The 144,179-nt window shown below is 37.0% G+C and overlaps 3 protein-coding genes and 1 long non-coding RNA gene across 6 annotated transcripts in view; 3 read left to right on the top strand and 1 right to left on the bottom strand.

Annotated features, from left to right (window-relative positions):
* Positions 1–24,126, top strand: part of LOC149770125 (E3 ubiquitin-protein ligase KCMF1-like) — a 32,072-nt gene extending 7,946 nt beyond the window's left edge. The window contains exons 5-6 of the mRNA XM_089949362.1: positions 6,341–6,514; positions 13,697–24,126. Coding sequence (XP_089805488.1) covers positions 6,341–6,514; positions 13,697–14,390 — 868 coding nt within the window. The 3' untranslated portion in view covers positions 14,391–24,126. The remainder of the gene's footprint in view (positions 1–6,340; positions 6,515–13,696) is intronic.
* An 18,400-nt stretch (positions 24,127–42,526) lies between these two features.
* On the top strand, positions 42,527–45,272 carry LOC149770124 (uncharacterized). Its single transcript, XM_089949357.1, has one exon. The coding sequence runs from the start codon at positions 42,766–42,768 to the stop codon at positions 44,908–44,910; it is 2,145 nt and encodes a 714-aa protein (XP_089805483.1). The 5' UTR covers positions 42,527–42,765; the 3' UTR covers positions 44,911–45,272.
* A 3,880-nt stretch (positions 45,273–49,152) lies between these two features.
* Positions 49,153–115,293, bottom strand: LOC149770123 (uncharacterized). The gene is made up of 21 exons (XM_089949356.1): positions 115,032–115,293; positions 95,434–95,544; positions 93,757–93,891; positions 90,625–90,663; positions 89,682–89,789; positions 87,655–87,783; positions 86,209–86,268; positions 79,887–80,024; positions 79,474–79,491; positions 78,482–78,511; positions 77,852–77,923; positions 67,602–67,694; positions 63,631–64,059; positions 61,309–61,431; positions 58,893–59,030; positions 58,329–58,400; positions 56,352–56,462; positions 55,591–55,707; positions 50,991–51,026; positions 49,679–49,747; positions 49,153–49,270 (listed from the first exon to the last, which is right to left on the bottom strand). Exons 1-21 carry the CDS (start codon positions 115,144–115,146, stop codon positions 49,257–49,259), a joined length of 2,157 nt encoding a protein of 718 aa, XP_089805482.1. The 5' UTR covers positions 115,147–115,293; the 3' UTR covers positions 49,153–49,256.
* Positions 115,294–117,398: 2,105 nt separating this feature from the next.
* LOC149770122 (uncharacterized) lies at positions 117,399–126,937 on the top strand. 3 transcript variants are annotated; one of them, XR_016418944.1, is made up of 5 exons: positions 117,399–117,839; positions 120,291–120,508; positions 124,445–124,540; positions 125,306–125,350; positions 126,747–126,937. It is a non-coding gene; the product is annotated as an uncharacterized LOC149770122 (long non-coding RNA). The 3 variants fall into 3 exon arrangements; XR_016418942.1 differs by lacking the exon at positions 126,747–126,937 and adding an exon at positions 125,690–125,838; XR_016418943.1 differs by lacking the exons at positions 124,445–124,540; positions 126,747–126,937 and adding an exon at positions 125,690–125,838.
* Positions 126,938–144,179: the final 17,242 nt, after the last annotated feature.

Raw genomic sequence — 144,179 nt, 5'->3', positions numbered from 1 at the left:
ATAACATGATTTACTGAAGTTTTGGTCTGTGCCATTTAACTAATCTCTTGCTGCAGCAACGATCAACTTTCACTCTTATCAGTAGATTATTTTTTGGACAGTTCCAGAATGATTGTTATAAACCGACAAATGTCTTTAGTCCCTGGAAGCAGCTCCATACCTTTCAAAACAGGCCATGAAAAATGCCCAGTTGATTGCCCTATGAAACCTTCCAAGTTCTCAGACAGCAGGTTCAGCTTCAGCAGTCCCACCTTGCTCTGATGTACAGTACTCCACGTACTCGTCAAAAGGGGTATGGTTTTCCATGATTCCTGTGACTAAGGAGTTAAACTAGGATTATGTTCTTTTGAATTCTTGCCTTTCATTATTATTGGAGGAGGGAATAATTAGTCTGGACTGGGGAAAAGAATTCCCCAAAAATGATTACACTGTAATAATAGCAGGTAAGTGTTGCATAATCATAATTAGTTTTATCTCCTAATTAATCTTCAAACTCTTTAGGACCAAATGTTTTTCTTTAGTACTGAAGATGGACTGCAGGTGAAGAATCACTGTAATGCTCAACTACTTGTTAAGCTCAATGCAGAGACTATTGCATATTCTCTAAGAAGTAATTTTGTTCCCAAAGAAAATCACATGACCATGGTCAGTTGAATGAAATTTGGAAATGGTGTTTGGTACATAAATGCCATGACTTTGAGATGTCATTGTTCCATACCATGCTCATTGCCAGTCTGAAGGGCAGTTTTTGAATGGCAGCTGAATAACATTGAATAGAAATGGCAATATTGTTTTAATTCATATAGCAAGTTGTAATATTGTAGACTAATTAATCTTTGCATAGTTCATATTTGCTTGCTTGTTTTTTCAATTAAAAAAAAAGATGTTGCCAAAGTTGATAGGTGAACAAACAATAATTTTTCTTTTTGGTTATTCATTTCAGCTGTAGTAGCCAAAGGTTCAGTATGAAGATCTTGCATGTTTCTTTATGTTCAGATATTTGTCTCAGCACAGTGGGTATTGGCCAGAACACAAGGGGTATTGACCTAAACACAAATGCTGTTGGAGGGAACACAAAGGTTATTGGGGGCCCCGAGTGGCCGAGTGGTCTAAAGCGCTCACCGTTACAGATCACTGCCATCTCACCTCTGTCTACCTGGGTTCGAGTCTCAGGTTCGGTCAATGTGGGTATGTGAGAAAGCTTGCCAGTAGCTTCTCGTGGGTCGGTGGTTCTTTCTGGGGTTTTCCCCGCGTTCTTCCTCCACCATTAATACTGGCTGCAATGTATAGCCCATCTGGTACTGAAAAATGGCGTTAAACCTTACAACAACAAAGGTTATTGTCCAAAACACAGGTGTTGTCCTAAACTCAAGGGGTATTGACTAAACACAGTAGAATTCGGTTTGAACTTGAGTATTGGCCTGAACAAAATGGGTGTGTGCCCCAACAAAAGTGGACTGCTCTCCAGAGTTCTTTTGAGAATGTCTCTGTTGGTTGAGGGATTATGGGTGTCTTCTTTCTTGGCATCCGTCCGTCAACGGGAGACAATGGCGTAGCTCCAAAGTAAGCTTTTGTCTATCCTTCTTTCTAGCTCTCTTTTCAGCTTCTTTTATTCTTCTCTCTTCCTCTACGTTTTGAACTCCCTGCCTGACAACTAGGCGCCAGCTGGAACTGTTGTTTGCACAGCTCTCCCAGTCATTGACATTGATGTTTGCCGTCTTCATATCCTTCTTGCAAACATCTTTGTAGCGCAGATGTGGTTGTCCAGTTGGTCGTGCACCTTCTGCTAACCCCCCCATATAACAGATCCTTGGGAATGCAACCTGGGTCCATTCTTTTGACATGGCCAAGACAGCGAAGGCGCCTCTCGCTGAGAATGGAGAACAATTCTGTTCATGTTGGCGCGTTTCTGTGTTGGGTACTTTGTCCTGCCACTGGATGTGCAGAATGCGCCGCAGACATCTAAGGTGGAAGCTGTTGAGTTTCCTCTCATGTCTTGCATGGGTGGTCCATGTTTCACTGCTGTAGAGAAGTGAGCTGAGTACGCAGGCTTGGTAGACACGCAGTTTGGTCTTCTCTGTGAGGTTGGGGTTGTTCCAGACTCTCTGGTTAAGTCTGGCCATCACTGCTGCTGCCTTGGCAATCCTACCGTTCACCTCAGAAACAATGGAGAGTGAGCTGGAGATGTTAGACCCGAGGTATGTGAATTTCTCGACAACTTCCAAGTTGTACCCATCGATGGTGACAGAGGGAGGGGAGTCTGCGTCCTGCGCCATGACATTCGTTTTCTTCAAACTGATGGTCAGTCCAAATTCCTTACAAGCATGGGTGAGGCGGCATACCAGCTGCTGCAGTCCATCTTTCGTGTGTGATGTCAAGGCTGCATCATCGGCAAAGAGCAATTCACAGATGAGTACCTCTGTGACTTTAGTCTTAGCATGGAGACGGGCGATGTTGAACAGCTTGCCGTCAGCCCTGGTATGGATGTACACTCCCTCGCTGCAGTCCTTGAATGCGTACTGGAGAAGCATGGAGAAGAAGATGGCAAAGAACGTCGGCACAAGAACACAGCCTTGTTTGACTCCGCTGATGACTGGGAATGCTTCAGATGTTGCGCCATTGAAGCACACTGTGCTATGCATGTTCTCGTGGAACGACATGATGACAGCAAGCAGATGTGGGGGACAGCCAATCTACTGCAGGAGTCTGAAGAGTCCACTCCGACTAACCAGGTCAAACGCCTTCGTCAGGTCTATGAAGGCAATGTAGAGGGGCATCTGCTGCTCGCGACACTTCTCCTGCAGCTGATGTAGTGAGAAGATCATGTCTACAGTTGACCTGCCAGCTCGAAATCCACACTGGGACTTTGGTAGACGCGGAAGGCTAGGATCTGCAAGCATGCCAAGGCAACACGGGCGAAAGCCTTTCCAACGATGCTGAGGAGGGAGATGCCCTGATAGTTGTTGCAGTCGCTATGGTCTCCTTTGTTTTTGTACAAAGTGACGATGTTGGCATCATGTCCTGTGGGATGTATCCCTGTTCCCAGCAAAGGCAGAGGAGTGTGTGTAGGGGCTGGAGCAGTGCTGGTTTTCCGCTCTTGAGGACTTAAGGCGGAATGCCGTCGCTTCCAGGAGCCTTCCTACAGGCAAGGCAATCGATGGCTATTCCGAGCTCTTCCAGGGTGGGCTCTGTGTCTAGCTCCTCCATGACAGGCATGTCTGAAATGGCGTCCAGGGCAGTTCCAGTGACATTGTTTTGGGTTGCATATAGCTCGAGATAGTGCTCAACCCATCGCTGCAGTTGTTTCCCCTGGTCTGTGTTGACTTCGCCCGTCTTGGACTTGAGGGGGGCAGTCTTGTAGCTGGGGGGGGGGGCCTGTCGCCTTTTTGATACCCTCATACATTCTTCTTGTATCCCCGGTGTCAGCAGCTGTCTGTATACTGTTGCAAAGGTTCAGCCAGTAGGTGTTGGCACAACGGCGGGCAGTCTTCTGGGCATTGTTCCTTGCAATCCTGAGGGCTTGTAGTGTTCTGGGGCTAGGTGCAGCCTTGTATGCCAGGAGGGCTTTCCTCTTTGCCTCAGTCACGGGCTCCATCTCCTCCCAGTTTGCCTCATACCAGTCGACATTCTTTCGCTCCCTCTTCCCGTAAGCTGTGATGGCTGAATTGTACACAGAGTCACAGATATGGGACCACTTGGAGTCAATCACATGTCACTTCGGTGAGGGCTTCCTTCAGTTTGCTGATGAACTGCTGTGTTTTCTCAGGGTTGCTTGCACAGCAGGTGTTGATGCGTGGGTGACCCTTCTTCTTGGCGTGGTGCAGCTTCTTGGGTAATATTCGCACCTTGCTGGCCACGAGGGAATGGTCCGTGTCACAATCGGCACTGTGGTAGCTGCAGGTGAGGAGGACACTGGCCAGTTCTGCACGCCTGGTGATGACGAGGTCTAGCTGGTGCCAGTGGCGTGAACATGGGTGTCTCCACGACACCTGGTGGATCTCTCTGCATTTGAAGAAAGTGTTGGTCACACATAGGCTGTGGGAGCAGCACATCTCCAGCAGTCGCTGACCATTCTCGTTGATCTTGCCCCTTCCGTAAAAACCGAGACAGGTGGACCAGGCCTCATGGTCAGCTCCCACTCTAGCATTGAAGTCTCCTAGTAAGTAAAGCTTTCATTGCTGGGGATACTGGATATTACCTGATCCAGAGCCTCATAAAACTTGTCCTGCTCCTCGTAGGTGGAGCAGAGGGTTGGGGCGTACACGCTGAAGATGTTGACCGGGCCTAAGGATGTTGACAGCCGGAGGGCAAGGATTCTCTCAGTACCTGATGATGGAGGTTCAATGAAGGCGATTAGCGTGTTCTTTACGGCAAAGCCTACACCATGCTGCCTAGGTTCATTCAAGGGCTTCCCCTGTCAAAAGAACATGTAATTGGCTTCCCTGATCGTGCCGCTGTCAACCAGTCGGGTCTCCTGGAGGCAGGCAGTGTCAGTGTTCAGTCGGGAGAGTTCTCTGTCAATGATGGCAGTCTTCCGTGCATCATTGATCTGCTGTAGGTCAGCGGTCAATCCAGGACACCTGGTCCTGACGTTCCAGGTTGCAAAACGAAGAGTTGGAGTCTTCTTATTTCTTCTTTTAGTCTTTCCTGGTGCGGAGTTTTGTGGCCCACTTGTCAAGATGGTTCTCTAAGGTCCACGCACCCAGTGAAGCAGGCAGGCCATGGTGGGCAGCACCTTACTGACTGGGGGCTGCCCAGCTTGAGGCAGGCAGTAGCTGTCCAGTGAGACCTGATGATCTCTCCCACCGTCAGAAGTAAGCCCTGGCGCCAAGATCTACGCCAATCGAGCTTTGACTTAGAACCAGTAAACTGCTACTTCTCGTGTTGTGCCGACGCCATACGACAACGCTGGAGTGTCCTCTCCAGTGGAGCTATGAAGCCTGGGCAGGGTGGTATGGAAAATCAGCTGTTGTCCATGCAGCAGATCCCCCCTCTCCATGCAGCTGGTGTGCCCAAGGGAACGACGAATGCCGATACAGCTTGGTACCAATGGCGTTGCAGGAGTTGCCGGAATGACATTGAAGTCAATGTCAGACCGCCTTAGGTACTTCATCTCCCGATTTTCTTTTGGGGTATACTCCCTTAGCCTTTCCCATGAGTGTGTATAGCCACAAGGCAGCATAGGTTTGGAATCGGAGTTTTCCTTCTAGATGAACTACCATCCAAGGTTTACGAGTCCCATCTACCCGAAGCAACTGGTTTTAAGGCGCCAGTGGGCCACCTTCACCCCTTCTCCTGTTAGTAGAAAACATGGTCTGCCGGGCTTCATATCTAAGCCACTCGCGAAGGCCAGGAGCTGGATTTTAGTTGACAGAGGCAGTCAGAGACGCAAGCCGTATGGGGCATTTTTTGGAGGATTGGGGCGCTTGTCTCCCACTCCCACCCCAGGCAATGTCAACCTTAGACCACTATGGGTGTCAGAGTGGTCTAAAGCACTAACCTTTACAGATCACTCACACTTTTCTTACCTCTGTCATCTCAATTAACAGGAGTATGTGAGTAAGCCTGCGAACAGATTTTCATGGATCAGTGGTTCTTTCAAGTGGTCTTCCTCCACCAAATATATTGACTGCCATGTGTAGCCTATCATGCTGGAAAATGGCATTAAATCCCACAAAACCCCCAATCCTAATTTTTATAAAAGCCTTCGGTGGTCAAAGAGAAGACAAGATCCTTTGACAAGGCTATCAATGAAGTCTCCTGCCTTCTTCCGCTTGATATGTCCTCTAATTCAGGCCCTGGGAACAGAAACAGTCTTTGTAACTTAGAAAAGACCTTTGGAGACATTGCTCTTACAAAGCCTGTTCCCGCATCCTCATTGATCAATTGTCAGAGAACTTGCAAAGAGGCTGGGCAAAGGACAAAACTAGGCAAGTCAAATTAAGGGGTGATCAGTCCCCATTTCTATTCTGAGACATTTAGTCTAGCTGTAGGGTTTGTTTCATTATTTTATTCTCCCACTTGGCGGGTTAACTACACCACACACCTCCAAATAAAACAACATTGCAAGTGAGGATTTCTTTGGGGACTTTTGCTTGCCTCTCCATTCAATCATTAGAGGTGTTTTAAGTCAGAGGCCTGGTCTGTAGTAATGATAGCATCACACGATGATCTGTTCTCAGCAGCTTCTGTAAGTGTTTGCTATCAGTAACTTCCTGCAAACAAAGTGTTTGTATTCAATAACTTGTATTATGATGGAACAGTAACTTGCACAAAATGTGTGTCAGTAAGATGCTTTGTGAATAAATATATCATGAGCTTTCTTTTTATTCTTTCACAGGCAACAGTTGGAGAGGATCCCCAGACGACCAGAGACAGCCAAGGCCCCATCAGGTGCCCCTGCCTCATCTAGCAATCAGGCCGAGTCATCAACCACAGGGGCCTCATCTGGTGCTGCTGTCGGCAGTAGTTCAAGTAGCAGTAATACTTCAAACTCGCAGTTTCTCTTGTCTAGGTAAGGCTCACTTTAAAAAGAAAAAGAAACATTGGCATCTAATGTTCAGACTGTCATGAAGGAAACAGTAGCCTTTACAATGCTTCCTGGACAAAGTTGGTGATCCTTTATCTCAGTAGTAGCTGCATATAATTTGTTTTCATAATTCTTTAGTGTTATCAATCAGCTGCCCGCGTTTTTCCTATATTTTTTAAGACTCCCAATTTTTTCCCAATTTTTCAAAATAGCCCTACTGTCCCTCCATTTGTTAAAATTTTATGATGACATTTAAAAACTATTGTTTTGCAAGCCACATAATAACAGGATTCTGGTTTGCCTCTGTATGTTTCACCTCGGTAGTTTTAGCAAAGAAAAGGTTTGCTTTCCACCTTAAAATCTTACTAAATGTTGCATGTGATTTTTTTTTATGCGAACAGTTTATTAAAATGAGCTGAAGTGAGAAGGAATCTGAAGGAGTATCAAATGTATTTTACTTGCTGGAAGGGGAAGAATGGCATTAAAATTGTACCTTTGAATAATTTTACCCATTTATAAGCCCACCAACCTGACATTGAAAAAGGCCACAATAGCAGCTATCTTAAAATCTTGCTATCGATATTTACTTGAATTGATGGCAATGTTGAAATGGGGTTTTCTTATGATGTCTGGTTGGTCTTAATGATGTCTAGTTTGTTTTATAGTGCTGATGTGGCATCCATTATGGCCAATTTTCAGCATCTTGAAAACAGTTATAATTATTCCTCCTGAATGCATGGTCATAATGACGATCACTTTTTATTAAAAGACTTTTTTTGATGTCTAGTTAGTCCTAGATAAAAATGGTGAAAATTTGACATGCCCTTGGACATTTGATATGGCCATAACGAAAACTTTTTCTCAAGTTATTCCTGAATGGATGGTTGCATCTACATGACATTTTCATTAAAAATTCATATGGTACCCCTTGGATAACCGTTATGGCCATCAATGATCATTTTGACTTTTAATTAAAATATTGCCAAACTAAGTTTCATTCAACATGGCTCATGTATCTTGATACCCTTACTTGCCCGAAATGGATTTTAATAGCTGCACAAAGTTTTCAACAAAAGATTTCTTATCTTATATGAGTGGTGCCAATTGAAAGTGATATCATCTATGAATGGTATGGTGGCCTCCTCAGAAATCTTGTTTTGATTTTACTTTTCCCCTACTGATGTCTATAGGGTCATGGATTTTAAACTGAAAGAATTCTTATGATGTCTTGTAGGTCCTAATCAAACAGGTGTCTTGTGAACATACTAAGTCAGACAGTTGACAATTTGTTTGTTACTAAATTTGGTAAGTAGGTGTTTCTCAAGAATATTAGTTGATTTCAGTTCTCAGCAGTTAAAAGGAAGAAACAGGCTTATCTGGGATTCCTGGAAATTCTGTTTGGCTAGAAGAGTATCTGTCCCTTCCTGGGTCTCTTCTTCTTACCTAACTTTGAGCCCTGGCTCATTTAATCAGTTTAGTGTATGTTCACATTCTTACTACAGTAGTTCATATTTTCAGATATGTTTGGAATTCAAAAATGTATTCTTATCAAAACATTAAGCCAAACCAATGAAATTGACAGTTAAACTTGATTTAGCCTTTGAGTAAATATAATTTGTCAACCGCACTGCCACATAAACATAAAATAATAACATGATGGTTCGAGTGTTGGTTTAAAAATAAAAATGTGACATTGCACGCAGTACACATCACACCTGCAGAATATGGAAAAAATACATATATTTTTTGCTGGATGAAGTATTTTGTGTTATTGTTTTTAAAGTCAGGTGCAGGGAAGGTACAACATTAAATATTGTTTGCAGGGCCATGGAACCCTTCATGGTACATGCTGAACAATAATATTTTGGGTAAAATTCTTTTACTCTCTTTCCATAAAAGGGTAAAGTTGGTGAAAATAGGGAGCACTAAGTGTAAAAGGTTTCAAATTTGTAATGTTCAAATTAATCGCTTTAAACTTCTTATTTTGCATATTTTAATGTCAGAGGATTCAAGTATTGATGAAACTTTATTAAAATTGCAAATATTAAAACTTTGTTAATTTGCTAAACAAGCCATGTTTGTATAACACAGTTATTACGTAAAGTACTAACCTTTAAAAATAATTTATTTAGAAATCAGTAACTGTTTCCATTATAGCAGTCTTGAATTACTTCTCATTGGGCTGTACTAATACAATTTTTCACTCAGCTTTTTCTTTCTTCATATGCTAATTTTAATCTGGAATTATATTAATAGCAATGTAATTTATTATTTTTATGATCACCAAATTTGCAGTACAATTGACTAGAGAAAATAAAACTGCCTTTTCTTACTTTCCACTATCCTCTTGGCATGGAAAATTTACACAAAAGATGTTTTGCTTTCATTTTTGATGCATTGTGTTGAAATGGAGTATGGTGACCTAAAATAAAAATAAGGCAAAATGAGCATCATTTTTTGGGCGGCTTTAGGTGAAATGACTAGGCCTAAGGTGATTATTTTGCCAGAATTACCATTATGGACATAGCGCTTCTTTTGAAATTGTCTTTTGTCTAACTTGAACTGGTAGAATATTGCCATAATGATGAGATTTACCGGATTCTGATCATTTTTTTTTTGCTGAAAAAAAATGTGCTAACCTTCTCCTGAATGGCAGTCTGGTAAACTGGATGCAAACAGCATCTAGTAGCTACATATGGTTGAATACTTCCTATCTCATTTATGTAACCAAAATGTTTGTTAGGTTCATGATTGTCTCTGAAAAATGGACACAGGTACAGCACTGTACTAAAAATAAATAATACTGGATTTTGCAGACTTCTGAATATTTAATGAAGAAAATTACAGATCTAAAATTATATTCTGTGGTTCCATTAATTTTACTATTGAAAGTCATAGACTTAAAATATTTGGAAATTGGGAAATCTATATCTCAAAGCTGACGTCCCATCATGGTGCTTACAGTAGAAGAAAAGAAATGGAGAGATCCTAAAATGGCAGTATCTGCTACACAAGACCAAACAATTGTGCTCATGTAACTGTTTGCTAACTTTTCGTGTTTGATAATGGACAAGGCATCCATGAAAGAAATGTGGAAAATTGGTCTGTAAATGGCCGGACAGGATATTTATCTCAAAGAACACATTTAAGCCATTCCAATTAGAATTAGAAAAAATTATGCTGTAGTAAAAAAAAAAAACATTTAAATGCATCAGCATTATAGATAATCAGAAAGTGTATGGTAAAAAAGTATATAGGTTGAAGCATTCTCTTTCCAACAAGACTCAGTGGAAGTTGTATTGACATAGCATACGTTCATGTTGTGATGTTAGATTATATACATGATGTCATAATCCTGCTGTTTAAATTCATAATCCACTGATACAGGCAAATGAGCTCAAAAGTTTGGAAACTTGGAAAGATTTTGCTCTATTAAGGTACATGTAAATACACTTAGCTTCCTGTTGAAACGTGTATTAGTTAGACTAATGGTACCAGTGGTATACCAGAGATATTTTACAGTGGAGTGATGAGAAGAGTATTGATAAAGAAACTGGGAGTGCCCAAGTTTTCCCTGTTAATATATGTTACCCCACAATACAGTGTCACTGGTATCACATGAGAGGATACTATCTGATTGTATGGCAGCAGCTTTAATTACAATTTTTTAATTAGCTTCCATTTCTTGCACTATATCTCCCTATTAAACCAGGGCCCTCGGATGGCAAAGTGGTCTGAGGAACTTGCCTTCACAGATCACTGCCATCTCACCTCTGTCCGCGTGGGTTCATGTATCAGGCTTGGCCACCATGGGTATGTGAGAAAGCTTGCAAATAGCTTTCATTGGGTTGGTGCTTCTTTCCTGTGTTTTCAGGGGTTCTTTCTCCACCAAATGCACTGGTAGTACGTGTATCATGTGTTGAAAAACAGTGTTAAACCCTATTGTACATATTGCACCTTTCTTTTTCCTTTTGGTGTGGAAATTGATGCATCCAAATGATCACCTGAAAGCATCCAGTCAGTTAATATTATATGATTATAATTGTTGGCAACAGAATTCAACATCTTTTTGTACATGTAAAATGGCCAGTGCAGACATTTTCTGAGAAGACGAGGACCTTGTTTTGTATTGTTTTTGAACCTTTGTGAAGGAAATCTGAGATGGATGACATGTCACAATTGAAGGATTTTGCTGAAGGAACTGATTTATGAAATACCTCTAATGGATATACTTTGAAATGTACCAAGTTTCCAAGGGTGATTTTGGAGGGAGGAAATTTGTGTTACACTTCTCAGTTGGTCATTATTCACAAATTATATTCATTCATGTGGCTATATGCTCCAAAGCAGGGATATGACATCATAGATAAAACTGGCCATAAATTTCCTTACTTTTGTTCATAAATAGACAATGTCAGATAAAATACTACTGGATATATTTAGCATTCTCAGACCTCTCTGGATTGTAGAAAATCTCAAGGCTGAAGAGAAACCCAACCAGCTGAATAAACCTTTGCTACTAAAGAAAACCTGCCTTGACAGTGGGAAATTTTAACAATCCATTACAAATTTACTAGACAAATGGACAAATTGTGTGTGTAATATTAAGATAGGTTATTATTGTAGAATGTCAAAGAGTAATTTCATGATTTTTGTTCTTTCAAGTCGTACTTAACATGGTTGTTTGTCTCTTACTCAGTCTGATTTGTTTTCTCCAGCGTGAATGATCTTGTTACTCTCAGACATACACACATAATCTTCTGGGGGAGGGGCTTGGCGTTGATTTATTTTTATGGGTCATTTTGACATCTTTGAAGTGCAAACTTAGGATCGTAGAGAAAATTAGTATTTAAAATATTATTAACTAATGACCCTTGCAAAATTTGATAATGAAATTGATATACATAATAAAGATCTACACAACATTACCTTCACCACTCTGTGGATAACTTGTAATTGGGGTAAGTAAGGCACTTTTTGATTTCATGAATCAGAAGTCATTGTCGCTGACTGAAAGAAGAAAAATTGTTTCTGTACTATGACATTAGTTCTGTATCACATACCTGGAACAAACTTTGTGGATAGCTTGTACTTCATATATGAAAGATGCCTACTGAGTTTGTGTCAAAAGCTTGAAGATCAAGACTGAAGAAGGAAAAATAGTTTCCACAGAATGATGTTAGGACTACATCATAGCACTGGACCAAATTTTAGGCCGCAGCTGGCCAAGTGGTCAAAGGTGTTGGTCTTTGTGGACCACTCACACGTCTCACCTATGTCTATGTGGGTTCCAGACTCACCCGACCAACTGTGGGTATGTGAGAAAGCATGCCAGTAGCTTCTTGTGGTTGGTGTTTTTTTCCAGGTCTTTCCCAGGTTCTTCCCCCACCAAAAATAAACAGAGCACCGTGTATCATGTATCATTTGTTGAAAAATTGCACTAAGTCCTACAAAACCAAACTGGACCAACTTAATTGATAGCATGAGAATGGGGTAAGCTCAAAGTCTGTCAGGTTCAGTGTCAACAGTTTAAAGATCAAGGTTACTGTGACCTAAGAAGTAAATGGCCTCTGCAGAGTAGCATTAATTTTACGTCACATAGTTTGACTTTGTGAATCAGTTGCTCACTGGATAAGGAATAATCTTACTGATGTTGGGGTCAAAGTTTGTCACTACAGATGAGAGACCGCTTACCATGACTAAAGTTAGTGGAGGGCTTGCATTTAAGGCATGGAAGAGGCTTATTGATTTTGGAGCCAGAAAGTTAAATGCCTTCATTCTGGAGCAAGTTTTTCGACTGAACTGTGTGATGGTTGTACATATTGTAATAAAGAAACCAACAGATTCTGAAGTCATGAGGTCATGGTAAATCTAATAATGGTTTAGTTCAAGACAACATATCTTCACCAGAGGTCCAGGTCATGAAGTCCCACTGGTCATTAGTCTCCAAAGCCACAATTTCCCTACTGGTTGCTACATAGACTTTTATACCATGGGATAGGTGTATATATGCCATTCACAGTACTTTGGTCATCTTTTATGTTCGTGTATTCTTTTTATTTTTACAATATCTAAACATACTTAGTACTATATAGTCAGGCTTGTGCTGATGCGACTTCAAACCACACATGCACACATTTTTCAAAACCAGCTCAGCAGTATATTTTGGTTTGGTGTTTTACATTAGGTTGTTTAGTGTTGATAACATTGCAATAACTAGTTAAAACTGAAAACCATTTGCAGACTCTTCAAAGACCGCTCCTATTTCTGAGTTTGATCTGACCTGAATTAACCTATGAACTAACTTTATTTCTGTGGGACTAAATTGCTTTATTTTTGTGATTTTCAATTTTTTTATAATGTTGCAAGAAATTACATTTTTTTAAGGTAATTTGTGAATTGCTGAAGGGGTCTTATTGTATCACAGAAGCATAATTATTAATTGGGCCTTTTAATTTATGGATTGAGGAAGGGTCCTATTGTTTCCACAGAAGCATAGTTGTTTTTTGGGTCTTCATATTTATGGATTGGGGAAAGGTCCTATTGTTGCCACAGAATCGTAGTTGTGCTTTGGGGCCTTTAAATTTAGGGATTGGGGAAGGGTTCTGTTGTTTGTAAGGAAGCATAGTTCTTTGGGTCTTCATATTTATGGATTGGGGGAAGGGGTCCTATCATTTTCAAAGAAGCATAGTTCTTTGGGTCTTCAAATTTATGGATTGGGGAAGTTTTCCTTTTGTTTCCATGGAAGTATTGTTGTCCTTTGGGTCTTTAAATCCCTGCATTAGAAAAGGAGTCCTATTGTTTCCACAGATGCATATTTGTTCTTAGGGTCTTTAAATTTACAGTTTTTAGTGACCATGAAATCCTTGAAAATTGGTACCCTACGAAAAATGGTATGTTCACAGTATCATTTTTGTGGATTATGAGAAGAAGACACTTTTTAATTAAAAAGAAGCAAACAAAATATTATATGCAAAGAAAAACAGCTTCTCCCTACCCACTAAAAAAATGGTGCTTAAATTTAACAACCAACAATAATGTCATTTTCTTGCACAATAATCTCAACCTCAGAATATTAATAAAACTACAGTATTATAATAATAAATGTCCAACCACAGCTTACCTTTGTTGCATTACACTCTTGCCAATTTTTTCTTTCTTTTTCAGGTGCATGGATTCTGTGATATCCGGGATGGATTCAGAAGCTCAACAAGAGCGGGCCAGTCGAAGCATGTTTGTTCAAGAGGTTTTGCTATCTACATTGACTGAACAATTAAACTTACTGGATGGGGGCGAGCAGGTAGAAGACTTTGACAAGTTGTTAGATAAAACACCATCAGCTGCACCTTCTTCTGTCAAGGAGACTGTGCATGAGGATGTAGTGGCTTTAGAAAACACAAACTGTTCTGGGTTACACCCAATAAGTGAGAGAAATGCTGCATCAGCAGAGCCTCTTATGAGCAAAAATTTAGCTCCAAAACCTGCAGAAAAAGTGTCAGGCACAAAGCAGAAATCTACAAGCACAGCTCTCCAGGGAGGGAGTGTGTCTGGAGGTGGTGCCTCCAGACAGAATATGATTCAGTTTCAGCTACAAAGCCAAGGTCATGGTCAGGGATTGCACACGAGGTCAGGTCAGGGCTCATTAGCAATACCTAACAACCATCCCTCAATGCCTGTTGCCATTGGAGGGGGAGGAGCTGCATATGAAAATGATAACCCACAGCCCTTGCCAGGCCGACCCGGCTCAGCAGGGAGGGAGCGAGAAAGAGATGGAAGAATGAGTCATGGTAGTGCAAAACGTACGATGGTCAAACATTTACCAGCCACCAAAGCTACAGATCGTGAACCTCCACCGCACTAACATGGTGTCATTGGACAACACTGGTGTAGTGGTTGGATTTGTTGTCTAGTTCGCCTTCATTATTCAACTTCCAGATTGAATACTAACATTAATATTATGTAATGCTTAAAGTGTTGGCATTTTTATTGCTTCACAGACATCTATAAACAAGTTATATGTAATTTTACATGCAAAGATACTGTAGAGCTTGATGATGGATATTCTGATTACATCTTACAAGAAAATGCGTACTGTGTCAACAGTCAAAAGGATGTACCTAAAGAGAGCTCATTTCTGGTTGGAAGTATATACACTTTGTATACAGTTATTAGTCTATATTGGAATCCAAAAACCTTTTGTACGTGTCCTTTGCAATGAGTGGTGGGACAGATGGATTGTGCTAGAACATTTATTTCCTTTATGTGGGTCTGTCAGTTAGATTGCAGTAACATAATAAATTCACTTCTAATAGTAATTTACTTAAGTTCTGTAAGTGCAAAAGAAATGGGCAAAGATCAAGACAACATATGACTTATACTTACGGTTTAGTTGTGAAAGTGTTGGTGCAGCAATTTTATATTTCGTTAAACAACTACTAAAATAAATTTAAAAAACAGTAGAAAGATACAAACAAAAAATTTAAGAAATGTCATGGGTTTCCTCGTGGTTTCACACAGTCTACATGATCAAGTGGGCTTAATATGGATAATGCATGCAGGCATAGTAACATATCAGGTTAATGATTCAAGTAAATTGTTAGATAATACTATTAACAATAGATTAATATAGGGGTAGTGTAATCTGTGATACCTCCAGTATAACATTTTATGATGCAGTGCATCTCATTTGCTGTGGGCCATAACAAAAGAATAAGGAAACATTATTTCTTTAAAAGGCGGAACCTGAATGAATGAACGTATTAATTGTGCTTTCGGTTTGGTTTTTTTTACTGTCTTCAATCTTAAATGTTAATTTTAATATGATCTGGCTCTTGATCATTTAGGTAGCAGTTTGATAAGGAGGCCCATATTATTCTGCTGTATTGTTTATTTCATTTATCCAGCAAATAGGAGGTGATTATTATTGCATGATAAAATTGTAAAGTTTCAGACACAGTACTAACCCACAATTCTTGAGGCTTGAGTGGTCATCTTTCACTCTTTTTCTGTTCACAGAATATCATGAGTATATCACTAGTTGAGATAGGGCCCCAGTCATGGATTGTCATATCTTTTTGTTGGTGTTTCTGATGGCATGAGTTTCTAAAACGTGTTCATAGAAAAATTATAGAAAATTGATTTTAGCTTGGAGGGGGGGAATATTGGCACTCATTTAAACCGATTCTTTGTTGATACCTCATATAATGTTGCCCATGTCCATTGTTTGGCACATCCCTCCATCATACCATGATGAAGTTTTACATTTTAGATAAGCATTCAGGCAGAGTAGTGGGGCATTCATGTTCCATGAATATATTTTTAGTAACTAATTTGTTTAAAAAATTGGGATATGTGGTTTATTGATGTAGTTGTGGAAGTACTGTTTAAAAAAAAATGTTAACAGTGCTTTTTCAGAATTTACTTATTGCCAATTCTACCCACGAACCAAGTTGACCAGTGAAGTCTTTTTCGAGCACATGCACTTTCACCACTAACAGCCAGCTGACCCAGACAAGCTAGATGAGGCTACACATAGTAATTTTGCTAAATAAGGAAGAGTGTCATAGTTTCATTCGTGGAATTATGATGAATTATCGGCAGAATTTTGTTTCACTTAAGTTAAAAAAATGAAGTAAATTTTAAGAACATGCGCTAAGCAAATTCTTTTTTATTTTTGCCACTAATGCTGATTAAAAAAGTTTTCTAAATAACATATAGTAAGAGAAAATGTAAAAAGATTGTCCTCCTCCTAAAAATTTGATTTTTTTTTTCAGCTGTAAGAAACATTTCATATAGAAATGGAACAATTTCCTTTGTTAAATTGCATAAATCTATGTGGCTTTTAAGACAAATTAAGTTGTGTATTCAGAGTTGCCCCCATGCAACATGTTTATAATTTCAAATTCTTGTCTCCTTGCAGAAGTAATTTCCTGGAAATTCTTTTAAGGCAGTAGAGATTCAGTCCCTTCCAGGAATACTTGTCATTCGAGTTTCTGCTGTTTGTGAGACATAGCACATTACAACTTGCAATTTCATTAGCTCAACTAGTCCTGCGGTTTCCGATAGATTTCTGGGAAACTTGAAAATATTCTGGTCATCTCCTGATGATGTGCATTCACACTTGTTTTTAAAGTTATTGCCCTTTTTGTCTTGTAGCAGCCTTTGACACACTCCTATGAACACAGGTCCTTTACTATTTTAAAGATTGCCTTGAATCCAGGTAAGTATTTTGGACATCACATTAACAAGCCAATTTGATCCAGCAATTTTTATTTCACATTTTGACTTGTAACAGTGTATGACACAGTTTCAGTGTTATAGCCAGTCTTGCAGTTTTTGATCAGTTGCCATGAACCTAGGTAAATATGTCATCACCAAATGATGTGCCTAAGATTGAGTCACTTTATTGCTGCAGTTTTGGTGCAGTTTCATTGCTCTTTTAGTCTCATTGCTTAATGCAGTATATAATACGATCTCATTAGTGCAACTAATCCTGCAGCTTTTGATGGATTGGCATGAATTCTGGCACGATGCTCACATTAACAGATTACTTTGCTCAGAGAATGTTTGAGTTGCAGCCTTTATTGTTGTGCAGCAGTGTATGTATGACATTCTCTTGAAGTAACAAGTCAGGCTGTTTCTCATGGATTGCCATGAAGCTTGGTAAATAATGCTGCTCCCATGATTTTTGTTAGAATTATTGCCCCTTTTGTAGCATAATGCAGTGTATGACACAATTTTGTTAGCGCATTGAGTCTCACTTTTGCTGAATTCCCACAAAGCTGGATAAATATTACAGTCAACACATGAAGATGTGTATATTAATAGATCACTTTGCTAGAGTTACTGTCCTTTTTGTCTTGTAGCAGTGTATCACACATTCTTGTGAAGGCAACAAGTCATATGGATTTTGATGGCTTGCCCATAAAATTTGATAAATATTATTGTAATGTTATGGTCATCACATTGTAGATATGAATAATGAAAAATTTCTTTGACCCTGCAATCTTCGTAAGAGTTGTTGCCATCTGTCTTTTGTAGAGTATAATGCAATCTTGTGCTGCTAATCCTGCAGTTATAGATGGATTGCTGTTAAACTTGGTAATATTATGGTCATCACTTGGAGATGTACATTTCAACAAATCACTTTTCTCTTGCAATTTATATCCGAATTATGGCCCTTGTTTTTCTTATTGCCTAAAAATAAGTGTACAGCACGATCTTACAAGAGCAACTAGTCACCCAGTTTGTCGGACAGTATTTTCTGGATTATTCATAAACCTGGTAATATTATGGTCATTGTCTAAAGTTAAACAAATTGACAAATCTCAGTGTTTCCTTGATTTATATAAGAATTATTGCCTGTCTTGACTTTAGCTGGATGTAGTGTATGACAGAATTTAGTGAATGCAACTAGTATTGCAGTGTCTAGTGGATTGCTGTGAAAATTTCATATTGTGTTCATCTTCAGAATACATGCATGTTGACTAATCGTTGTGCTTGGACTATTTCCAGAAGAGTGGTGTTTGTGGCCGTAACAATAGATTCATCTCATCATTGGGGAGAGGGAGGGGGGTGCATCAGATGTGTAGGTATATATTTGTGAACCACTCTGCTTAGATCTAGTTTCAATCAGGGATTGTTTTGAAGACCTTTAGTGAAGATGTATTTAAAAAAAATATTTACATTGTATTATGGATATTTTCTTACTGAGTTTTTTTTTTGTGAAGCCCACATTAGTGGGAAGTGAACGACAATCACTTTCACTAGTAGTGATGTCAGTAGCTTAAAATTTTGGCTAAAGTTTTTCATTTGTATTTATTTTTTCAGTCCCTTGATAGAGTCTCATCATATTTGGTACAAGTCATTATGAAGCTAAGATAATTCATTCTCTTTAATGCTGTCTTTCTCTTATCGTGGGCTGCAAGATCACGTAGAAATTCTGCTTCAAGGTGCTATAGTGTTTTTCATTTGATTACATTTCCTAAACCTCTTGGAATGAATTACTATGATCCTAAAACAATTTATTCTGTGATATTGTTATTTATTCCTATGACTTAGATGTCAAGGTGATTATCATAGAAAATTCACATAAGGTTTGGCTGAAATATTTTTCTTTTGGTTGTATTTCCTACACCCTTTGATAGGTTTTTAAAAAATCATATTTGCAGCAAGTCTTTAAGAAGCTAAGACATTTCATTTGGTGACATGCACACTTACCACTTTGTTCTTAGGGTCAAGGTCAGAACCATAGAAAAATTAGTTACAGGATAATAATTTCTCAAAATTGCTTGCATTGTCAAGACCCCTTGATGGATTTCCTTAATACTTGGGGTGTATCATTATGATGATAGGATAGTTCATTTAGAGACTGTCAAGGTCAGAAAAAGAGAAAATCTCTTTTACAGTGTAACAGTTTTCTGCTGAGGGATCATTTTATACTTGCAATGAAGCCTTATGAATCCAAGACCATTCATTAAGTGGCACACATTCTCACTACTTTTATCTTCAGGTGAAGGTAATAATCATAAAACAATTGTTTCCAGGTTTCGATTGAATTTTTAGTTCTACTGGCCACAGATGGTCACATCAACATGAGGTTTTACTAAAGACTTGTTATGAAAATGGTGCCAATCTGATATCCAGTAAGTCGATCATTTTGAAAATCTTGTTATTGCTGCTCCTTCTGAATGTAAAGTCATATTGACATAAAGGGGTTTTCACCATAAAAGTCTTGTGTTCCCTACTGGTCCTAAACAAAAAAGGCTCAAATCTGATGTTTAATATAACTGCCTTAGTATTCATCTTTAAAATCTTGATATTGCTACTACTCAGTGATATAAGCATGGGGGTTTTTTCTCACAAAAAGACTTCTTATGCTGTCTGCTTGATTCTAAATGAAAATAGTGCAGATCAAAGGTCCAGTATGGCCACCACAGCAGCCATCTTGAAAATCTTTGTTATGTCTACTCTATAAGAATAAAACGTCACAATAACATGGGTTTTTCACCAGAAGTCTACTGGTGATTTCTTCTTGGTCCAAAATGAAAATGGTGCCACTAGTAATTTTTAGAATCTTGTTACAGCCACTTCATATAGGATGCTTATGTCAACAAGGGAACTTTACTGAAAACTTTTTATGATGTTGGTCCTAAATGAAAATGGTGCAACTCAGATGTTCAGTATAGACAGTGGCCATCTTGAAAGTCTTCGCATTTGTTGGGGTCACCACAACACTTCAAACAAAGTCACCTTTGTCATAAATGAAATATAACCAATCTGACATCCACTGTGTCCACAACCACAGTTAATTTTAAAATCTTGACACAAAGAATATCATGGATAACTTTTGGCAGCTAACAGGAAGAAATGGCCTTACCATGAATTAACATGAAACTATTTTGGTCGATTCCTGTTTCACTTTGCTTACATTTCCTAAACCCCTTGATGGATTTTGCTCATACATTGGATGAATAAATAAGAAGTTAAGACAACTCTTGTGCATATGCTTCCTTAACCTTCTGACATTGCAGCCATAAATTTAACAGCAATGTTTTGATCATGGTCTTGACATGCAGGCACTGTCCATGGTTTTACCTACTCATCGATAGAGAGATAAATGAATTTGCTTGAAGAAGCAACACCGGTATAAATGAGATAATTCAGCCTCACACCTGTTACACATATAGCAGGTGTCTTGTTAGAGATACAGAAATTGACATTTTTGACCACTCCGGTGGTATAGTGGTTAGAGCGTCCGCCTCGGAAGCGGAAGGTCGTTGGTTCGACCCCCGGCCGAGTCATACCAAAGACTTACAAAAATGGTACTAACAGCTGCCTCGCTTGGCATTCAGCATTAAGAGGTTAGTTTTTTTAAATTCCAATCGAATATATACCAGTTCCATATTTTCACATCGATTTTTTTTTAGTGTAAGTTTAATTATTTAATGGAAGGGAAGAGGGACAAAAAAAGGCAAGGCAGTATTTTTATACTGTTAAGTGACCACTAAATTTTTTTTTTTCCACAGACTACTTTCCACATTTTTTTAATGGCCCCACTTTGAATATTAGCAACACTGTCATATGCTGTTGAAAATTGCATGTATTTAATAATAAAGTACTAACCCTACTACACCACCCCCACCTGTAAAGTGGCAGTCATGCCTAGATCCCATCTTTTTTGTAAACTACTTTTTCTTTTTGTAATGTCCCCACTTTAAATTTGAATTTAGATATTCTTTGTCATATGTTGTTTTAATTGCAACCTACTGATAAAGCAAATTATTAAAATGCCTACTAAACAACCCCCACCCACCACCACCACCCATTCCATATGTTAAGCAGCATGTACTGAGATCAAATCTTTGTTGTAAACTACATTCTAGTTGTTTTTATGTTTTGTTGTTGATATTTTAAATGGCCCCACTTTGAATTTTAGAGATTCTCTGTCATATACTGTTTGCAACTGAACCTACTGATAAAGTACTTAAATGACCCCACCCCTCCAGTCCCCAGTGTTAAGCAGCAGTCATGCCTAGAGACCATCTAGCTTGTCCAGACCAGCCACAGTTGTTACGAACCCTTAGGAGTGGGTGGAGCATAGTTGTTGATAGGTCATTTTAAGTACGTGCAAGGTACACATTGAAACGCTATTAAGAAGCAGTCGAGGAGGTTTGTCCCATTATAGACCTTTCCATTATGATTATTTTTGGAGAAATGCAGCCATATTTGCATCACCTAACATTCTGCCATTACAGTACTGACATTGCCCAGTTTTTTGTACACAGCTATTGTACTTGTTGCTTATTTATAGTACATTGCTTTGCAACGATATTTGGTGTATAGTTTATGCTGAAGTTTCATTTTTATTATAATGTTGACTTTTTCCCACATAATTTTATCTAATCAGTTTATTTTTCATCCGGGGGCCCCGAGTGGCCGAGTAGTCTAAAGCGGTCTCAGTTACGGATCACTGCCATCACACTTCTGTCTGCGTAGGTTCGAGTCTCGGATTCGGACAATGTGGGTATGTGAGAAAGCTTACCAGTAGCTTCTCGAGGGTCGGTGGTTCTTTCCGGGGATTTCCCGGGTTCTTCCTCCACCATTAATACTGGCCGCCATGTATAGCATATCATGTGCTGAAAAATGGTGTTAAACCCTACAACAACAACAACATTTTTCATCCTGAGACAGTATATCATGGGATGATTGTCCTTTCTTTCATCAGGGGATGCTGGGTCTGATCCTAGAACACTTGTCAGAGTATCAAACTGTTGACATACCAAGCATGTAAACAATATATTATTTTTTACAATGCTAAATGCATTTTCATGGTATATCTCGCTATTCCATTGCTCATCTCTCTCTCTCTCTCTCTATCTCTCTCTACACATCAGCATTTACATGGTTAATCATAGCTATTGCACTGTGATCGAGACTGGATATTTCAGTTGGAATAACAGCTGGGTCCCAAGGTAAAAGTTTCCAGTCATGGACCACAAACTTTGGGAATTCTTGGCCCCTACTCATTTACTATATCATAGTTCTAAATAAAACTACACTCATTACATGATGAATGTCCCATTTATAAACATACTGAAGGCCATTTAAGGGGAGAAAAAAAATCATAAAAATGTTGATTTTTGCATTCTTTTGTTGAACGTGGGTGTAGAGTAAAATTCAGTAAATGCTTTGAAATTAACTCTAACCATATTCATAAAATGTATTGCTAAAATTGAGAATTAGCGTGCCCCAAATTGCCATCTACATTACCTCTCTTGGCTAAAGCTTGGTTTGCTGTTATGTATGATTTTATGCTCAAATAAGCTAGTCAGCCAGTAGTGAAAAAGTGTAGTGATTGCATTTCATTTAAAAAATGATCAAATTGTAATTAAGAGGCAAAAAAATAGGATACTACTTGAGATGTATTAAGAAGAATTTTAGAATAACTTCTGCTGTTCATTATAGTTTATCCAGGTATTTTAAATGTGATTAAATCATCACAGATCTCAATATTGAAAAAGGATTTGGATATCATTTTTGAAACCATCGAGACAACACAAAAGTAGATAGTGAAAAAAGTCAGTCCCGTTCATACAGTATAGATCTTTACAAAATAATATACTTTCTTGCCCATCAGAACTTTTTGTGATATTGCAGATTATTTTTTTGCTGCAAGGAAATAGTCACTTTAATCAGGACTGAATTTCATTATATTTTGACCGTTTTAATTATAATTAATGCCATTTACTAGAGAAGTGTTTTTTTTACAACAGGATGAAAACAAAGTTCTTTCTTTTAAAAAAAATAACTTTTATAACAAATTGCAAAAATTAAACTATTTTAAAGAATTATTTCGAAAATAAGATGTTCTAATAAAAAAAGTTCTACTTTGTAATTGTACATCAGCAGACCAGCATGAAACCACCAAGTGTTGGAAATGGGTGAATTTTTCAATGACTTGGTATTTTAGTCACGTGTTTTGGTGGTCAATTTGTCAGATATAACACTTCTTCTGTAGTAAAAATTTGAAAGCTTTTTTAAAAAAAAATATTTCCAATCTAAATTCTGGAAATGGTGACTTTTTGAAAATACCATGACATTTTTCAAAACTTGGGTCATTAAAATGCCTTGTGGGGCCCCGAGTGGCCAAGTGGTCTATAGCGCTCTCCATTACGGATCACTGCCATCTCACATCTATCTGCGTGGGTTCGAGTCTAGGATTCGGCTAATGTGGGTATGTGAGAAAGCTTGCCAGTAGCTTCTTGTGGGTCAATGGTTCTTCCCAGGGTTTTCCTGGGTTCTTCCTCCACCAGTAATACTGGCCGCCATACATAGCCTATCGTGTGCTGAAAAATGGTGTTAAACCCCACAACAACAACAACAAAATGCCTTGCTCTAAACTTATTTTGATGTAACTGTTGACTTGAGTTCAAGAGTACAGATGTAGAGGTTTGAGCAGAAACAGTTTATTCATGGTAGTAAACAAATATGTAGTGTTAATGGTGTTTATATTTAGTCAGTCAGTCTTGGTTGAAACGTATATGATAGCACCCTTGATCAGTATATTAATGGCAGACATGTGCAATGGTGAGAGGGAGGTAAACATGGAAGAATTCATCCTGGAAAGGTCTATTAGGTCTCATGGCCAGCCTCTGCATACACAACATTTAAATTGAGGTAGATATAATACCCCCATAATCAGGGTAATGAACTTGTATTGCTACAATGAAATACTTGATAGAGAAGAGAACTGATACTGACCATTCTTGCATATGTATGTATTGTGCATTTCTAGGTTTGCATCCATTTCTCCTTGACCAAGTTACTGTGGGCCTTTTGATTTATGTAGATCAATCTTAATTATTTTTCATTTGGGATATAAATTTGTAAATGTACCAATGTTTGAATGCCTATTTTTTTCTGTGATAATGGCTTATTCACTTTCCACGTACAGGATTTTTCATTGTAGAGTATCAATTGAAATAAAAATTGAGCAGTGACGCTGCAGAAAAGATGAATTTTTACGTTATAGATCCAAATGATGAATTATTTATGTTAATACTGCTTATGATGAATAAAATTCTGTTAGATTGTCACAGATTGTTTCTCGACCAATACTGTCATATAAACAAATCAGAACAATAGATCTTTTTAATCCCTTAGCCAAAACTTGTATAAGCAGATCAGAACGAAAGATCTGTTAAATGATTGCACCATTGATTGTCTGTTTGCATTTCTGTACTTTCTGAGAGTTATACATTTTCATTAAACAGGTTACAAAGGAAGCAGATAATGAAGTGATGTAAACAACATGGCAAATGGACCATTTATAGGGTGCTCATATATGCCTTATGTGTTCCAGGCTTTTTATCAGAATAAATATCTCTGTTGAGTTACTCAACTCACGGTGAAGCCCCTTCTGTACAGCATCATTGCTTCAAGCACATACGTCACTGTTTTCCAGAAGTTTTAAATTTTACACAGATGGATTCAGCTTAGGGTGTAAAGAAATTCAGAGTGTAATGACAAGAGGTTTTAAGCCTGTGCTCAGACAGCAAGCAAAGTATTCCCAACAACAGGTAGATAATAGTGATTCCTGTATCTGTTACACGTCATCATCAGATACCAATAACATAATGGTTCCATTGCTTTCTATCAACAACAAACCTGACCTGAAATCCAAGCTGGTTAATTTACAGCAAGCTCATTTCACTTGATCCACCATCACAGACTTTCAGTAATTGATAAGATAGTGATTCTTTCAGAATTGTAGATGTACCAGTAACATTTTATATGCCTTGCCACAAAGTTTGAAGGGGCTGTGTTGCCCTCGGCTGAAGACTGGTTAAGTTTTGCATTGAGGTCAGTTTCTTGGACATTGTTGCTCCACAGATATGCAGTTAAGTCAGAAGCTAAGGAGGTGAAAAAAATCTACATCTTTTAACAAAATACAATTTCAGATCATCACTGCATCCAAAAGAATTGTTCTGTTAGCACAAAGCTGATCTATATGCACAAATTAACATATCAACTGTAGTCTGAAATTTTTTTTTTTTTTTTTTTGTAGCAATTACAATTTTCTGACCTCTTGATAAGGAAGTTAGCCAAGAGGTCTTAGAGGCAGAAAAAGTAGCTGAAATCACCAGAATACCACAGTCTACCAATAAGAAATATGTGGCATGTTATTGCAGCCTATTTACCAGAGAGAGAATTATCCTTCCAGGAGAATAATTGCCCATCCCATGTTGCTAGGAGCATAAAGCAGTTAAAACTGATAAGACATCCTCAATCTGGCCAGCACAGACATCAAACCTGTGTCTTTTTGAAAAGATATTGCAGACAATCAGCTTCTGGCCAAATAGCTTGAAAAAAAGGCTACAATAAATTTAATCTAGGACTAATCTCGTCTGTATTCTTGATAAATGGGTATCTGATTGTGTCTTACACCAAGAGGATCTTACGATTCCATACCAGGAGAATTGCAAGCTGTGTTAAGAGCCAGTGGACACTTTATGACATATTAGATATGCAAGTACCCATTTCTTTTATATTTTTGTTAGGAAATTGTTTAGAAATAGCATTACTGTTAGCTTACTTTTGTGACGTCAGTGTAAGGGGCTCCTCACTTTCGAAATGGTACTGTAGCATGTAGATACATCATGGTGAGTAAGTAGTACAAAAATGCCACCATACCAAAATTAGGAAAATTGGACCATCAGTGACTTCATTTGTTCTTGATTTTGTTCATTTTTATGCATTATTAGTCAGTTATACAATTTTTTAGGTGTGTCTTGAGGAGTATCGCTTCATTCACCAAAATTTTAGGTCAGCATGACCTATAATTTATACTTGGACTACATTTTCATCATAAATAATGCAAAATTTACAGAACTATTTGAAGGTTGCATACATTTGAATATAGAATTTATGGAAACTAAAGTTCTAATTAAAAGCATATGGAGACTTGGTATTTAAAGTAGCATCTTCAAATCAACAGTAGAATTGGATTTTTTTTACATCAGTCTGAAATAATTAACATGTTTGATAGGATTAAAGAATTGTTGTAAATTGCAGAAATAAAAAGGTCCTATTGTAGATGGTTCTCCAGCTGGCTTGTAATAATGCCTGAAGATAATTTGTCGAGCATAAAGTATTCCAAGGATGTTTTTATACAATTTTAAAAAAACAAAAGGAACCCTATTTAAGACATTACTATGAATCTGAAAGTACATTTCCTTTTACAAGTATCAGTCAACTGTGGAGATACATTAAAAGGGACAAGTATAAAATAAAATCTGCAGAATTGAAAGAATAATTTACACAAGCAAACCAAACCAAAAAATCGATTTCCATACAGGTGTTTTAAATCCTGTCGATGACCAGTAACAGAATCACGAATACACAAACAATTATGCAAAGACATTTTGACAGTGATTGATGCTTTCATAACTAAGAAAGAGTGATGCTTTCAAATAAATTTTCAAAGAGAAAGTTCCTGAAAGATGTAGTTTGATATGAGATAAGACATTTACAACAAAACATTTAAGGATATGTTGAAGATGGAAAAGATTTTAGTACTTTTTAACTTATTCAGTCCCCAAAAACAAGTAATGTATTGGAAAGAGTGAATAGAACCAAAAAGACTAGAATGTGGAAGTATTTAATTCTAAATTAAACCAGAAAATGGGTCAACGTGTTAAGCTGATCGATGTAATCACAAGTCAGTAGATGACTCCAATTAAAGTGAGCATGGTAGAAATGATCAAAGAGAATGGATTAATGTATTCATTTACCTGAGGGAATGTTTTATGAACAAGAGTTGACTCGATTCAACATGAACAATAGCATATATATCGTTTAAGAAATAGAAGAATGAAGAGCAAAATGTACTTAACAAACAAAACAGATTTTGCAAGATCTTCCAACTGAGATAGCTGCCTCACAGCCTCCCCCTGTAGATGAATAAATTCTTGAAAGTATTGGCAAAGTTTGTACTGAAATAGCCGATGTGAAAAAAGTATTGGCAAAGTTCGTACTGCAATAGCCGATGTGAAAAAAGTATTGGCAAAGTTCATACTGAAATAGCCGATGTGAAAAAAGAACTTGCACCTAAACCTCAAGTAAGAAAAGAAAATGTTGAATTGATTAGTAAATTTAGAGAAGGTGTTATTGAAGAACTTAAAGAAAAACTTGAAGGATTTTTCTCATTTTGCATATAAGTTTTTCGCAAAAGTCTGAAATTTTAAAACCCGAGTATGTTAACATAAATACTGCTAGTTATTTTAAATGGTTATATCGTGTGTATTATAACAAACCCCAGGCTAGAAATGATGATGAAGTATACAAGGAATATATTGACGACATGGATTTTTATTCAGAACAACTTCAGCAACAAAGACTACAACCTCCCCAGCAAGAGCCTTCATATCAACTTCCTCCACCACAGCAACAAATAGAATGACAACAATCTTCACAGCAGCAAGAGATGATGTTGGAGCTTGAAAAGTCTAGAGAAGAAAGGAAACAGCAAAAGAAACGAAACAGCAATCTAATAAAGCAAAAGTAGAAAAATCACCCTTAAGACTATGGAAGAAAAAAGCGGATCAAACAACAAGTGAGGATGAAGGAGCAACCAGAAATGGTTTTTCTACTCAAGGAATTGGTCTTTTTACTCGTCATGACAGTATTATTGCTGATGTTGACCGGACTGGAAATTCTGATCGGAATAAAACGTGCAGGAAATAATTCTCCAGAAATAATTAATGATATAGCTGATATTTGTCGAAGATTATGTACAGATGGCATTATGGAACACAACATATATCATTCTTTTATTTATGAAATTTAAAAATAATTATACACGCTGCTCAACATGGACCTGTAATAGTTAGGGTAGTAAACTCATGGTTGCCAACTTACAAAGCGGTTTATGGAGATGGACTCAGTGATGTCGTTATGGGTTTATTTAAGAGAATAGCTCCAAAAGCAATACCAATTGTAAAACAATTAGGGATGAAGGCTATTGAGGCTGTTTGTGATAAAGGTATTAGTGTTATTGGTAATGTTGATGGTGAAGCATTTTCATCGATCAAAGAAAGATTAGCTTGATTAGTACAAAGAAAACCACAACCACTAAAATTACCCAATACTGAAGTTATGCCCGCAAAAAATAAATTAGTAAAATAATAAATCAAGCTGCAAATGAAAAAGTAGCACAATTGGCTGTTAATGAAGTTGTTTTATACAAACTTAACTAATGAAATTATGCAGATAAATAAAAGTTGAGAGTGTGTTGATGCGTAAAATATTCCCACATGCCTTCTTTCAAGGTGCGTTGAAGACTTTCCACGAGACTGGCTTTGGTTTCTGGATTCTCGATGGTGAAAGATGAATGCTAAGATTCTTTAATTCTGTTTTAGAAAGCTTGGTTCAGAAATTCGGTACCTTTGTCAGTTTGCCATCGAAGAGGGTGACAACCACGTTGTTTCAACATCAGTTTTAGGGTCGCATTGACTCATTTGCTCAATTTGAAAGTCAATGGCACGACCCAGGCAAACTTGGAAAGGACGTTGATGACATAAAACAAATATTTGTAGGTGGCCAAATGAGGGCTATGAGATAAATCGGCTTGCCATTGATGATCGATGCCCTCCACTTGGATGTGATTTCTTAGCTCCTCCGTATTCCACAGAATAGGATGGATCGTAGTAAATGCTGGCTAACAAATTCTCCATTAGGACTTTTTTTAATAGGTCACACACTCTTCATGGATGCTACTGTTTGTCTTGTGTATTATTTTCTTGGATTGTAATGCTTTGTGTGTCCGACGAGCAAAAGGTGTCGAGGAGGAGATCTGAACAGGGGTAATCAGTTCTTGTTTAACTTCCGTCTTCACCTTCCTTTTCTCTTCTGAGGAAGAAGGGGTCACCATCATCTTTTTAATCCAAACAATTCTGGATGTTGGTGGTGTTAACATGAGTAATTTTTCTGGTGGAGTTTGAAACTCTTCTTCTCCTTTGATTGTCTTAGTCACTGGGGGGATGGTGGTGGTGGTGATGGACTTTTCATCAGGGTCATAAAATCTTTCAGAGTCGTTTCAGCTGTTTCATCCAAAGCTTTCTGGTGAAAGTATTGAAGTCGCTGAAACACTTGACCGTACCATTGAGATTTTTCCATTTCTGATAAATCGCTGAGATCCATCAGCAATTGTAATTCATGTTGTGCCTGGGGTATCTTGGTCAAATGAGGATTGTGAGGTAAATGCGGGATACGTCGTTCTTGCCAACGATGAAATTTCATTCATCGTTTGTAAGGGACTAAAGTCCGTTTTCATCCATCCATCATATTCCAAAGGTCACGTCTGAGATCTTTTCACCCTAGATGTCCCTTTTATCTTCTTGGTCTTTTTATCATTGGCCCATGGGTAATCCACTCCCAGGAGTCCTCCCAGTATGGATCCCGCTATTCCTCTGACAAAGGGGTCCAATCAGGGTTACAATTACTCCGCCTTGCACCAAGATCATTTTCTTTTGATGCATAAGTATTTTCTTTTGAACCATTTGGCAAAGAACGTGTCGATGATTGGCGAGGCGTTCTTTCTGGTGTTTAGACAAAGTTATCGAAACTTTCAAGACATTCAGACAACATTCATTCACGGTATCGATGACCTCTTTGGAGGCCGTTTGAATGAGTCTTTTCTCCGGGGGGGGGGGGGGGGGCTTTGGACATGATGGGCATTACGTACCAATGTTTGGCTAAACAAGGAGACAGCCCTTTCCTTTTCTTTCCATTTATGGCAAGAGAGTGGTGGTGTGTACTTCTCTTCTGGGACATCTTTTGGATCAGGAGCAAATAATACACCGAAGTCCATTGCTTGACATGTTTCCCTTGATCTTATTTTTGGGGGATGGATTTTTGGATAAAGTTTGATAGACCAGACTGTTTGAGCATATGTTCTACCATACCAGACCCAAAAGTCCTCCCCTTTAGTTGCTCCTGTTTTTCATTGGACGATGGGGTCTTTACTGGGGTAGACGACGGTGCTTTGGTAATCATTTTGTCGGATACGAGGGTCAAACGAAAAGGCTGTCCTTTTCTTTTTCCTTTTCCTTTTTGGACAGGGGAATGATGATGGTGGTGGTGTGCACTTGTTTTATGTGACATCTTCTGATGTTTCGGACCGTAAAAACACTGATACCTATCGTTTACACCAGCTCTTTTTTATAGTGGAAATGCGTCGCCACTGATTGTCGGTCCATCGTATCAACTTGATGACAGGTATCACATGTCGTAGATGGGTTTGCAATGAACTAGATTGGGACAGCTCGTGCTTGAATAAATCAAGTAAACTGTATAACATGCCCGATCTCTCTTGGACTTCAATTTTGGGGGTGGGTACTTTGTTAGCAGCCTCCGCAGCAGAGAAAGATATGGAGGGTACGTTCCTGGAGACACGGGTTTCCATTTTTTCATCAAATGGGGAAGAACGGGTGTCAAATTGGGTTTGGCTGGCATTACCGGCAACGGAGAAGTGGAAGAACCTAAGACTACTGGAAACTCGTTCGCCACCGCTGCAGGTCGTGGTTTTGGAGATATAGGGTTGCGTCCTGGCCGAAGTGCCTCTCTTGCGAATACAAGCTGCTTTCTGGGGACCTTTCTTAATCTGGGGCTGTGATTTGGTCTTGACACCACTGTTTTTTTTTCTGCTTACGTTTGGGTCGGGGCGTGGATTTTTTCTTGGGGATGACTTTGGGGGCACTGGGATCCCATTTCAAGAGGGAGCGAATGATGACACCTAGAGAATTAATACCTCCAGGTTTCAAATTGATTTGCTTTTTGGTTCAAGTGTCGATGCGGAGATATGCCAGTTGCGTCAAGGCTATTTTATTTCTCTCAAAAAAGCGTTTAGTTTGATGTGGAATGTCAATGATGCCTTGCAGTAATTGACGTACTGTCACCGTAAACCATCGTAAGACCGCTGTCACACTGGCTTCTAAGACAAGAGCAGGTATTTGCGGATTTTTCCCCCCGCGACTAATGCCTTAAAAGGTACAAATCAATTTGACGGGTAGATGAGACTGAAGGGACGTCATGTTGACGATGTGTGAAACAAACCAAACGTGTCCTAGGTTTTGATACATTTTTTTAAGTTGACGAGGACGTGTACACGACAGGCCCACCGTCTTGGCATCAGTGGTGAAACAGATGGGTACAGTGGGTTTTAAATCCACGAGCAAACAGGTGTGAGGAGTTTGATTGGCATCACCGTAAGCATGAGTCGGCCAAGGAGTTCATATCTCTCTGGCTAACACTTACACTTGCGATTTATCTCTAGGGCTTTTAAACAAGACAACGTAATGAGCATATAGACTAATGGTTTGATGGGCTTTACTTTGTTGAAACAAATTTTGGGTGATGTAAATGCCACTGGCATTAATATGATTTCCTTAGCGCGTAAACCACAGTTTAATTTTTTCTTCGTCTTCTCCTAACATGTCATCGAAGATGACCAGATGGGTTTGATTGGGGTCAGACACGATCTCGTCGTCTTCGCTAGGAATGCCTTCCAGAAACACGATGGAATCGACTTGAATTCTCGCAGGAGGCTATACGCTGATTGCCACAATTTGTAACAGCACACGATTCGTTGAGGTGGATGATCGATCAAATGATTTTTATGTTCGATCAAAAGTTTGACAAATTCACTTTTGCCTGAAACGCTAGGTCCAGCAATTAACATGTTAAAGGGATGACGAAGATTCAAGGCCTCCCAAGTGGCACAATCTAAGTTTTTGTCGATGTCTTTGAAAGTGGTTGAAGAGGTAGAACAGACAACAGAGGTAGCCATAATGAAGGGAATGTTACTTTTGAAACGAGGATAGTTAAGACAAAGTTTTTTTAAACTTTTTTCAGGACACGTTTATTTCTAAAATTGAACACGAAAGACAAAAATGCATAAAGTCCAAAGTACGTCGATAAAATAAACATCAAAACGATCAAAGTGAAATATAAACAAATCACTGTACAACATTTGTGATCACGAAGGTACGGTGTCCTAGGGACACTGGGTAATGTTCTTAGAGGCTCTAAATTTTGCACAGTACCACAAGGGTCCTCCCGGATTGGCCTTTCGGGAATAATCATGTCTATGAAGGTAATGTCCTGAATGAAGTGGTTTTCCTCAGTGTCAGGTTCTTCTTCTGACAATGAGGCTAACACAGGTTTAAAAGTTACTTTCTTTCCACTGAACGTTCAAATTTATGATCACAAATCTTGGGCATAGTGTGCCACTTCTTTTGTCCAAGCCTCGAAACCCAGACGTTTCGAGTCACGTATATCTTGCCAGTGACGGTGTAATTCACAAGATACACGCACATCTTTGTAAACATTTTTCAGTAACTAAAAGTTGACGAATCATTTTTCCCGTAGAGATCGAGAAGTATTGAGCAGAAAGTGCAATTCCCTTAAAAGAATGAGTCACTCGTGTACATTTAAAGGCACCACCCTCATGATTTTGGTGGTATTGTGATGTAGAGATCGTAAAGAGCCCACAAAGAATCGGCTAGTGAACGAAATCCCAGAAAGGAAGTCATTAAGACACACCACACGTCGACCCAAATTCATTGGATACAGTTCTCGTAAAATGTGTTGGTAATCCGCCACATTCTGAATACTGTCATTGATTTCCTTCCAAGTCATTTGTTGTGTCACTAATGATAAAGGTCGTGGCATGGTAGCAAGTTTTTATACCTCTTTTTGTCGGAGGTAATATGTATACTTTCTGCATTGAACTGATCGTATTCTGTCGACGTATCCAAATAGTTTAGTCATTAGTTCACACACCACACACCACACATAATTTTTCTACACAGACAAAATTTGATTGCGTACAAGATTTTAGTAATCCACTAAGGCTTCCTCTGGAATTCTTTGTAGTATGGACAATATGTAAGTAGAATCAGTAGCAACCAAAGTCTTCTTATACTTGGGTAGTTGATCAATGTGTAACTATTGTATCGCTTCTAAATGAATCAGTCCTCTGATAGCATTCAGGTACCAGTGGTTCCAACATTGGTGACATAAATGATGCAATTGTTCTCTGCGTTTGACTTGTATTTTGACAAACTCTCAGTAGATGCGTTCTCTCAACTCCACAGGCAAACCACAAATGTTTTCTTGTAAAGTATCCATCAAGAGATTAGTGAGATTGCCCCACTAAAGGTAGGTAGTGACAGTGCGGAGACCATCGAGCATGTTCTAGGCAAGTGGAATCTTTGTTTCCACTCGTGAAGTGACACACCTCAACTGAAACACTTGACTTTATCACTTTGTCCCAAGTAGATAAATCCAGCTCTGGCTAAGTCTTCGGGGGTAGGTCCTCCCAAATATTTAGGCTATTTTCCGTGGAAGGTTTAGAAACAACTTTCAAAGTCGCAATATTCAGACAAACGCACAGGGAACGAATATTCTTCTTTAACAGTCTCATTTCGATGAGGGCACGGTGAAATCCGCAGTAGTTTGCTCAGGCATGGATGACATCTGTAGGGTGGTAGCCGCATGGTTTCACGTGGAGGATGAGATTGACCATAAAAACCAGTAAAGAGTCCACAATGACGAGTGGCATCGCTCTCGCATCTGTCAGGTTTGACAGGCACAGCATCACTTTCCATGGTAGGTATTGTAAAAGTAGTAGTAATCATAGCAAAGTTCCCACGATATGGTCAAAGCGTACGGAATCCCTACAATCGCAAGGCACAGCATCGCACTCCACTTGAGAACCACCGAAATCGAATGGTGTGTGTCTGTTAGGATTCATCTTTTTCGCTTGACAATGGTAGTCACAATAAACTACCGGTCTTGGAAGTTTTCCCTTTTTATATGCTTACTAATATAGACGTGTGTGTAAGGTAAAGGGAAGTGGTTGGGAAGCAGCACTCGCTTCTGGTACACAATTTGATACAGTTTTTCCAAAGGCCGACCGACGATTTTGTTGTGTGGCTAAACGTACAATCTTGTGAGGATCGTAGGTGGTCACTTTAAAATGTTGATCCTCTCCAGACTGCAAGGCTTCTTTCCATACCCGAAAGTTCACCACTTGACTCGTTCGATGACTTAGAGTCAATCCTTTGACTTTACACTTGATGTGCACTTCTCCCTGTGGGTTATGGTAACCGTAGCCGTAATGTTTGGGACCGCCACTAGCAAAACTTAGAATCTTGTCGGTGGGGTCCATGCTCCTAAACGGTCTCCTTCGATGTCAAGGTGCCGTTGCCCCAGGCAATCGATGTAGAGGAAACTGTTAGTATCAAAATACAGCATGCTCTCTCCTAATTGGTGTGCGGCTTCGTACAATTTTAAGCGAACATGGGCTGTCACGTAGGCCTCAATCATGTCATTTCCAAATTCGTCGGCTTGTGCAAAGTATAGTTCTTCTTTGTAATTGACCTGGATCGAGTCTTCACGAAGGACGTCCACGTGTTTCATGTATTTGATTTTTGTTGTGAATTATCTGGAAGTAGCGGGAATGTTGTCAAATACTCTGTCTTGGGTCAACAAGGTCGTTGTGCCATTTTTGCCCACAAGAAATTTAACATCACTTTGGCAAACGATCTCCATCCTTTGTTTTTCTCGATGTGGTCTAAAGTAATGCCTTCCTGCTCCAAGTATTTCTTTTTGAATTTCTCTTGGTTATCATGAGTGTGGCACCAGAAATGATAGCCACTGGCATTTTGCTTCAGTTTCAAAAGGACATTCACGTAGTCCGCATCAACGTCTTTCTGAGTCTCGTCACCCATATTTTACAGTTCTGTCTTGGGAAAGTGGTAAATTTCGTACACTTCTAACAATTGGTATCCAAGGTCTAGAGCGTTAAACAGTTCCACGCTGACCCACGTTCCCGTCAAGACGCGTTCTTCCTAGCTTTGCTGACAAGGTTGGTCTGGAGCCACCTTTTGGCACAAGTGCGGCACAAGGGAAACAACTGTTTTCCTTGACAATGGTGAGGTAAAACGTGATGGTACAAGTCAGTGGGAGTAAAGACTTTGCACTTAATTAATCGTATTATCGAATGTTGTCCAGGTCGATGTGTTCCGTCAGCAGTTGTGGGTGTCCTGCGTGAAAGTGACAATTTTGCACACGTAAGGATACACGGAACACATACGTACGAGTATTTGATTTCTTCTCCTGTCTCCTCGTTGGCGTGATACAGCAAACAGGTGGCATTCTTCCGTCCTACGAACAAACTGTGCCGCAGGTTCAAAGAGTCCATCAACTTGTAACTTTCCACCATGCGTTTAAACTCGGGATCGGTTTTCAAACGGTGATCGTAGTCGTGTTCACACATTTCCCCCACTTGGTATCCTTGCTGTTCTAAGCGCCGCTGACAAGTGGTATCGTACAAGTCTTCCATGGTACGTTGTAAAAACTGATTTGTGGTTACCGTTGAGGGTAGCAGATCGGATATCCTGAAATAAGAACCCGTTAAACTTGAACACGATCTTAGGGTTTTCTAAATCCTAGCTATCCACTGAATACGTTCCGATGGTTTTTTCACCTTCTACGTCTCAAGAGTGTTGGATCTATTTGTCTTCCTTCTCAAAAAAGTAATGCAGCCAGCGTAGAGCTTTGACCGAGTACTGACGTTTGACAAAGTTCGTCGTCTGAGGGCGTATGACAGCCAGTGTCTTCTCAGGCATAAATCGTTTGCGGTGCACTAAGGAACACGCTTTGGCAATCTCTCGTTTCGTCGATAGGGTCTAAGATCCATTGGGCAAAATTGGCCAACGTGTTCGGTCTCCGAAAGATTTTTTCACGTCCTCCAGGAATCTTGCTACAACAAGGGTTGTTGGATACACTTCTCGCATGCTCGATGAGCCTCGCAGAAATTAGGAATGTGAATGTCAGTCTCTTACATGCATTCTAAATTGAAAAAGATGAAATTGCATTTCTTGCTCTGGTCATCTTCTTCATCCTCCTGTTGGGGTTGGTATTTTCGAATGTGGCATTCGTGTTCCAAGTCCACGATTTGGTTATAAATGTGACATCGTTTTTTTCCTGGACATGGGTATGAATTGGCATTATTTCTACGTATAACTTGTCCACAAGTAGGACACAATCTCAGGAGTTGACAAGTACTTTCCTTGGTGCTACGACGGTCGTTGATCAATAACACTTCTGCGTTGTCCGGTCCCTTTGAGACGAGAAACGTGGGTCATGTACAGTGTCGCTTTTTAATTGGTGATGTGAAACTTGTCGTTGGATTGCTGCACGTGTTGAATCTTGTCGATGACTTTGGAAGGTGTCAATTCTGCTGGACTACTAAACTTAATCTAAACAGGTGACTTCAAACTGTCGTGATAATGGAGAGTCTCAAGCGATCGTTTTCTTTGGCTACACATTGTCGTTTCAGTGTGGTTAACAAAGAATCCCACAAATTGGTGATGAACTCTTCTGCTTTCTTCAACGGTACGTCGGACTTATAATCTTTAAACTTCACCGTGTACGTGTAGCTTGTGGTTCTAAGTTTTCTACAGGAGCGTTTATCCGTCTCTCAAATGTGTTTTCAGGGTTTACTGGTGATTTGACGTAGACTATGTCTGGATTGATTCTGGTTCGCTCATAGGGGCCCCGAGTGGCCGAGTGGTCTAAAGCGCTCTCCGTTACGGATCACTGCCATCTCACCTCTGTCTGCGTAGGTTCGAGTCTCGGATTCAGCCAGTGTGGGTATGTGAGAAAGCTTGCCAGTAGCTTCTCGTGGGTCAGTGGTTCTTTCCGGGGTTTTCCCGGGTTCTTCCTCCACCATTCATACTGGCCGCCATGTATAGCCTATCGTGTGCTGAAAAATGGCGTTAAACCCTACTACAACAACAACATGGTTCGCTCATCTTTGAAATCGGTGACATGAATTGGAGTAAAGACTTAAGCTCTGTGCGAGGCGATAGGTCACGTTCCTGCCTCTTTCTTTCTTCTCCTTTCTTCACGAAATGATGCGATCGTTTCATCTTCATTGCAAAAGGTCAAATTACTACATATTAAACGCCATGGTCCCCCTATATATTAATATAAAGTCAGTGTATTCCCTATATAAAGGGTCAGTGCCTTCCCTCAAAGTGTTCATTTCACTCTCAATCCTACCAGAAAGATGGAAGAGCCCACACAGATCGAATTTCTGATCAGAGCTTTGCGAGGTGTCATACGAAAGTTTTCTTCAGAGAAGCCGACGGACTACTCCCCCTCCTTTCGAGATAAAAGTCAAGATACTTGCTACATATGTCAGAAGAAAGGTCTTCTGAATGTCGACAACGTAAAAATAAGACAGGCATTAAAACAGACAAAGGAAAAGATACCTGTTATCATGGCCAAGAGAAAGGACACAGGTCTTCAGACTTCCCTACGATGCAACAGGAGCAGAAGGGATAGAGGGATTCCGAGCAGGAAGCAGAGGTATTCTCCGAAAAGTAAGAGCCCAGACACGTCCAGAAAGAGAAGAAAAGAAAACGAGAAGAAAGTGAGGAAGAAGATGAAAAACCTGACACTAAAGAAATGCTATAAAGGGAGATAGTGACAAGAAAAAGAAAAAGAAACTTTTTAAAGTGATGTGTTGTGAAATCGGATTGTAAATTTGAACCATATTAAATATCAGAAGAAAAAAAGTTAGTGTATCTTGGTTTTGATTTTTATAATAAGGACCTACACTCACTCACTCATACACGTAAATCATGGGCAAAAAGGGATTTGAGTTTTATTTGACTTTGGAAAACTTCGAATAGTCTCTTTTCGAGAGTGGTGGGTGACCCTGAAAAGGTCTGTTCGGTGTTTTTTTTTGTGTGTGTTTTTGTTGTTGTATTTTTTAAACAAACTCAGGAACAAGAAGTAATAAACTTTAACTGCCTTATCCCTTTGCCACGGCCAAGGCCTACTTCTGGACCTGCTACTGTCGATGATTTAGCAAAAACCACTAGTGTTGGTATCTCAGACGTAATAGGTGTGTTGACGGGGTTGGATTGTTAGGCTCTGGAAGGTCTTTTTCTCTTGGGTCGTATTAAAGAAGTCTGATACATATGTTTCAGACTCCTTCACTCTGCCAAAATTTCTAAGAGTACGGTCACCGTTTGACTTTCACTGTCTTCCTTCTCTTCTATAACTTGTTTCTTCTCTGCTTCTTCTTCTTCTTCTTCCTGTCGTTTTCTTATTGCCTCTTCTTCTTCTCGCTCTTGCTGTTGAATGAGAAAGGCTTGTTCTGTTTCTTTTTGCTGTTGAAAAAATTTCTCCAATTTTTCTTTTTGTCTCTGTTTAAAATCATCGACATACGGTAAGGAAGGACAAGGTGGTAAAGATGCTTGTACCGGAACAAATTCTTGTGAAGAAGAGAGAAAATACACTAAATTCCAATGAAATCATTCTCTTCTGAAAGTAGGACTGTGTTTGCTTCGATAGCCGCTGCTATGCCATAACTTCTCGTCTCCACGGCCGGTACACCCTAATTCATTGTCTTCTTAGTTTCCGTCATGTTCTAACTCTATCACATTGATTCACTACGCACATACGTCAGCGCACGTATGTAGAGAATGTGACGTCACAGGCAGCTCTCTTCAGATTGGAAGACTTCGCACTATGACTGAATTTAATTTTGTAACGAGTGTTAGGATTGGTGAAAGAACTCGATCCGTTTCGTTCCGCTCTTCCACTATAAATAACCACGGTTCACTTCATTTCATTCACCTGTTCTCGTCACAAGATATGGACTAACGTAGGGTCGTCAACCCTCCTATCGCTGATGCTGTTCCACCCAGACTATTCCATGTATGTCAAATCATCATGGGAAATTACCCAGATCACAGAGACAACCGTTTGGAAACGAAGGATCTATGTGAAGAGACAATGCTGTCTGAAGCTAGTTTTAATCTACGGTCCAGAGGTCAGACAAAGTTTGAGGAAGAGAAGAAGATGCGTGCGATGCTCTCTATATTAACTGAATGGTGTTAGCAAAAAACAACAAAGGTCCTTTTTAAGGCCAATCCATTGTTTAGAAATGATGCCTATTCTCTCTTGCCTAATTTTTTTTATTTGTCTCTAGCGTAACGCATATTCAGGTCAGCCCCTTGCCACACTGTTCCGCCCGATTGAGGTCAGCCACTTGCAACATTGTTGCCAGTGTCCAATACGGTGACGTCACCACTGTTCAATTCCTATTGTCCCAAGACAATCCCAATCCCTTGTCGCTATACATTCACTATGTTAAATTCCCTTTGTCCCTAGACAGTCCCACCCATGTTAAAGTTCCGTTGTCCCCAGAGTGCAAACGACCAATAATACACTAAAGTCCCATTGTCCCTATTTCGTCCCCCTTCGCTACTGTCCAGGTCAGTTCATTTCGTTTTGTTACAATTGCTGTTTATTTTACACGGACTGAATATTTCACACAGAAACTTTTAAATTTAGTACAATGTCAAACTTAATGCAAACTCTGGTCTGCTGAAAGTTAACTATTTTTCTTGAACGATTGCAATATTTTTATGTTCAAGTTTTGTACCCTGCATGTCAAATTTGAGTTTATTTTTCGTGACATCCTTAATATAATTTTGTTTCTTCCAAACCACATACGAAGAGAGAGAGAGAGAGAGAGAGAGAGAGAGAGAGAGAGAGAGAGAGAGAGAGGTGGGGGTGGAATTGCAAATCAAAACTTGGCAACACCATACTAATACAATTTTTTTTATTAAAAAATAGATCCCGCTAACTCAAACATGAACAAATGAAGAGATAGGTTAGCCTCTTCCTCTTCGTGTACAAATATCAAATAAACATTAACCAAGTTGACACCGTTGTGGAATAAGACTAGACTTCCAAGTTCACTCATCGTATGAGTCCGTATGAGGCGCCGTAGTGGACAATAGCTGGAACTCTGCAGTTGAAATTTAAAGTCATGTGTCGAGAATTCCAATTGCACGTGTTGAATGACACTGCGTATCATTAAAGTTCCATCGTCTATATCGCGATTTTAGATTTTATATGTTGAAATTTCATTGTCATATGTCTAGAATCCAAGTTCAAATGTCGAATCTAACTGCTTGTGTTGAAAGTTCCATTTGATACGTCGAGTATTTAGATTTCAACTGTTGAATTACACAGCGTTGGTTGAAACTTGGATATCAAATGATGATTAATTACGATTTTATCCATGCTAGTCCGATGAGAACGTTGCAGTTGAAAGTTCAATGTCGTATGCCGAGAAATCAAAACTCACACGTTGAATCGAACTGTTTTTCCTTAAAATTCCGTTGTCTAGGTCAAGATTTTAGATTTTATCTGTTGAATTATACAGCGGTGGTTGGAAGTTTTATTTCATATGTCAAGCATGTAGCTTTCATCTGATGAATTACACAGCGTAATTTAAATTTCGGTCTCCAATGTCAAGTTTTTTTTTTATAGATTTTAGCTGGTGAAGTGTACAGCGGTGATTGAAACTGTAATGTTGCACATTTTGAATCACATTCATTGTGATGAAAATTCCATTTAGTATGTCTAGTTGTTAGATTGAATCTGCCGAATTACACAGCGGTAATTGGACGTTTTAGTTTGCTTTGTCCGATTTTCTATTTTTATACAGTGAAATACTTGTTGATCTTAATAGTTACATTACACCATGAGAATATTTACTTTAACAATTCAAAATAATATCGAGTCTTAAGATGTATCATTTGTGTATTCAATTATGAGGCCACAATACATTTTATGCATTTACAGTTTGAAACTTATGGTTCGAGAATTACTAGGAACCTCTTCGCTAGAGGTCGCTCTCACTAAAAGAGCAGTGTTATTTTTAGATATGGAAGATTCCCGTTGACCGAATTTTATGAGCGACAATACAATGAAATATCTGCTTATATTTGTGCATAAAAATGTCCCTTGCACTCAAAGATAGTTCCTGAATGACGTCATCAGCAGCCATATTTGTGGTATGCTGGCAGATTTACCGTTGAGTTTATATGGTGATTTTGCTTCAGTTTCGGCTTGTTCAAAATAGTCAGTTTTGGTTTTGCATTTAGGAGAAACTGCCATGTTGTCCGTCGTCCAAGCAAAATAGGCAGAATATCGTCTGTTAGTGACCTTATCGGGAAGCATCTGTAGGAACGGTTTGGGGCTCTACTGGGTTATAAACAAGTAAAATATCCTGCATACATTTTTTTAAATCTAATTACATTTAGATGAATGAGTGTATGCCAATATGTCTTGGCAGGGAGAAATATGGAAGGGGAATGACTTTCAAAACTACAAAACAAGCTTTTCAAAAAATATTTTATAGCTTTGTTAACATAGACAAATATCTGAATTCTATCCGAATACTAATCTTCAAACAAAAACTGTGTACGCTTCAGAAGTTCAGTTGTAACACATGCATGTATCCGTTACCTAAAGAGACTCCTCACTTAGTCCTCAATCGTGGTCGGTCCTGCGGCCCGAGATCTTGCAGACGACCGATCTAATTTGTTGAAGCCTGACTCTACTGCCCTTCTGTCCTCATCTAACAAGCTAGCAGCTGAATCCAAGCCATTCGTGTCGGCTGCTAGATTAGTTAGAATGCCACCGACGTTACGGTTCAAGCTTACCCGCTTTGTTCATCAGCATAATTGCAAGAATTTTAATGTCATTAAAAATAGACAGAATTAAGTCATTCGGCATATTACTACTGTTTGTCGAAATAAGAGTAAGATCAATACTTTCAGCAGAGACGTACTCGCTCTTACGCGAATCATGATAAGAGAAATGAGCGATAATGACAAGTATCATCCTTGTTTAAAAATCATACGCGCCGTTTTACAAGAGCGACCTCTAGCGAGAAAATTCATAGTAATTCTCGACCTTTGAATGGTAACTTTCAAACTGTAAATGCATAGAAGGTAATTGCGCCTCACAACTAAATACACGAATGATACATCTTACTACTCGATATTATTTGGAATTGTTAAAGGGGAAATTCTCATCGTGTAATGTAAGTTTTAACACAAACCTAACATTTCACTAGAACTGACCGTAGAAACAGCCATGTAAAGTTTCGCAAACATAACCTTTTTTCTGTTTTATTTGTTTCTCTTGTCTATGTTTTGTATTTGCCTTTGAAAAAGATTGATTAAAGAGTCGAAAGCGCTCAACTAGCTAGATACTAGTTTCGCACTGTTCGTTGTCAGTGTATTGCAACTATCTTAATCAATTCCTGACACACATGATCCCTTGCTGGATCCAGTGCACTTGAAAGGATTGTTATTCGCCATATGATTTGTATTCTTAATATATATATATATATATATATATATATATATATATATATATATATATATATATATATATATATATATATACTGACTACCTTTCCCATTCAAATATCTATCTCATTTTGTTCTGTATAGTCTGCTACAAAGGTGTTCTAGTAATGGACACCGCGTAACAATTCAAATGCTTCAGTGTTTTCTTTTATGAGAAGCATGCTGAACTTTTACAACAATGAAACCTGTTGCGCTTCAAGACGCCTGAAAAAGCCTTTTCGTTGCAATACACTTGTAGCTATAGATAATTGTAATAACAGTCTAATATTTGTGTTTGACATATATTCTCGTGTATATCATTGATACGAGTTCAATGTTGTCTATTCGTAAAACCAGATTTACAACAGTTGACCATGAAAGTGTATGGAGATGTTTAATTTTCTCGTGATGGACACACTTTTAGAGTAAAAAGCTAATATGGGATCAACCGGATCAACCCCGATTTCCATTATTGTACCCAGCATGGAAATTCTTCAACCAGCAGAGGAAGAGGTTATAAATGAGCTTAAGTGTCCTCTGTGTTTAAAGGCTTTCAACGCACCAAGAATTATATCATGCTACCACACATTCTGCCAGGGATGTCTGGCGTCTCATATCAACAATACCGGTGTCCAGGGAAAGGATAGTCAGTTCAAGTGTCCAACATGCCAAGCAGTTATCCGACCGCCTGTCCCGAGTAAACCAAAAGATACATGGCCAACACTTTTCCCATTAAACACTGCAGTGATCCCTAATGCACATAGTGTGACAGGAGGACAGCAATGCCATCCCTGTCAGTCCAAAGCAAGGTCAGGAGAGGCAGTAGAATTTTGTGCAGAATGTAAAGAATATTTATGTATCAAGTGCGCCAGAAACCATCAAAGTTTTCAGGCTTTGAAAAACCACAAGACTGTCGTCATAGACAACATACCCACTCATCCAGAAATTCAAGTTAGTTTTATGGATGGACTCACATGTTCGGAACATTCAGGAGAAAGTTTTACATCGTTCTGCATCGATCATGACGTAATTTGCTGCGCGAGCTGTCGTCTGCAGCACAAACACTGTGCTAATATTGTGGAAATCAGAAAGTATGCACAAAGAAAGCTGACAGAAAACGGGCAGGACGAAAGTATGGTACTTCTACATGAAACAATCAAACATATGCGCAAAGTCATTTCGTCAAATGATAAAAATATGAATAAATTACAGCAGAAAATTGCCCAATATCCAAATGAAATAAAATCTTTAAGGGAAAAGATGAACCAGTTGTTAGATCGGTTAGAGGAACGAGTCAAGTCAGATGGAGAAAAAATTTTGAACGACGCGCGAAAGCTGACGACCGAAGTGAACAAACAATGCCAATCCATCATAGCTGCAACGGAAGGTTCGTGCAAGCTTTTAGATGTAACTAGATCGCATGGTGATGAGGTGCAGAAATTGTTTACACTCTATAATGTCAAAAAGCATGTTGTAAACTGTAAAGAACAACTTTCAACGAAATTCAAGTTTACAACTGTTCTGGATGTTAACTTAAAATGGCACAAGTTATTCAAGGATATTGACTCATTACCCAATGAACTAGCGGAATTAGATAGGCGTGAAGTACAACAGGAGGTCCCTATGTCGAAATGCTTAAAGCCAACCCCAGGTCAGGCGAAAAAGTTCAAACAATTGGTACAGAAAACGATTACAAAAGAAGTCTTCGTCTCACCGAGATTAAAACAGCCAGCTCCAAAGATTGTCAATATTGAAACCCCATCGTCGAGTCGGACGATGGAACTTTTGGTCGAGTTTGAAGCGGCAGGACCTGAATATGGCGAAACACCGTCATATACTGGAGCAACTTATCTGCCAGACGGTAGAATATTCCTAGTGGATTTCAACAACAAACGATGCTCACTCTTTGACTCTTTCTATCATTTCGAGGCAGATTACGTTTTGCCAGGTTCACCGTGGGATGCATGTTATGTCAATGACAACGTAGTGGCGGTGTCAGTTCCCGATTGGTTGGAATCACAGATCGTGTTTCTTTCGGCTTCCAATTCTATTGAGCACATCCAGACAATCAATACGCTTTCAGGATGCAGGGGAATAGAAGCTCTGAAGGGTGAGCGTCTAGTTATTTCCGGGTACAACATGAACAGCTACAAATATTATTGGGCAATATTAAACAAGGACGGGAGAGAGACTTATTATCAGGAATTAGAAGTGGAAGGCTTTAGCTATACCAACTATCTCGCAGTGAACAACGCAAAAACACGCGCTTACATAGCATTCGCTGGAAACAGCGCTGTTTACTGTTTTGGTTTTATCGGAAAGCTTCTATTTAAGTACAAAAGTAAGGAACTTAAGAATCCCGAAGGTGTTGGAGTGGACAGCGATGACAATGTTTACGTGCTCGACGGAGATTCTGGTCATTTGCACATTCTATCTCCTGCAGGACAAGCCCTGAAGATCATCACTTCTGGTATTCCCAGAAGGCAACGGAAGCTGTGTTTTACTCATTCTAAAGATTTCTTCTTTGTTTCAAATAATTCTGAAACAAAACGTGAAAGATGTTCAGTATATAGTTTAAAATAAGTTTTCAATGTGTTGAATTGAAAAGTAGTTCATGATGTCACCAATATGGTATTGTAAGTCTCTGACAAGTCACGTCTTCAGTGTAATATAAGAGGGTTAACTAAAGATTGACTGCTGTAAACCACTACCACCACAGGGAAAAAAAAGTTATTATACCAAATATACGACAAGTTGGTTGACGACAATATAAAAATGAAACCGACTTGCATCAATATTTTATGATGAAAATGCATACAAAGAAGATCAAATAAATGACCATATTCTATTTAGTTCAATTTTTAGGTTTCTTTTTTATGTTATTCTCTTTGAGTTCATACTTTGTTGTTGATCTTATTTCTTCAATAAATGTTTATTGTATTTAATTTTCTCTTGTGTCCGTTTTACTCCAGTATAGCAAATTTTACATAAATAATATATCAGAGAAATTATATAAAGTGAAATTATATAAATTATCTGTCAGAGCAAACACCATTTACTTTTGCGATAAGAATATATATATATATATATATATATATATATATATATATATATATATATATATATATATATATATATATATATATATATATATATATATATATATATATATGTATGTATGTATGTATGTATGTATGTATGTATGTATGTATGTATGTATGTATACCTTATTTAATGTCCCCATTCTAACGTAATGAACTTGGGCATTGTCCCAATTTGATGAAACCGTGGTATTGTTCCAATCCCAATTTAATGAAAACAAGGCATTCTCCCCATCTTAATTTATTGAAACCAGGGCATTGATTTTGCCTTCGTCTCAATGTAATGAAACCGGGACGTTATCCCCATCCTAAATTAATAAACTTGAGCATTGTCCCTATCATACTTAAATGAAATTGGGGCATTGTCGCCATCGTCATTAAATCAATTTGGGTATTGTACCCATCCTAATTTAATTTCCCCTTTCTAATGTAATGAACTTGGGCATTGTCCCAAACCTAATTTAATACACTTGGGCATTGTCCCCTCCCTAATTTAATGAAACCAGGGTATTGTCCCCTTCCTCATTTAATGAAACCGGGGCATTATCCCCATCCTATTTTAATGAACTTTGGCATTGGAGCAATCATAATTTAATGAAACAGGGGCATTGTCCCCTTCTTAATTTAATGAAACAGGGGCATTGTCCCCATCCTACTTTAATGAAATTGGGCATTGGAGCAATCATAATTTAATGAAACCAGGGTATTGTCCCTTTCCTCATTTAATGAAACCGGGGCATTATCCCCATCCTATTTTAATGAACTTTGGCATTGGAGCAATCATAATTTAATGAAACAGGGGCATTGTCCCCTTCCTAATTTAATGAAACAGGGGTATTGTCCCCATCCTACTTTAATGAAATTGGGCATTGGAACAATCATAATTTAATGAAACAGGGGCATTGTCCCCTTCCTAATTTAATGAAACAGGGGCATTGTCCCCTTCCTAATTTAATGAAACAAGGGCATTGTCCCTTCCTAATTTAATAAAACAGGGGCATTGTCCCCTTCCTAATTTAATGAAACAGGGGCATTGTCCCCATCCTACTTTAATGAACTTGGGCATTGGAGCAATCATAATTTAATGAAATATTGGCATTGTCCCCATCCTAATATTTGTAGGATATCTAGAGGTTTAAAGTTTAAATGAGGATGAATTTCGAGGTAAGTCCACAGCTTCTACTTAATATTTGTAGGATATCTACAGGTTTAAATTTACCACTTTGTAAGGCATGCCGATGTTAATGCAAGATTTAGCTTCAACATATCTAACTGTACTCTAAGTTAATAAACAACATTTTTGGATTTTGTATCTGACTAAAGCGTCGTACCTAACAATTTTAAGGAATACGGTCCACACACATTCAGTTGAGGTTGAAAATAAATACAGAATGGTTGTCGGATGCAGTGGCTCAACCTGTATCGTAAGAACATTTCTCTGTAAAAAGTGTATCATTGGTTATCTGTGACGAATAGGTCCTATTACATCTGCTAGTCGAAGTTACATCTTTCCTCTCGATCTGCTAACAGATCTTTATATGTAAACCATGGACAAATGTGTATGTCGCTCAACTTGCGGTTGTTTCGTTTTCTCAACACCTTTTACCTTTAATTATCACATGAATCAGCACACACACACACACACACACACACACACACACACACATACATACATACATACATACATACATACATACATACATACATACATACGTGTGTGTGTGTGTGTGTGTGTGTGTGTAATTTGGACTTTTTAACGTAGCTTTAACAATTTTTCAGTCATATCGCTACGATGTCTGCAGTGTGGCAGTTTATAGTGATGCCTAGCACTGGGGCATCATGCCGCAGACATGTATCACGATGTCCCACCCAGTCATATTATCCTGACACCAGGCAGACCAGTCCTAACACTAACCTCTTAATGCTGAGCGCCAAGCGAGGCAGCTGTTAGTACCATTTTTGTAAGTCTTTGGTATGACTCGGCCGGGGATCGAACCCACGACCTCCCGCATCCGAGGCGGACAAATCATATGGCAAATAACAGTCCTTTCAGGTGCACTGGATCCGGCAAGGGATCACGTGTGTCAGGTATCGATTAAGACAAATGCAATAAACTGACAACAAACAGTGAGAAACTAGTATCTAGCTAGCCAGAGCGCTTTCGACTCTATAAGAAGAATAGAAAAATACAACCATGCACAAATAAAATTATCTTTTGCAGCCGACACATTTTGTTCTAAATAATTATCTAAATTTGCTTAATAGACTATGACTACTAAAACAATGAAATATCCGGGATATAATTTGAGCTTACATAAATTTACATAAAATAAAAGATGTCGTTATGGCTCATCAATTTCTAGGTCAATACAAATATTTTACTGTATCAGCAACAAGCTGAAATGAACTAGTTGAAACACAATAAAGTTAAAATGTTGAATTCCTGTAGAAACAGCCATGTCAAGTTTCGTAAACATAACCGTTTTTATGTTGTATTTGTTTGTCTTGTCTATGTTTTGTATTTGCCTTTAAAAAAGACTCATTATAGAGTCGAAAGCGCTCAGGCAAGCTAGATACTAGTTTCTCACTGTTCGTTGTCAGTTTAGTGCATTTATATATATATATATATATATATATATATATATATATATATATATATATATATATATATATATATATATATATATATATATATATATATATATATATATGTGTGTGTGTGTGTGTGTGTGTGTGTGTGTGTGCGTGCGTGGCAATTTAGGTCAAGAATCTTTAGGGTCATTGTGGCATTGTTTCGTAGTGCTAAATATGTCAACGATGAAAATTCAATAATGCAACCGGACCTACTGCTTTGACATGCGCATAAAATGCTTTACTCGGCTGTATAAAGACAATTAGATGGCTAACTAAGCTGAAACTGATTATTTAAAGTTAAATCTTACTCATTAAACATGTTTTGTTCAAAGTTAATAATGTGGTTTACGGACATTCTGTTAAGCGTTTAATAAAGCGTAACTCATCAAAAGTTCTCTTAACGAAAGTAACTCTTCGGTATATTTTTAAAACAATTGTCAGAGTTACAAGTAAATCAACTTAATGCATAATGTTGTATAATGTGTTGTACATCCCTTTCTCGTCAACTTTGGCCTTTTCTCCTAGCAATGCTACATTTGATTTGAAAATTATCCATACGGTAAGAAACGAATAAAAACAATTCTTAATAAATAGTCATCTTAAACAAGAGATGTAAAATAAGAATTTTATTGGAACGGGTAGTTCCTACGTCAGTGACAGCCACGTGCGTGTTCGCTGACATGTTTACCGATCTCATTGTAAATATTCATACACAGCGGATAAAACTAAGTCGTTTATTCGTGTAAACGTTGCCACGTTAGTAAAATATGTTTCATATTTCAGTCGTAGGCTACCTCATTGTTTTCTGGGCATAAAACGTAAACGAGTAATGGATGGAAGGATCTATGGGTTAATATTTTCAATACAGACCCTTCTTCCTTTGGCTGGTTAATGTTGTTTACTGACCAATCGATGAGAGAGAGAAAGAGAGAGAGCATGGGGATTAACCACAAAAATAAAACAAAGATCACAGATAGTTATCAAGAGCATAAGTGACTTCATCATGTAAAGAAAAGGAAAGAAATCGTCTGCAAACAGCTTACACGTCTAACTTTCGTCTGTATACGGCAAACATTGATCAACAGAGTCATGAGAATCTATATAGTTTATTGTGGAATTTTATTTAAATTACGCTGGTGCTATCACAACACAGACCATCCTCCTCCTCCATATTGATATTGGGACATGATATCATCAGTGATTATGCACTGAAAGTAAATTGAGGAAAATAATGAGGCAAAATTACTATATTTACAACAAATTTCTGAACGCTTGTTTAATATTTTTTACGATGTTTTCAAACTGAATAATAACTCCATTATGGTAGATTTATATAATTTAAATTTTTATTCTAAATGAAGTCAAGTGAAGGATTTCGATTAGGCGTAGTAACAAAGGAACAAATATATCTTTTAAAAATGTTTAAGTTAACTGTTTATTGGGAAGAAGTTAAATAAAGCCAACTCAACTCTTGAAGAAAAGTGCCAAACAAGAGAATAGCCGTTGAAAGGCTGCAATGGATACGCTTTCTTGAAGATTAAGTTTCTTTGTTTTTACAGTTATTATAGCATTCGAATTCAACGATGGAAATAATTTTGCTGGATTGTACAATTTACCTGTCGGAACAGTAAATGTGGGGATCGGTGACGTCATATGTCCAGGTGTCTGCTGCGTTACCGTGATCCCTAACAAAGAAATTTAAACTTTGTTGTTAACAGAATCTTTCATATAAATCGGTCATTCCTTTCTTTGAGGGCAATCCTCAAATGTATGTCAATAGTTTCCAGTCGGCTATTTACAAAAAAAGATTGCTTGAGAAGTTACGAAAGATCGAACTATATTTTCATTCGTAGCATTTTGGTCAATCCTACGGTAAATAAAATCGCAGAAATAGCCAAGTAGTCCAAATAGGTTATGATTTCTCTTGCGGATTTTTTTCCGGCTTAAAAAATGAATGATTTCCTTCTGTAAAGGACGCCCGACATATATCCGAAGCATATTTTAGTACTGCAGAAACAGCTGAGAAAGTTCTGAATTAGTCATCGTGTTGAATAGAAGAATTACACCCGATGTTCATAATTTAGCGTTAGAAACTAGTCTTTGCCGAGTGTCTGACAAAAACTTTGGATCCCGAGGGTGGAACTTTTTTATCTTATATTGAAGCTTAAAGAAGGATTCTTTTTTTCTCTCGTTTTGAAGGAAAATAGGTGGTATAACTTTCAAACATCAAAACATTACCTGAAGAATTCCTTACTTTAAGATAAAGCCTAAAAAGTTAGGTTTACACTGAACTTGTTCAGTGTATACTTTAAAAGACGTTTTAACACATTTTACCTTTCAAAGAGCAATGGTTGAAACTGCTATTGTAATGACAAAACACAGAGTCCTAAGTGTGTACTGCTGGTAGCTTGCGCAGTGATACAAATGTGAACGGCTGACAAAATAAAATCCACTCTTATCCATAAAATTAGTCGATAATAATAAAATAGTCCTCGATTCAACTTTGCACTAGAATTGATTTCTCCTCAGAAATAAAACCGAGAATACGAATTTATAACAGTGAACGTTTACAAGAATGCCTTTTTTCTAAACGAATTGCCCTCAGGAAGGTCTACACTTATGCAGATCGATCAATGCGAATCGGATGTTTGCGGGACATTTTTTAAGGTAGACCTCTGCTTGCTTTAGCACGTACATATCTTGCAATTATTGGTCATGTTGATCATTGTCAAAGAATGTTCAAGCGATGATGGAAATCAGGAAGTGTGCACTATGCTCGCAGTGAAAGGTCAAAATAGTAAACGAGTCAGGATGAAGGTCACGTGTTATCCTGCGCAGGTGTTCCACACTGGAAAACACGATTATGCACATAGAATGTAAGAATCAACATCTGTGAGTCAATATCTAGATATGTAACTAGCAACTTACTTGTCTTTCCAAACTCCGTCGGTGGTGGGGTCGGTGCTGAAATATTAAATCAAAAGATCACGTTAGACTAAGGAAATTGATCTTACTTTAGGGTGATCAGGCAGATTTTGACTCAGCCCCTCACTTCCACCCCATTTTTTTGCTTTTACGTGCAGTCAAGACATAAAATCCTAAATGAAAGGAAGTCGGTAGAAGAAACAAAATAAAACACATATTATTTCCTTAGTCCTAATTATCATTCCCCCAGTCTACGAAATTTTAAATAATAGAGACATTTTGAAAACAATATAAAAACGTTGAGTAGATACAGAATTGCAATAGAAACGGACAGTTAAATAATATTCATTTCGATCATGAGAACTGAAACTTTTCTAATATCCGTTCGTATTTTAGTAACAGTGGTAACAAAATCCGTAGAATGCTATGGAGAAGAAAGACCATTCACTGATTAACTTGTTACATAAAACGAATAAAATATAACAAAAAGTATCACTTACGATGTGATCTTAAAGCGCTTTTAATATTAAACACAGGAAAGCGTACATGACACAAGTTTTGAAGGATAAAATGGAATTTGTCATAGTTTCCCCTATGGATTAGAAACAAACCAATTCATTTTCGGGGATGGAAGGGGGTTAAATGTTTGTTTGAACCGGGATATTCTTTTTCTTTTGACTCTGGAATATTTTTTTCTTCAAGTAATATGATGCATTTGATTCATCTTTGTTTTAAACATGAAAGAGAAACTATATTTTTTAAGCCATTCGCAGGCCTAATTTTCTTCCAGGTATCCTAACCTCTTCTTCCCACACATGCACCACCGACCGAAAATTAAATGGTATGCCCCAAAGCTAACAAGTATGAAGTTTTAGTGCATTTTGTTATATCATGTGCTGTCGATTTACACTATTTTTATTAGTGTAATTTAAATAATTCTAAAATCTTGTCAAACAGTCGCGATGCGCTTGTTCTATTACATTTTATAAATCTTGAATAGACGCATCACATATGTTTTACATAATGCAAAATTAGTAAATACTTTAATAAGCCAAAGCGAATTTTTAACCGAACGATTTCAACCTTGACGTGAATCCCGCTAGAAGTCACATGTTTTCCATTGAATCTTTCAAGGACTTCCATACAACTACTGTTGCAAACTGGAAATTCTAAAGCGTCCAGACTGTAAATAATTTTAATCTAATTAATACATGAACAAAAATCTCACAGCTTCACATTTACATCACAACTTCCTGTCAGCCTCACAACTGTATGGTTTCTCCTCATTTTATTTTCGTAACGTAGCGCCAGTATTTCACACCGTGAAAATATACAACTCAACCACTTAATGCAGATAACTATTTCTACTATTCCACCATAGGCCAGTCAAATCATGATTTTAAGCCTCATTTTGCCTGGAACTCGACGCTATATTTACCATCATAGCAACAATAAACGGCGAATTCCGACGAAAGAACAATACCCTCTCGTTTATTCCACTGAGCATTATACCAGTCCCCAATTACAAATACCGCATATGGAGACACACAATCAATTCACAATTATATTTTAATAGGGACTGCTGAGCGACAGATATACTCATGCTGCACTGACCTGAAGTCACTAAAAATAAATCATGCCATGAAATCTCACCAACAATGTACTCCGTGACATTTGCTCCAAGTAACTGGCTAATTATTCGGGCTGAGGACTATTTCCCCAGCACCGAATTCCCATAATCAAACAAATAATCACAAAATTCAAATAAATCCTTACAATGGAGATTTGTGAACAATTGCGCATACTCCAAATTTATTACAGTTCAATCTCCTTCAGTAATTACAGAATTAAAATATTTTTACAACCTTTAATTAATAGCCCATCCCAGTTGTTTTGCATAATACAAAAGTAATAAATACAATCTTCTTCAGTAATCGAAGTATTGCTTTCATTTCTGTAGAGATCAAGTGAATAATTTAACTCGTGCAAGTCATTTCAATATCATTTATATATACATGACGTTTCAGCTTCATCAGAACATTAAAAAGAACATCACTAAAGGTCCAATTATCTTATTGGATGGGCATATTTATGTGTTCAGTATTAATTTTCACAGATTAGATGCTGACCTCGCTTACCACAGTTGTCTGACGGAAGTTAAAAGCTTCAAAAGGAATAGCGCGAAGAAGACAATCATGCCGAGTGTCAAAGTTTTTGGCTGCTATTCCATTCCATGAAGGCACTCGGCCATTATATATAACTAAATTTACTCTTAATACATTTTTCTCTTCATCAAGCCATCGCTTAATTTTGTGCGCTAGAGCAACCTTAAGTTACAGGCATTGCAACGTAGGAATGGTCTGACAAAGGTACGCTTACCTAAAGAAACTGGATCGACAAGTAGATCTCCGTTCTTTTTTCCGATATTAATGGTAGCGGTGCGGTAATGTCAGAAAAGGCGGAGATCTACTTCTTGGTCAAATAACGAAACGTGGTTCATACAGAGATATGCGACTCCGCGAAGCCATTCTTCGTTAATTTAAGAATGACGGTAAATGCGACAGTAAGTTTCTACTTACCATTCACTCGAATAAACTCTCAGAAAAATATTCCATGGAAGAATTGCGCATGTGTTTGCAAAATTTCAATAACTTATAATTCTGTGAAAACAAAATTCAAAATCTCCTCAGTAAATAGCTGCTTTGGTAAAACAAAAAAGTAAACGATGGACTGATGAACAGAAAAATATCTGGAGTAAAATGAGTCATGAGATTATGGCTCAGAACCTTCATGGACGGAAATAAAAGCCATAGATAGAGGGTCAAGTGTGGACTGGGCTTTTCGAAGTTACTAACCTTGTTTCGTTTGTAGTATGATGCTAGCACGGTCATACTAGTAATCAAAGGAACTTTTGATACTGTATGATCCCCCCATTCAGTCTATTGTTTTATTTCAACATTAAGCTTGCTTCAGCCACCTGTGCACTTAACACCAAAATACGATACAAACTATATGAACTTGATTATCGATCACAGATATTAAACAAATCTACTTACTCCTTGTACCACTGGCGCGGCTTTTTATCTACACCTGAGTCACTGGTTATTTCCACGTCACCCAATGGTTTCATGACTTTGGACATTGATACAGAATTTGCTGACCTTTTGTCCCAGAAGCAAGTCAAGCAAGTTGACCTTTGTGACCTAATATTCAAACTAGGGTGCTGAAATTTCATTCCAGAAGCAGTTCAGAGGACTAGATTTTGTAAGATCACATGCGTGAAGGATGGACGCGGAACAAATATAAATAGGATGCACCAAAATGTACTGACTGCGACAAGGAACACTCCACACTTGATATGGAAACCAGAATGTGCTTTTAGAAACTGAAAACATATCTCTCAAACCTTGTATGGTCTAGCATAGGTGTGAGTAGCAATTTAGAGACCCGACCATTTAATTTTCAGGCGAATGGACGGTTTGGAATGTTTTGAAAAATCTGGTTTTCAGAGAGCTTAGAGAAGTACACTAGCTCTTACGTATAACAAAGCGAGAAAACATTATATTCATTGCATTAGTTGAAAAAGTTAATAATATTATTTTAAATGAAACAAATATCATCGGAGCGATAATTCTGGGTTCGCCCCTGACAAATATCCATGTTCGAAAGAAATTCCCAGCCAAACACACCCACAGTCCGATTCTTCTCTGATCTTCCCAACTATTTTAGATATTTTAACATTTATGATGGAGTGCTAGGTTGTTATTTGTATTGCTTTTCACATGACTTCCTGAATCTCGCAACCTACGAATCATGCCATCAGCGGTCCAATTGTCACGTGATATCAACTACAAAAATGATGCAATCCTCTTGGACAAAAAGATCAAATCAAAGTCGAATGATATTTGTACCTCCCCCACCCAACACCCCCAAAAGAATAAAGAAAACAACGAAAGGACACATAGTTATCAACATGTTTATTCCGAGAACAACGACCAGAAACCTGCTACTGTCGCATCAACCAAGAGAAAACCAATTCAAGTGTTCTGGGTCGTAGGTTAAAACACTGTTTTAACCGACGACCCAGGTACCCGGTGGGAGAAAGCCAGATTCATCAAGCGGTTTTGTTCATCCTACATGACTATGGCATTGACGTGTTCTCTCCTTTATACTTTCCATTTTGTCTTCCAGGCCTGCATCTAGCAGCGAAGAACAATAACAAATCATTGCCCGAGCTTTCAACTCATTGAAGCGGGCGAATGTGCGGTCTTACTTGTACCTCTTCTGCTTGTCGAGACCTTCTCACTTAAAGTCACAAATGGGGGATACAAATGGTTTAGAAAGGTTGAAGGAACACGTTATGCTCCGAATTTGTGACGAATTTCAACAGTACTTCATGTTAAAAAAGTACGTTTACATTTTTTTTATTTCGAAGAAAATCACATGGAACAAGTCAGTTTCTTCATATGAAACCGAAGTGTTGAGCTGAATATAAATTGGGACACTCGGATATTCGTGACCCCTAAGGTATCGAATGGGATATTTCATATCCCACGGTTTTGGAATAGGTAACTATTACTAATTCAGTATTACTGTAACTTACGGTCACACATGTTACAGAATTTCCGGCAGTTTGTCCTGGCCCAGCCCTGGTAGCTCTGTGCCGTACAAATCTCCGATTCATACTTGTCACAGTTTTGATTCTTGTCGTAACACGTTGCTATAGAAGAAAGGGAGTCAATCAATGAACTTGACAAACAGGCTAGAATCCTGTTTCCAGTGCGTTTAAACATTCAATTAATTCAGTCTTTTTTTATGTAGCCTTTGAAGTATTAAACGCTAATATAATTGCATTTATTGAAATTCGTACTGAAAGATCTTCTAAAATATGACCCTATAGAGAATTTTTGGCCACACTAAGGAAATGCTACTATGGTACAATTCCAAATCCTAGAACATAGAGCAATTAACACAAAATAAACAAAAGAAAACAAATGGCGGCTATTAATTGGTTGATTGGCAACGATGACATAATTGTTAAATAATGAATGTCAGATTTTTACTAGTATATATCTTTCTTTAATGACATCCCATGTACCGCCGCTGATGACGTCGTGCCAATATTAAACAACGGACACTGTGTCGGTCACATGCTATTCTGATTATAGCCGATATCATTTAAAGTTCAAAGTCAGATCGCAATCAATGACCAAACCCATTTTATGACGATCACAGCTCACAAGCAGAGAACATTTTTTTTTATATTCTACGTAGAGACACATTAAGGAATAAACTGGCTCTTTATTTTCCATACTAAGCGTTTGTTCTCAAAGATGTCAACATCGTTGAAAAAACGCCACTTACTGTTACAGAATCCACATCGGTATGCACAGTGCGACCTGGCCCAAGCTTCGTAGATACCGAAACACTGCTGGTCAGTTATGGTCACACACCTGTCTGAAACATCTCTACAATCTGGAGTATAAAGATACTGGCGTGAACACTTGGAGATAAAACATCTTCCTTTTGCATCGTCTTTTGGCGTATTCTGGCTTCTCTTTTGTTATGAACAACGAACAGTTTTTACTTAAAAAACTGAGTTGAACTATATAACACAAGTCGGCTCGTTGAACCACAGTATTGAAAGGCAATCATAGCCTCGAAAACAAATACTAATGAGCAGACCCCCAGGTCAAACAGTCCGCATAGATTATGGCTCTGTTTACCAACGTCATCTGGGATGGGTGGAGTTTTCTTCATAACTCAAAGTGTATAACTTGACCAACATTTTGAAGTTAGCTTACTTTCAGTTACAATCAGCGTAGAAAAAATTGGTATTTTTTAAAAACATTTTGAGTGAGGATTTATGCTGTGCAAATTTACCTTGGACAGAAATTGCAGAAAATATTCTATTAGCCAATTTTAAGAATAATCCATAAATACAACTCATTTTTTACAATCTGATATCATATTAGAATAATATTTTTATAGGAAATAATTGATGTCATTTTTTACAATCTGTATATATATATATATATATATATATATATATATATATATATATATATATATATATATATATATATATATATATATGTGTGTGTGTGTGTGTGTGTGTGTGTGTGTGTGTGTGTGTGTGTGTGCATATATAATAATTTACGTCATTATTTACAATCTGATATCATGTTAGAATTATATTTATACTCTTATATTACGTGTTTAGGCTCGAATAAACAGAACAAAAGAAAGAGTGAAAATTTTACAAATAATTTTTTCTATGAAAAATACTGTAAAAATGAAAAAATAAGAAATTACGGTTTTAGGAATCAAATCCAAAAATAATCCAAGAATAATAATAATACAATTTTAGAAGTCATAATAATGAAATGTTCTAATGAATTCAAGTTCGAGTCCCGACGAAGAATTCAAGATGGAAGGCAATGACGTATGATGTATCCTGTACAGTGATGTTCTCTACAGTTCCTTGTAGAAACACAAGAAATAACACACCGGTGTTGAAAATTCGAATAAAATTTTAAGAAATGCCTTTGTTCTATAATTCTGTTCGAGCACACGTATATTTCCAGGAAAAAAGAATTTTCCTTTTGAATCCAAATAATTCGAATAAACATTAAAATAACTACAAACTGACACAACAAAAGAACACCTTGACATCAAGAGTTTTAAGCCCCAACTGACTAAATTCTGTATAAACATCGGTATAAAACCTGAATACTGCGCAAAACAGATGCCCGGATGAGGGTCACGTGATCATGTTTAGATCACGTACTCTGAACGTGGCCCTGACAAAAACCAATCATTTTACTCTAAGAATTAAAAACAAGTTGTTTACTTCACTAAAAACTATTTACAAGTCAAGGGTCACTTATCCAATACAGCCTCGATCTCACCCTTATTATTCCCACAATAAAAAATAAATTTAAACAAAAGAACTTGTTCAGGTGACTGTTACTAATTTTGAGTTAAGGTCGGGAACTAGGTCGGCTTTAAGTTTTTACAAATGAACAGTCAAGGTCAAACTATTTTCTGAAAAGCTTTCCAAATCACGTAAACAATATTATATTATAATAGCATGTAATATAATAAAAAAATGTAAAGCTGACAAACAAACAATAGAATTAAAATAAATATAAATTAAATCAGATATAAATTAAATCTATATATATATATATATATATATATATATATATATATATATATATATATATATATATATATATATATATATATATATATATATATATATATGTATATAACAATACAGGTAATAACTGACGTACTTAAAATCTGGAGCAAAAACCAATCTAATTATACACTTACTGGGATCCTCAGTTGTGGTGGTACTGGGAGTAGTTGTGGGCTTGGTCGTCAGCATCATGTTACCCGGCTTTGCTATATAAGAAAGCATATACGAAGTTTTTAACTCTTGTTTTGTTTTGGTTTTTTTTTTTTTTTTTGCGGTTTTTTCGGTTTTGGGGTGTCTTGGGGGAGGGGATAACCAAGAAAACAAACGCATTAGCACAAACTAGCTAAATCCTCTTCTGACTCATATCAACACTTTGAAACATAATGGTTATTAAGTCTGACAGTTTTGTCTGCCAATCTTCATCTTTTGTTTCTATCCGTGGATTGTTACGAGGTCCGACACGTTAAGTTACCAAGAAGCAGAAAAGGCATTTGTCCAAACGTTTAATGTCGAAGGTCAAAGTCAGGGTTATAGAGGATGAAATTTCTTGCAGCCTGTGTTTGGAATCATTTAAATTTTGGTGTTTTTATTTGCTTTATGTTCCTAAATGAATGACACGTACATGCTATATAAAGATATACATGCATACAAGTTTGTTGTTTTTATATTTTGTTTCCATCTGAGAAATTCGAACTCACCTCCACAGTGACCAAATTTGCAGTAGGCAAAACAATTGTCCTCTGACCACATACGGTATGTTTGAGAGGTACACAGATCCCCGCTGTCGTATTCCTTACAGTTGGAAAGTTTGTCCAAACAGGGTTTGAGAGTTGTACCTTTGATTAAAGAGAAATAATGTTATCACCGAGATGAAACGTCGCAGCGTAAATGGACGTGAGACATGGAACCTCATAATGTAAATGGACACAAAAGCCTTATCTCATTTAGCTAATCCATACTTTAATCATGAAGAGTATGTAACCCATGAGAAACAACATGATGCACCATTGTTTGAAAAATATTTTAAATATATTTTCCAATTTATTTTAATCTCTGAAATATTCTTTCATGTAAGGAACAGTGATAGTAAACTTTAACTACCTTTATTTGGGGGCCCCGAGTAGCCTTGTGGTCTAAAGCGCTCACCATTACTGACCACTGCCATCTCACCTCTGGGTTCTTCCTCCACTATTAATGTTGGCCGCCATGTATAGTCTATCTTGTGTTGAAAAATGGCGTTAAACCCACAACAACAACCTTTCTTGGAAGAAATTTTTCTAGTGTGTTAAATTACTAGAATGGAACTGGCTCACACTTTAGACAGTGTGCGATTGACTATTTTTCTCCTTTGTTTAAGTTATTTTGTCAATGAGAAAAAAACCTTAAAACCGAGAAGCAACCAAGAAATTCCATCCAAACTGTTCTTCTGTGACGCAATAAACATGCCACTGCCTTAACGGAGTGTAGACTTTTTACTGATTCGTGTCAGTGGTGGTGAAAATATAAAGAAAACTAGCTCAAACAGTCTTTTTCTGCTTGCGATAGTTAATTCTCTTTGTTCTTTCAATTTTTAATCATAATCAGCCTCACGGCAAATAATTCATTTCATGTTAAAAATTACAAATGAAGCATGAACTTAATCAATTCATGATGTCATCGCTGCACAATGCGTGTTATGCATCTGTATAATCGGATTTAGACATACCTACTAAATAAAGATCGTGACAAATATCTGACCCATGTCTGATGGAACAGCTGCTATACGTCTCCATCTCCAAGAACTCATAGACTTTTTGTGTAAAATACAAAGTGATCGCGACAATAATTAATTTGCAGTGTTTGGATATCATACGCAGTGATTAGCAAAAGAGTTTTTCTTAGAAAATCCACATTATTATGTGCAGTAAAGACAATTCGTTATTCAGAAAGAAATACTAATACTTGCAGAACAAAAACCACATAAACCCAGACAACGATGAATACTCAATATTTGAGAAGGATCCACAATGACTGGGACAAATGCAGACTACTTTATTTCACCGAATTATAGAAATCAGACTGTACAATACTCTGTTCATATACTAAGTAACAGAAAGAAGCAAAACTGACAAGTTTTGTAAATGCTTAACAAATAATTTTATTATCAAAGTTATAAAAAAATTTTTTAAGGAGAACACAGTGTTCTAAACTGAATCCAAAATAATCATTGAAAGTTTAAAAGAACCGAATGTTCCGAATGAATTTAAAATCCTCGAATAAACTGGTCTTCCAACAGTCCTCATGTATCAAAACGGCATTGTCCTGAACTCTTTTGAATAATTTACAACAGTCCCAGAAATATATTTTGTCAATGAGCGCTATGTTATTCCTATGAATAATCCAAACAAAACCTTCCTCTCAAATAATATCCAAACACAACATTAAATTCGTCTGCAAACTGATGGTTCAACAAAACACAAAAATTTAGACCAGACTAAAATTGTCCAGCTCCACCTACTTATATACAGGCATAAGGGGTGAAAACTCATTTTGTTACTACTCGGTACCTGACACTTTGCAAATATCCCACGTCGTAAAAGAACGTACCTGACCTAACTCATCCAATGGGAAATAACTTAATTATTCTAAGAACCACCTAGTCAATGAGACATTGTCCCAAAGTTGTTAACAGGTATTATTTATATTATTATTAATGATTATGAACACCTACAGCAACAACTATTTAGAGATCCTACACAGTCTACACTCTTAATATCTAATAAAAGAATTGTATACCCGTGTACGAATTTGTAGCTATCTAATATACTGACCATAGATAATTATTGCAATTTACAGCAATGATCAAGACAGTGATGACATTTTACTAATCGGTCAAAATGGATAGTGGACGTGAAACTGAAGGCTACTTATACTGGACATTATAATTACTCACTTTTCTGGCGGAATCCAAATTTATCCGGAAACTGAACACTGTCCACAGTTAGGACAGAATCCATACTTAATTGGACAGTTACAAAACCACTTTTACAGGCAAAATCCCCAGTTGTTCTAACCGAAAAAAACAACGTAATTCTTATACATAATTTGAGGTGTTGGTGAAAGCTAAGAACTCACTTTTCGGGCAGAATCCACAATGATCGGGACAATTGAACTTGGCCCATGCTTCGTATATCCCGTGGCAGGCCGTATCTATAGGATAGTTCCTACAGTTTTCCAGACGGTCTTTACAAGCTTCGGCTGGATTGAAAAGCATGACATGATGTGTTAAATGCGCTTATAAAGCAAGTGATTGAACAATATTCCCATCTGGAATCGGACCCCATCTCCCTATTTTAGTGCACACTCGCACCAACTTCTATTTCCGAAGAAAGCAAGTTGATTTACATATGAATAAATCAATATTGGCAATATTATATTAAAATAGTATCTGTCTAGCGGAAGGACGATGGAAATTAAATATGGAGTCGTTGTTGCAGACACAAATTTTCACTTCGAGTGTGGAGCTTTCTAAAACGAGTTAGACTGAATAGTTTATATGTAGAGAGTTCTGGACCATAGTATACTTCTCTCTTCAAATGCCCACGATAAATAAATAAATAAATAAATGACGAACGAACGTCTAATTCCAGCACTCTCAATGTGTACACTACTCAAGCCCAGCCCTGATAATCTTTTTATTATAAATGTTATAAATACGATGAAGGAAGATTATAAAATCTTACAATTACGGTATATATAAAAAATCAGCAAACCTGATTTATTTCAGTAAATGAGAGAGGTATGTGCTTAGTCAGACTAAGGAGTAACAGTGTCGCCAATTAAAATAATTTTGACCAATTAGATTTGAGGTCCGACAATTTGGTTATGTTCAGGGCACGAATATACAATACGAATGCACTTCCGTGCCTTTGATAGATAGGTTCCTTAAACAAGTATAAATCATTTAATCAAATTCGGAAAAAGTACAATTTAAGCTGTAAAACACCAAACTTTTTCATCGGTTAAATACAGAAAGAAATGCAACAAATTGCAGACTCTCAATAAGACTCAGTGCGATACAAAATACTTTGGATGTGGTTTTAGTGGACAAAAAGGCCATAAAAACACAAGGCTAATTGTATTTATCCTACGGAACCATTTTCTAATAACTTTTTTTTTCTTTTTTTCTTTTGGGGCACCAGACAGATGCCCCCCACCCCTTAACCAAAGAGTAAGTTGTTTATGTGTTTGTGTTTTCCCCCATTGATGTGTTGTATCTGTTATTGTTTTTAAAGGAATTTAAAATCAAAGTTTGAAATTAGAAATTTTGATCGGGGTATTTCTAAAAGTGGCCCTAGTGTATCTATAAGGTTGTACGTCCGAATAAGGTTTCTGTCACCTTTTCCGGATTTCCTGCCTTAGTTCTTTTTAAGTGACCTTGCTACAGGTCCCCTATGTCCCATGAGTGCTATATGTTGGTGCTGTTTGTTTTGTTTGCTATATTTGTTTACGTGTTGGGACTTAGCTCTAAATCAACTTTATAACCCAGTTGTTCTATTTCTCCCTTGATGGGATTTTTGTTTTGTTTTTGAATTTTGTCGAGAATGCGGTGTGTTACTCTATAAGTTTAAATCCTTAGTGGTTTGGGTGTGTGTTATATAATACCGCTCTCGTATGTCAGAGATAGGTAACTGTGCTCGAGATGGGGTCCATACTTTATTTATTTGGTGTATTTCTCTCATCTCGAGCAGGTTATCCGCTTTGTTTCCATGTTCTGGCGATGACTTCAATTAGTATATGGTGTAGCCGATGCCAACAGGCAACATAATGTTGGATACAGTCTTTGTACTAGTTTGCTTGTGATCATTAGATGTAATTTATCAGCATCTTGGTTTTTAAAATCACAGCTGCGTAATTGTAACATCTCCATTTAATGCTCTAGCAAGATGTCTAATAGCACGACTGTAATTGCTGCGCTAGAATGATTTACACATAGCATGTGCTCGACGTATGCATTTATTTATTTGTCGCGGGCGTATGGAGAAACGCGTTGTTCTGTTAAATTTTAAAATGGTGCATCACTCTTTACGTATACACTACTGAACAACCCTATAAGTTTTTAATATAGCAACTTGTACAATTTCAAATGATAGCGGCACAATTACATGAATCGTAACTTTTAGAAATGGTTGAACGTTAAAAAAAAATCGCAATCATACCGCATATAGTCATCGCTACAAAGTGTACATGATATTTCTCTTATATTATTGCTAAATAAATTTGAAAATGTACTCTATTAGCATTGTTTTTCCTCTTAATTCGTTATAATATTGTAGCCTGCAGAGGTCTTCATTGGGCATACTATGTCAGATAGGCAGTATATACACAAATTCTATTTTGACTCAACGCAGCATTAGCATGGATTAACACAGCCAATAATGTAACTAAGTTTTCAACCTGTTTTAGTTGGTTCAGTCGTCGTAGGGTTCGTGGTTAGTTTTGACGGTGTTGCTACTGGTGTTAAGGTGCTCAATGTCGTATTCGGCGCAATTTTTAGTGTGCTCGAAGTTGGCGCTGGTGTGCTTGCTGTCCTTATTGGCGTGCCGTGACTTGTTGATGAAGATGCGTGCGTAGTGTGAGTCGCCGATAATCCTGTCACAATTATTGGTGACAGTCGGGTTGTATTAACCGCTGCAACATGGGACCCGGTACTTAAAGATACGTTAGATGCATGGGCTGTAGTGGACCCACCTGCAGGTGGCGCTGTAGTTTGATGGCCGGCGCCAGTTATTTTTGTTGCAGCAGAGGTGACGTTAGTTAGTCCTCCAATTTGTCCGGACGAGGAAGTGCCAGTTCCAGTTCCTCCGCCTGTAGTGGTTGCATTTCCTTGCAAAAATAATTTGCGTATGTATAATGGTTGAAAACTAACTCTCAACATAATAAAACAGTATATGTAATTATCATACGTTAATTAAATATAAATTCATTACGAAATAAATACAATTGACTGAATGTTCCGCACGGAACAGCAGACATTAGTGCTCAAGATGAATTAATTTCTATACCTTCCAGGTCTCGTAAATTTGAATCCTTGACGATTTTCAACTAATCCAAAGAAGAAAAAATGTTAATTCTATTTGTCAACGTACATGTGAACACGCTGGTTATTTGAAACGATGTTAATTAATCAAGAAAAAGGGTGAATACCCTTTTATGAACATATAACCCACGACTTCCTTGAAAATGTTCACGCCTATTCATGTTAAGATCCTCAACTTGCGAAAGAAAAGATTGTAAACTGATGTGAGCAAAGATGTAATTTTAACAAACAGACAATTGTTTATGTTAGTCTTTTATCAACACAAGTAAACTATTCACTGCGACAACAATTATACAATCAATGATTCCAAAATATATCGTTTTCGGAACATAATGGCGACGTAAGTTACGATATTTGCAAGGTATTTAATAACTTTATAGTAATTGGCACCGTGATATAATTTCTCAGTCGTCGATGAAATCACATGGAGAGTTACATCATCGAAGTAAACAAATCATCGGCTCCAATTGGTCAGTATTATTGTGGGAAGAAGAATCCTAGAAATGTATTATGATCACTGGGTTGAATGCAAATTATGGGCTTCAAAATAGTAAGCCTTGGAGATTTTGTCAGTAACGTTTATAATATTAATTATATCTCTTTATAAAACTAATGCTTAAAATAAAGTATATCATAATAAATGTTATCTCTTTATTCAAGTAATGTAGACAAGAGCCCAAATCACAAACATAGATAATTAATAAACACAACTGGAGAGCGGTAAGTGAACATATAGATTCTAACAAAATTCTGTTTATGTAATTATCTTTAATTTATATCGTATATTTTAAGGTAAATGCACATATATCACAGCTGACTTAATAAAACATGTTTATGGTTGGAATTAATGTTAAATTTCGCTTCCTGACTATGTACAAAGTTTGATCATGGAATGGCTTAGAGGTATATACGTCAGAAACACAAATTCAACGATCTTATGCGAAGCATAGTATTAGATGTAAAGATAAATGATTCTCTGATGCTTGACGTTTAATGAATTGCATCTGGAACCGTAAATTTCTAAACAATTAGATGATAGTAATTAAAAAAGCAACACTAATCAAACGTTTCAGCCCTGACATGCTGGTTACAGAATTTAGTCCTGACATATTATTTATTGTATTAAGTCCCGACATATTCAGCATTTAGTCCTGGCATATTGACTACAGTATTGAGTTCTGACAAATTGGCTACAGTATTTAGTCCTGTCATAATGGCTACAGCATTTAATGCTGTCATATTGGCAACAGTATTTAGTCCTGACATATTGGCTGCATTATTTAGTCCTCTCATATTGGCGACAGTATTTAATCCTGGCATATTGGCGACAGTATTTAGTCCTGACATATTGGCTGCAGTATTTAGTCCTGTCATATTGACTACAGTATTTAGTCCTGATATATTGGCTGCAGTATTTAGTCCTGTCATACTGGCTACAATATTTAATCCTGATATATTTGTTACAGTATTTAGTTCTGATATATTTTCTATTTAGTCCTGACATATTTGTTACAGTATTTAGTTCTGACATATTGGCCAGAGTATTTAGTCTTGACATATCCATTATTTAGTCCTGTCATATTGGCTACAGTATTTAATCCTGTGATATTGGCTAAAATATTTAGTCATGTCATATTGGCTACAGTAGTTAGTCCTGACATATTGGCTACAGTATTTAATCCTGTCATATTGGCTACAGTATTTAGTCCTGTCATATTGGATACAGTATTTAGTCCTGACATATTGGCTACAGTATTTAATCCTGTCATATTGGCTACAGTATTTAGTCTTGACTTATTGGCTACAGTATTTAATCCTGTCATATTGGCTACACTATTTAGTCATGTTATATTGGCTACAGTAGTTAATCCTGTCATTATAGGTTATTACATTTTGTATGGGAAAATATGAACGAGTTTTCGGATGGAATACTGCACGAACTTGTGAGTGCAGTATGTCCTTCCGACAAAACGAGTTCTTATTTCCCATACAAATGCAGTAACCTTTTTATTATATGCTCATTTTTTTATTCTACCTAAGGTTTAATTATATAAACAAAATACAGTACAAGAAACAACGTAAATAAATTAATGCCGAATTCCAAACTAAATACACAAGCGCACTTTCGATATCACACAATGACATCATTATTAATGCGCACATAACTCCGCCCAGATAAATTTGAACTTAGTCGCGCGGTCGACATAACTTTCGAAAGAAAATGGCGTGTCTAGTTAAAATTGAAATTTGCAGTCATATTGTGAATGAATGCGCATTGCAACAACTTTTCCATTTGATCTGGAATGAATATATTTTGGTATTTTGTTTCGATTCGACCAAAGTTTGTGATTTTGGACTGGATTCATCTGTGCAAATTATACATGAAATACATCGGATTGAAGTGGCGCGGAAGAAGCGTGTTTACGTCTGCAAATGTGTTTCTGTTTCTGTCATTGGATGTTTGAAATCATAACGTGGGAAAAATATGAAGTCTTTCAATTGTAATTATCAAGAAGACGCTATGGAATTTAATGTTTATTTCATTTTGAGTGCAGTAAGGAGGATGCAATTGCACTTATCATCGAAATTACAGCACAATTTCGAAATGCGTAATCCAGATTGAAAACCTATGACATGGCTCATGTAATTCGGATTTGCAGAATTAAGAAAAAACATTTTGAGGAAATTCAGGATGTCAAACTGTAAGTATATTTTATTTTGCCATTCTTATCACCAGATAAAGAAGACAGTATATGCCTTGTCACTTCTATGTTATTTGTAAGGACATAATCTTCCGTCTTTTATATAATGTAGCTAGCCTAAATCCGTAACATTGTATCAACGCTGAATGTGCCAAAACAGCTGGGTTTTTTTTGCAGTCCACGAAACATGTTTTAGTTCATTCAGAAACAAATTTAAATAACCACAACGTAAAGAGCCTCTTACGCGAGTGTATATGATTTATTTACAAATCAAAAGTGCTGGTGTCTGCGTCATTGTTTGTTTACAATAGAAAGTAGTTCCTTTATTCACGTGAATGATATATGTGTATTGTCGCGCGCGTTCAGTATCGGGGAATATTGAACGATTCTGACAATGGAAAATTAACGGGGAAAAAAATGAGCATATAATAATATTGGCTACAGTATTTAGTCCTGACATACTGGCTACATTATTTAATCCTGTCATATTGGCTACAGTAATTAGTCCTGATCTAATTGCTATAGCATTGACTTCGAGACATTTTACATCTAAACTGGTTGAAAAATGACAAAATGGTAAGATGATAATACAGCCAAGTATCTTTTGTTTTATTTCATCTGGTTACCTGGTAGCATTGTGAGGGATGATGGGGTCGATCCGCCCGCGGATTGTGTTCCATTCGGCGTAACTGTCACGTTTGTGATTTGTGAGGTGATCCCTTTGAATCAGAAACATAAATTAATTTTAGCATACAGCCAGTCGTCTATGTTTAATAGAGACAAAAGTGTTCAACAAAATCATTTCAAAACTGAAGTGAATAATAGATAACTCATTCAAGTCTAATTAAAATTTTCAACGTATTCCCACTCTTGCTATTATTACGTTAGTATTAATCTACAGATACTGTGTCTTAAGGAACACATAAAAAAGGATTTTCCAATACAATATAAAGATACATTGGAAACGTTCTGTAAAATTAATGGAATCAAAACCTAAGGCTCATGTCTGTCCGTTATGTCGGACTTCCCGAAACTAATGCTCCTATCTTCTATATAATTTTCATCACTCTGGTAGTCCAGTTAGAAACTAATTACTGAGCACTATTTTTTTTTTTCATTCGGGTGTGATGATCGTGAAATGGAAAACAACACTATCGTGGAGCTTTTCGGTGTATCTCAGCCTAAATATGTACTTAATGAGTTTGTTGAACTGAAAATTACACGTAGATGGTCCGGGCAACGACCGAAGATGGGACAAGGACCTTTAGTTCCGTTCGGTATTTTGTTACCATAGAAGACTCGTATTTCGATGCGTAATAATGGAGATCAGTATACCGGTATATGTGTCGGTGTTCTCATACGCTTTGTCCTTCTCTACGCCCTGCTTTTCTTGTTGTCAAATTCTTATGTCATGTGTAATATGAGGATTGCCCATTAAAAACTTTTGTCCATTTAGATGATTCCCACTTCGGGCAGCTTTGATCTTCCTTGTTCTAAGATCATAATCAAGAAGGATCTATTTCATGTGTCTTCTGACTTCAGCTCCCTCTTAAATTAATTTTTGGCCTTCTGTCTGTAGCTCTAACGTTTATCCCGTGAGACACTTTTCATGATTTCGCTTCTTGTAGCTAAGAAATTACCTAGTGAATGTGTTTTAACTACCTCTACTCCCTGGCGGTAATGTGCATCAAAGCTTGACGTTTTACTTATCACATAGTCTGAATTTAATTCGAACTCTGCGATGAAAAGCCATTCGTAATAATAGCCTTTCCTTGGTCACACACGTACACATGGCTTCCTTGTAGGCCAGATTTTGCATCAAGTGTCCCCCACGACAATCAAGACATTATTCCTATCACCGATTATATTTATCGCCTAACTGTTGGTCATCTTTTCGTTCGTGGCGGTGAAATGCAACAAAGAAAGGTTCGACTCATCTACGAAAATGTTGAATTCTACTTTTTCATGTATATGGTAGTGATTCAAGAAGATTGAGCTTTTAAAGAAAATAGATTATTTCGACGAGTAAGGTTATCTTTAATCTTTGGAAATCAAAATCTTGACCTTGGACAAGTTTTAGTTGAAAATAAGAATCATAAAATATGGGTATTTTATTGATGTAACGCAAACATTCTGATGTTAGGACTAAACTGCTTTGCTACCTATATTTGAGGTCTGCATATTTTCCTTACGAGTGCTTCATAAGATTATTCGCGTAAATATTGCTTTGTCAGTGGTTGTTATTAAGCTGGATTTCCTCACCTCAAAATCCTACCATTACTGGGAACACTTTAATGTTTCCATATAGTCTATGTTCATCTTTTTTATAGCGTTAATACGATCTAAATCAGACCCTTTGGGCAATTTGGTCCATTCAGTTGTGTCCAGAAATGCAGTTGGTGTTGTTAATAAAAGCTATCGTAATTAACATAACACACCTATTCGATACAGCTGGTAGATATTTTAAGCCAGCTACCTTTCTTCTATATAACTTTACAGTGGCGTATGCAAATGGAGACCCGGAAGTTTGAGTTTCTCTAATTTCAGCGCTGTTGTAAAACCCTGTTTATATGACTATACCACAACCCTTGTGCAGGAATGCCGTTACGTTGATTCAAGGTATACATACATTAATTGACCCAATCAACAAATGTTGGATAACATTATGGTTCATAATATGCTGGTCCCTCAGAAAATCACCAAAATGTTATCTCTGATTTTCCTGGAAATTAGCTAACCGGTGAAGAATGTTACTTACATTCAACTGAAAGAAGCATCAAAGCCTAAACAGAATGTATGCTTTCCGAGTTCAGCCTCTTGGACTTTGCGGCGTAGGTTGACAGTGCAAACGTATATGATTGGATCTGTTCCGTAAATGTCATTTGTGGTAATACATTTTTTCAACTAGGTGCAAATATTTCCGGAAAATGCAACATAAAATACGTTGTGTCCAAGTAAATGTCTAACATATGTAAAATAGTATTGATTGAACTAAATATATGACCAATGCACTGGATATTTTACAAGAAATGTAGAACATGAAAGGAATAAATAAAGAATTTAAATAGTGCAGGAACACTATGAAGTCTTGCTAAGCCACTTCATACGGTATCGAGCAAACAAAAGCTCTTCAGCAATGGTCTGGCTGACATAACTTACAAGTCGTATTCCTCTGTAAGTTAATTAATTTTACATGTCACGTATGTATGACTGGCGTGATTCATTGCTCCAGCAATCTAACTCGTCATCTCCTGAAAATGTTAACTGATTTTCCACCAAGTTGAAGAAGTGGATAAATAGATTATTCATTTCCATGGGTTCTATGGCATAGTTTTGGATGGGTTGGAATAGATCTTTCCTCGTATGTTACAGTTTACCTAATTCGAGGCATTTAGTCATGGAAATCCAGTTGTAACTTGCTTTATCTCACGTATTACCTAGAACATCTATTATTGGTAAATTAAAATCATATTTTAACTTCTACATGGGGTTGTTTTGATCAACGATGTAGATCCTGATGCTGATGCCACAGGAAGCTTTATTACCGTCTTTTCACTCTGCCCTAAAGTCGTGGCCATGTTCGCTGTCACCGATAAGCCAACAAGTAAGCAAGTCGTTTGTTAGCATAGCATCAAGAATGCAAGCTTGTTATTGCAATAAGAAAAGCAGTCCCGGGTTTCAGACCAATTAGTTTGCAGGTTAAATATTTTGATTTCAGATGAATCTCAAAAATAGTAGTCTTAACCTTGCATTTAAAGATTTATTGTGATATCTTTTGACAAATTATAATTTCTCTATATTGGACTAAAATAACAGGCTCGAAACAGTATAAATGGAGTTAAATAACTAGCGAACACCAGCGCCATAATTTACAAATATAAAGCCAATGGTCTGCTTATTGACCATCTTTTGCATTACGTCGCAAGCGACAATCTTGACACCATTGCTATTACCGAGTCAGTTGTTTAGCATCTTGGTCATCTTTTGTATCCAAGGCGGTTAAAACAATGAATCAACACCAAACAGCGCATACACGTTCAATGTTTCAAGTCTAAGGCAGTGATTGAAGAAATGCTGCTCTTTAAGCAATGGTTCATTACGAAGGTTAAATCTTTGGAAATAATTTTTTTTCAAGCTAGATAGGTTTGTGTTCAAAATCTGCATCATTAAATATATGTATTTTATTGATGCAGTATCGAGTATGTGTATACAGATGTAAACTAAAAGAACCAACAACGTGCTTTTCAAAGGTAAGAAAAGTGTATCATCTCGTGGAATCTACACGTTCAACCGTTGGATAAATATTTTGGAGTAGTTTAAATAATAATACTATGTTTGCATTCAGTTTAAATGATAACACTATTTTTGCATTCAGTTTAATGATAACAGTATGTTTGCATTCAGTTTAAAATATAACACTATGTTTGCATTCAGTTAAATGATAACACTATGTTAATATTCAGTTTAAAGGATAACACTATGTTTGCATTCAGTTTAAAGGATAACACTATGTTTGCATTCAGTTTAAATGATAACACTATGTTTGCATTCAGTTTAAATGATAACACTATTTTTGCATTCAGTTTAATGACAACACTATGTTTGGATTCAGTTTAAATGGTAACACTATTTTTGCATTCAGTTTAATGATAACACTATGTTTGCATTCAGTTTAAATGATAACACTATTTTTGCATTCAGTTTAATGATGACACAATGTTTGCATTCAGTTAAATGATAACACTATGTTTGCATTCAGTTTAAATGATAACACTATGTTTGCATTCAGTTTAAAGGATAACACTATGTTTGCAATCAGTTTAAATGATAACACTATTTTTGCATTCAGTTTAATGATAACACTATGTTTGGATTCAGTTAAACGATAACACTGTTTGCATTCAGTTTAAATGATAACACTATGTTTGCATTCAGTTTGAAGGATAACACTATGTTTGTATTCAGTCTAAAGGATAATACTATGTTTGCATTCAGTTTAAGGGATAACACTATGTTTGCATTCAGTTTAAATGATAACACTATGTTTGCATTCAGTTTAAATGATAACACTATTTTTGCATTCAGTTTAATGACAACACTATGTTTGGATTCAGTTTAAATGGTAACACTATTTTTGCATTCAGTTTAATGATAACACAATGTTTGCATTCAGTTTAAATGATAACACTATTTTTGCATTCAGTTTAATGATGACACAATGTTTGCATTCAGTTAAATGATAACACTATGTTTGCATTCAGTTTAAATGATAACACTATGTTTGCATTCAGTTTGAAGGATAACACTATGTTTGTATTCATTCTAAAGGATAATACTATGTTTGCATTCAGTTTAAAGGATAACACTATGTTTGCATTCAGTTTAAATGATAACACTATGTTTGCATTCAGTTTAAATGATAACACTATTTTTGCATTCAGTTTAATGACAACACTATGTTTGGATTCAGTTTAAATGGTAACACTATTTTTGCATTCAGTTTAATGATAACACAATGTTTGCATTCAGTTTAAATGATAACACTATTTTTGCATTCAGTTTAATGATGACACAATGTTTGCATTCAGTTAAATGATAACACTATGTTTGCATTCAGTTTAAATGATAACACTATGTTTGCATTCAGTTTAAAGGATAACACTATGTTTGCATTCAGTTTAAATGATAACACTATTTTTGCATTCAGTTTAATGATAACACTATGTTTGGATTCAGTTAAACGATAACACTGTTTGCATTCAGTTTAAATGATAACACTATGGTTGCATTCAGTTTGAAAGATAACACTATGTTTGCATTCAGTTTAAAGGATAACACTATGTTTGCATTCAGTTTAAATGATAACACTATGTTTGCATTCAGTTTAAATGATAACACTATGTTTGCATTCAGTTTAAAGGATAACACTATGTTTGCATTCAGTTTAAATGATAACACTATTTTTGCATTCAGTTTAATGATAACACTATGTTTGGATTCAGTTAAACGATAACACTGTTTGCATTCAGTTTAAATGATAACACTATGTTTGCATTCAGTTTAAATGATAACACTATTTTTGCATTCAGTTTAATGATGACACAATGTTTGCATTCAGTTAAATGATAACACTATGTTTGCATTCAGTTTAAATGATAACACTATGTTTGCATTCAGTTTAAAGGATAACACTATGTTTGCAATCAGTTTAAATGATAACACTATTTTTGCATTCAGTTTAATGATAACACTATGTTTGGATTCAGTTAAACGATAACACTGTTTGCATTCAGTTTAAATGATAACACTATGTTTGCATTCAGTTTGAAGGATAACACTATGTTTGTATTCAGTCTAAAGGATAATACTATGTTTGCATTCAGTTTAAGGGATAACACTATGTTTGCATTCAGTTTAAATGATAACACTATGTTTGCATTCAGTTTAAATGATAACACTATTTTTGCATTCAGTTTAATGACAACACTATGTTTGGATTCAGTTTAAATGGTAACACTATTTTTGCATTCAGTTTAATGATAACACAATGTTTGCATTCAGTTTAAATGATAACACTATTTTTGCATTCAGTTTAATGATGACACAATGTTTGCATTCAGTTAAATGATAACACTATGTTTGCATTCAGTTTAAATGATAACACTATGTTTGCATTCAGTTTGAAGGATAACACTATGTTTGTATTCATTCTAAAGGATAATACTATGTTTGCATTCAGTTTAAAGGATAACACTATGTTTGCATTCAGTTTAAATGATAACACTATGTTTGCATTCAGTTTAAATGATAACACTATTTTTGCATTCAGTTTAATGACAACACTATGTTTGGATTCAGTTTAAATGGTAACACTATTTTTGCATTCAGTTTAATGATAACACAATGTTTGCATTCAGTTTAAATGATAACACTATTTTTGCATTCAGTTTAATGATGACACAATGTTTGCATTCAGTTAAATGATAACACTATGTTTGCATTCAGTTTAAATGATAACACTATGTTTGCATTCAGTTTAAAGGATAACACTATGTTTGCATTCAGTTTAAATGATAACACTATTTTTGCATTCAGTTTAATGATAACACTATGTTTGGATTCAGTTAAACGATAACACTGTTTGCATTCAGTTTAAATGATAACACTATGGTTGCATTCAGTTTGAAAGATAACACTATGTTAGTATTCAGTCTAAAGGATAACACTATGTTTGCATTCAGTTTAAAGGATAACACTATGTTTGCATTCAGTTTAAATGATAACACTATGTTTGCATTCAGTTTAAATGATAACACTATGTTTGCATTCAGTTTAAAGGATAACACTATGTTTGCATTCAGTTTAAATGATAACACTATTTTTGCATTCAGTTTAATGATAACACTATGTTTGGATTCAGTTAAACGATAACACTGTTTGCATTCAGTTTAAATGATAACACTATGGTTGCATTCAGTTTGAAAGATAACACTATGTTAGTATTCAGTCTAAAGGATAACACTATGTTTGCATTCAGTTTAAAGGATAACACTATGTTTGCATTCAGTTTAAATGATAACACTATGTTTGCATTCAGTTTAAATGATAACACTATGTTTGCATTCAGTTTAAAGGATAACACTATGTTTGCATTCAGTTTAAATGATAACACTATTTTTGCATTCAGTTTAATGATAACACTATGTTTGGATTCAGTTAAACGATAACACTGTTTGCATTCAGTTTAAATGATAACACTATGTTTGCATTCAGTTTAAATGATAACACTATTTTTGCATTCAGTTTAATGATGACACAATGTTTGCATTCAGTTAAATGATAACACTATGTTTGCATTCAGTTTAAATGATAACACTATGTTTGCATTCAGTTTAAAGGATAACACTATGTTTGCAATCAGTTTAAATGATAACACTATTTTTGCATTCAGTTTAATGATAACACTATGTTTGGATTCAGTTAAACGATAACACTGTTTGCATTCAGTTTAAATGATAACACTATGTTTGCATTCAGTTTGAAGGATAACACTATGTTTGTATTCAGTCTAAAGGATAATACTATGTTTGCATTCAGTTTAAGGGATAACACTATGTTTGCATTCAGTTTAAATGATAACACTATGTTTGCATTCAGTTTAAATGATAACACTATTTTTGCATTCAGTTTAATGACAACACTATGTTTGGATTCAGTTTAAATGGTAACACTATTTTTGCATTCAGTTTAATGATAACACAATGTTTGCATTCAGTTTAAATGATAACACTATTTTTGCATTCAGTTTAATGATGACACAATGTTTGCATTCAGTTAAATGATAACACTATGTTTGCATTCAGTTTAAATGATAACACTATGTTTGCATTCAGTTTGAAGGATAACACTATGTTTGTATTCATTCTAAAGGATAATACTATGTTTGCATTCAGTTTAAAGGATAACACTATGTTTGCATTCAGTTTAAATGATAACACTATTTTTGCATTCAGTTTAATGACAACACTATGTTTGGATTCAGTTTAAATGGTAACACTATTTTTGCATTCAGTTTAATGATAACACAATGTTTGCATTCAGTTTAAATGATAACACTATTTTTGCATTCAGTTTAATGATGACACAATGTTTGCATTCAGTTAAATGATAACACTATGTTTGCATTCAGTTTAAATGATAACACTATGTTTGCATTCAGTTTAAAGGATAACACTATGTTTGCATTCAGTTTAAATGATAACACTATTTTTGCATTCAGTTTAATGATAACACTATGTTTGGATTCAGTTAAACGATAACACTGTTTGCATTCAGTTTAAATGATAACACTATGGTTGCATTCAGTTTGAAAGATAACACTATGTTAGTATTCAGTCTAAAGGATAACACTATGTTTGCATTCAGTTTAAAGGATAACACTATGTTTGCATTCAGTTTAAATGATAACACTATGTTTGCATTCAGTTTAAATGATAACACTATGTTTGCATTCAGTTTAAAGGATAACACTATGTTTGCATTCAGTTTAAATGATAACACTATTTTTGCATTCAGTTTAATGATAACACTATGTTTGGATTCAGTTAAACGATAACACTGTTTGCATTCAGTTTAAATGATAACACTATGTTTGCATTCAGTTTGAAGGATAACACTATGTTTGTATTCAGTCTAAAGGATAACACTATATTTGCATTCAGTTAAATGATAACACTATGTTTGCATTCAGTTTGAAGGATAACACTATGTTTGCATTCAGTTTAAAGGATAACACTATGTTTGCATTCAGTTTAAATGATAACACTATGTTTGCATTCAGTTTAAATGATAACACTATGTTTGCATTCAGTTTAAAGGATAACACTATGTTTGCATTCAATTTAAATGATAACACTATTTTTGCATTCAGTTTAATGATAACACTATGTTTGGATTCAGTTAAACGATAACACTGTTTGCATTCAGTTTAAATGATAACACTATGTTTGCATTCAGTTTGAAGGATAACACTATGTTTGTATTCAGTCTAAAGGATAATACTATGTTTGCATTCAGTTAAAATGATAACACTATGTTTGCATTCAGTTTGAAGGATAATGCTATGTTTGTATTCAGTCTAAAGGATAACACTGTGTTTGCATTCAGTTAAATGATAACACTGTTTGCATTCGGTTTGAAGGATAACACTATGTTTGCATTCAGTTAAATGATAACACTATGTTTGCATTCAGTTTAAAGGATAACACTATGTTTGCATTCAGTTTAAAGGATAACACTATGTTTGCATTCAGTTTAAAGGATAATTACACTTCAATTAATATTTCCATCTTTACCAAGGGCTTATGAAATATGCGCACAGACAGATTTTTTTTTTCATTTTCAATTAAATTTCAATAAAAAGTTTTAGAGCAAAATAAAAATATTTCGGTGGCACTTCAAGCTAATCTAGTAATTATATCCAAACGACAATTCGCTAGTAGTGTTCTTGCTTTCTACTTACTACTTGGATATAATACGGAAGTAGATCTTATCAACGTTCAACAGCTAATGGCAGGATGAAGTCAATAAAAAGTAAGGAACCTAAGTACAGATGAGCATGGGGAGGCAAACACAATACTAGTATAGAAGATCAACTCTTTAGGCAATGAAGGCATATATGCTATTATTCAACACAAGAAGATACGTTTAAAAACCGGCGGAATACGTTACAAAGCTAAGCAAAGCAGAAAATAGTCATGCTCAAACTTAATTTATCTTAATTTTTGGCAAATGCGGAAAAGGAGCAAATTTATATTTTTTTTTAAAAAAGCCATAGGTATATTGTCCTTCAGGCACTTTATTGCAATTCAACTAAAGATTTCAAAGCAGCCTTAAGAAAATGTTGAGATGATTTACATATTTAAGACAAGACCTGTGATGGATAAACGCATGGAGAATACGTAAATAAGCTTCATGAACAAATACACATGTACAAAAAAAAACGTGCCCAAAAAATCCATAAATGCTTCTGTAGCACTTAATTCGTGCATTTATATAATATTTTTAATATAAAATTTAAAAACAAAACGGACAGGGATTCCTGTTGTTGCTATATATATAAGTATATACTTCTATTACAGATTGTTTGCTCTACGTCCGACCGATGTTTTACTTTCATTGTTCTTTCTTCAGTTTTGATTTGTGCATAGTTATAACCTTGGAAAACCTACAATATTTATTTATTAAGCTAGTTAAAGCTCAAATGAGTACACTGTCTCAAACAAGATAACCTCTTTTTCTATGATTTAATTTGTTTACCTGTTTATGATTCTCTTAAGTTTCTGTCATTTACAATCCAATGGAATAAACGTCTTACCTGTAACGGTGTCCTTATAGTCCCAGTCCTTGGGAGGAGTGGGGTGTGGATCAAATTCTGATCCTGGGAACGCTGAAAGCAGCATACAGTTACATTTGATTATCTTTTTTTATCACAGATTCATTAACACAGTACTACTGCATCGTTACTTTTATCACAGATTCATTATCACAGTACTATTGCATCGATACTTGTATCACAGATTCATTATCACAGTACTATTGCATAGATACTTTTATCACAGATTCATTATCAAAGTACTATTGCATCTATACTTTTATCACAGATTAGGACTATTTTCAGTTGTTGTTTTTGTCTTCTCCAAAACCTCACATTGGTTTTTATTTGTTTGTTTATGCCTCGTTTGCTTTAGTTATCACTGAACAGTTAATCTTTAGCATATGTCCTTGAAATACAAAAGATTCAAAGAGGGGTCCCAGTCGTTGATCTAAGAAATATTTTATATAGCAAATTTTTTTTCCCCCACTTTTTATAAAATGCTAATGATTTTTATTATTGTTTTCCCCGTCCGCAGTATTGCATATTTTGGCTGTCTTATGTAGTTTTCTCTTTACGTCTATATACATGAACATTATTGTCCTATCTTTAAATGCACAAGTAGATATTTACCTGCAGTTGTGCCACTTGCACCAGTTGTTACTGGAAAAAAAACGACATATTTTGAAAGTAGCTACTATGAACGCTTTCAAGCTAATTTACTCTTTAAAAAAGGTATAAAGTATCTCAATGTTAATGATCCATATATTCATCGAAAACAGCAGTGTATTGACGATATATGTGTGTGTGTGTGTGTGTGTGTGTGTGTGTGTGTGTGTGTGTGTATTGACCAAGAGAACATATACTTACAGGCCATTTAATATATATATATATATATATAACATTATCATGCAGGTTAGAGCATTTTAACTTGTGTTCCACGGAGATTCGAACCCTGGTCCGCCGGTAAGCGGCACTCATCGATTTGTCTGTAACCACCTACCCCTGTACCATCTCGACCATGCACACATTACCCAAAAAAACATGTTAAAGAGTCTGTGATATGGGCATCCGTGCGTAACTGACACACCCACACGTCGACCTAGGAAATCTCTCTCTCTCTCTCTCTCTCTCTCTCTCTCTTGCAACGACCGAACCGCTCCGGCGGCCTAGTGGTTAGAGCGTCCGTCTCAGATAAGGAAGATCGCCGGATCGAACCCCGGTCGAGTCATACCAAAAACTATTATAAATGGTACTAACAGCTGCCTCGCTAGGCGCTCAGCATTAAGAGGTTAGTGTTAGGACTGGTCGACGTGGTGTCATGATAATATGGCTGGGTGGGACATGATGCTATATGTATAAGTTTGAGATATTGTACAGGACTGAATGTCACACATAAAAACAAAAATTGTTTTTGGCATAAACACCATGCAAAATCCTTAAAACAAAATGCTAAGAATAGAAGGCATATGGTAACAGGACAAGGTGGTAAGACATTAATTAAAACTATGTCTGTCTGTCTGTCTCTCTCTCACACACACAAACACACACACACACACATGCACGCACACACAAACACACACACACACACACACACACACACACAGATGCAGGGTGATACTCACCTGCAGGCGGCACATCGACTGAAACATCAGAATATTGAAAATTTTATCGTCGTTGAAGAAAGGCGATTTATTTCGTACACAATTGTTAAAAAGTTTTTGTGTTCGTGTGATATAGCGTATCGGTTCGATTTTTTTTATACTGAACATTTATGTGCGTTTAGATGATTCATTGCTGAAATTTATCTGAATCGAATGTATTAAGGAACATTTTGGTTATCTTTAAAACTATTTCGTTTCTTATGACACCTTTCCTCGCCTTTCCTTTATATGTTATTCTTCTGTAAAGCAAATGTACACGACTTTGTGGTAGCAACAGTAGTGGTTATGGTAGTAGTAGTAATAGTAATAGTAGTAGTAGTAGTAGCAATAATAATAATAGTAGTAGTAGTAGTTGTTGTTGTAGCTTTTATTACTAGATGGAGCTGTAGTTAGGCAGTTGGGGTCATCTGTCTGGACTTGACTGGTGTTCTGATCCCAGCAGGGGTGCACTTGAACGCCATTGTGATGATGACTGGCGGAAAATTGTCGCTTCTTTGAAGGGGCTCTTTGTTCTATAATGTGGAACGTAAAGCTACATAATTCATTATGCTGATAAATCTTGTATAACAGGCAAAGATACAATACAATCAGGGGAATATAAAAATTGTATTATAGCTTAATGATGTAAATATAAATCGAACTAAATTAATTGAACATGGAATGTGATATCATACCGATAAATCAGCAGGTTTGTTCAGTTGTCCAAACCAATTTCTCAGCCCTTTAAGGTACTTGCACAATACAGCCAGCAACCGCATCGACCTAACAACCAGCTTTTTCGTTTCCAACGATCAGAACAACCTCGAAACACTAACCCGAACAACAAGAAACTGTCGTCAAATGGTTCTGATCCTTTGCCTACCCGGGTCTGAATTAACCTGCTTGCTATATTGGCTCCACGATTTCGATCCTGCCACAAAGGAATACCTGCGTTTAGGTTTTCAAAATGGTTTCTATGTGGGGTTTAAGGGGACATTGCAAACGCACGTATGTAATAATCTGAAATCAGCTCAAACTAATGCCCAAATTACTGAAGAAAAGATACAGAAAGAATTGGCAGCCGGTCGCTTTGCCGGGCCTTTTCATACAAAACCATTTCCCTATTTACACATTTCGCCCCTGGGTATAGTCGTAAAGAAAATTCCTGGGTCTTTCAGACTAATTCATCACCTTTCTTTCTCACCGGGCGTTTCGGTTAGCGATGAAATTCCAACCCAACAATCAGCAGTACATGACGAAGGCATTGATAATCGTATCACATGTATAAAACAGCTGGGTGGGGGGGGGTGTGTTTTATTGCAAAAAACAGACATATCAAATGCTTTCCGCATTCGTCCTATTTGTCCTATTGCAATACCATTGTTTGGCTTTTTATGGAGGAACAGGCACTATTTTGACAAATGCTCACCAGTGGGTTGTAGTTCCAGTTTCCAGATATTTGAGACCTTTAGCAATTCTTTTCAATGGATAGCGAACACAAAGTTATCTATAACACACATGACACATATTTTGGACGATTTTTTTTATATACTAGATGCAACTCATGTCCAATGCGAGTATAAGCTTGATCGCTTCCTGACTGTATGAGCCGACATTGGCGTTCCTATGGCTGCAGATAAAACATTTGCCCCGTCAAAAACCATCACGTACCTAGGATACGAATTGGATTTCGTGAGAATGGAGGTGCGCCTTCCCGCGTACAAACTAGAAAAATGTAATAAACTCAAACATTTATATCTGTCTCGAAATAAAATTACTCTCAAGGAGTTGTAATCCATCATAGGTACTCTTAACTTTGCTTGCGTAGTCGTTTTGCCCAGGGGAACACTAATCCAATAAATGTATACATTTCCACACTGACAATCAAGCCTTAGTCTTGAAATCATAGAGAAGCAGTCCTCTAAAGACACAAAAAAAACATGCATTTCATTCGCAAAGTTGTACTCTCTTGGCTTACATTAAATATCGTGTTCAGGGCAAAACATATACCAGGTATACGTAACAGACTCGCCCATGCCCTTTCTAGCCAACAAGTTTCGAGTTTCCACGCCATGGTTCCCTATGCGGACTCACACCCTCATCACATTTTTTTCCAACCTTGCTTGACCATTTGCTTTTAAACATCCTACACCCAGCTACACACTCCATATATAAGCGGGCTTGGACGCTATATAAAGAGTTCACATCAGATACCTTGACTGAGTTATCTTTCAATAACCAATTTGGCCCTTTTCATAACGCAATTAATCAACAAGAAATATGCAGCATATTCGATATCCACTTTTGTTTCTGCAGTTGGATATGTGCACATACTTAATGGCTTCGCAGACCCTTCTTCCTCTTTCCTTATTCAAAACCTCATTCAAACTATTTACAAAAGTAAATCTCATGATGTTCGTTTGCCAATTGACAAAGTTGCACTAGATAAGCTAACAGATTCCATGATGCATACAATCTCAGACCATTTCAGGCGTACCATGTATTCGACCATGTTTATGTAATGCATACCATCTCAGACTATTTCAGGCGTACCATGTATTCGACCATGTTTATGTAATGCATACCATCTCAGACCATTTCAGGCGTACCATGTATTCGACCATGTTTATGTAATGCATACCATCTCACACCATTTCAGGCGTACCATGTATTCGACCATGTTTATGTAATGCATACCATCTCAGACTATTTCAGGCGTACCATGTATTCGACCATGTTTACACTGGCTTTCCATGCCTTTCTCAGAATATGACAGACTACAGTGCAAACAAATGCACATCAGAATGATAATTTTATACAATGATCTCAAGACACTGTTTTCCACAAGCGTCTTACAATCACTTTTCGACACTTCAAACACGGCTCGGGACAACCATATATATTGCATGTTGCTGCCCAACAAAATCCTGCGACATATCCGATAGCTCATTTACAAGCATACCTAACCCTCAGGGGTAATACCCCAGGACTAATTTTTATGAACCAAAATGTGCAACCAGTTTCCAGAGTAAAATTTAGTACAGAACGTCGAAGAGTACTTTGCTTTTGTGCCTTTAACTTAACCATTTTAAGACCCATAGTTTCAGAATTGGGGCCACCACTGAGGCGGCTAGACAAAGTTTCAGTGACAAACAGTGAAGGGAATTTGGCCGTTGGAGATCAGATGCATTTAAAAAATACATCAGGTTAGGCATAATGGTCTCAGCTTTGTAACACTTCAGTTACTTTTTCTAAGATCGCCATTCTGCCGTGTGTGCTACTTTCTTTTTTTCAGGTCTCATGGGTTACACAGACCTAGAGCACTGCCCATCGACCGTGCTTTGCAGGGATATCATTCACTCGATCCGTACTAATATATGTCTACCTGCCTTTTCGACCGCCAGAGCGTATAAGGGTACTCTAACGGCTCCGGAAGACCTACAGCGCATTCAAGAAGTACGCGCATCCTTTATAAAGTTAGTTTCTTTCCAATCATCCATACATGCTGGATATATCCAACTACCGGGGAGTATGAGAGTGCTCTACTGGCCCGGCACTTCAGAATTCATCGGTTTATTTTGATCAACATCGATATTTTCTTTTCCTTGATACTGGACATTTTTGTTCTTTGCCCCACCAACTTTTTGTGGCTGCCAGAAATGCAGCAAGCCCTGTTTGCTGTATTTCTGTTTATGGCGGTTGCAGCCTCAAAAAATGTCTGTATTATACGCTATGACTCATTGTTCAATTTCTTAGCACGTTCACTCTATAGACTTTGTCCAAATAGTTATGTTGTGTGTTAATGTATTATGCTAGTGGTAATGTATTCGGACAATAGTGATCTCTGACGTTACGGCTTACGGGTGAGTAACCTTAATTTTTTCTCAAATGCCCTATTTAATTTAATTTGATTGTTTGTTTGTTAGTTTTAATTTTTTATTCCATTACATGATATTGTAATGTAATTTTATTTACTGGATTTTATATTTCCAGAAATTCAGTTCTGTTTTTCGAAAACCTAATATTAGAACTTTGTATCAAATGTTAACCTAGTTCCTGACCTTGATTAAGAATTAGTAGAGTTAAAGTTAACAACCTCTTTTTTTTATTATTCATTCTGAGTGTGGGATTTAAAGAGTGAAATCGAGGCTGTACTGGGAATACGTGACTTTAGACATGTAAATAGCCTCTGCGTTGTTATTTCGAAATTCTGGTTTTACCGGAATTGCGCAGTAGTCAGATTTAATAGTGATGTTTTGAGAAAATAGTTCAGTTGGGTTTTAAAACACTTAGACGTCAAAGGGGGTGGGGGGTGGGGTGCGGGTTTGTTTTTTTGTAACCAATTTGAGTTGAAATTCTATTTTATGGAATTATTCATTTTTTTCCCTGGGAATATTTAAATGCTCATACAGAATTCTTGGACATAGACATTTATTGAAATTTTATTTGGAATTCAAAACTGGAATATTATTTTCTGTGGTTCAACAAGGATCTGTTGACTCATCTGTACTATACTTACTACAACATGCGTGATCTCCTTCCATTTTGGATTTTTGTCGGGACTCGAACTCAAATTCATTAGAACATTTTATTACTAGGTCTTCTAATTTTTAATTATTGGATTATTCTTGGATTATTTTTGGATTTGATTCTTAAAACCGTAAGTTCTTTATTTCATTTTTACGTTGTTATTCTAGGGAAATAAATTATTTAACTTTTTAAAAAATTTCTTGTTACTGTTTATGTGTGTGATTTGGATTTTTAACGTAGCGTTAACAATTTTTCAGTCATTTCGCTACGGTGTCTGAAGTGTGACAGTTTATAGTGATGTCTAGCACTGGGGCATCATGCCTACTAATGAATACTGTCTGCTCTGGGAAATCAAAAGAATTGGTTCCATTCTGTCGCATGTATCTCGTGACGATAAAAACTATACTTCTGGAGGTACATAACTTGATTGTCTATCTGTGTATTCTATGAATCTTTTCTGTTCAAATTAGGTTTAGAGATTCGATTTTCACAAAAGATTCCTTGCAGAATCGCATTCGTTTATACAAGGATGGCGGTTTCCTCCATTCCAAATTAATTTATGCAATATACTTCAAAAACTTTTTAGCCTACAGTAACAAAATTTGGTAGAAACGCTATTTGACTATGCGCATGTAGAAACCTTTTAGAACCAAAACCAAGAACAGAATAATTTAAAAAGAGCTTCAAATACTCTGGTACAGTTCTGTCGAACAAGCTTCCACTACATGTAAAATCTGCTGAAAATATTACTGTATTTAAGAACAGATATCATGAGCATGTATGTATTTCTAATATATAATGGAATTTATTATTTTAATACAAAACATGTTAAAATAAACAATAATTATTGCTATATTTCATATAATGCGCACTGTTATACTCTCTTTAAGAGGACCTCAAGGGAGAATAGCCTCTTGACTAATGAGTCACCTTCTATACATAAGTTATTATTATTATTATTATTATTATTAGATGACCTGAGTAGATTTCGGGATTTTTGTGTCCTTTTTCCTATTTTTAAACACTTTTAAGCATTTTCGACTTTAACCTTTTTTGAAAACCTGGCGAATCCGTTTTATGAACATAGCACTTTAACGGTTCCATCTACATTCCTGATAGTTGTGTTCACACATTGTATATATAATTAAAGAACCTTATACTGTAAACCATACTGAAAGAATCTTATATTGTAAACCATATTGAAAGAATCTTATTAGATTTACAGACCGATATGGCAATTTTCCAAACTTTTTATAAAAAAAATACCATATTCAGCAGTTTGGTAGATTTTATTCCTGAAAATAATGCCAAAATATAAACCTGAATACGGACGACCATACTTGTAATTTCTGAAGTTCATCTGTGGAAGAATGGTTATGAAGGGTTTATATCTACGTTAATTCTCCTCTGTTGTTTGCAGTTTAATGTTGTCTTTTAGTAGTCGCATATAACCAGGCACGATAAATACAAGCATTTTTCAATGCCTACCATTTCATTTTATTCGCTTTATCAATTTAGAACTCTCTGTCTCTCTGTCTCTGTCTCTCTCTCTCTCTCTCTCAGTGTAATGTAGATCAACTCTACTATAGACTGGAAAACGTCTGACGTTATTAAATAACAATTGGTAGCATTCATCCGTAGAATACAGCTCAACCTGAATCACGGCCTAGTCGTGGGGTACCAAAATTTCGAATATGCGAAAGACGAAACGAGAAAGCTGAGTCATATAATGATACAAAAATGTCCACCCGAGGAAAAGATGATTGTCCTTTACAGAATCTTTTTACTGAGATAAGTACAGGGGAAAAGTCGAGTGAATTGTACAATAAACTCACAATGGGTGTAAATATCCATGGTACATCGTCAACTGATTTCATGTACACGTAACTTTTTTTTCCTCGACACATTTGCAGTAAAAAAATAAAAAAAATAACTTGAAGCTAATGAATTTTTTAATTTAAAATCCGTACTTTTAAAACGGAATTTAAAGTCTGCTTCAAAAGGCGCTGAACCTGTATTTCAGCAAAATGAATTAAATGTCAGAGTGACCGCCCTTTTTCTAAGAATGGAAGTGTTGGACCAGGTTGAATGGGGATAAGTACTCGTATCTTGATGAATAGGCATGTAAATGCAGTCGGTATAACAGCCATGATGTGTCTGAAAGCTTGAAACAACGTTAACACTCACCATCTCTTCTGCCTGGCATCGGAGGAGTAGCGGCAAAGGATATCACTGGCTGGACTGTACCTAAGCAATATATTTACGTATATTATTCATACGCGTACAAGAAATAGTTCTTGAATGTAAGAAATATCGAAATAAAATTGGAATACCTTACTCTGGGTTATTTATGCACTAGTTTGCTTTTCCAGCCTCTTTTTTGATAAATTGTTATCGAATAATCACGGAGAACATTTTCCAAAGAAGTTAAAAGTTTCGGTACCTTAAAGCCCAAATGCCACGTTACTTGCGAAGAGTCGTACATGCCAAATCATCTAAATAATACTGAATCTTGAAAGATGTTGGTCTTAAACATCGCTTGGTTCCACTAAAACCAGAAAATATGGACGTTTCGTCACATTCTGAGCCGTGTAATTTCTCCCTCGAACTGTGAAACCCTGCCATTTATTAACATGTATACGAAATAGTCCGATGTTGATCGGCGACATCCCTGGGTGAAACGATCTGAGGAGAAAGCTGGCCCCACAAGATTTGATGAGAAGCTAACACCACCATATGTCGGATTGCCTTCAGGTCAAGTTCAGTGTATATATTCCAACGACCTAGCAGATCAGCAATTTGTACCCTTTTTTTTTGTTGTTGTTGTTGTTGTTGTTGTTGTTGTTTCTAAACAAATTTTCCAGACCCGCTTTAAAAATACGGGCCTGTCTATCTTCGTTCCCTCATGAACCAGTTTGTGCCCAGCATGCAAATGTTGTTATTATTAGATTAATCACTTCTTTTGGAGCACTCCAGAAAAAGATCGGAATTACAAGCGACTTCGTTAACTGAATTAAGGGGTGGAACCTCTTAATTCTAAACGGAAGATCTGAACTTCGTTTAAACCTATCATCTTGATTATTTCAAAAAATAGTTTATGTCAGATAGCTTTTTTTAACAAACCATTTACTAGCTCTAAACTCTAGTTAGACTGAAAGAATCTGAAAGAATGGTTAAATTTATGACAAACAGCGGCACTGGGCTTTAATAAATCTGCCTTCACACTGATGTATATATATATATATATATATATATATATATATATATATATATATATATATATATATATATATATATATATATATATATTAAATTGTGCAATTTTTATGTACACGGTACAAGTTATCGACATGTAAAATATTGATATTTACGTCTCTTGCCATGTATATTCATTCAGAATGGCTTATGGCTAAGATATGAAAGAAAGGTATCTAATAACACCATAACCTTTGAAAACACATTCTTCTAATTTTTTACTCACACTGGTCCAAATCTATCAACTCCAGACACGTACGTGTGCTTACATTATCGTGAGAGAAATAATCGAAGTATACAGTTTGAACAATAATAATTATAATAAGTTGGGTAATGACGAGAAAATACCAAATACCATGGTAAACAAAGACAACATACAAAAACCACAGTAGTTTCGACAGTTGTCCTCGGCCCACTGTTGGTACGTGGGGCTCGTGCATACGGTTTTCTCGTAGCCTTGACAGTTTGGAATCTTGTCCACGCAAGCTGGAGGCGGTGTGGGTATGCCTGGAAATTAAACAAATATTGTTTCCATATAATTTGATCTGGTATGAATGTAGGACACTTAAAGATAACATTCACGCACTCTGTTTGCTTGAAAACGTAATTATTTCGACATTCTTTAGACGCGAGAGTTCGGGCAGAACTTATTTGCGTAGGAATTGGTCTTGGACATTCGGAACAAAGTGAGATATAACATCGCAAAGAGAATAGAGAATATTCATTACTGGTCAAAGCATACATGTATAAGAATGTTTGCACCGGTTGTGTGACATCTTGTCAGAAAAAAATTATAACATGCTTTTCTCTCTGACGAAGCGTGTTTGAAGGTGGTTTCGATTTATAAAGCAGTTATAACCTTGAGTTAATTTAGTACATGATTATGTCGTTTATGCCTTGATTATTGGTTTCAGTTTTGCATGAATATACATTATTACTAATGACAAACAGTGTTAGTAAATGCTGTATAATTGATATATTTGTCGTATATTGTTAATTGCATTTGTCGCTATTTAAGTTTTCATTAAGCCTGTTCAAACAAATCGACTAAATGTTGCAATATAACTAAAAAATTAATTATTTAAAAAAAAATTACATGAATTATTAATTAAAATCTTTAAAACATGAAATAGATTGGTTATTTATCTTTCCAAAAATGTAAGTGTGCGAATATATTTACACAGGGCATTTTAATCAAGTATTAATTATTGACTCGAGCATAGCAGATATTTTCGGATAACATAAAAGAGTGACCAGTCTTGCGTTGTTAACGTAGGTATTCTTTGACTACACTCACATAAATGCGGTTAAGATGAGGGCCCAAATCACTCCTAATATTGTATAAACTGTGCATCTAAGTTGGGCTGAAGCTAGATATATTGTATTAGATTACTGTCTGGAGAAAGCATGGGCGAAACCTTTTTGCAGTTAATTCTAACACGTTTCATACACCAAAATTTGTACAAGAGGTATTTCGTTTTCAAAGTGATAAAGAATCAAGTCGGTCAAAGACAAGCGGTTGTCTGGAAAAGTAAAACCACCGAATAGAAACAACCGTCCTGCGGAAACTTCATAGAACAGACGATTTAATGAGGTCGATCTTAAAAATAATCGCATAGATTCACACTATAGTCTACGCTGGGTTAGCACGTTATAATACACAAACTTATATAAATTATTTAATGTAGAGAAAAGTAAGCATGGAAATTTAATCGGCCAAAAATTATAAAATCGATCTATATCGAAACTGAAATTATACATAATCAGTGTAAGAAAAGCTGAGTGCAAATGAAACAATTAATTAGAACCATTTCTAACATCAGTAAGCTTGTGACGAAGCGTGTTTTGGTGCTCTAACCATTCTGACCTAGAGTCCTTGAACACTGAACATGGTCATGTATACGTAAGACATCTTGAAGAGCAGGAACAAAGATCATGACCTCGTGTTCGGTTACACTTTGGTTTCGATGATGTTAGACACCCACAAAACAAGTTCGCCAAACGGCTGACGAATATTTAAAGTGAGAAATGACCCTGTTTAGAGTATCGCCAAATCACAAATACTTAGTCCCTATCTCGTAATTAAAAGCGACAAAGCGATACTCTCACCATTAAGTTTATGAATGACTTTTCTGTGAAAAAGCAACAAACGAAGTTTTACAAATTCAATTCCGCTTTAGAAATAGAAATTCTGTTTGCATGTCTGTCTACACGTCTCTCTATCAATGTCCCTCTGTCTCTGTCTCTCATCCGGCTTTGGACATGTACCTATATATACATATATTAACTCATCAATTCAGCAGATATTTTCTCACTGCCGATTTTAAAGAATGCTAGGTTTTTATACGACTATGCTGTTAAAGCAAATAGGAGTCACTCAAATTAATAATTAAGTTTTAATTTACCTTGGCAATAGCCACAGTACGAGGGGCAATTATCGTGTGACCATTCTTTGAACTGTTCGCTGCAAGCAGTGTTCCCGTATCTACGACACTCCAACTTGTCCACACATTCTGAGAATCAAAATTGAAATTATTCAAAAACCTATGTCATGTATGAGCCATTACTTACATTAACCGCGGTAACTCATTGGTCACGGCCCTGGATTCATGACCAGAATTGTGCGGGTTCGATTAACCACCGTACGATCATCTCCAAACGGTAACTATGGCGTATACGTGGCCAATGACCATTTACTTGCCGGAGTATGATATCAGCTACAATGTCTGTTGTGCGGTTAAACATACAACCAACCTCTTGCTTATATCAGAACTTTTGAGAGAGAAAAATATTTTGTAAACTTTCTACATGTTGCGCAAAACGTTTTATTTTATATATTCTACGAATTGATTCTTAAAATTTAATATTTTTCTCAAAGAGGGCCACGTAAAGACTGCACTATCTTCCTCAAAGAGGGCCGCGTAAAGACTGAAACATCTTCCTCAGAGAAGGCCACGTAAAGACTGAAATATTTTCCTCAAAGATGGTGACGTCATGACTGCAGTATTTTCTTTGATGAGCGCCACGTAAACACTGCAATATTTTCCTCAAAGAGCGTCACGTAAAGACAGCAATATTTTCCTCAAAGAGCGCCACGTAAAGACTGCAATTTTTTCCTCAAAGAGGGTCACATAAAGACTGCAGATTATTGTTTGGGGTTGTGTTGGTTTTTTTTCTTCTTCAACTTCAGTGTATACAGTTACATTCAACAGTTTGACAAGGTCATGAAAATATAACGATTTAAGTCTCACGTTGACCGTAATGAAATAAATGTAAAATAGAATCCTTTGAATATACTCAAATGTTCTCTGACAGTTAGCAGTATACATATGTACAGAATGTACCTACTTTCTGGAGCAAGCGTTGTAGTCGTGTATATAAATCCGTCTGCAAAAAGGAAAGAAGAGTAAATAAAACGCTGATTGGACCATATGAAGTACTCTTGTACAATAATGTGACTGATCGCATACACGATGCTAAAACATAAATTCTGTCTTTATTTCTCTTACAATTCCATTTGTTTTTCTTTAAGTCGAGAAATGATAGTTTTCTACTTATAAAACCTTACATGTATGTACTGGAGATAAGCATTATTTCAGTTTTAGTATACCGGCTTCTTTGCAGGTCCTGATATTATTATTATTATTATTATTATTATTATTATTATTATTATCTTTAGTCCAGTTGTCCACTTCGCAGCCAATAGAAGTTTTTAAATATCTTATGGAATCGTTGTTGCACCATTCACCGAGAACATTTGAAACATATCAACAGTATTTGTCAATGCATCCAGAAACAGAATAATACAAACGCCATCCAAGATTGCGATCAAGACCATTGGATAAATATAATTTAATAAGCATCATAACCCAAGGGCCGGTAATCCAATATTTTCCCTATCCCCCTCGTAGCACACATACACACGATAATACAATAAAATGCGTGCGTGCGTGCATATGTATGTATGTATGTATGTATGTGTGTGCATGTATGCATGCATGCAGGTATGTAGTTGCGTATGTGTATGTTTATGTCTGTATGCATGCATGCATGCATGTATGTATGTATGTATGTATGTATGTATGTATGTATGTATGTATGTATGTATAAATACAGATATTTGTCTAATTTCGTCATTGCTTGCAGTCTAAAAATCAGAAATTATGAAATAGATCAAAGAATTAAGTACACGGACATCAAAGATCACAAAGAAGTAAAGTTATACCTAATCTTAGTGCATTCACAGAAATGTTCTAAAAAAAGATTATACAAATAATTAGATAGTTTTGGTCGACGCCAAAAAAGTTAATTATCTTGACATTGATCTAATATTCCAAATATATATTCTGGACATTATCTTTTGAATAGTATCTTCTGGATATCATCTGTATATATTATCTGCATGGTATGTTTCTTTTTTGTATATCATCTGCACGATAAATTTCTTTCAAATATCATCTATATTTATTATTTGCTAAATATTATCTTCTGGATATCATCTGTATTTATTACTTGCTAAATATTATCTTCTGGATATCATCTGTATTTATTACTTGCTAAATATTATCTTCTGGATATCATCTGTATTTATTATTTGCTAAATATTATCTTCTGGATATCATCTGTATTTATTACTTGCTAAATATTATCTTCTGGATATCATCTGTATTTATTATTTACTAAACATTTTCTGCATGATATATTTCTTTCGGATATCATCTGTATTTTATTACTTGCTAAATATTATCTTTTAGATATCATCTGTATTTATTATTTGGTAAATATTCTCTTCGGAATATCATTTGTATTTATTACTTGCGAAATATTTTCTGCATGATATATTACTTTTGGATATTATTTGCTAAATATTAGCGTCTGAATATTATCTGCTGGCTATTATCTGCTAGATATCTTCTGGATATTATTTTGGATATTATCTGCTGCAAAATGTGTTTGATATATTATCTCTTGGATATCATGTTCAAAATATGATATGCCGGGTATTATCTACTACAAATTATCTATTACAACAGAAATTGTCTGATAGATATTATCTTTTTGATCATATGTTCTGTATGTTATCAATTAGACATTACTGTCTGATTATTATTTGATGCATATTATTTATTAGATATTATACTTTGGTATCATCTGTTGGATATTATCTTCTAGACATTGCTTTCTATATATTATTTGTTGAATATTATCTGCTGGATACTGTCGATTGGATATTATCTGCTGGACACTGTCGAGTGGATATTATCTGCTGGATACTGTCGAGTGGATATTATCTGATGGATACTGTCGATTGGATATTATCTACTGGAAACTGTCGATTGGATATGATCTGTTGGATACTGTCGATTGGATATATCTGCTGGATAGTGTCGATTAAATACTAGTTGTTGGATACTGTCGAGTGGATATTATCTGATGGATACTGTCGAGTGGATATTATCTGCTGGATACTGTCGACTGGATATTATCTGATGGATGCTGTCGATTGGATATTATCTGCTGGAAACAGTCGAGTGGATATTACCTGATGGATACTGTCGATTGGATATTATCTACTAGAAACTGTCGGTTGGATATTATCTGATGGATACTGTCGATTGGATATATCTGCTGGATATTGTCGATTAAATACTAGTTGTTGGATACTGTCGAGTGGATATTATCTGATGGATACTGTCGAGTGGATATTATCTGATGGATACTGTCGAGTGGATATTATCTGCTGGATACTGTCGATTGGATATTATCTGCTGGATACTGTCGATTGGATATTATCTTCTGGCTACTGTCGACTGGATATTATCTGATGGATGCTGCCGATTGGATATTATCTGCTGGATACTGTCGATTAGATACTAGTTGTGGATACTGTCGATTGGATATTATCTGCTGGATACTGTCGATTGGATATTATCTGTTGGATATTGTCGATTAGATACTAATTGTTGGATAATGTTGATTGGATATTATCTGATGGATGCTGTCGGTTGGATATTATCTGCTGGATACTGTCGATTGGATATTATCTGCTGGATATTGTCGATTAGATGCTAGTTGTTGGATACTGTCGATTGGATATTATCTGATGGATGCTGTCGATTGGATATTATATGTTGGATACTGTCGAGTGGATATTATCTGCTGACTACTGTCGATTGGATACTATCTGATGGATACTGTCGATTGGATACTATTTGTGGATGTTACCTCTTGGATATTATTGTATTATCTTTTAGATATTTTCTTTTGCAAAAACAAATTTGGATAATATCTTTATAGTTCACGTATGCACAATGACGGATTTTATCTTCCGGACATGTGTGTTTGTGTGTGTCTGTGTGTGCGTTCATGTATGATCGATTTTTTCTTGAAAACTTACTTTCATATAAAAATTACTACATAAACCTACATCAATGGAAAGTCAATATCTTGTCACGTGAACCTAGAGGGTCAGTTACTTACCTGCGCATAGCCTACAAGTGTACCTGCAGTTCTTGTAGGCCCAGGTGCGGTACTTTAAGTCGGTGCAGACGTTTGTGCCATAACTATCACAATTAGTTAAATTGTCAGTACACGGGAGAGCTGGTGTGGTGGGACCTGTTGGGAGAAGACAATAGAAACCTAAAACCAATCCTAGAATTCTTCAGACATTTATTTGAAGCGTAATTTGATAATACTGAGCATAAATATAATCAGTAAGACGTCAAGACCAGGGACTTAATTTGGTTACTGAATTTTGATGCTTCGAATAAGCAGATTAAATATTTGCCAAAATGGTAGGCTGAAAGTATATACAGCTTCGAAATGCATCTGTTAGAGTGCAGCATCTTAAAAAACTAATTGTCATGACTAGAAACCTCATCTTCAACTATTAAAACCAGGATCCTCCTCTAAGTATATTGATACTTGTAGAAATAATTTAATTCTGTCCGATTTTTTAAAAGACTGTATTAAAGGCACAACTGTTGAGTGGCATTCGGTTTAATATTAAATTTTATGTTGTATTCCCTAAACGTGAAATTATCTATTAATAAACACCAACCTCTTTTGCTAGATCATGGATCAAAGATAAATGTTTCTGAATTGTAAGGTCAATTAGTTCAATGCTGGTGGTCAATTAGTATGACAATTCATTCAATGTCCAAAGACAAAGGATTACCCACATTCTAGTTTTTAGATCAAAGTTTCCTCTATGAACAGAGTGTAGCCGACATAAATAACCTGTCCGTCTGACCTTTCAGCACGATTGTTAATATGACCTGTCCCACTTGAGAAATAGATATGATAGCGTATATGCATTAAGCATAATTGATATAAAACAGAACATTCGTTCAAATCACGTTGGCAAGACGCATACACATTCGTGTGGGCATGGGCGTGAGAGGTGAAGACATTAATTAAACATATAAAAACGTTATATATTCATTACCGCATAAAACGTAGGTCGCGTTTGCCTATTTTTGTATATTCTGTTTTTAAGCACTAGTCATAAACATATCATGTTTGATAAAAGCACATGCTAATGGTGGAGAATTGACTCTACACCCAAATAAATGAACTTCTTAACTAAAAAAAAAATATTACGGAATAAAAGGGGAAGCTTCTGATTAAGTGAAATGTGTTGCAGTTGTACAAAATGGTATTTGATCCACATTTCTCGGCCAAGGAACTGATGAGGAATTTTCCAGTTAACGAAGTATTATTCAAGAAAGCCTTTACTAGATATAATTTTCTTTTCAAGTCTATGGAATTTTCACATCTGGAAAGTTCTTAATGGTCACTTACTGTATTATTCTAGTAATGCCTTCTAACGAAGGAACTGTTCTCACACGCTATGATCTGTGGACTATTGCGATCGAGCCGAATGTAAGGGCATGATACTTCATCAGACAACGCTAAAGGATGACAGTTCCCAAGACATACGACATTAGTAGATTTAATATTTAATTGACTTTAATATGACGTCACATGATGTCGGCACATGATAATAGTGTATGCCGGGACATACATAACAACTGTATCCATGTAGTTTTCCGGAGTCAAGTGGAAGTGCGTATTGTCCTAAAATAAATTACAGTAGTTAGAAAATCGGAACTTATACGTGTCATATACTAACTTAACATTGCTTAGCCGACTTACCAATACAGAATCCACACGTGTTAGCGCAGTAATCCTTGGCCCACTGATCGTAGGGTGCTCTGCAGTACTCCTTAGAAAACGAGTAACAATTATCCAGTTGGTCCTTGCAGTCTATTCCCCAATATCAAGGTTTCGGCCCATTGAGGTCAATGACAAGATCATGCAATAAAACAAAAAGAAAAACGCATTGCGTTAAAATTAAATAGCAAAAGGATAGCAAGTTCATAAACAACAGGTTACACAATTGTTTTGGTTTGTTAAGTTGGGCATGTTTTCATGACAGTTACCGCTACTATTACTACGATGACGACGACGACGAAGATGATGATTGCAACCAAACATTTTAATGTCAAAACTCAAGCTGTGCTTTTTACAATACAAATATTGTATAAATAGCTTTCTGATAGCACGATAATACAGGTTTGGTACAGAAACCATCCCATTCCTCACCATGCTCTGAATAAGAGGGTAAGCCATGAAGACACTATTACAGATTACAGTTTAAGCCAAGAAGCAGCAGGGAGGGCGAATCCTACAAGGGTCTAGAGACCACCAAATGATAAAATAAGCCTTAAAAAAAGCTAATCCTACAACAGCAACGAGACAAAAAAACGCGACCCCCCCCCCTCAACTTGTTGTCGCCGCCGGGGCTGCTCTCTTCGGGTTTTTCACGTTAACCATACAATGTATCAAGGCCGACGCGGTATCGTGTCCGCGGGTCGTGTAAATTTATTGTTACAAATCCATGAGGCTTTCTTTGAGCGCGACTAAAGAAATTTTTAAATTTATTTAAATCCATATCGCCACCACACCAGGTTTGATGAATATTTCTCAGCGTGTGAACATCAACTCCATTGAATATCGCAAGAAGATTACAGTTATCCCTGATTACTTTTGGTATTTGTGTGTAACGTTGAGTAACATAAATGACATCGGTGTTTTTATGACGACCTCGTGAAAATATTCTTGCAGGATTTTTTTGCTTGTCCAGCATCACATCATCATACACTACTAGGTTATTTATTTCCCCGTTAAGGTCTTCCACGGACGGAGCTTCTTCAATATCAGTTATAAATTCAACAACATCCTCGCCGTCTTCACTCAGCGCTTTTGCACTCTCATTAAAATCTTTTATAACATCATAACAACGTTGATCATCCACAGACGGAGCTATCAAGTATAGTTTGTCCCATTTCATCCACTTCATTATCATGTTCAGCAACAGCTGTGTTTTACCTGATCCTGACGGTCCTATGATGATCATCCTAATAGAGTTTGGTAGCACTGAATTATGCTTGACTGGTTCTTTCCTTCGCGTCGCAGAAAAATCAGTGATCTCCATTTGTATATAAGGAATAATAATTATGGATCTATATTGTGTGAAGTGTAAGGCACGAACCCCTACAAACGACATAACAACCATTACAACAAAAAATAACAGACAAGCACTTTCTGGTAAGTGTGCGCAATGTGGCACAAAAAAATTTAGATTTCAAAAAAAAAACAAGGTGGTGACATCGCAGCAACCCTCGGACGACTTCCAGGTACCCCTTGGGCTAAATATCCCGGAGAAAAGCATCTCCCAGGATACAATTACTGCGGTCCAGGGACACGACTAGATATCAGACTTGATGAACAGTCTAAACCAAAACCGGGAGAGTATCCGATAAACGCTATCGACGCAGCGTGTCACATACATGATGTTGCTTATCGAAGTAAAGATCTACAAGACAGGCATATCGCGGATGTGAAATTAATTCATGCACTAAGCGCCATAAAAAATAAATCATTTAAGGAGTCACTCGCTAATTGGTTAGTAAGATCAGCGATGAAATCTAAATTAGCATTAGGCGCTGGATAATTAATAAAAATGCAAGCGATTTATTATTCCCCAATCGGATACTGGAGAGGTAATGCAGCAATTAATAAACTCGCCAACGCGGCATCAGTAACACGCGAGGTTGCCAAAAATTGGCTGTCAAAACAAGCAATATGGCAAATCTACCTACCACCACCTCGACAAATCAACTTTGCACATTTTGATGTTAGTACCCCCAATGAAGTTCATCAGGCTGACATACTATTCCTGCCTCATGATACTGTCCGTAGAAAAACATACAAATACGCGCTAACAGTAGTTGATGTTGCCAGTAGATACAAAGAAGCAGAACCGTTAGCGACTAAAACAGCGTCCGAAGTCGCCTCTGCGTTTTCGCGAATTTATCAACGAGGACCTCTAAACTGGCCACGATTATTACAAGTTGATCCTGGTAAAGAATTTCAGGGCGCGGTGTCATCGTTGACAAAGCAGCATAACGTTACCATACGACGAGGACATACTGAAATTCATCGGGATCAGGCAATTGTTGAGCGATTTAATAGAACACTCGCTGAGAGATTATTCGGATACCAGTACGCGAGGGAATTCATTTACGATACACGATCTCGTGAATGGGTTGCAAGACTGCCAAACGTGATCCACGCACTGAATAATGAAATTACCAGAACAACAAACATGAGACCTGTAAATGCAATCACAAAAAAATATATACCCCCGATCACTAAAGTGATTCACGGACATGTTTCAACGCGGCCAACGACGCTAGCGTCCCCGTTGCTGGGTAATGTCACCGTTAGGTATTTATACGAACCCGGCGAACTCGAAGGAGGAAAAAAAAGAGCAACCGATCCCACATGGAGTGTTACCACACACAAGATATCCAGCATAACCAGATCAACTGGGAGAAACGCAATCTACAGATTAGATTCAACTGCTCCTCAGCGTGGGTTCACACGCGAGCAACTTCAGGTGATTCCCACGGATACACAATTACCACCTCGATCGCTTAAATAACTGCAGCAACACCTCTGCGTCGATTACACTCAAGACAGGTCAACATTACATTTTCACGCGTATGACCGAGATTGCTGTCTATTCTATCCACGGTAAATTGTCTTGGGTCGTTTTTCGGATACTGCCACAGCAATAAACAATTACAACTCGCACAGTGATTATTCTGACGCTCACGTAACGACAACACAGCGTTGATATCCAGGTTAAACTCTCTATTATTTTTCTTGTCGCTTTGTCGGTAACTGTCTAATTTTTTTCTTATTTGATCTTTTTGCGTTAACTCAACAACGGCTGACTTCGTTGACGTATCTAATACAATTCTTCGTAACTGAGCCATCTTTCTTACTCTGGACACGGCTAAATAAACTAAATTTGACCATTCAATGCGGTCATCAACGATCCAAACAGTTGTATCAGAAATAGTTAATCCTTGTGCTGAATGAATCGTCATAGCATATCCTAGTGTCCACGGTGATTTATTTATTGCTAATGCATCTTCGACCGCATCGACGTTAACTGTTACTATATCATTCAATACTAAATTTTGTTTCTCTGGTTTTCCGGGAATATCAACATCAGTATTCTGCAATCGTGTATCATCTGGTCTATAACATAACGGCACTTCCCGCGTTGGAAATTTCTGCCGCTGTAACTGAAATAGTCGCCGCTGAAGTGTATCTCTGACTGATTTTCTACTTGCAACAATTAAATCATCTGGTTTCCACGCCGTTAAAAAGTTATCAAATGAAGTCTCTGGAATTATTTCACGCATTATTTCACATTGGACTTTATTGGTTTGTAGCCTAATTAGTTTTTTAAACTCCTTTAATGTGTCATCAAGCGCTCTGATGTCATCACGCATTTCCTCGTAATAATCAACAAACCCTCGTAACCACTCGTGGGGGGATTCGCCGACAAATGGTGGTGGTTGACCATGATCGCCGCACATCACAACTGCGGTATTTTTCGTTAACAACCACGTCAGGAACCGTTGTAATGTATCCAACGGGACAGTGTCTATCTCATCCCAGATGATTTTCTCCGGGATATACTTCGTTCCCATTCGCGTAGGAGTCCATGTACCGCCGCTGTATTTGAAAAAGCCGTGATAAGTGCAGGCCTTTACTCCGCGTTGTATCATTTCTCTGGCAAGTCTGTGTGTTGGTGTTAGCACGACCAAATCAGAACCGCGGAATAGTTCGATTGCACGAGTTGTCTTACCACAGCCTCCAGGTCCGTTCAAATAAACTGTTCTGTGTCTAGCAATTGGATCGTGCACAGAAGGTCCCGATGAAGGTGTCCATGACATCCCTGTTGATTTCCGATATTCATCTTTAATTTCAACATCAGCTGATGCGCAGTACGAGTGTAATTCTTCTTTTTTTACTCGCCATGTTCCCCATTGACCATTAGATGTTGGCAAATCTAACACAGTCAAATCGTCTTCGTGAATATAAAACGAATCTGTCGCAACTCTTGCCACGAAGGGAACTCTATTCACCATCGACAGTAAATTCATAGAAACATAAGCCAGCATAGAGGATCTCAAATGAGTATACTGAGCTGAATCACCGTCTATATAACTAACAACTGTTCCTAATCGTTTTCCGTCCGGGATTATTATGTCCTCGCGGGAGCAGAATGTATCTTTCGCAGTAGTATCAGCGATAATGAAATTTAATTCTTCCTCATCCATAATTAATCGACTGTGATGTCGTTTATGATCATATGCTCCGCCTTGAGTAAATTTACCTATCAATCTTCGGCCGAGATCTTTACAGTTGCGCTCTTCCTCGGACGTGTCCGCAGTTGGTAACCAAACTGAGGTTTGTTTTGAGTAACAAATAATCCCCGTACTGACAGTAATAGATTTTAATATTCCTTTATCAACCATAAACCGCAACAACGGAAACGGCACCCACTTCTTTTCGTGGAAATGTCTGCCAAACCAAGCATAATTAATAGGATGTAACCGTGTTGCAAATTCGAACGATTCCACGTGAGCAAATCCAGTCAGGTCAAAATCAGGTAAAGGTCCGTTAATAGCTACTCTTGTCATTAAATTTGTGGGATGTCCAAACCGCGCAAAGTATTCAGCGCATTCACCACGGCCAAGAAAACTTCCTGGATAGCACGCAATCATATCCACCGATACCATATTATCACTAACAAATACACTATTCCATAAACCGCCGTGTCCGTATTCGATGCAACTCTGCTGAACATTCTCGAGAAAACTCTTCATGGTTGGTTTCCAATTATTTTTTTGTCGTGCTATATGTGCGGCAACACTTGGAACAGTAAAACAATTAGTTAGTAATTGATCAACTTGCTCAGTTGAATATTTTTCTGTGAGCGCTTTCATTTCATTTTGTAACTCCACAGTTCTATATATTTCTCCGTTCGGGGTCACGAACTGGTCATAATCACCAACTTCAGAACTTCTAAACAACCATACCGATACCGGATCGGTTTTACTCATTTGATAAATACAATCAAACATACCCGCGGAATAATACCTTATAACACGATCGCGTGGAAATATTTTAACTGATTCCGTCCAGGCGTGGCTGTTATGATCAATAATTGTTATTGAAGCTCCACTACGGTTGTATTTCGATTTATACAATTCCTCGCCTGTTAGCGATAATACCGTTATAGGAAATCTTAATAATTTTTCTAGCGCGGCAACATCCTTAATTGACGCCCCTACATCTTTGACTCGATTAGCCCATGTTGTTATTTTATTTTTTCTGATCTCAGTTAGACCATTTCCACGTGCTGCGTTTTTAAAATGTTCCATTACTCGCTCAGCTACACAATTTAACACCACTGATGTTTTCATTGGCTTGAGTTTATCTACACTTGGTTTCTTTATCGGATATATTCCGTAAACGACTGCAGTTACTGGATACGATCTGGCGTAATACGGTATATCAACCCCCGTCAACATTCCTGGTCTAGAATTATTGCTCAACAAAATAGTTTTCCTTTTAATGTCAAGGATAGGATCATTTTTATCACGGATAATCCACGTGTCATCGTCGTTTTCGTTGACCACTTTGACAATAAATTTTATCTGTATGAAATATCTTCTATCGTCGAGATACCCAATTATGTTACGCGCGATTGTATCGTTCATGGTAGCATCAATGATAACGCTCGCGTGAGCGATGCTAGCATCGCCAAAAGCTCTTCGAGTTTCGGGGATAATTTTATATGTCGACCACACATGTGCGGCACCATCACGACGAAACTCTTCCTTGGCATTCTTGATAACACCAAGCAGTTCTTTTAACTCTCTTCGTCGTACATCGCCGGTTAACCGGTCAAGATCGAATCGACCTCGGGGAAATTGGAGATTTCCAGGTTTTATTCTGGATAGTCTTTCAAAACTCATTATTATAATTACGACAAGTATTTAAATAGACAAATATATTATATAATGAACCATTGTTGCTGGCTTCGACTTAATTCATCAACTCCGTGTAACAAACCCTGCAGGGGGGAATACTGCGGACAACACGCCCAACAAGTAAGAAATGGAAGTTTAGGACCAATACCGTGTATCCGATGCCACGTTGGAGTTAAAGGAAAAACACAATTATGTGCACGTTGCGGTGGGAAACGATACCGCGAGCTTAAACGGTATTATACTAAAAAAAATAATATTTCCGCGGTTGATTTTCATGAGCGTGATTACATAAATAAGTTTTCAGACAAATTATGAATTAGACAAATGATTTGCTTATAGTATAATGAATCAAGAATTCGTCCCCGAACAAGAATTTGTTCCCGAACAAGAATTTGTTGCACATCCAACTATTCCAAATTATGAGGCAAACCGAGATGGCACGGTGCGACACTGCACGCGAAGACGACCAGTTGGTGGAGTTGATAACCATGGTTATCGTCGGTTTACTGTCACGCCCGGAAAGAGATATTTATGTCATCGTTTCGTCTATGAATGTTTTCATGGACCAATCAAGAAAGGTTTTGTTGTTGATCACATTAACGGTAACCCTCTTGATAACTCCGTAGACAATCTTCGCATGGTCACCCAGAGCAAGAACTGCCTGTCGGGTAAAACAGGACGTGGTAAAAAAACTGTAAGACCTGTCCGGGGTCATAATACACAGACCGGTGACGAAATAGTATTCCCGTCGATGTATGCCGCCGCGAAGTATTACGGTATTTGCCCGCCTTCTGTACAGAATGTCGCAGTTGGGATTAACAAAACAGCATTTTCAAAACGACTAAAACAAAAAATCTCATTTTGTTACGTCGACAACTCGGAAGTCAAAGACGAGAAATGCTCTGCATGAGAAATGTGAAACATTTCCAGAAAGTCTTTAGACTCAAAAATGTTTTCATTTTTCCGTATTAGATAAAAAAAATGGTATAATAATATGAATTACGAAAACATAAAAATCGTAATTGATGAAATTCAAAAATTGAAACAGCGGGGTTTTAATATTTTAACAGACCCGGCCACAGTTATGTCGGATTTTGAATCCTTGAATGAGCTATCAACGAAGAAGAATACTCTTCCTTCCCGATACAGGTTTATTAAAATGCTGCAAAATTGCATTTATAGATCACTTGCCGAGATCACCAACGAACAAATATCCGAATTTATTCCACTGACGCGTGCAGTTGAAAGTATTCGTTGCACACTATCACACGAGTATGAGACTCGAAAATTAATTAATTCCCGAGTACGACTGCTAAAAAATCAAATAAAGAATTCCCAGGAAGTCTCCGACTTCTCATCTCCGATTCCTCAAGTCTCTGACTTTTCAGAATCCAATGAACTTCTGGATACATTAAGCATTTCTGGAAATGCTTGCATTTCTGAGAAGTCAGAGACTTCCCTGGAAGTCTAACGTAAAAACGCTAGCGTGAGAAATGTTTCACATTTCCGCAGAAACACCATTGTGAGTTTCCGGAAACGTTAACGTTTCTAGGGTAAAAAAAAAGTATTATTTTTTTTTGTCTTTGAAATTCTACCTTGGAAACTCTTGAGTTTCTCGTGGAAATGCAAGCATTTCTCACGCTAGCGTTTCTGGGGAACCCCATTGGGGTTCTCATGCAAGCATTTCTCAGGAAGTCCAAGGGACTTCTCAAGTCCTTAGATTTTTAAGATTTGCTTGAGTGTTTCTGCGGAAATACACGAATGAGAATAGTTCATGATGTGTTCTTGGTCACAAAAAACTGTGATCGTGTGATACTTCTGTAACTGTTCCTGTTGCGGCCGTGTCAACAAGAAGTCTTCGTTGCCGTGGTCGTCAACGACTTGGTCGTCAACGACTTGGTCGTCAACGACTTGGTCGTCAACGACTTGGTCGTCAACGACTATTTCGACAGGGAACTTGACACTGTCGAGTTCTGAATACTGTTCCGGGAAATCAAATGCGGTCTTGATTGCCGCGTTGAGAATTTGTTTGTCATGTATGCGAACTCGGACATGGATATACTCGCGCATTATACACAACTGCAATTTTTTTAAATGAAAAGTCTTAAGACGAAAATCCATTAGGATTTCACCAGCAGGTTTATACTCACAGTCTCACCACGCAGGTCCAACAGATTCCCACGTTGGTCGACGAGTTTGAAATTTATCGTTGACAACCACGGATTGGCACACCGTAGATAGACCACATTGATTGGTTCTTGCACAATCAGAAAACCAGGGGGGTCTCTTGGTGTGAACGTATACAGGATAAACCCCTGTTGAGCAGTGCTAGCGCTGCCGGCGGTGTAACTGCCATCGATGACATCACATACAAGATTAACCGCGACCACATCTGTGATCGAAACTATCCCGGGAGATATGTGTCTGCCATCGGATGCTGTACTGTTGTCGTGCTTGAGAATAACCGGCTGCGGTTTTGTTCGCGTGTACGTGGCAGAAATATCTTCGAAAGATTTATCGATGAGATCCTGGACTGATTCTCGTAGCGCAGGTGCGTTATATCCAGGAAGTTTAAAATCTGGAATTTCATCCTCGGTAATATTATACAGGATTACAAATTTTTTTCTTTCTTTCGTGTTACCATTAGGAAGAAGATTTTGAATTACTAGTTGATGTATTTTTTCCATTATGGATGCGAGTTTATTTAGTTTTTCTAACGTGGTGATAATTTTATTACGAGTTGCGATTTTATCACTGGAAGAAATATACTCTTTAAAATACCCCCGCAATAGTCCTAGCTGTTCTTGATGATGTTGTTTGATCGGAACAAATAACACTTTTTCTATTCCGCGTATGTCTATATTAAGGGAACCGGGGTGACCGGTTCGGATAAATCTTACCCACAAATCGTCTTTGGAGATTTCCGGGAATAAAATATCATCATATAGTGGTGGAGTTTGACGTCTACCCTCCTTGTCGGTCCACGGTGTCGCGAAAAGGTCGTGTTCTTCTTCCTTGGTGGTCTCGAAATCCGACTTCGATGGTGGCGGTGGACCCGGTTCAACCTCGGGTCGTTCTCGTGGCCATCCTAATACTGTTCGGATTGAGCTGCTATAAATATCCACGGCGTATCCCGGTGTTGAGATTTCAATGACCGCAGACAGCGTTGGTTCGTGCGCGGCTATAGATATTTTGGCTTCCTTGCCGGTGATTCGTTTTATTTGGCGTTGTATCTCCGCGTTGATTTCTTCGATCTGATAACTTCCAGTGGGTAGCGCAATTGTATCCCATTCAAGTTCACGTTGCGGGTCCGCGCTGGGTTTTCCGAACACGAACGAATTATTCGGCTGCAGACCCGAAAATGATGCTGACCTGATATTGGGCCAGCTGTGATACACACTGAGCTTCGACAACGCGATTTCGTTTACGGGTATTGGAGTTCGAAAATTAATGCTGAATTCTGGTGTCGTCGAGGACACTGAGATCATCGTTGTTTTTACCGGTGTTGTGTTTGTGACTATTTGTTGAAGCAATTCCTGTGGCGTTGCCATCGTTATTATTTACTGAACTTTTCAAATAGTCATTGTACGCGTGTGACATCGCCGTAAATTCAGAATCTGATATCGTTCCGTCGTCGAGACTTGATGATATCAGCGATGACAGTTTCTGATATGCGGTCACGGCGGTAGTTAATTTGGTTGTGTAATCGTGCAGTTTTGTATTCGCGCATGATGATATTTTTTTTGCTATTATTCCAAAGACGCCGGCGGTGGTTGTTGTCACAGAAACACAAATTGTTGCAGCGACTACTGCAGTCACGGGAGTTATCGCTGATAGTATTAATCCCGCGGATGCAACAGCGGTAGATACCGAATAAACCATAACATCCAATACTACAACGCGGCGTCGGTACTTCCTTACTTTACGATTAAGCTCGTCGATGACGGTTTTTAATTCTGATTGCCACTCATAGACCTGATTGTATCTGTATTCATCCCCGCGGAAATGCTTCGCATTTTCAGAAACGCTTTTGTGTGAGGACTCGGAAATCGGAGATTTCTCATCGGAGAGTCCTTGCGTTGACATTATTTAAATCGCATGCGATTCAATTATGCAGTGACCAATTGAGGCGTTGCAGCGACGAATTCCAAACAAAACCAGTAAGATGTTGCTGTTAAAGTATCGTCGGCGGCTTCAAGCATAAATGTTTCCTCGGTTCCGCTGTTTAGTATTACAGTGCAAACCCCCGAATACTTATCGGTGGAATGTCTCCAAGGATATGTTGTGAAGATTTCAAATTTAGCGGCTGAAAACACAGACAACCTGTAAACACCGGTGGCTGTTGCTGTATATTTGATAGTGTTGTTATTTTGTCGTGACCATGTTGCGAATCCCGATGATACCGTGAATACGATGTTGGTGATATGCCCGGAAGTAACTCCAACGGGGACTTTAATCAAACTGGTTTTGTTAACGATCTCAGGAATACCCAATACTATATCGTGCTGTGTTTGTTTGATCGTGTTAATGTTATTTTCTATTATCTGAATTTGATCTGAAAAACTTTTTTCCGTTCTGACTACACCTAACCGGGTATTAATCTTATTGATATCGTTGGCGTTATTAGTAAGATTTGGTATGATTTCAGAAAGTTTCGTGTCGACGACTGGAGGATCCCCAAAGAACTTATCCACGGCCTCATCAGTTTTTGAGAAGTTTCTTCGAAGTCTTGTAAACGCGCCCACGTGAACATCATACTCTGCACGCAGCGTATTTAGTTTACCGTTGACGATGTCCACGTATTGTTTGTTTGACGCATCCTGGTCGGATTCGGGATTTGCTAACGCGGTTATTTTGTTGCCGCTCATGTCAAGTCCACCGGTCATTACGTCGCCGGATTTTGTTACTTTATCGCTGACTAGGCCAGCAACGAGTTGATACTGCGCGTCGACGTATTGTTTATTTGCGGCATCTTCGAGACCTTCCGGATTTTTTAGAACGGTTATTTTGTTGCCGCTCATGCTGAGTTCGCCGGTCATTGTGTCACCGGTTTTTTTCACACAATTTTTAATTTCATCGTTGATGTCTTTGATGATTTTGTTCGATATACTTGAATCCCTGATGCTACCACGGTCAGTAAAAACGGGAAAGTTACCAGGGATAGCTGTACGAACATTACGGATTAAATCATTCCACTTGATGTTGCTAGTTTTTAGTTTTCCTTGCTTGTCCTGAAAAACAGCAACTTCATCTGGGTCAACTCCAGCTAGATTCAAAAGATTATCGACTTCATCTCGGGTCGCATATTTTGAGAGATCAACATCTGTGCCAGGTTTGACTTTTCTTGTGAAAGGTCTTCCGTAAATATCCACCATTATTCTTATTGCTGTTTTTCAAATGCGTGAGAAGTCCTCAGAAATCGGAGATTTCCAGGGACTTCCAGAAATGCTAAGCATTGGAAACGCTAGCGTTGGATGCGGTATATTCATGCACTACTCGATGAGGAGGCGCTGCTGGATTTTCCGAGATTGCATCAAGAACATTTAAAACCTCGCTCCCACAAATGGGCGGATCAATTAATGTTTGTGTTGGTAACGTCGACTGCCACACTGGAATTGAAAATCCGGAAACATAATCGAGAAATTCAACTGGCGGTGCTAAACCGTACGAATCAAAATAGATAATTCCACGTGGATCGATCGCGTAAGCAACCCAGTGAGTTCCAGGACCGTTTTTGTTGTCGAGATTAATAATTCCAGTTTCCGGATTTCGCGGCCGCGTCGGTAATTGATCTCGCATAAATACTCCCCGGAAATGTTTTATACGTAATCGCTTAACAGCATCAAGTAAATCAAAATTGGACGCTGGAAGCTTTAACGCTGGAAGTGTTTTTAAACCCGTTTTGGATACCACGCTGCGGGAGTTCCCGGTAGTCTTAGTCCGCTTCCCTTTTTTTTCTTGTATCCGCTCCCGGTTGCCCTCTTTCCTAGTGCCGCCATTCCCGCAAGAGCTAACATAGGCAATCCTATATTAGTACGAGGTGAAGACATAACCTTTTCTATTATGGTGGGAGCTACTCTAGACATCAATGCTGGAAGGGTAGAAGGTGATATATTACCACCCGTGGTTCTCCGGTTGCGGTATCCATTTCCAGTTGCTTTCTTTAGTGCGAGTCCAGCTGCGGTTCCAACCGCACCTAACGCTGCTGCTTTTGCTACAGCCGGTGCTGCCGCGGCAATTAACGCCGGTATTGCTGCGAGAAGAGGAAATATTCCACCGGTTTTAACCATATCCTTGATCGCGGCCGGAGAGAAATCGAGTCGAACTCCAGTCGTTGCTTGCTTTGCTTTATTAAAATGGTTTAGTTGGGTTTTAGTTAATGACAGTTTGTTCGGACCGCCCACTAGCTGATTGTGTTTTAGCGTTATTGATGTCCCGCACGTGCTTGCGTGTTTCGATTGCAATTTCTTTGTTTGACCGGAAGTCAAGGTGACATTAACATGACTGTATGACATTATATTTCAGAGATTGATCTAATTGTTACATATTTTCTACTGGAGCGTCAATAACTCTCATTCGTCCGCCAACACCTTCAAGCAGCATTGCTTTATCGGAGAGTATAACCGCGACAGCTCTAAAACCACCAGGAATTGCAGGTGGACCAACAACTGCAGCGGGAAACTCGCCAACATTTGCGCGGAAGTGTATATCAACGACAGATTGTTTGGTCAGATCAAGATGCTCCAGCGAAAAGTAGTAAATGGGATACAACGATATGAAATCCAGTTGTGATATTTGCAGACCAGTATCGACATTTTGATCGCGACCCATAAATGACATCAGACGATGATATGCCCGCGCGACCTGATTTCGTTCATAATTTATTAGTATGTCCTCGGATGGTTCTTGGTGTCCGTTTATTCGCAGCGAAACCCCAGAGACAGCAAGTTTGTCAAATATCATATGCGATCGGGTTTGATTATTTACTCGTGCGTTAGCTTGAAGTGTTATGAAAATATGTCGCGGTGCTGACATTCCCTGTTGTGATGATATATGCCACGTAAACTCCCCAACACCAGCACCTTGAATAGAATCTGTTGTTGTTGTTAACCATGATATCAGTGATTTACCGCCTGTGTCCATGAAAGAAAGTAACCGTTGCTCCTCAGTGATCGATGGGGACATTACTGGCATCCATAACGCAAGCTTGGATAATATTACTTTACCATCAGCAGCACCGTCTTCTCGCCAGATGGCGTCATTGTCATTACTTTTTCGGTTAAGTACAACTGTATGATTGGCTCCAAAAATAACCTTTCGGACATTTCTGCAAAATCCAAAGATGTGAGAGAGTGGAATTGCGCATGAAAATCTCCTATTAGCATCCTTTAACATCGCCTTGCGCGTTGCAAAACCTAAATTGTACTCTGGACTAGGTCTTAATATTGGAAATGCAGCACCTGGCCTGGCCGCAAATCCAGCAGGCTGTGGGTCTACAGCAGTGTCTTGTGCTGTTTGTACTGGAATAGTAGGTCTGTGTTCGGGATGATCAGAATTATCCTTAGCGAACATCATAGTCGGACCAGCTGATCTAGTGTAGTCATCGGAGTATCGTGCCAATCCCAGGATTGTTGTAGCAACATCAGCGTTATCCTGAATCGTTTCAATTTCCCTTCCATCAATGCTGTATGAAGCACTTTTAAACAGTGCCATGATACCATTGTTGACAAAACCAACTCGAACATTATCTCCGTATGGTGTATTAGGGACAACATCTGTTACAAGCATACCCGTAACTTCAAGAAATGCTTCCGCGGGTAGGAAATATCTACTTGTGTCCCGAACTCGCAATTCAATTCGCCCCCGTTGATCAGGTACAGTTGCCTCGTAAGAATAATACTGAAAATCATGTACAGAATCGTCTTTGAGTATTGGTGCATCCATGTCAAATGCGGGATCGGATATGCGTTTGAACATTTTTATATAAAATCATCGCCGTCTAAAACGAAGTCCACTTCCTGATATCAAACTTGTATTTATTTGTTCGGGTGTTTGGGTTATTAATTCCGCGAGTTTTTGATTGGCAGCCTGATTTATTACTTTACTGACGTGTGCGGGCATAAGTTCAGTACTGGCCAGTTTCACCGGTGGCGGTTTTTTTGATCTGCGAGTTAACCGTGATAGTCTGTCCTTGATTGACGCGAATGCTTTCCCGGCGAGATCACCAACAGATCCAAGGGCTTTATCCTTAATGACATCAATAGCTTTCATCGACAATTGTTTTGCAATCGGTAATGCCTTAGGGGCTATTCTTGAAAACAAACCAGTAATTGTATCACCGAGACCATCTCCGTAGGTTGCTCTGTAGACTGGTAATCGTGAGTTCACTACGCGGACTGATAACACGCTAGCGTGTCCGGGTTGAGAATTGTGCACGATCATTTTATTTAATTATTGTTTCTCTAACTAAATTTGCTAGTCGCTGTGGTAACCGTCTGCGAGTTCATCAATAAGCCCCCGGTAAACGCCAATATCCATGATACCGCGCTGAAATAGTCGTTGACAGATATCTGCGGCTTCATTTATAATTTCCCGAGAGTTGTTTCCGGCACGTCTTCCTCCGATGAGAACTTCCAACCGTGATACGTCATTGACGATATTATCAGGGCAAGTAATGTGACCACCAAGACCACTACCAGTAGCGGCTGGTGCGTCGTGAAATTCTTCCTCTGGAGATTGCGGTCGAAGTTGTGGCTGCGGTGGTGGAGGTTGTTTTTTCCGCTGCCGAGTTTGTTTCTGCTGCTGCGGTGGTGGAGAAGAAGATTGCTGTTGTTGCAGAGGTGGAGGAAGTTGATACTCGGCGGGCTGTTTTTGTTTTAGTTGTTTCATTTGCTCGTTATAAAGTTTTTTTACTTCATCATTAAGAATTCTATACTCTAAATCATCATCTCTGGCCTGCGGTTTGTCTGCGCGTATTCGATATATCCATTTGATAAGATTATCATCAGATACTTTATCATGGGGGGGGTTTAAAATTCTAGATTTATTAAACATACTAGCTAATATTTTTTTAACTAATTCTTCTGGTTTAGAATTTTTAATATCTTCGACAATACCTTTCTTAAATCTTGCAGCTAATTCTACGTTTTCTTTTACTGATTTTGGTCTTTCTTCCCCGGCGGCGACGTCAGTACCCTCAAGTATTTCTTCACCGACAGGTGGAGGTTGAGCTGCAACGATATCAGCTGGAAGTGTTCGTAAAATCTTCTTTGTCTGTTTAGTTCTTCTTGCTATTTTTTCAGCCTGCGTCGCAGTTTGTTTTGATACCGGAAGAAGATCTTCTTTGATGACAGTTGTAACTTTCTCAGTAGCTTTGGTCACGGGTTTAAATAATTCCTCCGCGGATTCTGCAAAGACTTCCCGTGCTTGCTGTCTTAGTTGTAATTTTTGTCTGACACTATCACGGACAGGAAGAAATTTCTGAATTGCTTCGAGACGTTCTCGAGCTAATCTAGTAGTAAGTGCTTCTCCGATATTTGCCATTATTTATTTGTCAATGATTTAATTTCCCCGCATGGATTTGTAACAATAAATTTACACGACCCGCGGACACGATACCGCGTCGGCCTTGATACATTGTATGGTTAACGTGAAAAACCCGAAGAGAGCAGCCCCGGCGGCGACAACAAGTTGAGGGGGGGGGGGTCGCGTTTTTTTGTCTCGTTGCTGTTGTAGGATTAGCTTTTTTTAAGGCTTATTTTATCATTTGGTGGTCTCTAGACCCTTGTAGGATTCGCCCTCCCTGCTGCTCAAGAAGACACAATCCTAAGATACAGTTTAAGTCAAGAAGACTTAATTCCAAATTACAAGGCAAGCAGGAAGGCACTATACCAAATTACAGAGTAAGACAAGATGGCACTATCCCAAATTACTGGGTAAGCCACGAAACCACTATCACAGGTTACATGATAAGCCAAGAAAACACTATTCCAAATTACAATGCAAGCCAAGAAGACACCATAACAATTTACAAGCCAAGACAAGAAGACACCATACTAAATTACAGGGTAAGCCAAGAAGACACCATACTAAATTACAGGGTAAGCCAAGGAGACACCATACTAAATTACAGGGTAAGCCAAGGAGACACCATACTAAATTACAGGGAAAGCCAAGGAGACACTTCCAAGTTACAAGACAAACCAAGAAGACAACATACCAAATTACAAGGCAAGCCAAGAAGACGCCATACCAAATAACAGAACAAGCCAAGAAGACACTATTCTAAATTACGAGGCAAGCCAAGAAGACACAATACCAAATAACAGAACAAGCCAAGAAGACACTATTCCAAATTACGAGGCAAACCAAGAAGACACCGTCCCAAATTACGTAGTAAGATTTCACTATTCCTAATTGCAGTGTAAACCAAGACGATGGGGATTTCGGCAAAACATATATGTTTAGGAATATGAGAGGCAGAGGAAAGTATGACACTTGTATTGCTAATGCTTGTTACAAATTGTAATTGTAAAAATATTCAAATGTTGTGATTGGAGCTCACAGCTAGTAAGACATATTTCATTTGCTAAAGAATGATCAAAGTCGTACTGCCAAGTTGTACTTTTCCATAATAATATATATTAACGTACCCTAGGGCAGGATAAATTTTGTGAAAACATTTGATCATCATAATTTATCAGTGACAGTAGTAGAAGATGAATTCGTTCACATACCTTGGTTTAACTAATTAAACCAGAACAAGCTAGCTAGTGGCTGAGATGGTCATGCTCCTTGGAGATCCGTCGACTAGTGCAAAAAGAGAGGGTCAACGGAAAACATAACGCTAGATATCATTGCAAACAGAAATGTAGCGTTCAGAACCCCTACAGTGTGGTGGAAAAGAAAACATTAGTGATAATAAGGACACCATTGTGGGACACAACAGACTTATATCGGACTTACAAAATATAGTAGCTATCCTTGTAGACTTGGAGAAAGCTTTATGACTCATTACATGAAAATAAGAAATATTGACTGATCTATTCAACTTAGGTCCAAGGGGCCGCCACCCTAGTTGTATGGATTTTACAAAGTTTTTACTGTGATACATGTAACAGCTAGCATCATGGTCATCTTCTTGGTACACGTCATTGAGCCTATCAGGTCTGAATATGGCTACTCAGAAAGGGATAATCTGAGAGCAGACATCTCAGGTAGTTTGCATCAAGTATGCACTCCTCACAGTGGACATATCGACTACAATACTGCAAGACTAATTATGTTTGTAATCTCTACAGAACTTTGTAAGATTTATGCATTCTGCATTTTCTTTTGGTCGTAAAAATCCTATATATTTAATGTACAATGTCTGTGGATGTGTTTGGATTTTTAACGTAGCTTGAGGTATATCTCTATGACGTCTTAAATATGGCAGTATATAGTAATGTGTAGCACTGGGATATCATGCCGCCAGTTTGGCTATTTTCTGTATGCTATCACATTCATTCACTGGTACATTACCAAACATCACGTAAAAAGCCTTTAATCACTCCTGCATTTTGCACATAACTTCCGTCTGAATTTTGAGTTCATGTTTAAGAACAAGAAGTCATTTTACAAGATTACAACGTTTAGGTGTGTGAGAAAGATCACACTTTTGAAACTCGCCCTTTCACCAAGTTCACTTCCTGATGATGTTAACAGTGTGATATGATATGACACAATATGGCGGAACATGAATCTTTAATTCTTCACATGAAACCTTATCACACGATTCAGTCCACGTAACGTTGCATAAAAGTACAATGCAGAATGGTATCCAATACTGTGCATGCACCACCTCAAGGCGCAATAAGACAATAGGGTATTTCATAATGAACTTTGACTCCTGTACTCCTTCTAATTACTGATAAGAAAATTGTCAAATTCAGTGCACTCTCCTCTTTCATTAACAATGCACGAGTTTATCAAAATTGACGAAAAGCGCATTGTTATAACTTTCCCGCAGAACATGCAATCGGCTAGTTTGTATCTGGAATTGGATAGATTACACAATTCTTGCGTACGAAATCGATTCAGTATTGCTCAGTGTACAAATTTCTACAAACTAGAATGTTTAAGTGAATGCAAATGACTTGAGACAAGTGCAGATCAAGAATAATCACCACTTTGCCATGAGGTTCGAATAATTATTAGACCTATATAGATCTCTATAGAGCCCATACACATCAGTAATATTTTCCTATTGAGCTTGAACTATTTAACTTATGATATTATAAAGAAGATAGGAATGAATGAAAGGACACCGTTTAATTTTTAAAAAAACTGCACCATCAATTAGACCATCTTTGAATATCAGGCACTCAGCCTTTTACCGAAAAATAGTTTGATGAAAAATAGTTAAATAAAATCGAATCAAGCAGAGAAGTAAAGATGGTTGGGTCTCTTTTTACCCATATATTGCTACTTAGATACCAGAAACCAAAGTAAAATCTGATAATTATCAAGATGGGTGTCAGTTATATGGGGTAAGCATAATAACAGAAAACCGAAGTCAAGAGATGCTTTTCGAGAGTTTGATCACTGAACCAAGTAAACTTAAAAATCTCGAACATATCGCGACTGTGAAACGGTTTGTGAGTTTCAAAATTTTACGAGAATGTAAAACCAGGAAAAGGTGTACATCACAATTAGCAACAAAGATAGTCAATAAATAAAAGTCTCATTGTCCATATAAGGAATATTGTATTTGAGATGTTTCACAATTCCTCGCGCTTCATCATCCAAAGACGTAATTTCGTACAAGGTGATTTACACCATGAATCATTTATTAAATACACAAAATCTGAATACTATGTAAATATATAAACTGTAGCTTGCATACACTTTTATGTCTATCTTCGACTACAGTTGTACAATATAGGTTACTAAATTTGAAAAAATGTACTCGTACTCTATTGATGCGTGACACACAAGTCATATGTACATTTTACGTTGTTTTTTTTTTGTTTTTTTGTATTAAAATGGGGGCGCAGAATTCAAACTTTAAAGGTTAAGAAATCAGAAAATAAATGGAAATGACATTGCTGTTAAATATATACATTCTTGCCAGATTCTGATTTAAATCATACATCTGGTATTTTCAGTTCATCAAAGTTACTTTTTGTACAGAATTTGTTCAAAGCATCACACCTGATCAAAAGGTGACAAATTACAAAGTCAACCTGTTTTGCTGCTGGTTTCTGTATAATCAGTCCCACTCAATACTCTTAAAGTAAAATATACAAAGTTAATTTTTTCAAGCTTTATAAACTAATAATACATTACCTGGATTAAACGTTCTCTGTGTTGGCCTGTCTGTCATGACCCCAAGCTGAAACTGGGATTTTCCTTGATTTACACACAGAAGGAGTAAAGACAATAAAATAGTAAATTTGTTCATGATGACAGAAAGTTAGGAACCGATGCAAGAAGTGACAAAATGTAATGCCGAACAAACTGTAGTGCGTGAGAACAGGTTGCGGACTACAGATGTTCCGCCAGATAGATAAGACACAAGCGAGGTGAGGAAGAGAGATTGGGCTTGCGCTCCTAAACCCTCCAATATATACCATTCTGTACGTTCTAGTAGGGTCATCGCGTTTAGGATAATATAAACATAATTTACGTACACTAATTCTAAATTTGGATTGTTTACACTGCACCCACATTATCTTAGACTACTTGAGTGCAGAAATCACAATTCAGTACAGTGGTTGCATATGCACACAACTATTTCATGAGGTGGACATTTGATAGAAGAAATAAATTCAGTGATTCAAATGCCCGTGTTTATTCATCTGTTATGGTAAACGGTAAATATTCGAACACCAACTATTAATTTCTCGACATGGGAAGATTTATAAATTGTTTTCGTGAGAGGACTGTTTTCATGAGGATAACATCGCTCTTCTTAAAAAGCATTCTGCATATGATAGATAGGTAAATTCTGCATATGAGTTGGGTACATTCTGCATATGATAGTTGGGTACATTCTGCATATGATAGTTTGGTACATTCTGCATATGATAGATGAGTACATTCTGCATATAATAGATGGATACATTCTGCATATGATAAAAGGGTACATTCTGCATATGATAGATGGGTAAATTCTGCATATGATAGATGGGTACATGCTGCATACGATAGTTAGGTACATTCTGCATGTGATAGATGAATACATTCTGCATATAATAGATGGGTACATTCTGCATATAATACATGGGTACATTCTGCATATGATAGATGGGTACATTTAAATGAATTTTCCGCCAAAAAGACACAAATGATTGATATAGGTATAGGTACAGAAATGTTTGCGTAAAAAAGATACATTATGACGGATGGGTATAGCTGAAAGAAGCAGTGGCGTCGCCAGGGAGGTGCGGGGGGTGCGGACCGCACCGGGTGACACCATCTCAGAGGGGTGACACCAAAATGAAAAATTGCAAATTTTACAGAGCACACACTGCTCGGTCTAGTCGGATTTTATAAGCGGATAACCGATTATAGTTAAATACATGACTAGCAGGCACAGCAGTGGCGTCGCTAGGGGGATGCGGTGGGTGCGGACTGCACCGGGTGACACCATCAGAGGGGGTGACACCAAAATGACATTACTAAGGATTCTGTATGGTCTGTTACGGAAGGAGGACCATGGGGGTGACACCATGAGCTACCGCACTGGGTGACACCAACCCGAGTGACGCCACTGGAAAGAAGTTTTGTCAAACTGGCATATACATAGCATGCATTGGTATTGCTACAGGAAGTTTTTGTCAAAAAGATATACAGGTACAAGTACACATTATTTATACTACTAGAGGACATTTGCAGCAAATAATGTTAAAACTGCAAAGGATTTCAAAACTCTCCACATTTATGATGACTGTAAAGTACGAGCTTATTATTTTTAAAGACCTTTATCGCTGCTGGTGTTTCGTCGATACCTTTATCAATATTTTGGTAATTGTTTTCAAAAGACTTTAAGAAATTAGTTCTTCCAAAACGTATATGCATTCTTGACACAAATAAGGGAAAGACCAGCATAATAAGGGTCGGGGTCGGGGTTGGATGGGGTTTGAATCTTTCGGTAGTGTTTCGAAGTAAATGCACGTTTTTCGTTACTTTCGTCCCAGATCAGATGCTTTAGTCTGAACATGTATCAGGACTGTTTTCCTCCCACTACTCATAATAAAACAAAATCCCCAGCATTTTGAACTGATTCGTTGATGTTGTTTTACATCATTCTGGAAGTTCTAGTTGATAAGGAAAACGGTAAATGGATAATCATTGTCCAAAAATTTCCAGTGTTGCATTTGTAGGCTTTATTGTATTTTGAGGAGTTGCCAAATTTCCAGTGTTGCCATTCTTCCTCCACCTGTTATACTGGCCTCCATATATAACCTATCTTCCGATGAGAAATGGTATTCATCCCCTAAACAATAGATCCTAAATCGAACAGCAAGTGGTGAACCAGTACACTTGATAAGTAAATCACGACGCGAGTTTAACGAAACTCAGAATGGAATCCGAGTGAGAAAAAGGCTTGCGGAAAGTATAGAGCAAAGATAATTATCTTTTTATACCATGCCGAAGTATTTTCTTATCACAATTTAATATTTTGATAGGATGCCTCATTTTTTCATACAGGAATTACAGGAATGTCAAAAAAGAATCAGTCTTCTTATTAAAGTACCCATTGTCAGGCAATGCATCGCCTGCTGCCGTGAGTAGCACTAGACAGTACAACTTGCGAATGTTGACCCGGAATTGACAGGTACATAGCCCATTTCATGCAGACTTCGGTGAACTTCGTAATTTGCTCGTAATTTTCATCACGTGGCGGGTGGTCAGCTGACCGTAATTGGTGGTGGGCAAAATATGGCTAACGCTTCAGCATCAGCATCAACTTCTGTAACTACTTCAACATCGTTTATCGAGTTGAGAAATGCATATTCAACAGCGATGCTGCCGCAGATATTGACGAAATTTAATATTGGAACCATCCTGTCTTATTTTCTGGAAACCAGGGCGGATTTCAAACCCGTACGAGAGAGTAGCCTTGAGCTGTTTACATCTGGACATGTATATGTAAGTAAGGAAACGGTGTCGAAGTAAACAAATTTAATCCAGGCAATCAAAGAGCAAGTTGTTCAAGCTATTTGTGTATCCGAAACGTCACTATAATAAAATGCGTTTCATATGAGTTTATCAGATTTGTTTTTGAAAGTCTGTGGATAATTTACATATAAATTTCAATCATTTAATTAATTTTATTTCTGAAATATTTCGAAACTTCAGTGGACGCCATTTTATTATGTACATGTACCAACCAGCGTTTGATTGGCTGGAGTATAAAGTAACTCGGGGGGTTATTCGGATAATTACGGAGCAACTCGGTTAAATTCGGTATGAAATGGGCTATAGGCCCACTCTGGAAAGTCACTTCTGGTAGATCAGGGGGCCATGTAGATAAGCTCATACACCTGCTGTGAATACTGATGGCAAGAGCGGTGTGGACACTGCAGGGCATCCGCTCAGCTGCAGTAAGAATTGATGGCGATTAACTGCAACTGGACGTGTCTCCAGACCTATTGACGCTGTCATGCCACTGGATTCAGATAGGTCCGAGAGACTGTCCATAAGTGCGTTAATGTGTTATTAAAAATAGATCCTAGAACTTGCATTGTTGACATGTCAAAACCAGTAGTCTTCAGAAGTTTAAAATAGAGAGTATGGAAAATCATCAAATGGAAATTTGTCCCAATAATTATAAGATCAAAATTCAAAATAAAAAAAATAATCGGCTATTATAGATGTATGCATATATAATGATTTTACTGATTAAAACTGATTGATGACATTCTTGGCTTAAACATTTTGATTTGTTTATGTTATGTATTCATTGCACCGGTTGATATTATTTCAAGAACCATTTTCTAGAGCTAGAATATAGGCTTGACAACTTGAGTTTTCCATGACAAGTGATAGTTATATGAAACGTAAATGCCAGGACAGTATTAGATTACGTGCCCAAGTTAACAGCATATGACATGACAGTGATGATTAGCTCCCTTTACTTGAGGAATACTCATTAGATGCCAGCCGTCGTCTACGACTCACGGTACTAATTCAAATCCCGTAATAAACCTAGGGAAAGACCATCATAGTCAAAAAGAAGCTTCAAAATTTCTGAATGCTCATGATGAAATCTATATTGCTGAGTATACATCTATCTTTGATGCAAGCGTCTGTGTGGAGAAAGCCTTTTGTTCCACAATTTTATTTTATATTTACATGTGTTTAAAACGCGTTTTCAGTTACTCAGATAATGAATCAGGAGCTACTTTCTGTAAGGAGTGTCATAATGTAGAAATTAAACGTTTTGGGATTTCCCTTTAATTCGTGTTATTTTTTCTTAATTTATTCAGCTGTTTGAAAAACTAAGTCCAAGAATTGTCAATCTTTTTCCCTGGTAGAACTGGGTTTAGCAGGTATATATTTATGAAAAAGGTATGGATATTTCATTTTTAATATGCTTAATCGCTGATTCAATGAAGTCTTTGAAAACTGAAGTTTAAGGAAATGTTTCTATTACTGTAATCAAGATTAATGTAAAGTGTCGAACTTTGAATAGTACTGAACCTTAAAGTTGAATGCATTGAGAATTAACATGTTATCACATTTAAGCCAGAACAGTCTTTGTGAAGGGTAACTTCGATCTTTCTTCTCTCCCCCCGCCCCCAATGTCAGTGGCAGACATTTACGACTCATTGAGAGATTTGACCAGGTCATCGCAACGCTGTCCTAAGAAAGTAAACATTTGAGCTACCAACCATAACCGTTTGATAGGAACCCATATCAAATAGTCGTTAAACAAGACAAGGGGACCAGGTGGCTGTAATGTAAGAAAAGACGGGGTTTAGTGCTAGGACGCACAATTTCCAAATTAGAACAGCATTAAGTACTTTTATATTTTTGATTGTTTGTTTTGTGAAAATGTGTTTGATATAATTATGATCCATATTATGTATCGTTTATTCAATTTCATGGAAATCTGTTGAATGTATCTCTTTAATTTTGCAGCTGCTAGTTCATTGATAGAATTGACGATTGCATGCTATCTAAGTTTTCAATTGTGTAGGATTTCATAGGGTTATATGAAATAATTTTCTTTGTCTGTTAGGACGATAATGATTGTTGTGAGTTAACGATAATCGCATATTTATATCTGATTTTGTAATATTTATATAATCTTGTAAGTTAGGGATTGCTGTGAGCTAGAATTTTGTGAATTTTACGCAATAGTAATCGAGCATATGGTAGCGTATATACAAAGATACGGTAATGTTAGATACACCGCTCACGTGTTAATGTATGGTCGATCGCTGTGAAGTGAGAGTGATGATCTATCGAATCAGGTCAGAATGTATGTAGTTTTCGGATAGCGAGTAATGCTTCTGAGCAACGTAAGTGAGGAAATTTTATGAATGTATAGAAAGTGATATTTATAGAGATTATGGGGTAATTTTATCCTTTAAGAAAACAGCTTTATGCGAGAGACAGGACAGTCTGAAGACGGTTGTCGGAAGTCCGGAAATAGATGAAGTGTTCAGAATAAAAGACTAGGAAGTCCAGGAACAGACGAAGTGTTCAGAATATGAAGATTAAAGAACAGGAAGACTTGATAAATCTAACATTTCAATGAAGCGCACAATGCTACAGCAAACAATGGTTTGGTAACTTCTGGATGTTAGGAGGTATAGTACCCTTATTTCCATGTACAAAGAAAGAAAACTGTTTTCAGTCCTAGTCTCTTGTGTTTTACTTGCCCCTGATCACAATTTTCTCAATTAATAATTCCTTGGGTCTTATTGAATCCTTTTTATCTTGCCCGAAACAAGTAACCACAAATCTGTAAAGATCATGAAATTATATAGTCATTCAAAGTGACAAGATAATTGCCCCATAGCATGTGGTTGTTGTTGTAGGGCTTAACGCCACTTTTATCACAAGATAAGGTCATACATGACGGCCAGTATAAATGGTGAAGGAAGAACCCGGGAAAACCCAGAAAAGAACCACTGATCCACGAGAAGCTACTGGCAAGCTTTCTCACATTCCCACATTGGCCGAACCCGAGACTCGAATCCACGCAGACAGAGGTGAGATGGTAATGATCTGTAACGGTAAGCGCTTTAGACCACTCGGCCATTCAGGAGCCCCATAGGATGTGGCAATGTCCTATACCTGCTGTCAGCTGCATTGCATGCATTTTCTTTCACCTTCATATCAGACGAAGCAAAGAAACTACTTGTACAATGCTGCTACTTGGACTAAACATTGGAATTATTATCTGTAAAGTTTGTTCAGGTTTGATGCAACTCGGGGTGTATGCAATACAATTGAGTGTTATAGTACTGAGGTACTTAATTTTTTGAAGTGACGTGTCCTGCTTGTTGGTTGTTTTATATTTTTATAATTTATTGTGCTAATGAAAAAAAAATGTTTCCTTTGGTATGATTATAAGCAGTTTCCACTCTAACACTCGTTACAAATTCAATGACAGAAACAAAAACAATAACAACAACGTGATAATAATAATAATAATAATAATAATAATAATAATAATAATAATTATTATTATTATTATTATTATTATTATTATCAGTAGTAGTAGTAGTAGTAGTAGTATATATGTATGAATGTGTGTCTTTGTGTATGCGAACAAGTCCTTTCGATTTAAAAGCATTTGTTCTCATCCACCTGTCCTGTTTTTGTAGATATTAGACTGCATTAGTTCTTTCAGTCCCACTCTCCTCGATAGCTGATAATTTATTGTCAACCAGTTTCCTCCAAGGCTGAATATTTTCCAGTTGGTGTCCTCTAGATTCTCACATATACACATCTTTGTACAAACTGCTAATAGCTCCAGTGGTGACATTGTTATTGTTTAGGCTTAAGTCATTGTTAATTGTTTTTGTTTTTTCTTTCTCGTTGCTCAAATGATACCAAAATCAGCGACCACTCTTTAAGATATTGCGTATCCGGTATACATTGCCTCTGGCACGCTGTGACCCAATTACTTTTCGTACAAAGCGTGTTTCACATTTCCGTCTTCATCTTTTCATCTTTTCACATGATGTTCAGTCGTTTAAGTGTACCCAGCTGCAATAGCTTGTAATGACCATTAAGATTGCATACTAAAACTAAGTCGCCGCAAAAAAAAAACACAAATATAATCAACAGGTAAACACACTTATAAAATAGAATAGTTAGAAGTAATATATTGTATCGTGTCGTTGATTTGGTCAGGATAAATGTATATCTTGGGGACTTTCAAACCTCATAACCTGTACTGGATCTAGTAGGAGCCTAGTGTATTTTAGTTACGTACACAGTACTAATGTTCTTGGAGTGACTGTAATTGTTTATCTGCGCTTCAAACGTTCGACCTATATACTTTCTTTAACAGTTTTCATTTCATTTTTGTCATTGATGCAGTAAAAGTTATTATTTTGAGTTCATCTGAAATATTATATTAATCAACAGCAGATTCTCTTATTTTTGTTACGAAATGGATAAGCAGCCAATTTTATCGATTTTATTGGAACAATATATTTCTTCTTATATAGATCTTTATCTGCAGTATAGTTCGCGATTTGCATCGAAACAATTCAAGAAGCTATATAAAAAATGTTATGTATATTTTTTCAACTTCCATTTTTCCTGTAAAGTTTTAAAATATCTCCTCTTTTCATTCCTATTCTTCTGTCTTTTCTCTGGACTATTTATTTAATTACTTTATACCTTTTGTATTTTCTGATGATGAAAATACTTTTTATGCAGATTTATTTGTCTTGATTGTTTTGCTTATCATATGGACAATGATGGTTAAATTACTAACGCAAGCTTTTAATCCTTCAACACTTTTCAGTCTTTTTTAGATATCAAAGTTTCCTTGAGACCAAATAATTTGCGATATCGTCAACATTGTAGTCTAAAGCTGGTTACGTTCACATTTCGTAAAGTAAGTTATAACGATGGAACACTTGTAATTACAGTTTAAGTCAGAAATGCTCATCTATCCATTGTTTACTGAGGAACAATTATGCCAGGTAAAAGCACATATGCTGTCGGTTAATAAATTGTAAAATGGTTAAAACAAACTGAAACAATTAGCTTTACAACTTCTTTAATATCCGTGTTGAAGGTGGACCAATTTTAAATCTAAAAGTCTTTTCCTAAAGCATGTTAGAACTGAGTTTTATGATGCATGATAAATTCTGATTCATAATGTCCTTTGTTTGAGTTGGCATTTGTTTAAATGTAAAAGCTATCAAATGTATTATTCCAAAAGGTTCAAGGGTTTAGCAATGCCAATGTTTGATTGCATCATTCGCATAAAATTTCATTGCCTTAGCTTGATTTTCTTCTCACCTTTGAAGAGTTCAAAATTTATTAAGGTGAAAGTCTAGGTGTTTTCAGGTAGTAGATTGTAAACTAAGCAAAAATGAAATAATTAATTTTCCCAGTTTCTGTTATCCTTAGATGGTGGAAGGCCCGTTGACATTCTTCAAAAGCAATGCTGTATGAGACTGAGATCAAATTTATGTGCTACCTGTTTTTTAAAAAAAACTGCGCTATTTATTAGCTATTGAATTACACTATCTCAAATGTTGGGTTGTACGATACTGGCATGATTGCATTTTCTCCAGTTTCTGAAATATTGCATGGTCCAACTCTACCTGGATATTCTGCTTTAGTGATTTTACCCTTTCGTGTTCCTTTCTAACCTTGCTTTCATATTCTGCTTTAGTGATTTTACCCTTTCGTGTTCCTTTCTAACCTTGCTTTCATATTCAATTTTGATTTCACTGTCTGCAATTTAGTTTTCAAGGAAATTTGTGAACTAAATATAATTCTGAAACTAAATAAAGGTCAATTGCATATTATATTTCAGTGTGAGTTTTAGTAGTGAAAATTAATTTTAAATCTTTTCAGATTAACAGACAATATTGATTTCAAACCATGTATCAAAAGATTACAAAACTAATGGTTAGTTCAAACACGGTCACAAAGATTACTGTAGAAAATACATTATAAAAGCAGAGAATACGAAAAGGAGTACCTGAGAACTGCAGAATGCTGAACACATATCAATGAAATTAACATAAAGTATACAAAAGACAGAGTTCCCAATGATAAAATTGAAAAAATTACAATCGTTAAGAAAAACATTTCAAATCGCACCTGACTATGAAAATAATTCGTGTTCCATGTATTGGTTTCTATTAACTGTGGCTAAATTTGACAAAACCTGAAGCTGCCAATCTCCGGGAGATCTTGTACCGTATTGTCAAGTCTATTTTTCATGTGAGACTTAATGATGTTGTAGTAAATTTACAAATCTAACAATGACTTGGAAACTGTAGCAAGTATGGCACGGAGACAAATTTGATCTATCATCATGACTACCTTTTCATTCAACCTTTTTCAACTCTTTATATTCAGTTGACTTTTCTGAACATACTTTTTTCTGTTCCAAGAGCTACATTTATTTTTAATTCCTGTTTGTACTCAACAGTTTCTGAGCAAATCAAGTTATTGATATTTTTGTCTCCAATTAATACAATTTATTTTCCTGCTTTGCCATGTCTTGTGTTCATTTCTTCTCAATTTGGATTTTCTTTTAGACGCTGAATATATTCTGTAACTTGCTAACAGTTTTGCAAAGTATTGAATGTTTAGACGGATTCATGCCTATTGGTCATACCCATTCCGTGTAACAAGTATATACTGTCTCTAGTTTTTCAAGTTTGTTTGTCACATCATTGTTTCAACTTTGCATATGTCATATGGATTGTTGTGTGTGTGTGTGTGTGTATATATATATATATATATATATATATATATATATATATATATATAATAAGAAAGATCGTGTATATGCACACTCTTGAAGTCTTCCATTTTATAAACAACTGGATCATCCAATATTACTTCTGGAATTTTTTATATTTCCACTATAAATTTCGGAAGGCAGCCCTTTGCAAGAACTGTTTTGTATTCTAAAATTCTAACTGTTGGATCAATTTTAAATTTAGTAGTTTGATATAGGCCGGTTATTAGGTAACATACCGCCGCAACACATACTTTTGATGTGTTTTCTTCCTTACTTCACCTAGAGTCATTTTTATTGATGAATGTTACTGTATATCTCAGTTGAATTTAGTAAAACGTCAATCCGCTTTATGATTTCATATTTACATCCAGATTCTAGTCTTTAGTTAAACCACTCTTCTACAAATGGGTTCTTTTTCTCCTTAACTTCAAACGTTTCTGATGCATTCCATTTTCAACAAATCCATTAATTTTACTGTTGCAACACCTTTTCCCTAACCAAATTGTATCCTTTCACTTTTAAAATCTCTGAAACTTTTACTGGAGATGTGTCATCTCTATTTGTTCCTGTCACTATTTTGCATATTGCAAGAAAATATATATCACTATCATACAATATTTATATCATACTTGCATTTTTTATTTGCTTGCAGGCCGACAGTGACGGTGTAACCGGGATCCAAATGGCACGTAGCAAGGTATAATACTTTATTAACCTGAAGAAGTATGAAACTTTGTAAATATCATAAATTGCCTTTCAAAACTATGTTTAATTAAAATTTGAGATGCATTTTGAACCATGCAATACATAGGAAACGAAAAAATAAATGAAGAGAATTTATGTGTCGTTTGGGCTTTGTTTAATTATCTATAGTAATATTGCACAATATTAAACAGGAATTTAATTTATAAACGTTATGAATTATTAATAACAAAATCAAAACACGGTGGCACACCTGTAGAAATATGAAGATTTTGTCATTTTCATGGTACAATGGGAAAGAAAGAACGACAGTCTTTTCTTTTCGTCTTAACAGCATACGGCAGACCGCAGTGCAGGTCAAGTTTTCACGTGCACTTTGAGTGAAGAAAATGGCTATTCGGAACCAACCAACACCAGTGAATGAACCAACTTACGAATGTAGACAATGAAGACACTGACAACAAGATTTTAACAAGTGTTATATTACAAACGCTGTCATTTTCTATAAGAAAATGTTTTTGAAAAAAAGAAATTCATTCAAGAATAAAATGGATATTATGCAACTGCAATGTAGAAATTAAACTTAGAAACATGTCAAGCTAGAATCGAGAGGCACTAATTTTATGCAACATTTATCACCGCCACACTTAGTCCACGTGATTTAAACATTTTCTTTAGTTGCTTTTTATTTTTTATTTTTGAGTTTTAAATTTTTTACGCCATTAATTGATATTTGTGTATGTGAGTGAAGTTTTCGGATAGTAGAAAAGATGTTTTGAATACCCTTTCGTGTTTGTGTGTGTATGTGTGCGCGTGCATGTTTGTCCGTATTGGGCAGCAAAATTCAGCTTTGTCGAGCTACGTCGTCTACGTCGTTGTACATCTGATTTACAATTTATTAAGAAATAGCCAGAGAATAATTTGTGCTTGATATATTGGCCTTAGGTGTTATTAAATCGCCAGTATGTTATCCATCTACAGCAGGAACATTTATTCTCAGCATTTTGCACAGCTGGTATGATAAAGGGCTCATTCGCTTCACAGAGCGATGTTCAAAATAGTTCCAAAGCGAGTAGTATTGCTCCGATGATATACAAGTAACCTCTTTGCTATCCCGTCACCAAATTCATTCAAAAGTGTGATTCGCTGTCGCAGCTTAACTGGAGTAAAACTCAAGTTGTCAAATAGCTGGCTATGTCCTCTGTGGTCTCCGTCTCGTACGGCGATCTCAGTCGCTATTAAAAAATCCCTGTCGCTATATAAAAAAAAATGTCTGTGTAGCTCGCTGCTAGGCAACGTAGCTATTCTCCATGTTTTTGAGCCATCATGTAAGTGACACTTTTATAAAAGTGCATATGCTCGAAATAATGTTTCTTCATAACAAATTTCAGCATCAAGTATTATTGGCAATCAGATGCTGCTTCCTGCCTGAAATAAACGTGTTGCCGGTATCTGGCAGAACAACGGCTGGCGATATTGATATAGGAGACAAAGATCACGAACTTGATCGCGCCTGCTACTGATACTGAGAAGACAAACAATAAATATATAGACAACAAATTTTAGGGCAGTTTTAACTAACAAGTATTATGCAGATCCAAATTGTGTATACGCATTTTAAGTAATGCATACCTTTATAAGCTATAGATACTAGAGTTGTCAAGCAATTGGTAAACTTTCCATTCTTGTGAAATATAAGCCCTAATTATTTATATTCATCAAACAACATGAATACAGGCATTTTATTATCTTAAATTTGAATGTGCTGTCTTTTTCTAACCGAATACATTTGTTTTCTCTGTATTGACTATAAATTTCAGGTAATCGCAATATCTGTTAAACATATCAAGAGTGTATTTCATGTAAGCGTGATTATCTGCGACAAGTACCATCAGCGTACAAAAGTAAGGTAACATTTAACTTACTTATATAATAAGTATATTTGAAGGGTACAGCACAACCTCTGTATCCATTTTCTAAAGAAAATGATTCGAAGTCATTTAATAATATGTAAAATAGTAATGGAGGTAAATCTCCCCCTTATCTTGCATCTTTTTCGCAAGAGAAGAAAATTGGAAAATGCATCAATGCATCAATTACACAAACGTATTATTTTGGTATAAATATAATACTTCATATGGCATTAAAATGCCTTCTCCTGGCGACTGTCGAATACAATTTATGCTGTAAACCTGCTCTCCATACATTATTAACGGCACTTTAAAATAAAAAAGTTAAAAAAAGTCATATAGTCTCTTGTTACCGAATGTGCATTTTCCAAATCCTATATCTACAGCCACCCTTCCGTTACAAATATACATAGTGTCATTAATACAAAATTAAATAAATACAAGACATACATATTTCTATTTCTGTCTTGTTAGTATCGGACCTGTGATATACCATATTAGTTTGTGTGCTCGGTCCCCTCTATATAATTGACTGCATCTTTATCGAGACAGAATGTTTCAGCTTGGTCTCCATTAAGAAATTTATTACAAATAACTGATCGATTAGGAGTTTGAGCATTAAAGTCATCACCAAGAAAAATGTCATCAGAGTTATTGTTTAACATTTCAGTTTCTAATTCAGTAAATGCTCCATCAGAACAATACTACGAACCTTCTGGGGATACGCATACTGATCCCGCAATAACAGTCACCACCAATTTTTTCTATCTTGATCCAAATCAGGCATGCGCTAACTACGGCCACCTGATCCTGTTTATATCATAGCGTGTCGCCTTAAAAATCGCTTATGCGGCATGTGTTGCAGATGCCTGATCCAAATGGTGTGTTCTAATTCCAGTTCCACAGCCTCAACACCGTTAGAGAGAGAATCCTGAATAAAAAGTTATATACCATCGGAACGGTGGAGACATCTACTTTTTTGTTGTAATTATCTTATAACCAGTGACACTAATTACATATACATCCTTAAGTTTAGTTTCAACAACTGAAGTCATAAGAATTAATCAATTCAGAAAATTCAGGCAATAACATTTTGGTTGTTGTCTTAAACTAAAAATGTTTACAAAAGCAAATTTTAAATAGCTAGGTTTAACAGAATCATGTGGTACAAGTTCAAGTTCCTTGACACCCTTAATGTAAAAGTTGGGGTCAATGTTAGCTAGTACACTTTAGCGTGTCCATATTCAAGTTATGATCTTTTCTAGGTCAGCTGGACGGTCTCTTAGCTTGTTCGTCGTTCATGATCGCGCGCGTGTGTGAACATATTTTTCCTATCAGATTAAAGCGCCAAAATGTTTTGAAATTGAAGCGGTCTTAAAGTTCCTTCACTTGTCGTAACATTTATACTGACTTTATTTCGACACATCGTTACGCAGAATATCACATTGCATGACCAAAGTAAATGCAATAATGTTTCAGAGAAATTCTTGCTAAAAGTACGTATCAGACAATATTATTTTGTACCAAATGAATTTATTGCCAAAATCCTATAAATAATACGAAATAAAAGCTATTGTAATTTAGACTCCTTATTACGTACAAACTTTAGAATATATTTTAGGACGCCAATTCATCTTCATATTGAAAATTTAATTGCTAGTTACTAGTTAGTTTAGAATCCGACCGTAACAGTAATTTCTAAAATGTTCTACACTCTTTGTTGTTATGAAAATAAATATTTAATAAGAAATAAATAAATGGTCTTATATCTAACTTAATCTTTTTACATTAGAACTTTTCACATTGAATTATACAGTGCAAAACAAGAACATTCGTGTTGAGACCATATTTACCTTGAAAACTATAGAAGTCAATAATAGTTCCCTGATCTGTAAGTATATCACTAAATCAACTACCATCATGTCCAAACCATTTCTGATAGAAAACTTGTGCCTTGTTAACCGTTATAAATGAATTCGTCCGTAAATTTATGGTCAAAAGATATTCCTCTGTCAGGGGTATATTGTTTTCTATCAACAATGTCTAAGCCAATAAAACATCAGTTCAAAAACATGTTTCGTCTTTTGGATAATGTCACTACATTTTCATCCCCATATAGGAATAGGTATTTAATCTTGCATATTTCATATTCAAACAAACTGATATAATCCATGTTATTTTTAAAGTTAATATAAATGGACCAGTCCAGAGATCAATCATCCCAGTACAATTACACTATTCGACCAACCGGAAATGAATGTACTTACTAACGGAGATGCATGTACCAACCGGAAATGAATGTACTTACTAACGGAGATGCATGTACCAACCGGAAATGTATGTAATAACCGTATATACTTACTTATAAGACGAGTCACCCTACAAACTGCACAACCCAAATCTGCCGACGCATTATGCGTCCGCCTGAAACTGTTAAGGATAGAAAAAGAACAGGAAAACATGTAGTAGAGAGATACATTGAAAATCCGACGTAAAAGAATATAGATTAGAAAAACCTCTCACCTAATGATTAAAAACATTTAAACACACACACACACACACTCACACACCTGAAATATGTCAAGGTATTACAAATATTTAATGAATGAGTCTGCAATTATTGTTCAGTTGGTTTATTACCAACTATAAAAAACAACGTATTTTTGTAAAATATTAGGGTAGGTTCCATCAAATTTAACGAAAGAGCTAATCTTTAGTTTAGCGGTAGATGTTTCTGAAGCTGTTTTTTTCCAGAGGTTTGATTCATGTGTCACTTTAAGAAGAAAAAAAAAACAACAAAAAAAAAAAAAAAAAAAAAACATGATTCTTAACTTTGACAAAAAGGAATGTTTGTGACTATTATTTTATAAATACTTTTACATGTCACGCTAAGACCATGTATTATCAGAAACAGTACACCACTAATACGCTTTGCTAAACGGGTTTTCAACGCAGAGCATTTCTTTCTACACATATCATGTTCATGTAGACGAGTCTTCAATTTTGACCGTAGAAGTGAAATAATGTGACAATATTTTTCGCAAAAGTTTCTGTTTAAAAAAAATATAAACTTAAGTTAAACACAGAACTGCTAAACATTATCTAAATACACACGTAAAATGATCGATTGATCTGTGTGCAAAGGATATAAAAACAAATAATCATGACCCCCGTATATATTCGCTATTATGTCCAGCCCATTTACAAACAGAAGCAGTCAGTCCTACATTTGCCGTCGCATAACGCGTCACTGCAGCTTGTTAGGAGTAATCACTAGAACAAGTAGCAAAGGACCCGGATCTGCCGACGTCTTATTACACGGCAGATCAAGATTTAGGCTGTTCGCAGGTGAACTCTACGTATAAGTGAATAGAAACGGTAACGACATTTATCCGTACGTAACTAACACAGAGGCACTATAACGTCTCGGTTGACTACTCGCAGTAATTCGGGTGTCGGAACAAATTCTGTTCTTTTTGACATTTTTCAAATGGACGACCATCATGGTAGACGTAGTTCAGGGGTGAGTAGATATTTTATTTTATATTTGATATCCTCATTATTTTGATTCACATCGTGCACAGTTACCGGCAAAAAGGTATATAAAGGTGTCATTTGGTAGAATGGTTAAAACAGTTCAATGTTCGTTTTTTCTCGCTGTTAGCTGATGACAAAAGAAATCAATGACATGAAGATGGCTATATATCATTGTACAGGTATTCATTGTAATATGGGTTAGTTAAAGTTAAAATGGTAATGCAAGACAAGGGACACACTGACAGATGGCTCAGGAGGTTACGTGCCTTTACTTCTCGATAGCTGATCAGGGACTTTTCTCGAAGGCATGTTGTAGATAGCGATGAAATAAAAGAAATACTTTTGATATAAAATAAAATCATGGTCGATGTGTTTTCATCAACACTCTTCTAATTTATTAATCAAATATTCTTCTAAATTATTCTCAGACACACGAAACAAACGTAGACTTTGAGCAACATGCAGGGCAAGAGGCATTGCCATTTGTTTATGCGGATTGTCATGAAAATAAATTTAAAAATAAAAAATAAAAAACCTAAAATAATTATGTAAACAGTTTAATTCCTGAAAGCTCATTCATGATTACCAAGACATCATCTTCATATTAAGCTAAACGGCAGAATGTTTTTGTTGAGTTGATTACGTATGTTCATTGTAACGCGTTGGCCATTAACCCATTTATTTCGGACATAGGATTTCAAACTATAGTAGCAGAAACTATACTGCATTTAATTCGAAGTAGATCGTGACGATGGACCGGTCAACTTATAATTTGCATGCCTCCATTGCTTTAGAATGCGAGTTTGTGGTCCTGCTCTTCGAATCTCTAGTATCGATATGTCCTGCTCTTTGAATCTCTAGTATCGATATGTCCCCTGGTATAAATAACTTTAATTCTCCCCTTGTATATTGATATGGACTTATTTTTATTCTCTGAGCCCTAAATGGAGTATACGTCTGAAAAAGTGACTTTTATTTTCGTAACTTACATACAATACATTGTTAATGTCACTTGTATATCAGTAATGTATAGTTGATTTTATACTTTAATACTTGCTACTAACGGAAAAGAAGGTGAACACGCAATTTGCAAATAATTATTTAAAAAAGTGAACATACTCTTCGGACATTGACCCTATTTTAATAACGTCAATGCCAGCCATATTTATATATCCATTTATTCTGGACAATATTATTGTCACCGGAGACAAGAAGAAGAAAATAAATGTTAAATGAATTTCTATTGAAATTAAAATTTGATCTCTAAAGATGTAATGGATTCTAAAGCATCATTGTTTAGTCCGACGATACCCAGAAAATAAGTTCAAAGCGTATTCTTTACGCGTCACTTAGGTCTAAATCACACACACACACACACACCGGTGTGATTAAACTTGATATTTTACTGAAATATTGTCTAAAGTAAATGTCTGCTGTATACCAACCATTTTTATAAAACACTAATTATTATGTTGCGCAGATTTCCGAAAAATCTGACATAACATACTTTAAGATGAAGTAATGGTTTTGTTTCAAATTTAACTTTTGGGGTTTGCTTGTCTCTTTTGATCAGGCCCAGTTTTCGTTATTAATCAGTTTACATGCATTCACTTAACGACACAACTAAATAAACTTACATGAGTGGATTAAAAAAAGTCGTACATAGTTAAACTCATTCAAAAAACGTTGATACCATTTTTAAATAGATTTAAGCTGCTGAATGTAACAATATGGTTCACGCTGAAAACCTCAGTAATGTTTGGATGTATGTATTCTTGTAAACATGTGTACAATACTCCCTTCAAATTCATTTTGTCGACATATTTTGGTCGAAATATGTGTTTGTCAACTTTGGAGAAAACAGGTTTGTCACGAACATGTATATGCTTATCTATTGTCGTAGAGTTCACCCAATATAATGATTTTCGTTATTAATTCCGTCTTTTTTCTTTATTGTTTTTTTACATAAGCTGAATGTGTTTTCCTTACTAGAGAAGTATCTTTTCGACAGGGATTCATTTTATTGCTATTAAAAAAGTGAAAGCAAGCAAACCATTGTTTATTGAAATTAGACAGATAATAACGTAAACCGAAATTTTATTTTTAGTTAATAATACGATACAGGTGAGTCAAGGTTTATTGTATGCGCCATAATATTTGCTTGTCCTTTCAACTCAGTGGTGTCTTCAGGCCATTTTACATGTCTGTCTGCGTATCTGCTTCATTCACGTCTTTGTGTGTAACCTCCTTAATTTATTTGCCCTTGAAGTTTGTGGTTCACGATCCTGGTCATTAATTGGCACTTTCAAAAAGCCCTTAAATTGTTTACGTCATTTTCATGGCACGAAGTGGAAAATAGATCTGTAGTTAAGTCCGTAAAGAAAGGATGTCAATCCTACGTTTCAAAATCTAAATAGATTTTATTTGAACATTCGATCAGCTGAGTAGATCGAGTTTCCTAAATCACAAATCATCTATCATTCATAAAGGTCATGATTAAGAACAGGGGCTACCCTAGAATAGCTGCTAACAAATAAGGTGCCCAATTTAAACTGACGCCCTAGGCAAGCGCAGAGTTCGCCTGTATGGACGGGCCACCTCTGATTATGAACGTGTATGCCCGCCTGCATCCATCCATCTTCACCAGCCAAGGTTTCGATATGTTATCCATGTATACATAGGTTTAACACATCGGGACCTTGGTTAGAGAAGATGGTTCTCCCCTTGTCTCGATCATGTAGGAAGTGCTCAAATTTGAAACACACACACACACACACACACACAGAGGCTTAAAGAAAATTCAGCGTGAAACCCTAATTGATTAAAACTTATCCTTGTATTCTTAGTTTGTTGTTCATTGATCCGTCCCCTGGCAACACAATGGGAATTGAAAATTCATAAGTAATTTGACATATCCGAAATTCAACTAATCTTGAGTTTTGCTAGATTTATAAAAAGAGTCCGCCCAGATCGTGTTTTGGGTCTGAAAAGGATTGACACTGCATACCTGTTTTAGGCATCTTTTGAAGTACCAATTAGAACAGAATTATGTATGTAAAAATATTAAGTTTTAAACAGAGTTATCTGTCATATCCACTGTCAAAGGCGACATTACATTCTTATATTGATCTGTATACCACGTATCCAAAATTCAACTAACCGTGAAATCTGTTTGCCATGTTTAAAGCGACCTCGCCCAGATCGTGACTTTAGTCTGAATAGAGTTGGACAGTGAATAGTCGACTCTTTTGTCACACGTTTTAAACTATACTTGTAGTACTTTCGTAACTGTGCTATGGGAGTTTAAAAAAGGTAAAGAGAAGAATAAACAATGCTAACTAGGACGGGGTCAGTTTATGAATAAACCTAACATATCGGCATGTACAGTCTTTATTTTGTCACCACGTTCTGGATATTCTCGTATTGTAAACCCACTGATTTAGTTACCTACGCATTCTTTTTCTCCCTGACAAGGTTTTATTTTGCAAAATTTCAGTAGAGTCAATGAGTTAAGTATATACAGTGAGCATTTTCAAGACGTAAATCTATAGAATTATCATTGATTTCAAGCAGTAATGGAACCCGTGCCGCGAGTAATGGCATCGATTACCTAGTTATCATGCACGAGCCATGCGTTCATACCTAAGAAAAGTATGGATCAAGGTCGAAGGTAAGGACTCGTAGGTACACGGGAACTACATACAGTAATTGCAGTACTGTCTCAGTACTGGTTAGTGCTTAATGTAATAGACATAAAAAAACCTGGTGCTATTCTAGGAATATCTAACTATGAGAGAGAGAGAGAGAGAGAGAGAGAGAGAGAGAGAGAGAGAGAGAGGATATGGCAATGAAGTATCGATCTGAGTTTTGTACGAGGGAATCTAAATAGGCTGTCTCGATCAATATTTTATTTTATTATGATGGTCTTCATGGGATAGGGTTAGGTTTGCGATAATGACCATCAGAATAATACAATAATATTTAGCGGGACAGATTTCTATACACGTTCAATCGGCCTGACCCTATGATATATTTGTTTAGATATTCAAACGTCTTTGAGTATTTTGTACAAAAAAGGTTTATCTCTCGTCAATGCTAGCGAGGGCTTCAATCTGTGGAGCAACGGTTGGATGTTGGTATTTTCAGTGGCTGTTGGAGAAGGTTGCCATAAAGAGTGACCCGTGGGTTTATTTCGATGGCAAATATTTAGCAAACAATTATCTATACGAAAAGTTGTACAATAAATATTAGGGATGGACGGGTAGAGAAATTTTGCCCGGCCGGATTGGTTTTTACTGGGTTGCGTTTCTCCACTGCCATTTTGTGTGGTTTCGCCATCTCTTTTTCACTTCCATTATTGATAACCATAAACCTTCGTTTATTTATTTATTTACACTTCCATTATTGTTAACCATAAACCTTCGTTTATTTATTTATTTATTTATTTATTTATTGCCGTGGGCGGGGAACCTAACATGACAAGATCAAATTTGTATCTTAAAACCCGGCCTCCCGGCCTAGCCGGTTATTTCCTGGAAGTGTAAAATCCGGTCGGGTTTGGGTAGCCGGGTCGGGTACAAGTGTGTTGTGATTTGGATTTTTAACTTAGCTTTGACAATTTTTCAGTCATATCACTACGATGTCTGCAATGTGGCAGTTTATGTGTGTGTGATTTAGATTTTTAACTTAGCTTTAACAATTCTTCAGTCATATCGCTACGATGTCTGCAGTGTGACCGTTTAAAGTGATGTCTAGCACTGGGGCATCATGCCGCAGACATGTAGCATGATGTCCTACCCAGTCACATTATTCTGATGCCAGGCCGACCAGTCCTAACATTAACCTCTTAATGCTGAGCGCATAGCGAGGCAGCTGTTAGTACCATTTTTGTAAGTCTTTGGTATGACTCAGCGGGGATCGAACCTCCCGCATCCGAGGTGGACGCTCTAACCACTAGGCCACCGGAGCGGGTACAAGTATATCTCTTATAAATATGGACTTGCACCATATCTCATTTTCAATATATTTCCCGTCATTTTTTCCTTATCAGCTTCCTGTTACTCTTACTACTTCCTTCAATGTCCCTTCAGTATTATCTGACGTTAACAGTTATTGAAGAGCTATTTTAGCTCGAGTAGAAGCAATTTGTTAGATTTTATAAAAAGAAATTATATGGGCAAAATTCACTGAAAACTGGACTTTGTGCAAGTATTAAAAAAAATGACAAGAGGAAGCATGAAATTAATTTTATTCTAAGATGGACATATTGAACGGGATATTTCGTATCAACGATTGTATTGCCTTTATGTTATGGACGAGCGGTGAGTCTGGACCATTATTAGAACCTAACATGGTTTGTCTTCCCTATAAATGTTGTTCATATACAACCAAGTACAAGTGGCGGTACAGAGCGCGTAATCTTAAAAATACCATTATTTTTAAACCTTGTTCCATTTTTCTAGTTTCCTAAATTTACATATGGGTTTGTTTTAGGATAAATTCATGATCAGAAAGAGAAAAACCAGTGCATCCATGTACAAACTTGAAGTTAATGAAAGGAAGAAATAACATAAAAGATCGCAACAGGTTCATTCACCGTTATTTGCAACTGGGTGTGACGTTCTCACGCATTGGGGTGGGGTTCTTCCAATATAATTTAATTAAATTATGATGAAAGTTCCACCCTGGCTCGTGAGGTCAGAAAGTTAAATTAGTGACGAGGTAGATTTACAGCTCTGAGCCCCCAGTCAGCAATGCCGACGGTTAAATTATAGAGAACACGAAGATGAAATTCAATCAGTAACAATTTAATAAATTCGATAATTTAAAACGATAACTTCCAATCACTCGTCTTTCCCTCGACCAAATGACAGCCTAATTCATCCCGTGATTTACAGTGTGAGTTCGATTTTCCCCCTGTCCTTGTATCTACTCATCTCTTTCTTTCCCGCTAATTCCTTCCTTCTTTCCGTTCTTCTAACTCCTCCTTCGACTCCGTTTCCCTCTCTACTATCTCCTCCTCCAATTTCGCTCCCAGACTCCAACTTCTCCTGACTTCTCTCCTTTCTTCTCCTTTCCTCCGTCTCTCTATCTGAGACTACGGGACCAAACTAACTGGTCTGTCCCTCAAAGCTTCCTGTGAAAAACCACAAGGCGTTAACATATGTTTTATCGAATCTCACCTCACACTAGATCATCAATTAATCATCAGATAAGGCCATCACGGTTTCTGTCACGCATGCGTACACATCGAAATTCCCACACACTTCTTGCAGGGTAAACAATGGCGTAATAACACGGTATCAGCGAATTGTTATACAGACATCAATACATTGCGTCACTTCAGTATATACACATATATATTTACTCTCATCGTACTACAATCTGACAACAATCAGACGCATGTCTGTACATTACAAATATTCAACAATGGCAAAATCTATAATCATATGAACACATGTGTTAGTCTACTATAAAATACCCACATAGCAAAGTACAATATTAACTCTTACGACGGCTAGCAAGCTATATAATTCTTTACAAATATCAACTCATTTCTTCAAAATATGCAAACATATTAACAAAACAAAGTAATTCTTCGTACTACAATTCTAGTAATAATAAAGTATACATACGACCTACAATTAAAATGCAGTCGCATTCCACAAAGACCGAACAAATAACTCACTGACCTTATTTGAAGCTCTCTGTACTTAGAATGTCCTGCTCTAAGATTTTCCCGCCAATAACGAATGGCTATTCGGAGTTACGCCAACCTCCACTCTGGGTAATTTCTCTCAGCGAACTAATTCTTGCCGGAAGACGCGGAGGTATCATTCTACCCAAATCAGGGTCTCTCCTCTATCTCGATTCTGGCTGGATGGCGCTGTGCCCCTGTCCAATCGTCTTAGCGGCCAGTTCAACCTGTCTGTCTGTCTGCAGGGAAAAGAAGTTAAGACACTCCCACTTCTTCAGGCAACTTCTTTTGATCTTGGACAAACATTTCCACACCTAGGTGATAATTGGCTATCTGTGACTTCGCAACTCCGAGGTCCGGCTCTCCACTTCTAGCTACGGCAATCTTACGTAATGGATTAGTGGTAGCCTGCGGCAATGTTTAACATCAAACAATGGCTTGTCAGAATTACTTTGATTATACATGTTTCAACTGGGCTACTCTGGGTCGGGGTAAACATGACACTGGGACAGACCAAAAACTGTTCTGAAGTTTCCAAAAAATTGGAATTTACAAGAACAAAATGTTGAGTATTATGACAGATTTGCGCGATGTCGATCAGCTTCCAAGCTATAATAATTGTATCTCAGTTTCATTAACTTGCTCTTTAATATCTTTGGTTAAATAGTGGGTGCCTTTTCAATATTAGCTCCAATATGTTTTACAATATGCACAAGATCGGTGATTGGCTGCATTCGGAAGATAGGGAATACAAAAATAGGATTTTGTTTAGAAAGAAAGAATATGATATGATTTTGAGCATGAATATCACAAAAATTATTTTGATATATGCCTCGAATAGTTTTACCCCTTCTTTACCAGAAGCGGAACATTTTGCAATAATAGAACTTAACTGCGCCATAACTGAACATAATTGATTCGACTTCGTTGGGGCAAGAGTAGACCAGTCACTGAGCAAACATCATGAATGCATGTTGATTTCATATAAGCGTTAGCTGTTGTTTTTGTTCTCGTCATTATCGTCGTTGTAGCATCTGTAATATTTATGTCATAGATTGAAGAGCATGGTTAAATATGAAGTATCTCTATGAGGCGCCATAGCGGACAAAAGCTGGTCCAATGAGAACGTTGCAGTTTAAATTGTAATGTCATATGTCGAGAATTCCAATTTCACGAGTTGAACAAAATTACTGTCCTTAGAGTTCTATTTCTTTTTCCCGGTCGAGGTTTTAGATTGTGTTGTTTGAATTACACACAGCGGTTGAAATTTCAGTGTCATACGTCGAGAATTCATAATTCACGTGTTAAATTAAAATTTGTGTTGAAAGTTCCATTTTACATGTCCAGTATTGAGATTTCATTTTTTCAATTACACGACGTTTGTTGAAACTTCGATATCCAATATCTAGTTTTTAGATTGCGTCTTTTAAATTACACAGCGGTTGTTGAAATGTTAATGTCATATGTCGAGACTTCCAATTTCACCTGTTAAATCATATTACTTATTATAGATTGTCCACAAAGTCCTTAAGTTCCATTTTATTGTCTAGATCGAGATTTCAGATCGTATCTGTTGAGTTGCAAAGTAATAATTGAAAGTTCCTTTTACTTTGTCGAGGTTTTAGAATGGGTCAATTGAATTACACGGTAGTAGTTGAAATTTCCATGTCGTATGTCCAGAATTCTTAATTCACGTGTTGAATTAAATTGTTTGCATTGTAAGTTCCATTTTTTATGTCGAGTATTTAGATTTCATCTGCTGAATTACACAGCATTGGTTGAAATGTTGATGTCCAATGTCGATCTTTTTGATTATATCTACTGAGTTACACAGCGGTTGTTGAAATGTTTAAGTCATATTTTGAGAATTTCATTTTAACATGTTGGTTCACATTCATCGTGCTGAAAGTTCCACTTCGTATGTTAGACTGCATCAGTTGAATTACACGGCAGTGGTTGGACCCTTCGTTGTGCTTGTCAGAAGTGCTATTTTTGTGTAGTGAAATGTTATCTTTGTGTTAGAACTTACATTACACGATGAGAATTTCCCTTTTAAGTATTCCAAATAATATCGAGTGGTAAGATGCATCTTTCGTTTATTCACTTGTGAGGCGCCATTACCTTTTATGCATTTACAGTTTGAAAGTTACTATTTTCAAGTCGAGAATTCGATTGATTTCCTTGCTAGAGGTCGCTTTTGTACGTGCAGTATTACTTTTAAACAAGGAGGCTGCTTTTCGTTGTCGCTCGTTTCTCTTATGATGAGCGTAAATATGAGTACATCTCTACTGAAAGTATTGATCTTCTTATTTTGACAAACACTAGTAATGTGCTGAATGACTTAATTCTGTTTATTTTTAATGACATTAAAATTCTTGCAATTACGCTGATAAACAAAGTGAGTAAGCTTGAACCCCAAGTTCGGCGACATTCTAAGTAATCTAGCAGCCGACACGAATGACTTGGATTCAGCTGCTAGCTTGTTAGAGGAGGACAGAATCGCAGTTAAGCCAGGTATCAACAGATTTTCATTAGATCGGTCGTCTGCAAGATCTCGAGCCGCAGAACCGACCACGGTTGAGGACGAAGTGAGGAGTCTCTTTAGGTAAAGGATACACGCACGTGTTGCAACAGAACTTTTGAAGTGTGCACATTTTTTTGTTTGAAGAATAGTATTCGGATAGAATTCGAATATTTGTCATTGTTAAAGCTTTGAAATAATTTTTTAAGACTTACTTTGTATTCTTTTCAGTGACACTCTCCCTCCACATTTCTCCCAGTCAAGACATACTGATACACTGTAAACTCATTCATCTAAATGTAATTAGCTAACAGTCGGATGTCTACAGGTTATTTTCCCAGTTTATTACCTTGTATAACCAAAACCATTCCTATAGTATAGATGCTTCCCGATAAGGTCACTAGCAGACGATATTATGCCAATTTTACCAGGACGATGGGCAACCTGGCAGTTGCTCCTATATACGACCACCAAACCTGACAATTTTGAACAATCCGAAACTGAAGCAAAGTCAGCTAACAACTTCTAGAGTCAAGCTTCAACAGATTAGATAGATACTGACAGAAAGCCTGATTTACGTTCTATTTATGCATGTATGCTTTGTAACTATCGTCAGATTCAATGAATTTATTTCAATTTCCAAACACCATATAAACTCAACGGTAAATCTGCCAGCATACTACAAGTATGGCTGCTGATGACGTCATTCGGGAACTATCTTTGAGTGTAAGGGACAGTTTTTATGCACAAATTTAATGTTACATCACCTGACTAACATAAAAATTAAAAACATTTAATAAAATACACGAGTGAGTCCAAAAAGTCCATATTTTTGGACAGGTATAATAAAGCAAAACTAAGAATATAATTTACTCTATATACCTAAAATGTTGTCCTGCAACTCACTAGTTACAGTTTCTTCAACAGCAGTACGATAACTACTATGAGTAGATACTTCTTTGTATTGTGGTTCATCCAAATGAATCAACGGGAATCTCCCATATATAAAAATAACGCAGTTCTTTTAGCGAGAGCGACCTCTAGCGAAGAGGTTCCTAGTAATTATCGAACAATGAATGATAAGTTTCAAACTATAAATGCATAAAATGTAATGTGGCCTCATAATTGAATACACAAATGATACATCTTAAGACTCGATATTATTTTGAATTGTTAAAGTAAATATTCTCATCGTGTAATGTAACTAGTAAGACCAACAAGTATTTCACTGTATAAAAATAGAAAATCGGACAAAGCAAACGTCCAACCACCGCTGTGTAATTCAGCAGATACGATCTAAAAGCTCGACATACAAAATTTAACTTTCAGCACAAGTAATGTGATTCAAGATGTGCAACGTTAAAATTTCAATCACCGCTGTGCACTTCAAAAGCTAAAACCTAAAACCTCGACACTGGACATCGAATTTAAAACGATGCTGTGTAATTTCATTAGATGAAATCTACATACTCGACATATAAAATAAAACTTCCAACCACCGCTGTACAATTCAACAGATAAAATCTAAAATCTCGACCTAGACAACGGAATTTTAAGGAAAAATAGTTTGATTCAACATGTGAAATTTGACTTCTCGACGTACGACATTGAATTTCAACTGCAACGTTCTCACTGGACTGGCTTAGATAAAATCCTATTCTAAAAAACTAATCAGCATTTGATATTCAAGTGCCAACCACGCTGTGTAATTCAACAGTTGAAATCTAAATACTCGACGTATCAAATGGAACTTTCAACACAAACAGTTAGATTATACATGTGAACTTGGAATTATAGACATGGGACATTGCAGTGTCCACCACCGCTGCACAATTCAACATATAAAATCTAAAATCTCAGCCTAGACGATGGAACGTTAAGGATACGCAGTTTGATTCAACACGTGGAATTTGAATTCTCGACATATGGCATTAACTTTTTAACTGCAACGTTCTCATTGGACCAGCTTTTGTCGGCTAAGGCACCTCGTATATCTCCGTATGTTACTACAGTCTGAGTCAATATATTTCACAAATACAATACCCGTCTTGAAAGCGCTTGGCTTCGCTCGGAAAGTTTGAACTCGGTTTCAGTTAAGATAACGCAGATATACAGCAGATCTTACGCGCAGCAGGTGATGGGAAAAGGTGTGCATTATGACAAAGCAGACCCAGCACAATGAATCAGATCAATGATTTAAATAACAACGCAGCTCTAACTTACTGTAAACTTTGACATGCTCCAGACTTGAAAAAAAAAAAACCAACAACATACATTTCAGTAGCAAGGAACTGATAGCATGTAAAACCCGTTATCTTTTAGTTGGTTGCTGGTATTCTTTATTTGCTTCCATTGCTCTTCTTTATTTCTTAAAATCTTTAAGCGTTCTTTTGCATGATGGTACACATGATTGTAATAATGATGCATGTAAAATTGTACCTCTGTATACCCTGCTTAGGAAACTTATATGTTACCTTGGTTAGCTTTTCGATCCAGGCCTTTGGTCAGGCGAGTGACCGTTTAGATTTCTGTACGATAACTTAAGTTTTGTTTGACCGATTACAACTAGATTTTACAGGTGTGTTCTTAGACAAATAAATAACCGTATGGCTTTTGTGGTCATTAAAGCCATTTGGTGTCGGTGTGGGGTAGCCGCTTACTAGCCGGTTCAGCAAACTTAACGACCTTTCATCAAGATATACCTGCATGATATCGATAGGAATATGATTTATTTTCTCAAAAATCGTAAGCATAGCATTTCTTTAATCCGCTGACAGACGAGACGAAATTACGTCGTTGCTGAAATTTGACCTGGATCTGGCCATTTGCATTCCGAGTCACATGACTAAACAAATCTCGGAACCTAAATGTTAATGACATCAGAGGTCATATAGTCACGTGATATCGACAGTAACCAAATTTCACAAGTTGTTGTACATAGAATTTGGACATATTTATATAGAAGTCACTTTTTGCAGCGATGTAATTTCGTCTCGTGTATCAGCGGATTAAAGACATAACGAATGCTATGATCGCAATTTCTGAGAAAATAAATCATATTCCTATCGACTTTATGCAGGTATATCTCGATGAAAGGTCGTTCAAGTATGTTGGTTCGGCTAGAAAGCGGCTACCCCATGCCGACACCAAATGGTGTATGGTGTCGGCGAATTTCAACTTTTCGATAGGGAATGCACTCTGACCCTACACCCCAACATAAATGTCCAAATATCAAAAATGGGGTGCAAGGGTCAGAGGAAACTATGACTATTGCATTGGACGCACTGTGCGCAAATTTAAGGACGCTGCCTTTCCAATGATAAGATACCACGCCTTCTTGGATACTGGTGGGTGGATTGCACCTTTTTAGATTTATTAGCCCGACGTTGATATAGATCTGTGTGCGATATTTTATGTACAAATGCAGCGCTACAGAGGTCGTTGTTCCGTAGAGAACTTGAGCCGTTATCAAAGGTGTTATAATTTTCCAAATCTACGTCTGGGGCCTTGGTATCTTCTGAAGATGCAATCATTATTAATGCAGTTGTGCTGAGATATAATTCACCATCATCTGAATCATTATTCTGGGATTCTGCTGTTGTGCCCCATAAAGCAGAGCAGACCTTGTGTGCACTAATCCGAGTCTCGTTGCTGCTTGAATCCATGCATTGCATATTTTCGTGTATGTCCCTTGTAACAGTTCCCTCTGTTGAACCACAGAACTGAGGGTTTTTCTTCGTCGCCATACATTGACTTATCAGCTCTGGATTTGTTTTGCTTTAGCATCGGTGTGCTGCTGAATTCTCTGGGTGCAATGTCGGACTGAACTGTGTTCGAATTGTCAACATAGGATGGCAATGTATAGCTGTCGCATAGTCTTCGTTTTCTATTAGGTCTTCCTAGATGGAACAGTGCCTCCAAGATTGTAAATTATAATGTACTCAGTTTTGATGAAGTAATGAGAAAATATGTATTCTCAATGATGTCAAGAATATCAAGAATATCTAGTAGTAAGAACTGTATATTGAAATCTCTTTGGAACTATGAGATTCATTTAAATTCTCAAATTATTAGCAGATGGAATAAATTACTCTTTAAATGTGCCACTTAATTTAATTTTTAACAATGCAGGGTGCAGTTAATTGTGTAGATCTATCTG

This window comes from Sinohyriopsis cumingii, unplaced genomic scaffold (assembly GCF_028554795.1).
Source record: "Sinohyriopsis cumingii isolate HCF-2022 unplaced genomic scaffold, ASM2855479v2 utg002682l, whole genome shotgun sequence".
NCBI lineage: Eukaryota > Metazoa > Mollusca > Bivalvia > Unionida > Unionidae > Sinohyriopsis > Sinohyriopsis cumingii.
This window is presented reverse-complemented; position numbering and strand designations above follow the sequence as displayed.

Excerpts from the sequence above, each read along its gene's own strand:
- LOC149770123 (XM_089949356.1), bottom strand. The coding sequence starts at position 115,146 with ATGAACAAATTTACTATTTTATTGTCTTTACTCCTTCTGTGTGTAAAT. Across the intron at positions 95,545-115,031 it reads ACAGAGAACGTTTAATCCAG|ACTGCAAGGACCAACTGGAT; the intron begins GTAATGTATTAT and ends ATTGGGGAATAG. Across the intron at positions 89,790-90,624 it reads TACAACGCTTGCTCCAGAAA|AATGTGTGGACAAGTTGGAG; the intron begins GTAGGTACATTC and ends TTTGATTCTCAG.
- LOC149770124 (XM_089949357.1), top strand. The coding sequence starts at position 42,766 with ATGGGATCAACCGGATCAACCCCGATTTCCATTATTGTACCCAGCATG.